Source organism: Salvia miltiorrhiza, chromosome 8 (assembly GCF_028751815.1).
Source record: "Salvia miltiorrhiza cultivar Shanhuang (shh) chromosome 8, IMPLAD_Smil_shh, whole genome shotgun sequence".
Classification (NCBI taxonomy): Eukaryota; Viridiplantae; Streptophyta; class Magnoliopsida; order Lamiales; family Lamiaceae; genus Salvia; species Salvia miltiorrhiza.
This window is the reverse complement of record NC_080394.1, coordinates 11,175,654-11,282,341: the sequence shown is the minus strand read 5'-3', so window position 1 is coordinate 11,282,341 and position 106,688 is coordinate 11,175,654. Positions and strand designations below refer to the sequence as shown.

The 106,688-nt window shown below is 36.6% G+C and overlaps 10 protein-coding genes, 1 long non-coding RNA gene and 2 other non-coding genes across 16 annotated transcripts in view; 7 read left to right on the top strand and 6 right to left on the bottom strand.

The window, feature by feature from the left end:
* Positions 1-5,286: 5,286 nt before the first annotated feature.
* LOC131000955 (uncharacterized) lies at positions 5,287-6,923 on the top strand. The gene is made up of 3 exons (XR_009093824.1): positions 5,287-5,362; positions 6,284-6,347; positions 6,708-6,923. It is a non-coding gene; the product is annotated as an uncharacterized LOC131000955 (long non-coding RNA).
* Positions 6,924-14,684: 7,761 nt separating this feature from the next.
* LOC131000951 (probable LRR receptor-like serine/threonine-protein kinase At2g16250) lies at positions 14,685-20,519 on the top strand. Its single transcript, XM_057927104.1, has 4 exons — positions 14,685-17,296; positions 18,547-18,675; positions 19,167-19,195; positions 19,503-20,519. The coding sequence occupies exons 1-4, from the start codon at positions 15,345-15,347 to the stop codon at positions 20,102-20,104; spliced, it is 2,712 nt and encodes a 903-aa protein (XP_057783087.1). The 5' UTR covers positions 14,685-15,344; the 3' UTR covers positions 20,105-20,519.
* A 50-nt stretch (positions 20,520-20,569) lies between these two features.
* On the bottom strand, positions 20,570-20,641 carry TRNAQ-CUG (transfer RNA glutamine (anticodon CUG)). The gene has a single exon. It is a non-coding gene; the product is annotated as a tRNA-Gln (tRNA).
* Positions 20,642-20,919: 278 nt separating this feature from the next.
* LOC131000954 (AP-3 complex subunit sigma) lies at positions 20,920-29,797 on the bottom strand. 2 transcript variants are annotated; one of them, XM_057927108.1, is made up of 8 exons: positions 29,740-29,797; positions 28,353-28,593; positions 28,185-28,227; positions 27,988-28,049; positions 27,793-27,889; positions 26,780-26,850; positions 26,532-26,623; positions 20,920-21,282 (listed from the first exon to the last, which is right to left on the bottom strand). In XM_057927108.1, exons 2-8 carry the CDS (start codon positions 28,419-28,421, stop codon positions 21,225-21,227), a joined length of 492 nt encoding a protein of 163 aa, XP_057783091.1. In that variant the 5' UTR covers positions 28,422-28,593; positions 29,740-29,797; the 3' UTR covers positions 20,920-21,224. The 2 variants fall into 2 exon arrangements, with proteins under 2 accessions (XP_057783091.1, XP_057783090.1); XM_057927107.1 differs by lacking the exon at positions 29,740-29,797 and having other exon boundaries at positions 20,920-21,831; positions 26,487-26,623; positions 28,353-28,566.
* A 2,227-nt stretch (positions 29,798-32,024) lies between these two features.
* Positions 32,025-34,463, bottom strand: LOC131000952 (BTB/POZ domain-containing protein At1g63850-like). Its single transcript, XM_057927105.1, has 2 exons — positions 32,944-34,463; positions 32,025-32,532 (listed from the first exon to the last, which is right to left on the bottom strand). The coding sequence occupies exons 1-2, from the start codon at positions 34,186-34,188 to the stop codon at positions 32,254-32,256; spliced, it is 1,524 nt and encodes a 507-aa protein (XP_057783088.1). The 5' UTR covers positions 34,189-34,463; the 3' UTR covers positions 32,025-32,253.
* A 2,171-nt stretch (positions 34,464-36,634) lies between these two features.
* LOC130998073 (uncharacterized) lies at positions 36,635-38,561 on the top strand. Its single transcript, XM_057923507.1, has 3 exons — positions 36,635-37,824; positions 37,903-38,475; positions 38,538-38,561. Exons 1-3 carry the CDS (start codon positions 36,889-36,891, stop codon positions 38,559-38,561), a joined length of 1,533 nt encoding a protein of 510 aa, XP_057779490.1. The 5' UTR covers positions 36,635-36,888.
* A 24,071-nt stretch (positions 38,562-62,632) lies between these two features.
* On the top strand, positions 62,633-66,339 carry LOC131000953 (probable receptor-like serine/threonine-protein kinase At4g34500). The gene is made up of 7 exons (XM_057927106.1): positions 62,633-63,501; positions 64,621-64,725; positions 64,815-64,937; positions 65,225-65,395; positions 65,486-65,615; positions 65,690-65,899; positions 66,060-66,339. Exons 1-7 carry the CDS (start codon positions 62,957-62,959, stop codon positions 66,135-66,137), a joined length of 1,362 nt encoding a protein of 453 aa, XP_057783089.1. The 5' UTR covers positions 62,633-62,956; the 3' UTR covers positions 66,138-66,339.
* Positions 66,340-67,998: 1,659 nt separating this feature from the next.
* Positions 67,999-68,619, bottom strand: LOC130998072 (leucine-rich repeat receptor-like protein kinase TDR). Its single transcript, XM_057923505.1, has one exon. The coding sequence runs from the start codon at positions 68,617-68,619 to the stop codon at positions 67,999-68,001; it is 621 nt and encodes a 206-aa protein (XP_057779488.1).
* Positions 68,620-70,343: 1,724 nt separating this feature from the next.
* Positions 70,344-73,810, top strand: LOC131000950 (cyclase-associated protein 1-like). Its single transcript, XM_057927102.1, has 9 exons — positions 70,344-70,749; positions 71,323-71,491; positions 71,585-71,649; positions 72,006-72,270; positions 72,420-72,567; positions 72,649-72,758; positions 72,860-72,915; positions 72,989-73,186; positions 73,502-73,810. The coding sequence occupies exons 1-9, from the start codon at positions 70,477-70,479 to the stop codon at positions 73,586-73,588; spliced, it is 1,371 nt and encodes a 456-aa protein (XP_057783085.1). The 5' UTR covers positions 70,344-70,476; the 3' UTR covers positions 73,589-73,810.
* Positions 73,811-75,740: 1,930 nt separating this feature from the next.
* Positions 75,741-75,812, top strand: TRNAE-UUC (transfer RNA glutamic acid (anticodon UUC)). The gene has a single exon. It is a non-coding gene; the product is annotated as a tRNA-Glu (tRNA).
* Positions 75,813-77,099: 1,287 nt separating this feature from the next.
* On the bottom strand, positions 77,100-84,939 carry LOC131000949 (coatomer subunit gamma-2). Its single transcript, XM_057927101.1, has 18 exons — positions 84,621-84,939; positions 83,502-83,599; positions 83,357-83,407; positions 83,001-83,114; positions 82,697-82,897; positions 82,520-82,621; positions 81,782-81,889; positions 81,455-81,688; positions 80,392-80,642; positions 80,106-80,277; positions 79,801-79,956; positions 79,669-79,719; positions 78,954-79,091; positions 78,606-78,809; positions 78,383-78,514; positions 78,124-78,297; positions 77,711-77,950; positions 77,100-77,552 (listed from the first exon to the last, which is right to left on the bottom strand). The coding sequence occupies exons 1-18, from the start codon at positions 84,664-84,666 to the stop codon at positions 77,358-77,360; spliced, it is 2,667 nt and encodes an 888-aa protein (XP_057783084.1). The 5' UTR covers positions 84,667-84,939; the 3' UTR covers positions 77,100-77,357.
* Positions 84,940-88,246: 3,307 nt separating this feature from the next.
* On the bottom strand, positions 88,247-91,573 carry LOC131000947 (putative proline-rich receptor-like protein kinase PERK6). 3 transcript variants are annotated; one of them, XM_057927099.1, is made up of 9 exons: positions 91,523-91,573; positions 90,875-91,346; positions 90,108-90,668; positions 89,929-90,015; positions 89,767-89,837; positions 89,356-89,432; positions 89,057-89,204; positions 88,814-88,978; positions 88,247-88,746 (listed from the first exon to the last, which is right to left on the bottom strand). In XM_057927099.1, exons 2-9 carry the CDS (start codon positions 91,317-91,319, stop codon positions 88,516-88,518), a joined length of 1,785 nt encoding a protein of 594 aa, XP_057783082.1. In that variant the 5' UTR covers positions 91,320-91,346; positions 91,523-91,573; the 3' UTR covers positions 88,247-88,515. The 3 variants fall into 3 exon arrangements, with proteins under 3 accessions (XP_057783082.1, XP_057783081.1, XP_057783083.1); XM_057927098.1 differs by lacking the exon at positions 91,523-91,573 and having other exon boundaries at positions 90,875-91,505; XM_057927100.1 differs by lacking the exon at positions 91,523-91,573 and having other exon boundaries at positions 90,108-90,653; positions 90,875-91,505.
* An 11,767-nt stretch (positions 91,574-103,340) lies between these two features.
* Positions 103,341-106,688, top strand: part of LOC131000946 (ras-related protein Rab7) — a 3,997-nt gene continuing 649 nt past the window's right edge. The window contains exons 1-6 of the mRNA XM_057927097.1: positions 103,341-103,763; positions 104,260-104,286; positions 104,411-104,510; positions 104,980-105,126; positions 105,668-105,748; positions 106,622-106,688. The exon at positions 106,622-106,688 is cut by the window's right edge and continues 79 nt beyond it. Coding sequence (XP_057783080.1) covers positions 103,711-103,763; positions 104,260-104,286; positions 104,411-104,510; positions 104,980-105,126; positions 105,668-105,748; positions 106,622-106,688 — 475 coding nt within the window. The 5' untranslated portion in view covers positions 103,341-103,710. The remainder of the gene's footprint in view (positions 103,764-104,259; positions 104,287-104,410; positions 104,511-104,979; positions 105,127-105,667; positions 105,749-106,621) is intronic.

Sequence of the window (106,688 nt, the reverse complement as noted above, 5' to 3'; positions counted from 1 at the left end):
TATTATCAGAAAGTTCAAGTTCATTATGCAAGTTATTATGTTGAAGATTATTGCAGCCATGAATTTTATTTCGGAATTTTACAGTTCAGGACATTGAGATTTGATGATTTTTATGTTGAATATAGTCCTCGAATTAGGAATAACCTTGCATTTCCTTAGAAAATCCTTGTTTCATATTCCCTCATTTTTGTGTTAGTGCCTCTGAGTATAGAACCATGAGGAAAACGCGTGCACATTCTCACAATGCCGAGAACACAAGTACCAATCACGAAGGCGAAGCTGGGCAAACTCATCCAAATAATGGTGAAGATTTCATGAGTCAATTTCTGACAGCCTTGCAGGGTTTTGTCCAGCAGCAGACCCAGACTCAGGCTACACAACCTGACCTAAACCGAACCTCTAACACGACGGATCAAGCTGTGGAACGATTTCGGAACTATAATCCACCACGATTCAATGGACGTGATGGACCGCTAGCAGCCGAAGAGTGGTTGGAAGAACTTGAACGGATTTTCACTCACATCAACTGCACTGATGAGCAGAAAGTTTCATGTGCTGTTTTTCAACTCAAGGAGGATGCTCGACAATGGTGGAAACATTTCTATCGTCTGTTGGGAGAAGAAGATCGCAATGTTCTCAATTGGAAAATCTTCAAGGGAATAGTAATGGATAAATACTTTCCTCTATCGTTCAGAGAAAAGAAGGAAACCGAGTTCTTTGAGTTGAAACAAGGGAATATGACTATAGAGGAGTATGAGAGAAAATTTAATGAGTTGGCTCGTTTTGCACCACACCTAGTTGACACAGAAGATAAAATGATAGCTAGGTTCAGAAAGGGACTGAGAACTGACATCAAGGGAATTATGGCTGCACATGTAATTGAAGATTTTAGCGATTTGGTTAAGCGAGCCGAAGAGGTAGCAACTGCTCTTGGGTCAAACATCCCTGCACAAAAGCCAGCGAATCAACCTATGAAAAGGAAGTGGGAGAACTATAATCAAGGCGTAGGAAATTTCCAAGATAAGAGGCCGAAGTTCGATGCAGGCACTAGTGCGGGAACGACAGGAATAAAACCACAATGCCAGAAATGTGGAAAATCTCACTATGGAGAATGCATGCGGGGTAGGGGAGTTTGTTTCTTCTGCCATGAACCGGGACACACTGTGCAAAATTGCCCTAGGACAAAGAAATATGCACCAGAAGGAAAGAAAAACGTTGGGCCAGAAAAGAAAGGAAATGCCCGATTCTTCGCTTTAGTAGATCAAGAAGCAGCGGAAGATGACGACACAATGACTGGTATGTTACTCGCATCTGGAACACCTGCAGTCGTTTTATTTGATTCTGGAGCTTCGCACTCGTTTATTTCTGCTAAGTTCTGTCAAAAGAATAAGATTAGTTGTGAAGTAGAAGACTTAGCACTGAACATAAGCATCCCATCTGGAGAATGCGTTAAGACCAATAGAATTGCTCGGAGAATTCCATTGAACTTTAGAAGTAGAGAACTTGAAGCTGACTTATATCTTATCAATATGCGTGATTTTGATGTGATTTTGGGAATGGACTGGTTGAGTCGAAACTACGCCACAATTAGGTGTCGAGAGAGAGAAGTTGTTTTTAAGATACCGGGGAAGGAGGAATTTTCTTTTCAGGGATCAAAGATTAGTAAGGTGCCCGTAGTGATATCTGCGATGAAGGCAATAAAGATCTTAAACAAAGGTGGTGGAGAAGGTTATCTAGTGAGCATTGTTGGCAAAGAAAATGAAGAACTCACTCTCGAAAATGTACCAGTGGTACGTGATTACCCCGATGTTTTCCCTGAGAACCTACCTGGAATACCATCGGACAGACAAGTGGAGTTCGCAATTGACTTAGTGCCTGGAGCAGTACCCGTCTCTAAAGCACCATATAGGATGGCGCCAAAAGAATTGGAGGAATTAAAAACACAATTGCAAGAGCTTTTGGACCTAGGGTTTATTCGGCCAAGCGTGTCGCCCTGGGGAGCGCCAGTTTTATTTGTCAAGAAGAAAGACGGAACAATGCGTATGTGCATTGATTACCGTGAACTCAATCGACTCACCATCAAGAACAGATATCCTCTGCCAAGGATAGAAGATTTGTTCGATCAACTGAAAGGAGCAGGAGTGTTCTCAAAGATTGATTTGAGGTCAGGTTATCATCAACTTAAGATAAAGGGGAGTGACATACCGAAGACGGCTTTTCGAACAAGATATGGTCATTACGAGTTTGTAGTCATGCCCTTTGGTTTGACCAACGCTCCTGCAGTATTTATGGATTTGATGAATCGTGTTTTCCACCCATATTTGGACAAGTTTGTTATAGTTTTCATTGATGATATCCTGATATACTCAACTGACAATGCACAACATGTGGAGCACCTCAAGATCGTATTGGAGACATTGAGAAGCGAGAAACTGTATGCCAAATTTAAGAAGTGCGAGTTTTGGTTAGATCGAGTAGTTTTTCTCGGTCACGTGGTGACTGCCAATGGGATTGAAGTGGACCCTGCTAAAGTCGAAGCTGTAAATAACTGGAGGACGCCTACGAACGCTAGTGAAGTGAGAAGTTTCTTAGGACTTGCTGGTTATTACAGAAGATTCATCGAAGGGTTCTCAAAGATAGCAGGCTCGATGACACAGTTAACGAGGAAAGGAGTTGAGTTCAAATGGACTGACAAGTGCCAGCAGAGTTTTCAAGAGTTAAAAAGAAGATTAACTACGGCGCCTGTGTTGGCAATACCCGATGGATCAGATAATTTTGTCATCTATACTGACGCATCGAAGCTGGGCCTAGGATGTGTTCTAATGCAGAAAGGAAAGGTTATTGCTTACGCATCAAGACAGTTGAAGCCACACGAGCATAACTACCCTACACACGATCTGGAGCTAGCTGCCGTAGTTCACGCGCTAAAAATTTGGAGACATTACTTATATGGAGGAAAATGTGAGATCTTCACCGATCACAAAAGTTTGAAATACTTCTTCACACAGAAAGAGCTAAACATGAGACAAAGGAGGTGGCTAGAACTTGTGAAGGATTATGACTGTACTATACAGTACCACCCAGGAAAGGCTAATGTGGTGGCTGATGCACTTAGCCGAAAAGGTGAAGGACAACTAGCTTTGATGATAACTCAACAGGAGACTTTGATAAGAGAATTTGAAAAGTTGAAACTCGAAGTGATCACTCCGAATGCCAAGGAAGCTATGCTGGCAACGCTAGTTGTTAGGCCTACATTACGAGATCGAATTAAGAAAATCCAAGAAATCAATGACTTCCTCCAGAAGATGAAGAATAAGGGACTTAGCGATGATAATACGGGTTTTTCGTTGGCAAACGACGGAACACTTACATATGCAGGCAGGATTTGTGTCCCCAAAGACAAGCAGTTGATAAAAGAAATTCTGGATGAGGCACACTGCACGGCCTACACAGCACATCCTGGAAGCACCAGGATGTATCAAGATCTTCGAAAAACATTTTGGTGGAGAGGCATGAAGAGATCGATAGCTGAATATGTTGGAAAATGTATGACGTGCCAACAAGTGAAGGCCGAACACCAACGACCGTCTGGATTGTTGAATCCACTAGAGATACCCGAATGGAAATGGGAACACATTACAATGGATTTTGTAGTGAGACTTCCGAAGACAACACGTAGCCACGATGCAATTTGGGTAATCGTGGATCGACTTACTAAGTCAGCACACTTTCTTCCTGTAAAGATGACTTATTCTATGGACCAATTGGCGAGATTGTATGTGCAAGAAGTGGTAAGGTTACATGGAGTGCCGGTATCCATTGTCTCTGATCGAGATCCAAGATTCACGTCAAGATTTTGGAAAAGTTTGCATGCAGCCATGGGAACTAAGCTCAATTTTTCAACAGCATATCATCCTCAAACAGATGGGCAGTCCGAAAGGACTATTCAGATTCTAGAAGACATGCTGCGAACTAGTGTCATTGATATTGGAGGTAATTGGGAAACTCACCTGCCCTTGATCGAATTCGCATATAATAACAGTTTTCAAACGACCCTTGGCATGGCTCCATACGAAGCGTTATATGGGAGAAAGTGTAGATCACCATTATATTGGGACGAAGTTGGTGAACGAAAAGTGTTGGGCCCGGAAATCGTTGAGAGAACGGTTGAGGTCGTCGAGAAAATAAAAGAGAAGATTAAAATGGCTCAGGATCGACAGAAATCATATGCTGATCGCAGGCGAAAGGAGTTACATTTTGAGGTTGGCGAAAAAGTATTTCTCAAAGTAGCGCCAATGAAAGGAGTCCTACGTTTCGGCAAGAAAGGGAAATTGAGACCTCGATTTATAGGACCTTTTGAAATCCTAGAACGCATAGGAGACGTAGCCTATCGTCTAGCTTTAACGCCAGAATTGTCGGCTGTACACAACGTGTTTCACGTCTCCATGCTACGGAAGTATCTGCACGATCCTAGTCACATCATTCATCATGAAGAACTACAAATCAACAAGGACCTCACATATGAAGAAGAGCCGAATGTTATACTCGATCGAAAGGTTAAGGTCTTACGAGATAAAGAAATACCTTTAGTAAAAATTCAGTGGACTAGGCACGGACCTGATGAAGCAACATGGGAACGTGAAGAAGAAATCCTAGCACGCTATCCCCACTTAGAACCAAGTAAGTTAAATTTCGAGGACGAAATTTTCTTTTAGTGGGTAGGGTTGTAATAGCCCGAAACCATAATATTATTTGAAATTATATAATTATTTCAGTTATTATAAAGCATCTAAAATTTTAAATTATAGAGTCATTGAAATATTTTATGTTGAATTATATAGTCGCGCCCCTAGTTAGATAAATAAATTTAAATTACAGATTATAATTTTAAATGTAAAAGTTTTGGGCTCAAAAGATTGGGCTATGAACAAGTACATACTTGAACTCTTTGTTATTGGGCTTTATTTTTATATAGATTAAATTCTCTTGGGCCATAAATGAATATTTCTATAATTTCTCAATATTGGGCCTTACTTATAATATTTTTATAGGCTTGTAGATTTGGGCCTTATTTATATTAATGGGCTGAAAGTTTAGAAAGCCCATAACATTTTATGATATGATCGAAAAATTACTCTTAATTTTGTAGAATCTCAGCATCATTTTCAGCCACAAATTTTGAGTCTTTCTGTTTAAGCTTCTTCATGAGCCATTCAATTTTTCTCAATTTTGTGAAATACGAAATTCTTTCTATTAATTTTAGACTTCACCGCCTCATTTTAGCTTATAAAGCTATTTCACTTTCTGAAAACAAATTGAAAACCCTAGCTATCGACCTTGCTGTCTGTTCTTTCCACTCGTGGTAAATTTTAAGTTTTGTGCAGAGGTTATGTAATCATATTTCATACATCAATTATTTCTTCCAATTCATGCCAAAATCAGATTTTTTTTTACGAGAAATCTCATTCTTCAAATCCAAAACATGCATATACATCATCAAATCTATTATCTATTTTTCATAAGAAATCAAATAGAATAAATCTTATAATTTACATGGGAAAAAGAAAATAGAAATAGAAGAAGGGAGGGGAATTGTTGGTGAGCGGATGCTGGACAGCCGGTGAAGCGAGAGAGGCGCGACATCGACGTCCCCTTTGTCGATGGCCGCCGGACTGAGGGCGCGAGGGAGGAGACAGGGGCGGCGGCGCTATGGTCTCGAGTCGCCGGAGAAGGCGCGGCCGCGGTTGCGGCTGGTGCGGCGAGGACAGGAGCAGGGGAGGAGGAAGAGAGAAGTGAGGGAGAGTGAGAGGGAGACAAGAGCTGAGGGAAGACAGAGAGAGGTCGAAGGGAAGGAGAGAGGAGGCGGAGCCGCTGGCCTCAGTCGGCGGCGTGCCGTCTGGTGGCGGGGGCAGGAGGCCGAGAGGGAGAGGGCCGAGGGAGAAAGGGGGAAGGGGAGTGAACGGCTGAGAGAGAGGGAGTGAGGAGGGTGCGTGAGATGATATGTGTGTGGTGGGAGTGATTAAATTAGGGTGAAGGGAAAGAATGGGCTTGGGTTTAGGTTAGTTTAATTTTAAATGGGCTCAGGTTTATTAAATGAATTGGGCTTCTAATTTAGTTAATTCTTTTAAGCATAATTTATTTTAAACCCATAGTTACTCTTTTAATTATTATTCCCATTTCAGATTTTTTTAAAAACTTATATAAATAATTTTCTCAAGTTTAATTATATTTAAACTATTTTAATTAGGCCCTTATGTATTATTATTTGAATTTATCTGACTAGGTGCGGCGCGACTAGAACGTGGATTTTAAATTATCGCAGTTACGTTTCAAAGTTCAAGTTTCAGGTGTGGGATTTATTTAAATACATGTTGTGGTTTATTGTTGTCCATTTTAATATTATGTGTTTACCATATGTGAGTTAAATTAAATATCGCTAGGGGCCAGCATAATTGGTCCAGGATGGTAAAGATCCTTGGTATGCCACAATGCGATATACATGTTAAACTTATGATTGAAATCATAGTCGCCAGGGGCCAGCATAATTGGCCCAGGATGGTAAAGATCCTTGGTATGCCACAGTGCGACTTTCAATTATGAATGTTACATTGGATCATATGTGTTACCATTTTATTAACGTGGACAATGATTTCATGTTCCCACACTGAGTGTATTTTATATGCTCATTCCATATTTAACATTTTCAGGTAATTAAAGTTGGAGACGCGTAGAGGATCGAATGAGCGCGTCAAGTAAACTTTTTGAAAAGGGTGTTATGTAGTAGTTGCACTTAATATATTATCTAATGTTTTGCTTGTATAGCTTCTGAGTCTCAAACTACTTTTGAGATTGCTTAACTTATCAAGTTTAATATTGTTATATTTTTCTCGTGACTTGTCGTATTTTAAATTCAAGTTTTATATCAAATAGTTTATTCGAGTATTCACTTCTTTTATGTTTGATAGAAATGATTTTCAAATAAATTAAAATCTTTGTTTTATGGTATTTCCGCTGTCAAAAGTTATTTAAATTCGTATTTAACATTTTATTTAGATTAGGGTGTTACATGTTTCATTTGTATAAATAATCATATATAAATAAAATATACATATGTATTATATATCTATATATATATATATATATACCATTAGCTTATTAATATTATTCTTAGGACATATGTATATACCTTTTTTGATCAAGAAAAATTCATTAAAAGAAACAAGGTACCAGAGGTACCATGAGCAAGAAACTTACATCAGTCTAGACAACAAGTCATCAGAGCACCAATCACAAAAACTAAGATCTTTACCGAGACTCTTAAACTCGTTAGCCCAGCTCCATGATCGCCTTTTGATCTCCATGAGAACGCCATCAATCTGCCACCCAATTCCTTCGAATCGACTTTCGTTCCTTTAGTAAAAATTAGAATAAATATCAATATATTCATGAGAGTGGCCAATGATCTAAAATAATTACAAATACAGAATAAAGTAAATATCATTATACATTGTGGGATGATTTGTGAGTAAATAATATACTTTTTCCATCCAGCTTACAATGTCTCAAAATTATAATTTTGGGACGTTATAAGTGGGACGGAGGGAGTAAGAGAATTGGTCCGGCCCAATTGATAATTCAAAGTTAATAATGTGAAAATAAAATATCTAGACCTACTATTTATTTATTTTTAAAAAAAGAATAGCTAAAATTGTGTTTAATTTTTTAAATATATAAATTGAAAATAGTTCGATCATTAATATTTATAAAATTTGAAAAAAAAAACTCTTTTAACAAAAAAAAAATCACTTTTTAAAAAAATAATAATGAACACATGTGTCTATTACGTTGCACATATTAAACGTGTTATACGCATTGGCCATTTTATGGTTCCTAATTTAATCTAATAAAATTAAATTTTAATGGTGAGGAATATTTCATAAAATTGTATTTACTGAATTGAGATGATCATTATCGTTATTCATGATAGAAATTTGTAACAATTAGAATATTTGGAATTTTTAACAATAATGTGTCAATGCAGTAAATGCAATAATGAAAATGAAAAACATGGTTTTTAAAAATAGATTGCGCATTTATAATAATTACTCCATAATAGTCTATTAATAATTTTTAATATAAAGAAATAGTAATACATAATTTGAAAAATTAAAATAATAGAATTACAAAAAAATGTTTGGAATATGATTTATGGTTTTAAGGAAAAAAAATTAAAACTTTGAATTATCATAACTTATTCATTTAAAATTCATTTCTTACATGTTACATATTAAATTAAAGATGTATTAATGATCTTTCATTCAATATATATATTACATATTTTTTCGTAACATAATCACATAAAAATGATAAAATTAAGCTCCGTCTATAGAATAAAATAAAATAAAAAAGAATTAAAAAATCTAGTATATAATATTTGCACAAAATAGCTACAATTAGCGGTTATGTACACGACGGAAGTTAATCTTTTACTTGATTGTGGTAAGAGAATGGATCATATATTTTTTCAATTCCAAAATTACCTTTTAAATTAAATTTATTGACATTTACTTCTCCTTTTATATATATAGATACACTCGTCTCCCCTTTCAAAAAAAAAAAAAAGATCGTAAATATGATTATTTTGTGAGTCTGCATGTGTGTATGGATCAGATGTTCAATAATTTCCCAGTAGAAGTGACTCACTACCAGTCTACCACCATATCTCTGCATATTCCTTTGTAAGAAAAAATAATTAAACTTTGTAAATTTTATTGTTTTTCCTCATCGAAGATTAACTAATCCTGGATATGAGTTGGGATTAGTTGGGTGTGAGGAACAAAACAATTGTTCTAAATAGCTGATTGGGCTAATTAAATAGTGGAGCGACATATGAATTATTAGTAATATATTGCATTTGAAAATATATGTGTATTATATAGTATGTAGATTGTTTATTTGGTGGCATATGATGAGAACATGGACTGAGTACTAGTGCAATTCTAAATGGAATCTTTGAATATGATCGAGTCTTATTTTTCAAATGTCGTATGCGTAGTGCCAAAGTCATCTTTATATGAGGATTAAATATGACAACTCTTTCATCATCTTGCAGAAATTGTAATACATATACAAATTTTCATAGTAGGAAGAGTATATAAAATGTTATGCTACACATTTTATGTGATCAGTATTGCTCATGTTTAGCTTATGTTAGCATCATTATTTTTGTTGTATATATTTATTTTAATTTTAATATCTCAATAATATATTGAGACCATTAATCTTATATTTACATAAAAATTAAAGTTTGATTTGTTCATTTTTCTTTTAACTTCAAATAATTAATTAAAAATAAATAAATTTTGATTTTTATGTATAATTTATAAAATTAATAATCTTAATAACAATTTATGAGGTATGAAAATAAAAATAAATGTATATAAAAAACAACATTAACATAAATTAAACATGAATATATATGTTTACATAAGGAATATAGCATAATCTTTACACGAGTATATAACCTCTCCCTATTTAAGTGAGTGGCAGTGTGGCACAACTAAGCCACGAGGAGTATTTACTTCGCTTTTGTTGGAGCAATTGACATTAAATGGAATTATGGACAGCTGCATATATGAATCTAATTTAATTCTGAAGTCGAATAATAATAATAATAATAATGATAATAATAATAATAATAATAATAATAATAATAATAATAATAATAATAATAATAATAATAATAATAATAATAATAATAATAATAATAAATTAGGAGGATGATAATTATTTATATTCTTAAAAATCGCAATTTTTCCTTTTCCATGTCATGCTTTTGCAAAAGGTCACACTACAGATTAATTCTGTAAAGGTTTTAAATTTTATGTTATTTATTTCAAATTTGACGTTATCAATGATGCTTATTGCTCACCAAATCTTTGAACAAAATACTTTTGTTATATCCATATGCAAAGCAAAAAAATAAAACTGTAGCGCGTAATTCTGAAATTAAATATAGACGACATACCAAATTAGTATTATATAAGAAATCATAACCAGGGGGCTTAGCCCACTGGCCACCGGGTCCTCACTTAAGTGAAGTGACCCGGGTTCGATCCCTCTTGGGATCGAATTGGAGATTGGAGATATAGGTGGATTTGGTGTATGGAGAGATAAGGTGGTTCTTGGAGTGGATGAGGGAACTAATTACTAACATCTTACATGACTTTGCCCGATCAAAAAAAAAAAAAAAAAATTATATAAGAAATCATATGCTTATTCATCCCTGGACATGCTAGCGAGTGGCGAGGCAATCACATAATTAATTAATTAATTTTATTCTTATCATAGTTTTCACTTGAAAAAAAAAATCTTAGGTGGTTACAACTCACAAGTAACCTCGCACAGTGCGAGTCGCACTAATGGATTATACATTTAAATACATATTAATAATATGATTTTAATTAAAATTACAATACCTCAAAAACAGATATTTAAATTAGTGAATGCATGATTATTTAAGCGATAATAATATAGTAGTAATATTGGGTCAAAAAAAAAAATACTAATATGATGAGAATATATCAAAAACAAATAAAAGTCTAAAAGAAAAAAAAAAGAGGCTAAAACGGATCGAACGTAAACCATGCATACTCATGAAAAATGGGTTTCATCTTCTATTACCCTTTTTGATGATTGTCACGTGATAATCTTGTGATTAAAATTTAACGGTATTCCCTCCCCAACTCCCCCAAGTAAAAAAAAAAAAAAACGGTATTAACTAATGATATGTGTAGACGTATAAAAAAAGTTATTTTAATTATATCAAGTTTAATCAACCTGGAGAATGGAAAAATATTGAAATATTTGAATTCAATTGTTAGTGATTGACGGTGTTCATCTTATTCGGCATTAATTAAAGTTTAAATGAATATTGCTCTTGATATATCAATTAAATTGAACAACAAAGTCATAATTAAGTTATAGTTTTGCTGGAACACATGATCGTATTCATGACAATCTTCAATATATAGGAACTTAATTTAATTTATTGCATTGTTCATCTATCTTGAACTGATAATTAATGATTGGAAGATTAGTGCCCTTGAAAAATTAATCAAATTAAACAATATTTATTGTGATTTAGAAACTAGTTCAAAATTTCAAAATTTACAAGAGGCCAACTTTTTCTACTTGTTGGCTTGGCTTGCAATAATTCAAAGGTTATAAACTATCAGAACCGATCACCTACCCACCGTGATGGGCACATTATGCTTGCCCACGATGGATAGATGATCGGTTCTGTATAAACTATAGTTGAAGCTAAATCTCAACAGACGGGACAAGTAATTTGAATTTGGTACAAGTTAACTTTCTTTGTAAAATTGCTCATACCATAACATCAATCTACGAGTGCAATAGAAGACCCGACTTGAAAAAAAAATGAATTTCGCATCATTATATATGATTTATAATTTTGCTCTTTCTTTTAACATTTTCCAATAGTGCTCGCTTTAACTAGAGCAATAATAATTTAATTTGCTGCCTTATTATTTAAGGCAACCGATTTTGTAGAGAAAACTATTTCCACCTCCTTCCCACCAACTATCTATGGCCGACTGCTATACTACACTTATCTTCTTCACGCTCAACTGCAGTATGTAATATTTTAAAATTGAAGAATCTTTTCAATCTGTTTGTTTTGTTTTAGTTTCTTGAAAATTACAAAGCATCCATATATCAAGGCTTTATTGCGACGTGTAGTTGTATATACATATAAATAATAAAAGATAAATCAATTATCTATATATCTATGAAAAACATTTTCAAGCCATCACAATAATTATCCATTTTACATGGTAATTCTATGAATTTTCATTTATATTTATCTAAAACACAATTTATGCACTTAATTCCATATTTTATTTGATTATTAGCATCTAAATACATCAATTTTGAGGGTAACCTAGTTTTGCACATTAACTTCGAAAGGAGTTAAAAGAATATATGAACTTTAATTTACATGCATATGTGAATTTTTTGTAAAATCACTTTTTAATCGAGTTTGGGACTAGTGCGAAAATATATGTGTATATATAATTTGAATTTATTTTAAATACTTAATTTAAGAATACAACCTTTTTCTGCAAAAAAAATGGAATCCTTCCATTTTCTTACAAGACTTCATCGATTAAAAATCTTAACAAAAATATTTTACATGCATGTTTGGATAATTAACATGTATTAATATCTATTCAAAAAACGGTATTAATATATGGGTTTGGGATGTACATGTAGTATAATCACTTTTTAATTGAGTTTGCGACGTGTACAAGTATATAATTCAAAACATTAATGGACATCCCTATGTAAAACTTGCTCAATTTTTTTATCTTTTAATTGTTCTATATATATATATAAACTTAGTTTGTGATTACGCACACTATATTTTCAATTTTGAGCACAAGTCAAAATCCCATGAAGCGAGTAGACTTTTACAATCATACGAAGGATTCAAATTGACTTTTAATTTTATGACTTAGCGTTTTGGCTTTTGAACACTTCCTTAATTTCTTTTTCTTTGTTTCAAACTTTTCGCCATCTCCTAAAAAATACTACATGAGTATCATATCATAAAGTTTTAATGGCGTATATTTTTATATATGTTTTAATTAGATTCATCATGTTCAAGATTTTCAGATTACAGAACCAGTCTAATCCAGCCACGCTTTGTTCTCTTTTGAGAATAATAAAAAAAAAATTGAGGGGCAAGATTTTGGATTTTGAGAAACCTGGCAAATTCGTCTTATTGAATCTCAAATTATATTCGGAAATCAAATCAAAGGCCATGGACAAAAAATCTGAAAATATATCTTAGACGAATTATATTCATCTTTAGATAAATTATAATCTATTTTATTTAAAAAAGATTAATTATAGTCGAGCAAAACTTAAGTTAATTAATCATTTAACTTTCCTAATAATATTTAAAAATAATTCTTAAAAGATTGAAGAAATTCCTGAAGCCTCTCTAGGAATGAGTTATGCGTTACCCTCCAAACCAATTTATTTATTAGAGGTTATCAGTACACTAATTAATTACCGTATAATCGGGTTACACCTCGTTTAGACCCTGATCCGCACCCTGATTCGAATTCGTATCTTGGCTCGAATCTTATAAATAACACTATATTGAATGCGGATAAATTCGATTGTACGACACACCCAGTATACCCAAATACCAAAATTTCGTTATATAAATAAACATATCCAAACATTGAATTTGTCTTTCTTTGTGTTCTGCCCTATATTAAGAAAATTGTCTTTCTTCTTACAACAGAGTCCACTCCGTAAAAATATTTAATATTATCTTCTAAGTTCCAAATTCCATCTGACTCCAAACGATAGTACTCAAATAATTATTGTTTTAGGTTAGTTAGTCTTTTCATATATTTTTGTAAGTTAGACTTCAGACTAAAAACTACATTCTTATAATTAAATATCGAAACTCCTTGAGCGCAGCAATTAATATCGTCTGATCTGCTTAAAATAATGAATTAAAAACAAAAGAAGTTTTTCAATGCATAAATAATGGATCCGATCACTCCATCAATCAGGCATTCACTCAAACTGACAAATAATGGCTATTAGTGGTAATTACAATTAGTAGTGGTAATTTGACTTCAGTCATTTAAGGTATTGTCTTTTTTAGACCGTATTAATCTATTTGTTGCACACACAAAAAAAACTATTTTAATTCTTATTTTCGGAAATCAACTATCTCATATTCTTAATATAAATATGATTTGTAACAGAAGAATATTCCCAACCATAAAATTAGGAATGAACGTGAGAATCGCAATTTCATTCCTGCATACTATTACGTTAATTGTAATTCAATTTTTGGAATAACGGTTATGGATGTTCATAACTCACTGGCAACAATTTAAACATTCAATTTCATTTTTTTTTCTTTTTTTGATTTTTTTAATGTTTTGTAGTACTTAGTAAATTATTCATTAAAAAGGTTAAAGAAAGTAAGAAAATTTTAAAATAATACTCCCCCCGTCCCACGAATCTTGATGCATTTCTAAATATAGTAACAATTAGCTAAAAAATAAGATTCTTTTTTTTAAATGAAAAAAAGAGTTAATTATACTTAATTATTAATTTTCAACTTTATTACCTACAATTTTCTACTTTATCACTTTCTACTTTATTACCTACACACTTAAAACACTAATCCACAACCCCTTAATTAACGTGTCGAGAGGGAGTACTATAATAATAAAAGTTTATAGTGTATATAATTTAAATTGTAAATTATGATTTGAAAGTTACAACAATCTTATAACTTATACATTTACTATTTAAAAAATTTAAAAAAACAGAATCGAAAAAGCGGAACCTTAATTGTAACCAAATGAGTTGATCTCGATTTTCCTAACAAAAACATCATTAAGGTTAAAATTAGCTGGAGTTAGAAATCAACTCTAATTCAAAGCGAATACTTGCATTAATCAAAATGAAATTAGAAAGATAGATTGTGAAAAAAATACTTAGTAATTGGCGAGTCTGACACGTATTACTTTGATTAGTTAGTGTAATGAAAAATGCAAAATGATTAGTAAGAAATGGACAGAGACACATGATATAAAGAGAGAGCAGTTTGAAAAGCTTAGCTGTATTGGGCGGGATTTTCGGCGGTCAAACACTTAAACGGGTCACACACTAATTCCCCATCCGGATAAGGCCCGACCCGGACCGACCCGTATGCATCCGCCGCCGATGAAACTTTCTAAAATTTTCAGAGAGATAAAAACAGTCGTAGAGCTCTCAAACCTTTTTCCCTCTGCGCGCGATAATTCATCCTAGAGAGAGACACAGAGAGAGAGAGAGAGAGAGAGAAGTGGTCCGAAGTCTGAACTTCGCCTTTTTCTCTCCACAACTCTACTGTTGTCCATCATCATCATCACCATTCAGTATCCTCGCCGCATTTCTTTCTCTCTCCACCTAAAATCCAGAATTTTTTGCTTTTCTCTATTTCGAAATCTTCCATTTTTATCTCATCCGTCAACAGAAGCAACTGAGAAGAGAATGAGCGGAGACGGGGTTTGAAGATAGAGTCACTGCTTTTGATTCGGATTTCGTGAAGGTGAGCTCCGTAGTAAAGTTTGTTTGTTGCTTTCTCTACATTTTCTGTACTTCAAAGCAACGTAAAATTGAACGTACACACTGAAAATCCCTATATTTTGAGTGCTGCAAAATCCTGTTATCGTGCATAACTAGTGATACGTGAATGCGAGGCGGGAATTTTCCTGAATTTCAATGAGGTTGCCGCAGAAATGGTGGATCGGTGGAGCAGGGTAGGTTTAATTTTTGTAGCTTCATTTTTCTTTCTGTTTGTGCATACATTGGAGCAGCAATTGCTGGTGTCAAGGCAAGAGAGATTGGCTTTGATTCAACTGAGATCTTCGTTAGGGTTGAAAGCGAGGTATTGGCCTATTAAATCCGACCCGTGCACTTCATGGGCGGGTATACAATGCATCAATGGCAGGGTTACAGGAATCAATATATCAGGGTTCAGGAGAACTCGGAGGGGAAGTCGAAATCCTCAATTTTCAGTGGATGCACTCCGGAATTTGACCCTGTTATCCTCATTCAACGCCTCGAATTTTGCGTTGGTGGGGTCGATTCCCGACTGGTTCGGGTTGCAGCTGCCTTCACTCCAAGTGCTTGATCTTAGGTCTTGTTTTATCAATGGTGCTATTCCATTGACTCTTGGCAATTTGAGCAGTGTAATCGGATTGTATTTGTCTGATAACAATCTTACAAGCGTGGTTCCGCCTAGTTTAGGCCAGTTGGTTGGGCTTTCTATGCTTGATCTTTCGCGGAATCTCCTCACTGGGTCCATTCCACCTACATTTGGTGATCTTGGAAACCTCACTTTGCTGGATTTGTCTTCAAATTTTTTATCTGGAGCAATACCCGCTGGCATTGCTACTTTGTCAAGGTTGCAGTTCTTGAATCTTTCAGGAAACAGCTTGTCGTCTTCCATACCTGCTCAACTCGGTAATCTTTCTGGTCTGGTTGAGCTTGATCTTGGATTTAACTCTCTGTCAGGGCCAGTACCTGTGGATTTGAGAGGGTTGAAAAGTTTGCGACGTATGGTGCTTGGGAACAATTTTCTTTCAGGATCGCTGCCTGGTGATCTGTTTTCTTCTTTGACTCAGTTGCAGTTTGTCGTATTGAGTCATAATGGTTTTAGTGGGGAACTTCCGGTTGTGCTGTGGTCAATGCCCTCATTGCTGTTCCTTGATGTGTCTGTGAACAACTTTACTGGTTTGCTGCCCAATGTGAGCTCCGCCGCTAAGGCCACTGCTGCCTTATTTAATGTTTCTCTGAATTTATTGTACGGACCTCTTACACCTGTAATTGGAATGTTTAATTTCACTGACTTGGCGGGCAATTATTTTGAGGGTCCAGTTCCTATCTATGCACGCGGCAACACATTTCTTAGTAGGAACTGCCTCCAAAATGTGTCTGATCAGAGGGTTGCAACAGATTGTGCCTCATTCTATGCGGATAGGAACCTGTCATTCGATAATTTTGGAGAGCCTAAGACCACTCAACCTAAAGCTTCTCCAGAGTCCAAAAATAAGAGCCACAAGTCAGTTACCATTTTAGCTTCTGTTTTGGGAGGTGTTGGGCTTCTTGCGGTTGTGATATTGATTGTTGTACTGCTGATCATATGCAAGCGAAAGAGGGTGACAACAAATCAAAGGAGTAATGGCGTGGGGCCTGTTCCAGCTGGTGGAAGTTCACCACCCCCGGGAGTCTTAGTGAACTTTTCAACTCTGGGAGATGCATTTACATACCAACAGATCCTTCAAGCTGCTAGTGAATTCAGTGACGCAAATCTTGTCAAGCACGGTCATTCTGGTGATCTCTTTTCCGGGAAACTTGAAGGTGGAATCCCTGTAATTATTAAGAAGATAGATTTGCAGTCATCAGTCAAAAGGGAAACATACATGTCAGAGTTGGAAATTTTCAGCAAGGTTTCCCATCCTAGGCTGGTCCCTCTCTTGGGGCATTGTTTGGAGAATGAGAATGAGAAGTTTCTTGTTTACAAACGCATGCCAAATGGAGACCTGTCCAGTTCTTTGTTCAAGAAAAGGAAACCAGATGATGACAGTTTACAGTCATTGGACTGGATAACCAGACTTAAAATTGCAATAGGAACTGCTGAAGGTCTATCTTACTTACATCAAGAATGTACTCCGCCACTTGTTCACAGGTAGCTTGTGCATCTCTTTTCTTTTCAGTTCAATTAATGCTTAACTGTCAACTAATGACATAGAAAATGCATTTGAAGAGCATAAATGTTTCTGCCTAGGTTTGACCGTATTTGTTGCAATGTTGCTACATGAGCCAAAGATATGTGAAATTTTAATCACAGTTCTGTCATAACTTACATCATTTTATATTGCATTTACCTATGATTTTCTATTTTGGTTAAACCTATATGACTATACACACAGAATGTAGGATATTCCATCGTCTTATGTACCCAAATTTCTTAGTCAATGTTTTGAGACTAGCACTCAAGCTAGTAATTAAGTATCATCAGACTTGAGTCTGAGACTCTGAAGAATTATTGTGTTGTTTTCCTTCCATTTTAGGTTACTAACACAAGTTAACCAGTGATATTTTACCCCAACTGTCGAAAGCTTTCTCTAAATTTGTTTGATAGCTACCAGTTATAGTTTCTCTTTTATGATTCATGCACACGTCTTTAATGGTAAAATAATATTTGTTTAATAAATGTATACTATTGGGTTTAGGAGTAAAGGAATGATTGGGACAGCAAACCTGAGTAAAGGAATGATTGGGACAGCAAACCTCCGTCTAGTTTTTACTCTGAAACTTTTCAAAGTAATTTATTTTTCCTTTGATAACACATTCCAATTTTCTTCATTTTCCGTTTGGAGCTGCTCAACAATTTGATGATTGTTAATTCATTCTCTACATGAGCTGAATTTTATCATATGCACGAAATAGAATTGAGCACAGGTTAGATAATGCAGCAATTTTATTTTTAAGTATCCATAAATAACCATTAAAATGGTTTTCAGTCCAAATACTTTGCATTTATGAGCTTTCCATGTCCATTACACACTATAAAAATAAAGGCAACTAAAACATCTTCTTTAGTGAATTACTTCTCGAGTTTGACTTGAAAATTTCCTATGACATTGAAGTTAATGAATATGGTTTTGTCATTGTTTTCTAATATGTTTTTGGGTCTTCTCTGATGCCTGTTCTTGCTGTGCTTGATCTTTGCTTGAGTGAAAGTTTGTATTTCTTAAATTCCAAATCCTTATGGTTACAAGAAATTAGTCATACTGCAAAACAAAGTGGAGAAGAACATTCAAACGAAGTCCTTTAATACTTAAAACATATTCTATTGGTAAATTGTGTACTGCATCTGTTTTGACCCTCTAATCTCCCCATAAACAATGACTTCGATTTCTTGTATTCCTGAAGGGATGTTCAAGCCAGCAGCATCCTGCTTGATGATAAATATGAAGTACGGTTAGGAAGCTTGAGTGAGGTTTGTGCTCAAGAAGGAGAGTTTCACCAAAATAGGATCACAAGATTGCTACGGTTCCCGCAGTGAGTATTTCCTTTTTGCATCCTGATTGCCGATTTATTTATTATTCTGAACTTTTTCATTTTTCAAATGAACTTCAAGACATCAAATTTTGAATCTCTCGTTGCACTGAAGTCTTGTTTGTTGAATATAGCTTTGAAAACTTGTGATCTTATCTTGCATAGCAATATCCCTGAACATATTTGATGTTCAAATCTGTTTGATGCACTCTGAAACAGAAAATAGAATGTTATGGCATCTTAAATGAAGCTTCTTCTTATCAATCTTTGAACAGTTTTATTGTTGGGAATCTGTTCGATGCACACTCGTTATATTTAATATATTGGTATAACTATAATTGTCACCGAAGTTATGCCAATTATACTACCAATATTTTCAGCTGAATTTGAACTATAATTGCATACATCTTATTCTGTTGATTATTTTAACCTATTAATTTTTCTGTAACTTGCAATATTTGTCGAGATAATGACTTTCCCTCCCTTGTATGCAGGACTTCGGACCAAGGTGCTTCAGGTTCAGGTATAGTTACTTCCTTTACTTTGAGTATGTGCTTATTACTTTTATTTATCTCATTCAAGTATGCTACTGTGGGCAGAATATTAAAGTTGATATATGGAACTGACTACATCTAGAGACCTCTATAAGTATGGATGCAAACTGTAAAATGCTTCATAACATTGTTAGTTCACTCCAGTTTTGTTAGTCTGGACATGTTGGTACCACTGAAGTAGGAATCTCGAAACTGGGTGGTCTACATTTTAAATTATGATCATGTGTTGATTTTATATCTAATGATCCAAACATTCTCTTCAATCGCAATGATCAGGTACGCCTAATGCAGCGTGTGCCTATGATGTGTACTGCTTTGGGAAGGTATTGCTCGAGCTCGTGACTGGTAAACTGGGCTTGAGTTCATCCACCAACACCACCACGAAGGAGTGGCTGGAAGCAACATTACCGTACATTAGTATATACGACAAGGAGCTAGTCACAAACATTGTGGACCCTTCATTAATCATTGATGAGGATCTCCTGGAAGAAGTATGGGCAATGGCAATTGTCGCGAGGTCTTGCCTCAATCCGAAGCCGACAAGGCGTCCCCTGATGCGCTACGTCCTTAAAGCGTTGGAAAATCCTCTCAAGGTAGTAAGAGAAGAGCACGCTGCTTCTGCAAGGCTCAGAACCACATCCTCTAGAGGGTCATGGAATGCTGCTCTATTTGGGAGCTGGCGGCAGAGTTCTTCAGATGTGGCAGCTGCACCAGCAGCAGCCGCCATGTCCCATAAAGCTGAAGGCGGCAACAGTTTCAAGCAGTCAGGAACAACGGGGTCTACAGGGAGCGGGCGGATTGGTTCGTCCTCAAACAGACGGCATTCGAAGGAGATCTTCCCCGAACCCGTGGATGTAGAGAGAGGAGGCGGGAATTAAAAAGAGAAGGTGGGGCGATGGATAGTTGTTCATGGTTTTCGAAATAAAGGCGGGATGTTTTGCTGTGAGGTTTGGCCTCTCCTTCCAGCCTGCTCTCTCTGTACATTCTCCTCCAATTGATGTTTTCTTCCAAGTCGCTCTCTTACAAACAGAGTTGCTTATAAGTTTAGGGACTCTTCTGTTTTTTATTTTATTTATTATCTGGGAGAGCTTCAACAAAGCATGGAATGGAGAGTGATTGATTGTTCGCTGTTTATTTTTGTCGGAATTGTAAATTATTGAATTGGACATGTGGTGTTCTCACTTCTCAGTAGGAAGAAGGGAGAAATCTCCGACATTATATTGTCAGAAATCTGAATCAATTTATCAATGAAAATTTTGAATAAAATGCAGCTAAAATTTTCCGAGTGGAAAATCAATTTTGTTAACCCCAAAAAAACAAATTTGGCAAAAATGGAATAACAGAGGTCCCACCGAGATTTGAACTCGGGTTACTGGATTCAGAGTCCAATGTCCTAACCACTAGACCATGGGACCTATTTGTTTATATTAACCACTTTAAATAACAAGAAGATTATTTACAAATGTTGCACTTGCATCTGGAGCTTTGTAAATAGACTACTGAATCTGTATTGCCAAATAGACAAGAGCAACCAACATAATTTTTGCAGCAGAAAATGTAGGCTAGTTCAAGTGTTTGGAAGTACACACAAGGCAACATGAAAAAGGCCGAGTGGGGTTTAACAATTGTAACATGATTAGGATTTCTCTTGAAACCTAAAAAAAAAAAACTCTTTATCATCCAGAAAAAGGACTTTGTTTACATGTAAAAATTACTCTTATCATCCCCAAAAGGCACAGTACATATACAACCAAAAAACTCAAAGATGTCCTGTATCCATGTAGTTCGTTTCATAGTCACCAATAAAAGAATGGGCGAGACAGATCAATGAACTATGCTTAGGCATGAATTAATGCCATACAAGAAATCTCACTGAATTCTGTTGTCCTGGTGAAGGGGCATGTCCCATATCATGTCAAATGTTCGTTCTAAAAGAGAAAAAAGAGGGAGTGGATATCTTTAGTCTTCGAAATCAAAGAAATTACGGAAGCTCAGTTGCTATCTTCCCTGCCAACCAGGAATAGATGGAATCATTGAATTGGCATTCTTTTCCAACCTGCAGAAAATTATCTGGTTATGCCTTCAATTAACCTTAGCAGTAATAATAGTTTGAAGCTAATTTAATTTTCAAGAAACATGTAAGTTAGTAGTAGCAACAGTACAGTACAGTAATGTGGTGGTGGTAGTAGTAATAATTTGAGGTAAACTAGTTCTTCTAGCAACACTTTGATGCAGACATTTATACGGCAATTACAAGAGTAATTAGCAATTCTAGTAGCCCTTATCTGGGATAAGGGTTGATTTTAAGATTGATTTAAGATCCAAAATAGCATATTAGGATGATTAATTTTGGAAGGGATAAAATACGTTCTTTAGGGATACTTATGGGTGATTATTTGGAAAGATAGAAGCTCTATTTTAGGGATAACTATGACTGGTTTGATTAATTATATGAAAATTCAGATGGTTTTTATAAACTATGCTTGCACCTCAAAGAAATATAAAGATGAAAAAGAAGAATTGTAAGGCTGGTAAGACACATGTGCTTTAGGGCGCCATATTTTAAGACCCTAAGGCAGGGGGCACCTATTGCACCTGAGGACGCCTTGTTGGAATATAAGTATATAGAGATGTGGGAGAATTAATTATTTTGGAGGAAATGTGATTTGTGCAAATGGTGAATGAGTGGACGTGTGTGTAGGAGAGAATTTAAGTGAGAGGATTTTGTTTCTCTAACACAACTCTTGTAATTCACTTGTTATTCAATTGATACAACCTCCACATATATATAGTAGTCAAGTGAGAATTCTAGAATTCTCTTGATATTTTCCTATTTGCTAGTTCTAGTTTACTACCTTCTAGATCCTTCAAGTAATTAATACATTCTAGATAATTCTCTAATTTTCTTTTCATTTCTATCTAGATTTTTCTATCTTTTCTTTCTTTTTCTCAATCACTCTAGATCTTTCTTAATTCTCTATCTCATTCTCAACTAATCTAGAATACTCTTTACAAAATATCTATACAAATCAAGTTTATATTCCAACACTCCCCCTTAAACTTGATTTGTCAATCCCAGCAAACTTCTGAACTTGATAAAGTCTTCATATTTGAGCGGCTTTGTGAAGATGTCGGCGACTTGATCTTGTGATTTCACATATTCCACTTGAACCTCCTTCTTTTCAATGCATTCTCTGATGTAGTGGAAGCGGGTGTCAATATGCTTGCTTCGATTATGAAACACCGGATTCTTTGAGAGCGCGATTGCCGACTTGTTATCCACGCAAATAGTTGTTGGTTCTTTTTGTGGCCACCCAAGCTCCTCCAACAAACTTCGTAGCCAAACTGCATGGCAAACACTGGATGTGGCAGCCACATATTCAGCTTCACACGTTGACAACGTCACTATAGGTTGCTTCTTTGACATCCAGGTGAAGGCAGTGTCTCCCATAAAAAACACGAACCCGCTCGTACTCTTGCGGCCATCATTATCTCCAGCCCAATCGCTATCACTATAGCCAACAAGCTTATAATCATGAGTATTTGAATAGAATAGGCCGTAGTTGAGCGTACCTTTGAGGTAGCGAAGAATTCTCTTTGCCGCCTTAAAATGCGTAGTGGTTGGATTCTCCATATAGCGACTCACGAGTCCTGTCGCATAAAGAATGTCTGGCCTTGTGCAAGTTAAGTACCGTAAACTTCCAACCAAGCTCTTGAATAATGTCGGGTCCACCTTTTCTCCGCCATCATTCTTGGATAATTTTATCCCGCATTCCACTGGCGTGTTGATTGCTTTGCAGTCCTCCATCTTGAACTTCTTGAGAATTTCCTTGGCATATCCTTCTTGTGTGATGAAGATCCCATCTTCGAGTTGCTTGACTTCCACACCGAGATAGTACGCCATCAGCCCAATGTCTGTCATCTCGAACTCCTTTGACATGGCCTTCTTGAACTCCTCAATCATCTTTGGATTATTTCCTGTGAAAATCAAATCATCTACATACAAGCACACAATTAAGACATCTCCTCCATTGGCTTTCACGTAGAGAGCATGCTCGTGAGGGCATTTGGTGAAACCATTCTCCTCCAAGTACTTATCGATCCTGCTATTCCATGCCCTTGGTGCTTGCTTTAGTCCGTATAGGGCCTTCTTTAACTTCAAGACTTTATCTTCTTGCCCTTTTACCTCGTAGCCCATTGGCTGCTTGATATAGACTTCTTTGTCTATATATCCATTCAAGAAGGCTGACTTGACATCCATTTGATAAATCTTCCATCTATTTTGGGCTGCAAGAGAGAGTATTAGTCTAATAGTTTCTAAGCGAGCGACGGGAGCAAATACCTCATCATAATCGATTCCAGCTCTTTGACTATATCCTTTCACGACAAGCCTCGCTTTATATCTTTCCACTTCACCTTTGGAATTCTTCTTAACTTTATACACCCACTTGACTCCAATGGCCTTGTGCCCTTTTGGTAGTGTCACGAGCTCCCATGTATCATTCTTCTTTATGGCTTTGATCTCTTCATCCATCGCGACTCGCCAATTTTCACTATCTGCTGCTTCTTCAAAGCTAACAGGCTCACAATCAGCGAATAGGCAAAATAAGGTAAGATCTTCTAACCTTTCAGTATCCTCATATATCTCGCCCAAACTCCTTGCTCGTGGTGTGGCTCTTTCATTTAAGAAAGATGGTGGCGAGTCTTCAGTGACTGGCACTGGTGAAGCTGGTGGAGTCACTGGCTCTTGTTGGACTTCTCCAACTTGCTCTTCTGCTCTTTGTTCTTCTAACTGTGGGATGTAGGTGAAGTCACCGTTGGAGCTGAAATCCCAAACTCCTTCTTCGTCGAACTCCACGTCTCGACTTATCACTGTTTTCTTGGTATTTGGATTATATAACTTATAGCCTTTAGAGTTAGAGTCGTACCCGATAAAGATGAGTGCTTCACTTTTATCGTCGAGCTTCTTCCTTCTCTCATCTGGTACATGCACGTAGGCTTTGCTCCCAAATACCTTTAGGTGGGAAATTCCTGGCTTTTTCCCGCTCCAGGCTTCTTGTGGAGTCATTCCCCACACGCTCCTTGTCGGCGATCGGTTGGATAGGTACACCGCGCACGCCACTGCTTCGGCCCAAAACTCTTTAGGCAGATTCTTCGTCTTTAGCATGCTCCTCGCCATCTCCATGATTGTCCTATTTTTTCTTTCCGCCACTCCATTTTGTTGGGGGGATCTCGGAACTGTCAGGGGCCGCCGAATTCCATTTACTTCGCAAAATTCTAGAAACTCCCTTGACGTGAATTCTCCGCCTCGATCGGACCTCAGGGCCTTGATTTGTCGTCCGCTCTCCTTCTCGACGGCAGCTTTAAATTTCTTGAATGCATCAAATACTTCTGACTTCTGCTTCAAGAAATATACCCACGTTTTTCTAGAAAAATCATCAATGAAGAGCAAAAAATAATTATTTTTACCGAGGGAGCTTGGATTTATTGGCCCACACACGTCAGCATGAATCAACTCCAGTGGATTTTGAGCTCTTGAGCTTGACTCCTTTGGAAACGGCTTTCTGAACTGCTTCCCGAGTAGACAACCTTCGCAGAGTTGATCGGGATGCTTGATGGATGGTAGTCCTCTCACCATCTTCTTCTTTGACAACAACTCCAATCCACCAAAGTTCAAGTGCCCAAACCGAAGATGCCACAACCAAGACGACTCATCAAGCTCCACGAACATATTTCTTTTCCCGCACATGTGATTGCTGGCACCAGTGTCGAGGTACCACGTGTCATCTTGTCTTCCAGCTTCTCCTTTATATGCCAGAAGCACACTACCAATATCTTGATTTGTACTTTCGGCGTAATTGGCCTTCTCTTCAATCCTTACTTTTTCACTTCTGCACTCGGAAGCATAGTGCTCAAATTTATGGCAATTATAACACTTTATTGAAGACTTATTGTACCTCGACTGCGGGTTGCTCCTCCCCCGACCACTTGTAAACTCATTTCTTTCACCATTGTTGACGAAGCCTCCTCGTCCTCGACCACGTCCACGGCCTCTGCCTCGATCTTGTCCTTGGCCACGTCCTCTCCCGAATTGTCCACGGTTGTTGCTCGAATCTTCTTCTTTCTCTTTTGGGCTTACTCGCAACTTTAAAAGTTGCTCTGAAATTTCTTGCTTCTTCTTTTGCTTCTCCTCATATGCTTGCAGCGACCCCAACAAGAGATCGATCGTCATCTCCTCCAAATTTTTAGTTTCTTCGATCGTCACCACAATGTGCTCAAACTTTGAGGTTAGTGACCGCAATATTTTCTCCATAATTCTTACATCCTCCAATTTTTCACCATTTCTTTTCATTTTATTAGACACCGCCAAGACTCTTGAAAAATAATCCGAAATCGATTCGGACTCTTTCATATGCAAAGACTCAAACTCTCCTCTTAAAGTTTGAAGTCGTACCTTTTTTACTTGCTCAGCTCCTTTGCACGCGTTCTGGAGTTTCTCCCACGCTTCTTTGGCGGTGCTCGCGTTCGAGATTTTCTCGAAATCGTCGTCCCCCAGCGCTTGATAAATGAGACAGAGAGCCTTCTTGTCTCTCTTTCTCGCGTCTCGCAACCTATCCTTTTGTTGTTGGGATAGTGCGGCCTCGTCCTGCGGCTCTTCGTAGCCGTTCTCCACGATCTCCCAAACGTCGTGGGCTCCCAATAGCGCCTTCATCTTGATGCTCCAATTGTCGAAGTTGCTCTTGTTGAGCATGGGGACTTGGAACGATTGTAAATTCGCCATACCACAAGTAGAATCTTGTGGCTCTGATACCACTTTGTTGGAATATAAGTATATAGAGATGTGGGAGAATTAATTATTTTGGAGGAAATGTGATTTGTGCAAATGGTGAATGAGTGGACGTGTGTGTAGGAGAGAATTTAAGTGAGAGGATTTTGTTTCTCTAACACAACTCTTGTAATTCACTTGTTATTCAATTGATACAACCTCCACATATATATAGTAGTCAAGTGAGAATTCTAGAATTCTCTTGATATTTTCCTATTTGCTAGTTCTAGTTTACTACCTTCTAGATCCTTCAAGTAATTAATACATTCTAGATAATTCTCTAATTTTCTTTTCATTTCTATCTAGATTTTTCTATCTTTTCTTTCTTTTTCTCAATCACTCTAGATCTTTCTTAATTCTCTATCTCATTCTCAACTAATCTAGAATACTCTTTACAAAATATCTATACAAATCAAGTTTATATTCCAACACGCCTTTCACAACTACAGAGAGAGAGAGAGAGAGAGAGAGAGAGAGACCTTGAGATTGCATCAACGGCATTGGCCACCTCTTCAGAACTGGTCTCAAGAACTTGGCCACCCAATATGATCTCATCTAAAATCATATGGACCTGAAGAACGAATCACACTGGAACTGAGCAAGTTTGCTATAACAGCATGAATTTAAGTCACTGAACAATCATAAAGCTTGTTATGGCAGACATAATAAGTAAGGAGCCAAAATGACATGCTTGAAAGCACTTTAGTATTTCTAGGAAGAAAGCTACCTTGTAAAAGTTGAACACTATGTCAAGCTCGCATACCTCTCTGAAACACTTGTTCAATGTCTCCACAAATACTGTAATAGTTCAAACAGAAAGCTGAATGTTAGAAATATTAGAACATAACAAGAAACAGCACTATGGACACGTTTCAACATGCAGAAAACAACAGGTATATTTCTTTTCTATTTCCTAATTAAGTTCCCAGGCCCTAAAGTGGTTCCGAAATGGAACATATAATTAAACGAAAGTAAAGTAACTATAAACATAGCATGATTAAAAGGAAAAATAATATACAGCATTAAAAACAATTAATATGTGAAATTTAACTTCCATCTTCAAACAAATAGAGCCCACCAATCCCTCTCAAAGCATTGGCATATTTAGGAGACATAGATACACTAGTCAAACTAAAAAACAATCCCAAGAAAAATTTATTTGTTAAAAGAAAAGGCAAGTACAACTATTCATCAATTATGTTGGTGTGGATGCTTAGAATAGATGCAATGAATAAGACCGACAGTCTGACTGACCTCACCATAAGGAAGAGCTGTTTTCAAATCCTCTCAGTTGCAGAACAAGTCTGATATTACAGTGCTACACTATCTAATACTCAATTCACCAAAGAATTTTTGCGCAGTTCAGAAACTCATCAACTAAAGACTCTCCATAAAGCCACCTATCCTCATTCCTTGTTTTAATATATCTACAAGTATAAGGGGTGTTTGGTTTATGTCATTGTCGGGCTTTGTTTACTTCAGTATATTTTGTCATAAACATACGAGTAGCATAATCTTGATGGAAAAACGTATTTTCATGTCATGTTTGTGCCCTTTACAAGTCATGCCTCGTCTAACATATCTTTTATCTCTATAGTACGTGCTAAATTTTGTGTCGTGTAAAGGATTGCCACAGTAACAGATAGTCCTAGTTCTGCAGAAATTCTGTAAAAATGGTAGCTAGAATCTTGAGAATCGAAGACAAAAATCTGGTCCAAACACAAATTCGACTAAGATTACCTTGCATCAGATCTATCATTGCAAGCTCATTTTCGGATTTATCGAATATGAAGACAAAGTACAATGTTGCAAAAGTTTTATAAACAAGCCGTACATCCTGCAAGTTGATCAACAACGCAGTTTCAGAAAACCAGCTACACATACCTAATTAAATGTCTAAAACAAGCAATTCAAAACTCCAAATCCTAAACTTACCGGCCCGAAAAGCGAATCCGCTTTAACGAAATTACTGACGTTCTCTGCTCTACTGCACAAAACTGCAGCAGCATCATTGATGAATCAACCGCAACAAATTGATTAATGATTATACTCGACCATACTTCTCATACCAAATAATGCCCAAAAATTGAAAAATATAAATAAATTTTTAATAAAAAAGAAACAGAACTGACTTCTGTAAATGCTCCGAACCAGCTCCTGCTGCTTCTCCGGCGGCTAAATTTATACAAGAGTAACGATCAATCACGCAATAAAAAAAGAACACAGCAGGCAAGAACAGATCTAATGGTTAAAATATGGAACCATAATTATTGGTTAATTGGGGATAAAATGAAGCAAACCTGAAATTCATAGAATTTGATGAGGCGAGGCTTGCCTTGATCGTTCATCACGATCACTCCTCGTATCATTTTCGTGACCAATTTTGTGCAGCTTATTGTGCGACTTCACTGCTGTTTTGTGTATGAGCCGGATGAAGACAAAGTCGTGTTTACAGAGTGGTGATTTACATATGAATTTTTGTTTCTTAAAATCATAGTGAGAAAGCAAAACCCCAATTCAGGTGAATAATTGTAGTACTCCCTCCGTCCCAATAATGAAGTCTCCTTTGTTTTGGGCACGGGTATTTAGGAGAGGTAAAGTTGATGTTAAATTAGTAGGGACCACATAATTAGTATTTTAATTAATGTTATTTTATTTCTTAATTAAAGCAACTAATTCCTTCTTCCTCTTCCATCTGGAATCCGCCCCAAAACATGCAAGTTGCACCGGCCGCAAACATACACTCAATTTCTTCTTCCACCGAGTTCCACCGGCCGCAAACATGCAAGTTCCACCGGCCGCAAACATACACTCAAGTTCCACCGAGTCGCCGCCCTTATTCCTTCTTCCTCATACTCAATTTCTCAAAATCGAGCCCAAATTTAGTGGACCAGCCGGCAGTCACCTTCTTCCCCAAATTCCACCGGCCGCCAGAAATCAGAAGCTCCTCCTCCAATTCCACCGGTCACCACCACCATCAGAAGCTTCCCTAAACTCCCTTCGTCTCATCTCAGAGACGCCGCCGGAGCCACCACCATTTTCCCCCAAATCTGCAAAATCAAGCTCAGAAATCCACCGCACCACCGCGCAACCCTACCACCTCTGAGGGGCCGTCGTGCCGCCGCACCGCCTTCGAGGAAGAGAGTAGAGAGAGAGAGGCGGTGGAAGGCAGAGTACATACAGAGAGTCGCCTTTTGCAGAGGGCGGCGCCGCCGCTTGAAAAATGGGCGGCGGCTGGCTGCGCCTGCGTGGATGTGTCTGGGAGAGGGAGTCGGTGGAGGCGGAGGAGATCAGAGGGTTGAGGCGGTGGATGCAGACGGTTGAGGCGGTGGAGAGATAGGAGGCGGCGGCGCCTCGTCGACGCCAGGAGAGGGCAGAGCCCTGGTCGCCGGAAAACGGACGGCGAGGCAGAGGCCTTGTCGCTGCGGTCACCGGGAGAGAAGAGGAACGGCGGTGGTGAGGCGGCGGTGGTGAGGCGTCCGAGAGAGAGAAGTGGCGAAGAGAGAGAGAGAGAGAGTCAGAAAGAGAGTGAGAGAGAGAGAGAGATTAAAGTTAGAAAGAGAGAGAGAATGCCTAATTAATTGAAGTAATTGTATTGTAATTTATGCCAAAAAAGGAAAGGAGACTTGAATATTGGGACGGCCCAAAAAGGAATAGGAGACTTGAATATTGGGACGGAGGGAGTACTATATTTATAAGCAAAGTTGTACTCATTTGCTACTCGGTCTCTCGAAATTTAAAAACCACTCAAAACTCCCAATTCTATAACCTATTTATTAGTTACTATTGTGTATACATATACACTAACACATGGCCACGGTTTGGTTCCCGGTTCGAACCGGAACCAGAACCACCGGTTCTCGATTTTAAAAACTAGAACCGGAACCGAACCAGAAATTAACCCTCACGGTTTCTGTTCCGAACCGTGAACCGGCGGTTCTGGTTCGAACCGTTAGAACCGTCCGTTTTTTTTATGTAATTTGTATTGTTTTATATGTATTGTTGTGTAAAATTTAATGAAATTTGTTTTAATAAAATAAAAGATACAAGAAAATATAAATTCCATATACTTTATTTTCTAAATTGAACTTATAATTCAAAGTTATAGCTTACAACTCTTATAAGTACAATTTACAAATTACAACTTTTGGATGCTAAAATAAAATTAAGGCAACTTAGTTTACAACTTGTAATTGGGGAAAAAAAGAAATAAAGAAAATAGGACTTGAGCTTAATTATAACATTTAAGTTATAATTGAGTTGCCTACGTATCCCGAAGGAATCAAAGGCCACGTACTTCTCTTACCTTTGGTGACACCGCATAATCATGAAGTCTTCTACATATCGAAGTCGAAGTCGAAGTCGTCGTCGAAGTCTTCGCCTTCGGTGCATTGAGATGACTTGCTCACATCGGTGGTGTCGCCTTCGGTCGTGGATATGGGGTTCTTTACAAACAAATCATCTCATTTATTTTCTTGCTCTCTTACTTCGGCTAATGTATGATCTTTGAGCAATAGTTGGGCTTCAAGATTATGCGATGCCATTTGGGATCTTCGTTCGTCGAGCATGTATTCCATTTCGCTAAAAGCTTGCTCGACCGCAACAGTTGATGCCGGGACAAAAAAGATTATGTTGCAACGCGGAGCTCGTTCCTTCTTCCCCGCCGTCGATCGTTTAGCCCGGTGGCCAACTCCAAACTCGTCCATCACATTAATCTCGTCCTCCAAATCAATGGCATCGGCATCGTCTTGTTACGTTTGGTACGTGGATGAAATTTCTTCATCGGATTGTTGTTGAGCAAGGTACTCCGCTATTTCCGCATCGGCACGGATTTGTGCCTCCTTTATTTCTTCACGTTCACGACGATTGGGCACCCTTCGGAATTGAGAAGTAGGATCCTCACTCCCAAGATAGGTTGATTCGTCGGGATCATCTCGAATAACAACCCCACGTAGACGACGAGGGGTGCGGGGTTTATTTTTTCAATGGTAGCAGTGTAGTCAACGAGTATTCTTCCCTTGCCACCACTACGACCAAAGCCGGAACCGGAAGCAACCATTTTTGTAGTGAGGATGAAAAATAAGAGATGATAATAGAAGAAGGAAAAGTAGTAGAGACTAAAGAGATGAGATTGGTGTAAGAAAGAGTGTAGAGAGAAATAGCTTTAAGACTATAAAGAAAATGCTTATATAAAAAGAGTAATAGAGAGAGAGAGAGCTTTACTAATACAGAGAAAGAGTAGAGAGATATTGGTGTGAAGAAATGATGGAGATTGGGGAGGGGGGGGGGTATTTATAGCATCAATGGAGAGGGGAGCGTCTGATTTGAAATTTGAATTTGAATTTATACATTGAACACTCCATTATGGCTGCAACACCTGCCAAATTGCCATGCATGCAACAAGAGTCCATTATGGACCGGCAAAAAAGTGAGAAAACAGAAGGCACACGTCCTTAGGCATGCAGAAATGGCGACTCACAGTTCCACGGTTCTCTAACCGTGGAACTGTCGGTTCACGGTTCCAAGACGGTTCTGGCACGGTTCCCGATTCCATGATTCGGTTTCAGTTCAGAACTGGGAACCGACGGTTTGAGAAATGAGAACCGTAACTGAACCGGCTGAGCACGGTTTCGGTTTCGGTTCGGAACCGTGAGACACGGTTCCAGTTCCAAAACCGTCCCGGACAGTCCGGTTTTCCGATTCGGTTCCCGGTTCTAATTTTTTTTGGCCACCTCTACACTAACGTAGTATATTTTTCGAGGACATTTCTGCTTCAAGCTAATACTAATACACGAGTATGCAAAGACATATTCCAATCTTAAAAAGTATTTGTAGACTTGGAACCTATAAATGTCACTCCACAAATAGATCATCCAACTGGAACATATTTCATTTTTCTATCTCACAATTGATTCATTGTTTAATTGATAGTGTGATGTTTGGGAAAAACTAAACAAACTTTGAACAAGTGGTATATTAACAGTAGCTTCCTTATTTGTTTCTAAAAACTTCCACTATCAAACATATACATGCCCAGCAAATGCATGGTAGTTCGTCACAGACATGTAAAAAGAGACGACTCATGCCTTACTGCTACTTTCAAAGGGGAAAAGAAAAAAGATCCTGATAGTCCATTTACAAAAAGCTTAAGAGGTAGCCATGGATTCTCCTCCTAGATCAGAAAATCAAGGATAGCACCCATCACTCGCAAAGATCTGCCTGTGGGGGTCTGTTGGCACGACGAAACCAAGTAGTAAATGCATCGATCAAGTGAGGGCAGTCGTCAATGTTGCGAGTTGAGAAGCTAAGACACTGCTGCAACAATTCCTGTGCATCTGATATCGGGAGAGTAGATATGATCCTCAAAAATATTTCTTCCAGCTCCACATACAGCGACATACTGTTCGACCCCATAATCGATACTCTCTCTTTGCAAATAATCAACACCGGGAGCCAATCCCTCACTAGCTTCATCCTCACCTGCATAACCAGTTTCATTCAAAATCTGAGAATAAGCCACTCACACACTTTGCATAATTCTTCTGCCTAGCTGTAATGTATATGTATGGACAATCAAAATTTATTCTTGAAACTTAATGAATGGAAATCCATTTCTTAGGGTCACAAAGAAAATAGCCATTTCAAGAACACAAATGCCTCATGCTGATAGTGATACTTAGATCAATATATAAGCTGGAAATGCAACATCTTCAAAAGAAAATAGATAGATATCCGAGAAACACAACTGCAGTAATAACCAGACCTCAGCTGCTAAAGCTGAGGCATCATATATTGATATATGCACACCGAATACATAAGAGTTGAATCTCCAAAACAAACATTAACATAAAAGCACCAAAAGGAAATTAGCAACAAGTAGCAAAGGCAAACCTGTCTCGCAGCCAAAATATTCCCCGTGACGACGGCATTGGCGAGCCGGCAAGTGCAGCGAAGTACCACAGACGGCAGTCCTGGAAAGAAAGCCCGCCATAAATCATCAAGAAACGCCCTCCTCAAATCTGCCGTGAGTGATGCCTGCTCGCTCCACGCCTTCACGGCTGAATCCGCCACTCTCAGCTCAATCATCCTTTCCACCAACCACAGAACGTGCTTCAAATTAGTCACCGCCGTGTGCAAATTCAGCCTCTGAATCGCCTCGGTCTCATCATGACTCCCTCTGAAGTCTGGACTTGAGTACTCCTCCAACGACTGCTTCACAACCCTCAAACTCTTATCAAACGCTGCGTCCAATACTTTTCTCGCAGTCTCTCTCGATGAGAAGTCCCTCAGCAGCTTCGCGACGAACGCCTTTGCAAAGGCCATGTTCGAATGACTGTGAATTGCAGAGAGAATTAGTCCATGAAGCATTTCCTCAGAAGAATCATTTTTCAATGGAGAGAGTCTGGCGAGAAGCTCTTTTGATTCTTCCTCACTCAATAGAGGAATCAAACTTAAGATCCTCTTTTCGTCATCTTCCGACCACGGCACTGCCTCAATGAATCTAACACAAGCTCTAACACAATCTTCAAACAACAATTCCAGCGCGATCGGGAGCAAATCAAGCGCGGTCGACAGGTTATCAATCGAAAACAACAAATCATCGGAGTAAAGCAGCTTGAGCACTGTTAGGTAGTCATTCATAGAGTCATTGCTAGCCGGAATAAGATGAGTAATACTGAGGATTTTGGGGCCATTCTCTTCATCCATCGACGAAGTTGCATCACTCTTCTGTTGCCAGCGGTCAGATAGAAGCGCGGCGAAGTATTTCGATCGGTGGAGAACGCGTGAATGCAAATAGATCTGAATCTCAGGCGAAGCAATCGAGCTCGATTCGGAGAAATCGTCCACGCAATCAAATGAAGAAGACTGACGATCGAAGAGAAGGCCGAGGACAACGTCTGCGGTGGACTGATCATTGAAATCAGCGGAGGCGGAGGACGGGGAGAAGTGAGATAGAGAATGGGAGGCGGTCCGGCGGAGAAGAGGCGGTTTGCGAGGCCTTTTGGTTAGGGATTCGTCGGATAAATCGATCACAGCGAGAGTGGAGGGGAGGCCGCTGCTGGTACCGATGCGCTGCTTCTTCTTCGGCGCGCTGACGGCGGCGCCTGCACAATTGGCGTCATTGGCCGTCGACATTGTGTGGGGATGTGAGAGAAAGATAACGGTTTCGCAAATGTGGAGAAGACGATATCCAGAAATCAGAATTCGAGAGGGTTTGAGAAATGAGAATATTTGATGCAGGTGGGGCCGGCCGGCTCATTGCTAATTGTAGATAGGGGTGATTTTGGAATTTCAAAGAGTGTAGATTTCCTTTTCAGCTTTGTAGTTGTGGATAAGGATCGCCACATAAGCACCTTACTTTTCAAAAAAATCAAGCACTTGAAAATAAAAAATATAGTAAAAATAAAGAAACAGTGCCGCCGGTTCATCTATTAATAGTATAATTAATACTAATTAATGATTAATGTTAAAATTAAAGATTTCAAGTTAAATTATTTATTTATTCAACTAAATATTAGAAAATGAAATAGCGAGCCAGTAGCTGCCACCGATCCATTAGCTGAAACTATGAATATTTTAATTTGTAAAATATAATCAACATCATATACATAGATATTACATCGTATTTAATGCTGATAATATCTCCTATCATTTCAATCTAGCTTCCTATCATTTCAATCTCAGCTGAAGGGTTGATTACTTGACCTCCTGATTTGGTTTTTTGGTTTTCCTTGTTTTTCTGCTTACTCATGCTTCCTTTCTGTTTTTATTGGTACCTCTGGTACCAGCTATATTTTTAATAAAATTTATTAATTTTCTGATCAAAAAAAAAAATTTCAATCTAGCTTCCCAAATTTGTAATCTGTTTGTTTATGAACTGAGCACTAGTTCTATTTTTATTAGGATAAGTTGTCTCTAAGTATATAAACTTTAATCGAATTTTAATTTTACATATGAATTCTGAATTTTAAATGAGTACATTAATTTTAATTTATTTTATTTTACACATGAAATAAAATTGTTCGAAAATTCAAATTAACTTGATAAAACCATAAATAATGTTCCAAACAAAACAATATTATTTTAATCATTTTAATTATATAAAGAGTGAATTATAATAGTATCAACATTGGTGGTGACTCATCATCGCTCGAGCCAGCCTTGGTGATAAGCCCTTCGATGCAGATGATGGTGACTCGAGGCGCAACGCATCCTATCGCGCCTAGCTCGTGCGACATTTTGAATGATTCGTGCGTGCAATGTATGCGCCTTTATAATAATAATAATAATAATAATAATAATAATAATAATAATAATAATAATAATAATGCTCCTTTCGTCCTAAAAAAGTAGTCCATTTTGCCATTTTGGGATGTTGATTGGGCGTATTTATACACATTTATTTGGGGGATTTTGGTGTGGTTTCTATGTTTAATTCGTGTTAAAAATAATCTTTTGGATATGGATTATGGTCTTATGTGAATTTTGATGGTATTTAATAGGTTTTGAAGAAAAGACATGATTTTGAGAAGAATTTTGAAGCTTGAAGTGGTAGAGAATGAAGGCTGTGCGGACAAGGATTAATGGGCTGGATCTTTGATTATTATTAACTGATCATATTTAAATTGTTTTGGGATTGGGAATAGTTCCAAATTTGGACCTTTGCACCACTTTTCCCTATTAGCTTTTACGTCATTAGACTAGTTGCCTAGTTGCCTAATTAGACTTGTTTTAGTTGCCTTATTAGACTAAGGTTTTGATTATTAGATAGTATATATAATGGTATTCAGCACACTTTAAACACAATACAATATATCACATAGCTTCTGCAACTTTGGAGAGCAGAATTCTGGACGCAAGTTTTGGAGCAATTCAAGTTTTATTTCTTTCATCTTTTTCTTGCAATTTATTTATTTATTTCTTTTGTTATTTAATTATGTTTTCTAGCTAAATTCGTTTATTCCGGCATCGATTAGGGAAGCACTAGCGAAATTATTCTTTGAGATCTAATTGTTCTTATACTTTATTTTATGCTTGCATATGCGATTCTCCATGTTTAATGATATTAATTGTTTTAATCCATTAGATAGTTGCAAATATTTATTGGGTTAGAATTAATTATATAGCCAATTGAACCGGCCATCCGTAATTGTGGTTTAGGTTTGATTAGTGGTAAATTGACACATTAGGGTCAAAGGAAAAGCAGTCTTAATTCAATAATCCTGCGTCAGAGTTTATTGGTTTTGAATCGGGTTTCTCTAGATATTAATGCTATCGGCTCATTAAATCTATAGAGCGTCTCTTACGGTTGTCAGTCGATTAGGGTAGTAATTAGTGAAGCGTCTTCCTGGTTACCGAATAATTAAGGAGAAATAAGATCACGTCAGAAACGTCTTCGGTGATTATAACTGGTTTGTTTGCATGATTTAAAGTTATTTTTGCATCCATGATCGGAATAATTGAGCTAGGGTGGACTTAATTGATTGCTGGAATTCTTTTATTAATTGTTGGAATTTTTATTCATCTTTTAGTTAATTGGAAAAATTGGTTTATTCGGATTTTATTTATTTAATTTTAAGTTTAGTATTTTCCATATTTTCTTCTCAAAATTTCGTGGTTACTTTGCAGACTTTAATTGGAGAAATTCTCGCCAGTCCCTTGGGAGACGATTTTGCTTACTGCTGTCTGCGCAGTGTGGGCATACCGGCTGACTGCCGGATATTTTTGGTGTAAAACGACGCACCAAATTTTGGCGCCGTTGCCGGGGATTGGTTTTAAGCAGGATTTTACTGATTTCAGTCTGTCTTTTATTTTTAGTTATTTTATTTTTAGTTTATGCCCCGTTCTTCTCGTACAGGCGTATTAGTTTTTGATCCAGAAATCGAGAAGACTGCACGAAAGTTGAAGAAGCAAGCTAAGGAGTGGAAAAAGATATCCAATTCTGCTCCACCGAGTCTTGAGGATCAAGAAGAAATTGAAGATCCAATGGGTGACCGTAATAATAGTGATGAGGAGAACGATAGAGAGATCGTTGATCCTCGACAGGAACCACCTCAACTGATCAGAGAGTTAGGCCGTCATAGAAGCAATCGCCCTTTGTGCATTGTCCTTCCTGCCATTAATGGCAACGCTGAAATACGGCCTGGTTTCATTCAAGTGCTACCCAAATTCGGTGATTTACCTGGAGAGAGTGCACACAAGCATCTGGCTGAATTTGATCTAGTTTGCTCAACTCTACGCCCTCATGGTTTTACTGAAAATAATTTGAGGCTATTGACTTTTTCTCATACTTTGCAGGGTAGAGCGAGAGATTGGCTTTTTGATCTTCCTCCTGGTTCGATTAGAACTTGGGGAGATTTAGAAGAACAATTCTTGCGAAAATTCTTTCCTGAGTCCAGAGCTGCAAATTTGAGAATGGCCATTAGCAGCATTAAACAGAAGAAGGCGGAGAGTTTAGCCGATTATTGGGAGAGATTCCAACAGCTGTGTCGCAAGTGTCCTGATCATGGATTTTCTGACTACCAATTGCTTACTAACTATTTTTATCGTGGTATGTCTTCTTTTGATAGGAAAATTGTTGACGCTGCTTGTGGTGGAAGCTTGACCAATAAAACTTTGGACGAAGCAAAGCAACTCATCGTTGACATGGTTTCAAATGGCCAACAATATGAGGATGAGGATGATGATCGTTATAGGCCAGTGCAGAAAGTAGAAGATTCCAACATGAACGAGAGAATTGATGCTCTCACCTCTTTAGTTAGAGGACTTGCTGTCTCTAAAACTCAACACGTTCAATGTGGAATTTGCTTTGAAAATAATCATCCTACTGATGCATGTCCATCTCTGCAGGATAATAATACTGAGCAAGCGTGCATGGGATCCGCTGATGAGCAAGAGATGAACGCACAAAGGCAAAGGCGAAACGACCCTTTTTCCAACACCTACAATCCAGGGTGGAGAAATCACCCAAATTTTAGGTGGAGACAGCAGGAACCAGGGATGTACGCGCCGAATCCGCCGCAGGCTGGACAGTATGCCCATACCGCACGTCCTGCACCGAGTTCTGCACCCAATATGAACGATATCATGAAGAGCCTCGCCCAGAGCAGTGAAATTGTGAAGAATTTGGTGCAAAGTCAGCAGGCATTCCAGCATGAAACTCAGGCAGCGTTGAGTAATATGGGCACACAAATCACGCAGTTAGCCACTCAGGTGAACAAGCTGCAGGCGAATCAAGGCCGACTTCCTTCTGTCACGGAGATTAATCCCAAGGAAAATGCAAGTGCTGTAACTACAAGAAGTGGGAGAATTCTAGTTGAGCCACAACTTAAGCAGCAGGACAAAGAAGAAAAGCCCGATGAAGCCAAGGACGATGCAATTTGTGAGAAGTCACCAGAATCCACCGAGCCTAGCTCTTCTAAGGTAAGTGGAAAACCTAAGGTTTCAATTCCTCAATCACTGACTGCACCACCTTTTCCTTCTAGGTTGGCTCAGAACAAGAGAATTGAAGAAGAGAAGGATATTCTAGAAATCTTCAAAAAGGTAGAAATAAACTTGCCCTTGCTTGATGCAATTAAGCAAGTTCCCAGGTACGCAAAGTTTTTAAAAGAGTTATGCTCTAAGAAAATGAAGTTTGGGAATGATGCGAGAATTCGAGTGAGTGAGAATGTTTCTGCTGTTCTTCAAAGAAAATTACCCCAAAAATGTCGAGATCCTGGTATGTTCACCATTCCATGCATTATAGGTAATAAGACTGTTGAGAGAGCCATGCTAGATTTAGGAGCATCCATAAATGTCATGCCTTATTCTGTGTATAAGGATTTGCAATTAGGACCTTTGAAAGACACTCGTGTTATCATTCAGTTAGCTGATAGGTCTACTGCATATCCCGAAGGTGTTGTTGAGGATGTCCTTGTCAAGGTCAATGATTTGATTTTTCCTGTGGATTTTTATATTGTTGATATGGATGATTCTGCTAAGCAATCCTTGATTCTTTTAGGGAGACCATTCATGAAAACTGCTAAAGCAAAAATTGATGTGGATAGTGGAATGCTTAGCCTTGAATTTGATGGAGATGTTGTCACATTTAATATTTTTGAGGCTATGAAGCATGTTGAGGATCCTGAATCTGTGTTCATGATTGATGTTATTGACCATTTGGTTGAGGAATTTGTTGAGAATTTCAGGGAGGATGAGCTTGAGCATGTTATTTTCAGTTCCCTAACTAAAGAGAACTCCAAAACTGAGGAGAATGAAGCCATTAGAGAGATTATCATGCAGCTGTACTCAACGGAGGAAATTCCAGTTCGGCACCTGTCGAGCAGGATGCCCATACCAACCAGCCCAGAACCGATTTTGCCCTCTGTTGTGAAGCCACCGAAGCTGGACTTGAAGGTACTGCCCCAGCATCTGAAATATGTGTTTTTAGGAGAGGATGACACGCTGCCAGTGATCATCAACAATGAACTCAGTGCAGAACAAGAGGTAAGGTTGGTAAGTCTTCTTAAGATGCATAAATCTGCCATTGGATGGACTATAGCCGATATCAAAGGTATTAGTCCCTCTACTTGCATGCATAGAATCTTACTTGAGCCTAATAGTAAGCCGTCTAGGGATCCTCAAAGAAAATTGAACCCTGTCATGAAAGAAGTTGTGCTTAAAGAAATTCTTAAATTGCTTGATCTAGGGATTATTTATCCGATTTCTGATAGTACATGGGTCAGTCCTGTTCATGTGGTTCCTAAGAAGTCTGGTTTTCAATTGGTTAAGAATGAGAAGAATGAGTTGATTCCCATGAGGTTGCAAACTGGTTGGCGTATGTGCATTGATTTTAGGAAGTTGAATAATGCTACTAGGAAAGATCATTTTCCATTACCTTTCATTGATGAGATGCTTGAGCGATTGGCTGGTAAGGAATTCTTTTGTTTTCTTGATGGCTACTCTGGATATTTTCAAATTTTTGTAGCTCAGGAAGATCAAGAGAAAACCACTTTTACTTGCCCTTTTGGCACTTTTGCATGGCGCCGTATGCCGTTTGGATTATGTAACGCTCCTGGTACTTTTCAGCGTTGTATGATGAGCCTATTTTCTGACATGATTGAGAGTTGCATAGAAATTTTCATGGATGATTTTACTGTGCATGGAGACTCTTTTGACCATTGTTTGACTAATCTTGAACAAGTTTTGCAAAGATGTGTCGACACTAATTTGGTGTTGAACTTTGAGAAATGTCATTTCATGGTGAGAGAGGGGATTGTTCTTGGGCATGTGATTTCTGCAAGAGGAGTAGAAGTTGATAAGGCGAAAATTGATTTGATTGTTAAGTTACCTTATCCTTCTAATGTGAAAGAGATTCGTGCTTTCTTAGGCCATGCAGGGTTTTATAGGCGTTTCATAAAAGACTTTGCAAAGACTGCTCAACCTCTCACTAGGTTGCTTCATCAAGATGTGTCTTTTGTGTTCGATGACAAGTGCAAGGAGGCCTTTGATTTGTTGAAGAGTAGACTCACCACTGCCCCCATCATTCAACCACCAATTTGGGGAGAGCCTTTTGAAATCATGTGCGATGCAAGTGACTTCGCCGTTGGAGCAGTGCTAGGGCAGAAAGTTGGGAAAGAGAGCCATGTGATTTACTATGCTTCCAAAACTCTCAACCCGGCTCAATGCAATTACACAACCACGGAGAAGGAGCTTTTAGCCATCGTTTTTGCTTGTGAAAAATTTAGATCTTATTTGATTGGCTCTAAAGTTGTTGTTTATTCTGACCATGCAGCTCTTAAGTATTTGCTCTCTAAAAAAGAATCTAAGCCTCGCTTGATCCGTTGGATTCTGCTTTTGCAGGAATTTGACTTGGAGATTAAAGATAAAAAGGGAGCCGAGAACTTGGTAGCTGACCATTTGAGCAGACTGCAGACTGTGTCGGACGGTATGCCCATACCAGACGACTTTCCAGACGAACAGCTGCTGCACATCGACGGTAACATTCCTTGGTATGCTGATTTGGTTAATTTTCTAACTGTTGGAGTTTTTCCTAAGGGAATGGAGACAGCCCGTAAGAATAAGTTGAGGAGCCAAGCAAAATACTTCATATGGGATGATCCTTATTTGTGGAAGACCTGTGCGGATCAAGTGATACGACGTTGCATCCCTGATGAGGAGATTTATTCAATTTTGAATTTTTGCCATGCTCATGCTTGTGGAGGTCATTTTGGTCCCAAAAGAACGGCACGTAAGATTCTCGATTGTGGTTTTTATTGGGAAACTATTTTTAAGGATTCTTACAATTTCTGCAAAAATTGTGACAAGTGCCAAAGAACAGGTAATATCTCTTCTCGCAATGAAATGCCTCAAGTCCCTATTTTGGTTTGTGAAATCTTTGACGTTTGGGGAATGGATTTTATGGGGCCGTTTCCTAGTTCTTTTGGAAATTCTTACATTCTTTTGGCTGTTGATTATGTTTCGAAGTGGGTGGAAGTGAAGGCCACCCGCACTAATGACTCTAAAGTTGTTGCAGGGTTCCTTAAGGCTAATATTTTTAACAGATTTGGAGTGCCACGTGCCATCATTAGCGATCAAGGAACTCACTTTTGCAACCGCACTTTGGAAGCACTTTTCAAGAAATATGGAGTCCACCATCGAGTTGCCACGGCATATCATCCACAATCCAACGGTCAGGCTGAAGTTTCTAACCGAGAAATCAAGAGCATCCTTGAAAAAACAGTCAACCCGAGACGAAAGGATTGGAGTTTGAGACTGGACGATGCGGTATGGGCATACCGCACTGCATTCAAGTCGCCGATTGGTATGTCTCCGTACCGGCTAATTTTTGGGAAGCAATGTCATCTACCTGTTGAGATGGAGCATAAAGCCTTTTGGGCCGTGAAGGAATTCTGTTTAGATGAGAAAGTTGTTGGCAAAGAGCGGAAATTTCAACTGCAAGAATTAGAGGAGATTCGATTGGAGGCGTATGATCATGCAAGTCGTTACAAGGAACGAACTAAATTTCTACATGACAAATACATTCGAAGGAAATCCTTTGAAGTTGGGCAGAAGGTTCTCTTGTTTAACGCACGCTTAAGGATTATGCCAGGAAAATTGAAATCTCGTTGGTTGGGCCCGTTTGAAGTTGTTAGTGTGAGTCCTCATGGAGCTGTGGAAATCCAAAGCCTCGAAACACGAAAGTGTTTTAAGGTTAATGGACAATTACTCAAGCCATACTATGCTGGAGTCGAGATGGAGTCGTTCAATGCGCTCAGCCTGACGTCTCCAACCATTGTCTAAGGATTTTGAACTTCTTTTCTGTCCAGCCAAGGACGTTAAATAAAGGCGCTCATCGGGAGGCAACCCGATTTTTCTTGCCCTTGTTTTGTTTATTTTCGTTTTTTTTCTCTTAAAAAAAAATATTATTATTAAAAAAAATATATATATTAAAAAAAAAAAAAAAAAGCTTGGGGTGTGTTTTGGTCAATTTCGCAGGTTTGGGGGTTGCCCTCCAGTTTCTGAAAAGTTGGGGGCCAAGGTGCAAATTCTGGAACTAGGTTTTTTTGACTAAAGTCAAAATTTCCTCAATTTGGTTTCCCCCAACACCACCCCATCCATTCCGCCGCTGCTGCAGTTTCGAACGCCCGCCCACCTCTGCGTACACCAAGTACGAGTCCTCTGCCGGCGCCTCTACCCTTTCCGGTGGCCCATTCCTCATCGCCGGAAGCTTCAGCCTCCTCACCCACCTACATGATTCCAGTTCAGGGAAGTTTCTTTCTTTTTGATTTTCGTTTTTGAAGCTTTTGATTTCTTTTAGTTATCTGCTGTTGTTTCTGTTTTGGTCTGTCATACTCTCACACAATGAGGACATTGTGTTGTCCAAGTGTGGGGGGGTGTCTTTATTTTGTGTGTTTTTGCTCTGTTGATCTGTTGATTTGGTTTTCGAGTCAGTTTCGAGTCCTTTGGCAATATTATGATGGATGATGTGAAGAGTTGAGATTAGGATATTGGATTTGGTATGATAGGCTGTTGCTCTTGTTATGGAATTGTGCATATGTTCGTAGGTGTTCTTGTATGAGAAAAACGTGCAAAATTTGATCAAAATACTTGAAGCCTACTAAATTGTGAGGATTGAGCCTTAATGAGCACACATGACTAGCTCCAATTGTTTCTTTGATGAGTGATTGATTCGAACTTCTATGCTGAATTTCTGGTTTACCCTGTTGCCATAGTCAAGACTGAGTTTGAGAATTTAATGCATGAAAATGATTAAGGCATTTAGGAATAACCATTATTTTGGCCTGAACATATGATCTGAACCTTCACTATTCCCTTAGTGAGCCCGTTTGTGCCTAATTTGCTCCTCTTTTGTTTGATTAAAACCTCACATATTTTGAGCCTAAGCCTATTTCAACCTGCTTTTGTCCTTTGAAAACATGTGAATGCACTAGGTTATGACAAGATGAGTACTCCTATCATGTTAATGTGTTGTTGATGATTCATTGATTTATTGAGAATATATGTTGTTGAAAAAAAAAAATAATGGTTAAAAAAAAAAAAAAAAAAGAGAAAAAAAAAAGAAAGAAAAATTTCAAAGAAAAGAAAGGGTTTATTGTGTATACATTCATTCATGTTTATGTCCTATATGTATATGTTAGAGTTGATGCATACTTTTTGAGGATTGTGGATATGTTAAGGAGCTACTCTAGAGTTTTATTGATGGAAGATCCAGTGTGTTGCATGTTTTCAGTCATATATTGAGCCTTTTTGATCCTTTTTCCTTGTTTATCCCACCTATACGCACCCAAGCCCCATTACAACCAAAATGCAAGACCTTTTGATTTGTGCATTGGTTCCATATTTTGGTGGAGATAGTGACATAAGGGCAAACTGTGTTTGAAGGCATAAAGTTGTGAATTGTGTGAATATATTCTGTCCATATTTGTCTTTTGAGAGAAATTGAGTGAACTTGGTGAGGCAGGATTGAATTTGCACAATTTTGACTTGAATGAAGAACATGGCATAATTTTCTGAGCAAGAGCATGGTTAGTGGTTTGTGGATGATTGTATCTTGATCAAGACTTTGAGTATTATCTATCATATTGTTGCCAAAGCTTTGTTTTTTGCTGTTTTGAGTCTTCTTTTGTTCCTTCCCTGTCGTTTTGTTCTTTTTGGTGCTCGAGGGCGAGCTTTGTTTAAGTGTGGGGGGATTTGATTGGGCGTATTTATACGCATTTATTTGGGGGATTTTGGTGTGGTTTCTATGTTTAATTCGTGTTAAAAATAATCTTTTGGATATGGATTATGGTCTTATGTGAATTTTGATGGTATTTAATAGGTTTTGAAGAAAAGACATGATTTTGAGAAGAATTTTGAAGCTTGAAGTGGTAGAGAATGAAGGCTGTGCGGACAAGGATTAATGGGCTGGATCTTTGATTATTATTAACTGATCATATTTAAATTGTTTTGGGATTGGGAATAGTTCCAAATTTGGACCTTTGCACCACTTTTCCCTATTAGCTTTTACGTCATTAGACTAGTTGCCTAGTTGCCTAATTAGACTTGTTTTAGTTGCCTTATTAGACTAAGGTTTTGATTATTAGATAGTATATATAATGGTATTCAGCACACTTTAAACACAATACAATATATCACATAGCTTCTGCAACTTTGGAGAGCAGAATTCTGGACGCAAGTTTTGGAGCAATTCAAGTTTTATTTCTTTCATCTTTTTCTTGCAATTTATTTATTTATTTCTTTTGTTATTTAATTATGTTTTCTAGCTAAATTCGTTTATTCCGGCATCGATTAGGGAAGCACTAGCGAAATTATTCTTTGAGATCTAATTGTTCTTATACTTTATTTTATGCTTGCATATGCGATTCTCCATGTTTAATGATATTAATTGTTTTAATCCATTAGATAGTTGCAAATATTTATTGGGTTAGAATTAATTATATAGCCAATTGAACCGGCCATCCGTAATTGTGGTTTAGGTTTGATTAGTGGTAAATTGACACATCAGGGTCAAAGGAAAAGCAGTCTTAATTCAATAATCCTGCGTCAGAGTTTATTGGTTTTGAATCGGGTTTCTCTAGATATTAATGCTATCGGCTCATTAAATCTATAGAGCGTCTCTTACGGTTGTCAGTCGATTAGGGTAGTAATTAGTGAAGCGTCTTCCTGGTTACCGAATAATTAAGGAGAAATAAGATCACGTCAGAAGCGTCTTCGGTGATTATAACTGGTTTGTTTGCATGATTTAAAGTTATTTTTGCATCCATGATCGGAATAATTGAGCTAGGGTGGACTTAATTGATTGCTGGAATTCTTTTATTAATTGTTGGAATTTTTATTCATCTTTTAGTTAATTGGAAAAATTGGTTTATTCGGATTTTATTTATTTAATTTTAAGTTTAGTATTTTCCATATTTTCTTCTCAAAATTTCGTGGTTACTTTGCAGACTTTAATTGGAGAAATTCTCGCCAGTCCCTTGGGAGACGATTTTGCTTACTGCTGTCTGCGCAGTGTGGGCATACCGGCTGACTGCCGGATATTTTTGGTGTAAAACGACGCACCAGATGTCCACAAAAAATACTTCATTTTACTTTTGGAAACTAGCTATCACATGGTAGACCATATTCTCCACTCTCAATTCAATTAATTACCACTATTAACACTACCTTTTAAGTAAGATTCTTTCTCCACTCACAATAAACTAAATCATTTTCATTGAAATGATCGATTGGGTTAACCAATTCGGTTATTGGGTAACCGAACACCAATTTCAGTTCATGAACGATTAGTGAATTTGGACCTAATTCGATGGATGTGAGTGAAACGAACCCGCCTATGTTGGACAAGTTGTCGGATCCATGCAACAGTATGACGAATATTAGCATGATCATGATGACTAGCAGACATAAGCAAAACGATTGCAGTAGCATCCAACTCAACCCAAATATGAGTGGAAAACGTAATAGCCAGCCTAAGACCCTCGAGCAGATCAACTAACTCAGCCTCAAAACTAGACGTGACAGCACAAGGAGTGGAAAAGGCAATGAGGAGGGCACTAGTGTGATCACGCACCACTCCTCCACCCGCACCGCGCTGCGTATGTGAATCAAAAGAACCATCTGTGTTCAGCTTCACCCATGGGGACTCCGGGGGGATCTAGCGCACCAAAGTGGAGCCAAGGGTCCTCCTCATGTGGAAAGCTGGGGGCATGAAATCAACCTGCGGAGAGCATCCCCGCCAATGAGTATCGGTGAGTGTCCTCGCCGCAACCAAAAGACGCAGATGATAAATAATTAACCTGCTAAATCATATGAGAAGCACGAAAAGAAATAGCCCTGTGCTTACGGCTATTCCTTTCCGTCCAGAGGAACCGCATAACCAAATAAAGGATCAGGAAATAGATATGCCTCTTGTCCTCCCTGGGAAAAGCCCGCCGCCAGTGACCTAATCTACGTGCTATATCAGTGCTCGTGTTAAAAGGTATGTGCACAGAAGGGAACCAATAGTGAAAATGAAACCAAACAATCAAAGCAGCCTTACTCCACAAGAACACATGCTGACACGACTCGGACTAAGGAAAAGCACAACACAGACACATGGAGGCAAGAGAAATGCCCCGTGACTGAAGGCGATAATCAACAGGAAGATGACCAAATAATAACAGCCACGGAAAATAGAAATGGTGGGAGTAAGACAGTCACTCCAGATATCAGCAAATAAAGTCTTCCTGGGCAGCCATCTCCGGACAAGATCCCAAGCAGAGGAAGTCGAGAACTCACCATGGCTGGTCAGATCTTATCGCATCATACAAGATAAGTTGGAACCTAAAGCTTTAAGATATGTTATGTTGGGATATCCTAATGGAGTAAAATGTTATAAACTTTGGTGCACAGAACCTGGGATGAACAAGGTCATAATCAGCAAGGATGTGATCTTTGATGAGTCTCAAATGCCATATCTAGCCAAGAAAAGAGTCTCGGAGAATGGAAATCTGGAAAAGGGAAGTATAGGTGACACAATTCACGTGGAGCATTTCCACGAATATCAATCTATAATAGATAATATTGACACAAAAGTCACTGAAGGAGATTATCAGTTCTCAGAAGAAACTAATAGTAATGAGAATATACACAAAATTACATATTAGCTCGGGGCAGAGAGAGGAGGAGCATTACACCTCCACAAAGATACGTTCATGCTGACATGGTCTACTATGCTTTTAGTGTTGCTGAGGAACTTGAATACCAAGAAACTAAAACCTTTAAGAAAGCAATGAACAGTCCAGAGAGAGAATATTAGCTATTGGCTATGAAGACAGAAATGGAATCTCTTCAAAAGAATGGAACTTGGGTGTGAGTAGCAAGACATTTTAATAAGAAATTAGTCTCTTGTAAATGGATTTATAAGAGAAATGATGAAGTCATGGAAAAGAGCATATAAGATCCAAAGCTAGGTTTATGGCAAGGGGATTTACACAAAATGAAGGTATAGACTACAATGAGATTTTTTCCCCAATTGTCAAACACACTTCCAATAGAATCATGTTAGTTGTTGTTGCTCAATATAATCTAGAATAAAGGATACACATGACTCAGCCTAAAGGCTTTATGCATCCAAGCTCAAGAGATAAGATCTGCCTACTCAAGAAGTCACTGTATGACTTAAAACAGAGCTTTAGACAGTGGTGCAAGAAATTTGATGAGAATATGGCTACGATTGGATTTACAAAGTCTGACTATGACAATTGGGTAAATCTAAAGAAAAGGGATAACATTGTGTCTATTTACTTCTATATGTTGATGACATATGTTTATTGCAAGTAAGGATAAATTTGAGATTGCGAGAATTAAGGCGGACTTAAAGAGTTCTTTTGATATGAAGGATCTTGGGGAAGTCAAGAGGATTTTAGACATGGATATTTTCAGAGATAAAGTTGTCGGAAAATTATGGCTATTTCAACATGATTACATTCAAAAGGTACTCAAGAAGTTTAACATGTATGCAACAAAATTAGTATTTGTCCACTTAGCTACACATGTTAAAATATTAGATACTTACAAGCTAAAATCTTTAGTGAAAAAATAAGAAAGTGGTGAATATTCCATAATCTAATTTTGTTGGGAGTCTAATGTACACCATAGTGTGTACAAGGCCAGACATATCACATGCTATAAGTGTTACTAGCACGTATATATCTGACCCTGGCAGGAAGCATTGGGAGGTTTTGAAGAATATTCGTAGGTATTTGAAAGGAAGTCATTTGGAAGTCATCTTTGCAACATGTGGTAGCTCTTTCAACAACGGAAGCCGAATACATGACTGTTACTGAAGCAGTTAAAGAAGCTATTTGGTTAAAAGAAATGATATCTGATTTTAGAATAGACCAAGGTTATGTGAGAATAAGATGTGATAACCAAAATGCTTTATATTTGGTTAAACATCAAATTTTTCATGAGCAGTCTAAGCATATTAATATCATACTACATTTTGTTCGAGATATTATTAAAAGGGGTGATGTACATATGGCCCGACAGGCATGGATATACGTTACCTGCCATGGGGGCACGTGCCCCCACAGTTTATTTATTTATTTAAACTAATTATATGTGTATATATATAATTAAAGTATTTAATAAATAAGTAAATCTTTAAATATTCAATTCCCAATAAATATATACTTAGTTTGAAAGGGTATTTTTTGATGAATATCATAAAGAATCGTCTACGATGAGAGAGATATATGGATAATTGATAGTTTAATTGTATATATTGAAAAATAGATTTTTGATGGTTGATCATGCAATTAAATGCTTCAATCAATGAAAACGCGTAAATTTTAATTCTAACAGACTTGAATGATTATGTTGTATAATTTTTTTAAACACATTTTATATTTATAGTATGCTAATTTTTTATTGTGCCCCCTCAATAAAATTTTTTTGGATCCGTCCCTGCTAGCCGATATACTTACAAAAGCATTACCGGCCAATTAATTTCTAAGTTTGATTATTGCCTTGAGCTGATTAACGTTGTGTCTCGAATCTGAAGAGACATAATGGTCCTGTGATAAGACTAATCGGAGGTGGGGTTTTGATGATTTTGTTTTGCGCATAAATTTGCAGAGGTAAGGTGGAGATTTGTGAGTATATTACCTCAAGCAAATACATGCATGCATGATTTTGGTGAAGAAGAAGAAGGGCTGTAGTTCAAAGTTTGTTTGCAGATGGGTTTATGTGCAAATTATATTTTCTGTTATTATTTCATTTCACCTCTCTTCTTCTTCTACACCAAGATATTTTCACAGATTGTGTTGTGTGTGTAGTTTATCTTCAAGTTTCAGAGTTTGGAAAAGTGTCGAAGCTTGTTCAGTTCTTCAATAATCGTTTGAGTCTTTTATTTATTTATTTATTTTTGATATTTTACATAAATAGATAAAGATATTTAAAGATCGCGTCATGGATCGATTGAGATCATGGTGTACCAGCTTCTTTATGATGAGAGATAGTTAATAAGGTTGTAGAAAGTCATCACTTTCTTAGTTTCCTGAGTTCTTCACCCTAGTATATTCTTTTGTTTGTTTTATTTATTTTGTTTACCCACTAATAATAATTAAAAATAAAAATGAAGTATCTGCAACAATCAACAATTCAACACTAGCGCTATTTGCAAGCCCGACTGTGAGCATATGTTCAAAAATATCATCAGCCCAGTAGCAAAAAGCCCATATCTTTTCAACTAAAAAAATAGCCCATAAACTTTAGAAGCCCATATCTGTAAACTTCTCCATAATAATAATTCTATATATAGGCCGTGAACTTGGTTATAAATTGTAAAATAATAGATTTTTTTTAAAAAAAAAAAAGAATACAGGATACATGCATAAGTAATCTATAATGTATCGATGGAACTTAAATGTTTAAGAATTGAAAAAATATATAATATTTTCTGACAAGTTGAAAACTACTAATTAAGAGAAAATTCCAAGTTCAAGTTATTTTGTAAAGAAAATACTAATCGTGCTTGAACATACACTACAATTTTTTTTTATTAATGTCATGAGGCTTGATAGCTACTATTCGTGTCATAAAGATTACTAACATTTAAAAGTGTAATTATTAGTGATTAACCATATCATCAAATATCACTCATTTTTATGACACATATAATAGCTACCAAGCTTCATGTTACGATTGAAAAAATAAAATAAAAATTGCAATGATATATTTTTGAATTTCAAGGTTAAAATTGTCAGTGGAATCCTTCCATGAAATAGACGAGTCAAAATATCGAATACTAGTATATGTTATAGAAATACCTACCTAATAGTGCTATTATATAAACATTTTATCTCCACTTTCCGTCGAATTTATTTTTATTTTATCAATTGATAGTTAATATTTTATTTTATCAATTGATAGTTAATATTTAATTTTATTGTGTTACTAAGTGTTAATACATTGCATTTATATTCGACATGATCACCATGACAAAGTACCAAAGTCTTCACGTAAATTTCATCTTATATACCCAACAAATTGTAGGAATTAGACAAATTATTAATCAAATAATGAATAACGAAGGATCATTTTTTGGAAATTATTTGCAGTTCATAGGTCCGTTTGGCATAAAAAGCATTGACGTGTTTTAAATTTGCTAATTTTGTGTAAGGTTACAACGAACGTAGTATATCACACTTAAAATTTGGAATTTGAAAAATTTAGAATTTAAGACCTCAACCTTATATTTGGACCTTATTTGCTAATATTAATACATATAATATCTTCGGTCCTTTCTGTTTATGTTTAGGGTTTCTTTATACATTCTACGTCCCAACTTTTATTATCCATATTTCCTTTTTTGGATGTTCCACAATTTTGTATCTATTTTTATTTTTAGTAAAAGTAGGTGAGATTCTTATTCTATTCTAATTATTTTAACACTCACATAAAAAATTATATTCTTATTCCACTCACAGTATATCTAATCATTTTATTAAAATTCATGTCATTCTTAATTAGGAGTACTAAAATTTGAGACCTACTTATAATATATTTTGAGATGTTTGGGGATTTTAAATAAGTAAAACCTCTATTCATTTTCTGACAAGTTGACTGTTTGAAAAAATTCCAAGTCCAAATTCAATTTTTTTAATTGATCTCGTGCTTATAAACAACAATTTATTTCAATAGGAAAGTGGGAAAGCATTTTCAAGTGCAATAAATAAATGGTCAATTTCCTGCCAAAATATTAAATACAGTACTATGTAGATTTTGAATTGAAGCGATAAATTCGAAAGAGCACTGGTGCTATTTGGAGTATTTAAGAAAAACGGTCAAAAAAATTATTTAAAATTTTTAATTAAAAAATTATGATTTAATTAATTTTACTGTTTTGTTCCCATTAGAGCTATCTTTGTAAAAAAAATTACTTAAAAAAAAATCACATTTTTATTGTTTTCGTACATAAATAATAAATTAAGTATAATGTAGACAAAATAATAAAACCTACTAAATTATTTTTATTTTGATTCAAATATTTTAAATAAATCAATTTTATATATTTGATCATTTTTTATCTAAATATATTTTGTCTTACTAGCATTAATTCAAAATTCCAATCTTATAAAACGGGTCGGGCGTGACCCACGAGGAAAGAAACCCGCGTTACGCGGACCCACCCTTTATTAATGAGAACATTAATTTCATAAATCGAATATCATGGGTTTCACCATTAAGCATGTCAATTTACTTATTTCCCCCCCAATTTCACTGAAATTTCAACAATACCCTGACTGTAAATTTGTTTGAGGGTATAAGTACAACTAAATAACTATATTAAATTTCTATATTAATTTTTTTATAAATTACACAAGTAATAAAGAAAAGACCGTACGACAGTGGACTCGAACTTAAGACCTCAGACCTTGGGCATTAACCACCTACCGTTATATCAACACACGCACACAATTTTTGCATTAATTTAAGTGTGCGTGTGTTAGCCTAACGATGAGTGGTTAATACCCAAAGCCTGAGGTCCTGGGTCTAAGTCCTCTGTCGTGCGGTCTTTAAATTTTTTTATTTACTTCAATATATATATATATTAAAAGAAATCTTCCATTCTTCGTAAAACGTTTTAAGAATGTTACATGTTATTTTAAGACATTTTATTTGAATGCTTGAGTTTGTAACATGTTAATATTGACAAAATCATAGGTGTTTTAAATTAAGTGTTAAATTAATTCTTCTAAAGAAAAAAGTTTATGGCACTCTTGCTCTTTTAGAAAGATAAATTGTAAAGATTTTATTCAACAAATTTTGTTTAGGGAGTAAACTAACGGGTTTTTTTTTTTTCCCTTCTTCTTTCTCTCTCTCAAAGATTATCAAACACTTTGAAGCTTTACAACATTTTATTATTTCCCTAAAAAAATTAAAACATCTCACAAATTACTTTAAAGAGTACTTTTGTTGGGATATTAAGCCGTGTCGCTTTGGAAAAAGTCAGGAAGCTGCTAAAAAACGTTACTCGCATTACTGTGAATTATATGAACAGCCTAAATAAATTGTGAATTTTATGAAATTAGGTGATTTTTTAAGAATATTGCATAAGAGTAAAAGTAAAGTTTACTTCGTTTTGGATATTAAATAATTAAATGTAAATGAATTGAGTAAAGTTTTTTTTTTTTCAATGAATTGAGTAAAGTTGAATATGTTTGTAGTATCAAGTTTGTTTAACCGACTTTAAGGAATTAATGTATTTTTTTTAGGGAATTTAATGTATTTTCTTAATAAATGCATTTGGCGATTGACATGATAAAAGGGTCTTGTTCTCGAAGACTCTTTATAATTTGATCATTATAATTACATTCCATTACTTATTCTGAAAACAGATTAGATGTATTAATTGACAAATTCTATTTTAATTTGTACTAAGATTCGGTCTTACGTCAATTTTATATATTTCATTCCTTTCAGTTTTCACCAACTATTTCTTGGAGCTCCAATCGATATATATTCTTAAATATTATATATATATATATATAAATATATATATTTGGTTAGGTTCATTTAAGAAATTTATTTTGATTTAATTTTTTTTGTGAGAAATGAAAAAAATGAACACATCAGTAAATTCTACAAATAACCAATATAACTGATGAATATACGTATCTATTTAATATGTTGAAAATTAATTATTGATTTGTTCACACCTTATTAATTTCGCAAAAATTAGTACTCCTTTGGTCCACGATAAGTATGATTTTTTGCTATTTTCGTTCGTCCATAATAAGTGACATTTATACTTTTACTCACAATCACACTCAATATTTACAAAAATTCTATCTCACAACTAATATTTATTAATTACCTAACAATTGAACTTTGGTAGGACCATTTCTCCACTTTTTACAATCTTTCAATATTTTCTTAAAATTCGTGCCCTTCCATCCACACCATATTTATCATGGACAGAGGGAGTATTTACTTTTTCTCAACAGATCATTTCTCTAAAAGCCATGCAAATCTATCACCATCGAAGGATAGAAACGATACTTTACATTAATATGGATAAATTAATTTAGCATATATTTATTATAAGGATGGATATGTTTTATAGATAAATAAGTTATGAAAGTGGGTATTTCACCCTATTCACACCGTATGTATACATAAATTAACTTGTTCCAATTTTCATTGAAAACTATGTACAATAGTTATTAAAATACGATTTTATTGAAGAACCAAAAAAATGAAAAAAACAACTTAAGAGAACCTTTGACAGCACAACGAAGCTGACTAAGGGTCGAGCCTCATTAAAATCTCTTTAAAAAAATTCAGCGGGAAAAAATCTTAAAGGGGAAAAAGAATACTCGTCTAAAACGAACAAGGAACAACGAAAAACCGTAACAGACCAAAATCATAAAAGCGTGAAAAAATTTCAGGAATTCCGACCTAATCATCGCCCCCAAGCTACCCCAGACACCAAAATGGCAAGAAAATCAAAAATCAAAGACAAACAAACCAAAAGAGACGACACAAAACACAAAGCTGAAACACGAAAAAAACAAGAAAAGAAACGCTCAAAATGATAAACATCAAACGAGAGGGCGCATCTATACACCAGTCAAGTGTTACATAAAAATTTACAATAACAATATGGAGTAGTATACTATACTCTAGGACTAGTAGCACGTATGATACATTGTCAATAATATTCGTTATATAAGCAATCTATTTTTTACCGAACATTCCAATTTCCAAATAGAAACATATTTTGATTTTGGTAAAAGAGAAAAGAATAATAGAAAACAAAAGAAAACAATTAATTAATCCATTTTATTTATTTATTTATACCTTGTTTGCTAGTAAGGAGTATAGGCTAGCTAGCTAGCTAGTTCACATAGTAACCGTGTAGATTATCTAGAAAATACGTTTGCTAGCTATCAGTGACTAAAGTCTAAAGTTATAGTAACACAATTATTTAGGACTGTACCTCTAAAAAAAAATTATTTAGGACTGTACAAAATACGTTTCCTCCTCTCTCTCTCTCTTTTAATTATTGGATAAATAATTTTAAAAATGGTGTCACCATGGATTCAAACTTGAGACCTTAATTTGGTCTCAAATATTAAATGATATACCACTAAATCAATACATAAATTTTATATTTAAAAAACAGCGTGATGCAAATCCAAATTCGAGACATCTATCTTTAAACATTAACCACACTTGATTAGGGATGGCAGTGGATCTTGGATCCGGTCCAGATCCGTGGATCCAGATCCGTTTTTACGGATCTGGATCTCAATTTTTTGGACCCGACGGATCTGGATCTCAGTTTTGAAAACGGATCTGGATCTGGATCTTGAAATTTTAGATCCGGATCCGGCCCAGATCCGACCCGTGGATCCGTTTTATTCTATATATATTTTTATATTTTATATTTAGTTTACTAATAATATTATCTAAATTAAAAATAATAAATAAATTATATTCAAAAGAATAAAAACTAAAAGTAATTAGATAAAAGTATTTTGTGTTATATTTTTCATGATGGAAATTAGATGTTGTTGATTTTGTGAAATTTTTTAAATTTAATTTAAAAATAGTAGATCCATGGATCTGGACCCGTGGACCCGCGGATCTGACGGATCTGGATCTGGATCCAAAATTTTCAGATCCACGGATCTGGATCTGGATCTGAATTTGGATCTGGTATATGAAAACGGATCTGAATCTGGTATTGGCCAGACCCGGTCCAGATCCGGCCCGTTGCCATCCCTACACTTGATCACAACTCGAAACAAAAACTAAAGTAAAATTAAACTCGAAAGTAAACTAGAACGAAAATCTTGAAAACTTAAAAAATAATGAAAACTGGAAAAGTCTAAGTCTTTGGTTGCCTTGCGGAAGGATGATTCTCCAAGGTGGAACGAAAGATTAGGGCAAAGGATTGATTATTACAATGAATAATAAGACCCTATTTATAGACTTCATTCCAATCTTAATTGCCATCAAACTCGGCCTTGCAAAACTGAACTCTTAAAGATAAGCATCGTGAAATCAAAGGAAAGTCCAGCTAGCAGTGTGCTCTGCAAGTAAAGCGGTAGCTCTGGCGATGTAGGCAGAGCTGGAAGTCAGCTCTGGAATTGTGTTCACTCTGGTGGCCATGGCAGAGCTGGAAGTCAGCTCTAGATAGTTCAGCTCTGGCGAGTCGTCCCAGCTCTGGCGAGACATGGCAGAGCTGGAAATATGCTCATTGTTAGTTCTCTTTTATTGTACACAAATTCTCTTGTGCGGATGTCCTACGGCTCAAACTATTCAAATTAAATACTCTAACAAGACATTTTTATAAGTATCTTAATAAAGTATCTAATAAAATACTCAAGTGTTCTATTAATGCATGTGAGTGATTCGCACCATACAAATATTCGTAAATAAGACTTACACTTTTAATTACAATTTGATGTTAATTATTGGGTAACAAGAATATTTTAATGGAGTGTTTACTTTGCATAATTGAGTATTTTTATTCTAAATATTAAGATTTCTTCAATCTTATATTTTTAATGGGGTATAAGTTAATCAAAATTAATTTAAATGATTGAAATAATGACAACTTGACAGCTGTTTGTTTCTCTCAGAAAGAAAAAAAAATGTTGCATTTATGATTCAGTTATTTCAAGTACTCCATACAGTTTTGAATTTACCAGTGGTATTTATGAGATCACATGCGCTTGTAAGTTTCCACAAGATTGGCCCCCCCTCTCCTCACATTATTTTCACTCGATCATTCCCATATTTTATACTAGTAATATTTTCACTCGTTTGCAACTTTGCATATTTTATCACGAGTATTGTAGTTTAGTATTCATTCGTTTAATATAAATTAATTTTAACGACGCACCCACAACATTATAAATATAAATTACTATTCCCTCCGTTCCATTAGGCTTGTCCCAATATTTTCTTTTGGGCACAATTATTAAGGAGAGCATAATTAGTGTAGTAAAAGTGTGGGGCCATATTGTTATTGTTTGTAGTGTAAAATTATTATCAAATGTAGAAACAAGACAATATCAATGGAACAACCCAAAAAGGAAAACACGACAAGATCAATGGAACGGAGGGAGTATAAAATAAGCAATTTGTTGCAATTGCTTGTCTTTGTTTTTTTAACGAACTCTATATACAAGTACATTTTTTTTAATACTATAAATTAACAATTTAACAAAACAAAATAATGTGCTACGGTAAATTCGAACTCAAAACTTTAGATTTTAGGTATTAAGTACTCTACGCTAGACCAACACATGCACACAAATCTAAGGTCCCGTGGCATTTTCGTAGTTTGACATGGATTAGTTTCAGAATGGTCTTACAAATGTGATAAAAAGTTATGGTTAACTTTAAATTAATCAACTATACGAGTTGTCCTAATTTACTTTTTTATGATGAGGATAACCTACAACCACTATTCAATATCGTGCGCATTACATAAAATTTATTTGAGTGCAATACGATCTGTAAATCACATATGAGAATGGATTAGTCTCAAAGTGTTCTTTTTTTTTTTTTTTTTTTTTTTTTTTTTTTTTGATCGGTCAAAGTCATGTTAGATGTTAGTAGTTAGTTCCCCATCCACTCCAAGAACCACCTTATCTCTCCATTCACCAAACTCCACCTTATATCTCCAATCACCAATTCGTTCCCAAGAGGGATCGAACCCGGGTCACTTCACTTAAGTGAGGACCCGGTGGCCAGTGGGCTAAGCCCCCTGGTTTAGTCTCAAAGTGTTCTAACAAGTGAGAAGTTAATTATGAGTATTTAGATCAACTATTATAGTTGTCTTAATTGAACCTTATACTTTTTGACTTGTAAAGTATTGATGGGATTCAAATTTGAAATCATTCTTGATCATAAGAATACTCACACATCAACAAGAGGGCATGCATATCAAAACTTGCTTAACATATATAGATATGTTGAGTTAGAGTGGTTGAGTTATTGGTGTTGTTAAGTGAAAATTGTCAAAGTTGGTAGTATTTTTGTGTCATTTATGTCGTTTATTTCGATCCTTTTGCCTAACTTGGAACTTAGTGAACATAAGAGTAAGAGTAACCTTACATTTTTGGTTTTATCATCAAGGGAAAACGTTAACATTTTTGTTATTGGTTTTGATTGATGGATAATTCCTTTAATAATTTTCATGCTTATGCATACATTATTTGAATAATGAATGAACCATTTTAGATATATTTATCTAGTAGGGCTTGCAAATTAGAGGAACAAATTTATAATTGTGTCACGACATTTGGGGGTTGTATACATATATATTTATTGACACAACTAGAGAAGCCTAATCTTCGAAACGTTGATTCCGTAAGAGAACGGCAAAAACTTAGATGAAATAGCAGAAATAGTTCACCTCTAAAAACATCAAACTCTAAAGCCTTATATAGTAGGCAAAATCAACCAAAAAGTAACTATATAAACCAACAAAAGAGGTGAGCTAGTAGAATTGCCAAAGGAAATAACGTAAAGAAGCAAACAATTTTAATTTCCCCGGCCCTGCCAATATAATCCCCATCACATATGATTATATTGTACTACCAATATTCACGGTTCATTTAATTTTGACTCATTTAACATTACAATATAACTCATTAAATACTTAATTTGAAAACTGTAAATTGGTTTAATATATAAAATGCCAACTCTGAAAATCAAATAAATAATCATTTTGACAAATCCACTAAACTCACTTCACAAAACATAAATATTCTTTTTCACTCGTGTCCGGCCATTTAATTAAACTCACATGATTGTGTTATTTCTATTAATAACGAAAAACCTACTAGTGAATCTGACAATAATTCAGTCACACTCATAATTAATTGAAAAAGAGAGCATTACATTAATTTGTTGTTGATAGATATGTTAATGGGGGTCATGAAATGGACGTGTGCATGGATACAACTAGTCATACTACTTGATATGTTTTTAAATTTCAACGCATTTTTGCGTGTTTTGGAACATACTTTTACTTGTGCGTTACTTCCACTCCAATAATTTTTCTTTTTATTTCGTTTGTTTCGATATGATAAACGACCATATCTTTTTCTTCATTAATTACCCCCTCTCTCTCTCGTTTACTTTACATTAGTAGCCTTAGATAAAAATGATAAGATTAATCCTTTATTTATCTTGATGAATTTAAATTTTAAGATATTACAAGATCCTTAATTATTATAGTGTATATAATTTTTTTAAATTTTATTTTTTATAAATAAAAATTAAGTATAATTCATAATATTATTAATAAATTTCATTTCTATAAAATATTATTAAAATAACATATATAAATGTGGAATACGGTGGCATACATAAAATTATGGACAATAGACAACTTAATTTGAAATTTAAATTGGGAAAGAAAAGGGGTACTGATATGATGATATTAATTATTTCATTAAATTATTCTCTGCAAATATTTTAGTTACACGATCGATGTGAGTTCGTGTAGGGTGATATCAATTCCTATTAATGCATGAACTTTTAAGAAAAAAAAATCGTCCAATTTTCTACATGACATCTAATTAAGGCAATGTTTTATAAGGGTGTGTTTATTTGATTGAAAATAAGAGAAAATGTATATTTTCATCTATTTTCTATTATTTTCACATGTTTATTATGATAGAATTTTTTTTTCCGAACAGGGGTAAAATTTTTTCTCGAACAACTCATTTTCTCTCCAATGTTGAATAATATTATCCTAAGGTAGGGATGTGAAAATATTTTTTAATATTTTCTCATCTTTTTATCTATAGTAAACATATGATAAAAAAAATAAAAAAAATATTTTGTCATCTTTTCTTATCTATTATTTTTCAATTAAAATTTTATAATCAAAATAAAGGCACTCTAAGAAGGGATACACGGCATTTACGCAGGTAGTCAAGTATTTTAAGTCGATATAAAACACATCATCAAAATTTTACACACCTTTCGTCTCCGTAGCAGAGCCATATGAATACATCTACTAAACATTTTCTTTTTGTTTTTACTTTATACTTTTACAAACTCGTAAAATAGCTGGCTTTAATTTTGGGTGAATCATAAAATTACCTATCATAAAATCAAATTGAATGATAATTGACTTTTTGAAATTTTGAATTCGCAATAAATAAAAAAAAAAAACCCCAAATTTTATCCGATTCTTTTCAGCTTATGCTTTGTCCAGTCCCTAGCAACATCCAAGCGGTGAATCTCACCGATATAAAAAGATAAGTTTAGAGTTTAATCATCGTCTCCATTCTTCCAATTCAAAAAAAAAAAAATGAACATATAAATATGTATTAATTAAAATTAATCTAATGCACGTGCACCTACACATTAAATAATAAAATAATGAAAATGAAGGAGTATTTGTTTTTGCTATTTCAAAAAAATATTTTTCATTTTGTCTCTATAAAATATATACAATAACTGTGATTCTTTGTTTATTACTAAAAAACTGTGATTTTTGTAGAAGGCTGTGCTTCTGACAAGTGACAAATATATTAATGAGACAACATGGCTTATTTATGATTTTTTATGTTTTACTTTGACAAAAGACCGATAGGGATTGGGGAAATACCTCTCTCTCTCTCTCTTTCTCTCTCTCTATATATATAGGGTGTGGTTCTAGAGAGAACTACATTATTTGTGAGAACGTGAAAACCATCAAATCTAATGCATTCACTGTAAAAATTAATGCATTCGCTGTTAAAATTAATGCACTCAAAAAAATAAAAAAAATTGCTCACTTCAAGATTCGAACTCAGGATCTGCATTCATCCAACAAGATGATACATCCACCGTAGATCTTGATAATCGAATGGCTGAAAATGGTTCTCCGTTCTTTTTTTTATTTATGGTTCTTTCTTGAACCTCTCCCTATATATATATATATATATATATATATATATATATATAATACTTCTTAACATATAAAATTCGAATAGTTAAAATGTATAAATTTTATGTAAAATACCTATGAATTCGCTGTGTAAATATATGAATTGCGAAAAATAAAAATTTTGTTACCTATAGGATTCGAACTCAGATGAATCAAACGTAGATCTTGATGATTTAAGGGCTGAAAATGGTTTCTATTTTATATTTTAAAAAGTGTTTTTATTTTAGCCCACTCAGCGCTTCAATGAGATCCCCTATATATGGTGAGATGTTAGATTAATTTGTGGGTGTTGATTTCATGTATCCTATAGCTGATATTTACCTAAAGGGCGAATTTTTTTACCATGGCTCGAATCCTGGAGGGAGCGAAAATTTTACTAATTTTTTTAATATCGTTATTCGTCAGTATATACTATCTTGTTCAACACTATATAATTCCTTATTCATTGTACTCATGATCTCACGAAAAATAGCTATTTCACTGGAGTGCACCCATATATATATATATATATATATATATATATATATATATATATATATATATATAGGGTAGGGTTAATATAAAAACCCCTCTTAAGATGAAAACTAGGAACCAATTTAAAGTCATTGATTTAAATAAAATAGATGGCTGAGATTAAACTACAGATGCACAATTTCGATTGCATAGATGCACAGTTTCAATTGCATAGATGCACAATTTCGATTTGCTTGAGTATTTTGCATTGTTGGTTTTAATTGCATAAATTGCATATTTTTTAAGTGCACAGTAAAATATAATAGATGCACAGTTTATTTTGTTGACTAAATCCTAATCATTAGATCTAATATTTAAAAGGTCAAGATTAGGTTCCTAGTTCTCATTTTAACAGAGATTTTTATTAGAACCTCTTCCTATATATATATATATATATATATATGTTTCTCTTTTTCTTTTTCTTTTTTGTATAACTAATTTCCCTTCGTACGATGCATGAAGGATATTATTTTTAGAAAAAAGATTAAATAAAATACTTCATCCATTCATAATAAGTGATGTATGAATGAGAGGATACTGATTCTAAAAAAATATTGAGAGACGTGTATCAAGCGGAGAAAGAGTCTCATTAAATTAATTTGTTAGATAATTAATAAATGAAATATAAGATGATTTTTTTATAAATATTATATGTAAATAAAATAAAATATAATGATATATATCTTAAAATAAAAAGATCACACTTGTTATAAATGAACAAAAATAATAAAAAATCACACTTATTATAAACGGATTTATTTGAGTGTGAAAATGCAGCGTAGTCATCCCTTTATTTAGTCTACCAGTGCAACATAGGCTCCACATCCACATACACGCCCACACTCACACCCACACCCACACCCACAACAGGTGCACATTGCGGTTTTGTCCATTTCAAAACTTTTATTGATGCATCATGTCATTCAACTGTCGTTCAAGTTTGGTGTGATAAGTGAAAAAATAAAAATAAAAAAAATAATAATAAAAAGTTGTTATATAAAATTGAATTAAATTATGTGCGTGCGTTTGCTTAGTATTAGAGTGATTAATGATTAGAATAAAAAATCTGAAACTCGAGTCGAGTTCATCGTGATATGCTCCTTAAATTTAATTGTTAAATTATCAAATAATAATAAAATGCTTGAGTTAAATTATTGTTGTTAGTGTTATACAAGTCAACAATAATTAAATCAATTTTTTATGGATTCTAAGAGCACATATGGCGCGTGGTACGTAATAAGATGACAAAAACCAAATTATTGAGAAATGCTTATTTCTTAGAGTAATCTTCTCAAATGCTGTGTTTTTGTCTGCTATCACGTTCATCAATGATACGAAAATATCTACAATTCATTCTGTTGGATCGAATATGCGTGAAATTTGTACTCATCATCACCAATCTTATTTTAAAATAAAATCCTCCTTATCTTGTTGAATTTTTGCAATGAAAGGTTTATTGAAGTGTGATTTTTGATCCCTCTGAAAGAAGTTGTAGTTTTGAGAGTTTTATAGGATTCCGACAAAAATACGAATTGAATTAACAATTTTTGTAATTTTTAAGATAAAAACAAAAATGAAACGTTCAACAAATAGAATTAGTCAGTGTAGCTTAGCTTTATTACAAAATGATGTTTGGTTGTGGACAATTGGCACGGGTAAGCTTAACGGCTCCGTTTGGTTTCCCCAAATTACCCCTTTCTTTCTCTTCAATTCTCGTAACTCACACTTTTAGTTGGTATTGCCATTGCCATTGCCATTGCCCACTCCTTCCAACCAGCTGTGAGCTAACCTCCTCAACAATGGCTACCACCTTTTCTATTTCCCACTCCATTCCTCCAACCACATTTTTCTACTTTTCATCTTAAATTCTACTCCATTCATACATGCCTCTCACCCAACCCCTCGCACACCAATCGCCCCATCTCGCCCGAGAAAATGGACGATTCCGGTAGCTCCGCCGGCGCCCGAATTTTCACCCAGAAAACCCCGATTCTCGGACAGAGGCTCTTCATCGTCATCATCGCCACCGTCGTGCTCGTGCTCGCTGCTTTCGTCCTGATTCTCCTGTTCCTCCGCAATCGGAGCTCGAAGCGGCGCCGCATTGGCGTCAACCAGAGCTCCGGACTTCTGCCGCTGGTTTGTAGTAAGACCGGCGATGACAGGGGGGTGGATCAGAGACAGGTGAAGTGTGAGACGAACAAGGTGTTTGTCATCGGGTGCGTTTCGCAGGGCTTGGATGCGGAGTCGGAGAGCAAGGAGTCGAGCACGACGCAGAGCGAGGCCTCGTCGGCAGTGTCGGCGTCGACCGACGGTTTGGGGAGCTTTGGGTGGGGGCGGTGGTATAGCATGAGAGAGCTGCAGATTGCGACGAATCAGTTTTCGAGTCAGAATGTGATTGGAGAAGGTGGTTATGGCATTGTTTATCGTGGGGTTTTGCAGGATGGCTCCGTGATTGCAGTGAAAAATCTTCTAAACAACAAGTAAGTACCTCGTTATGTGAGGTAGCTCATATCAAGCTCGGAATAGTGGTTTAAAGCACTTTGAGAATTAGGGTGTATATTTAAGGATTCAACGTACATGTTTGTATGTTTATGTATTTCATTTCAGTATTTAAGTTTGATTAGGGTTCTTGTCTCAGATTGCTTGTCAGAAATTATGGTTTTGAATTGCTAATCTTGTTTTGAATGGACTTGTTATGATTTTGAATTGCAAATCTTGTTGGGAGTGTGATATTGTACGTGTTTCAGTGGGGAATTCGTTGATGGAATCAAATGTTCGATCTAGATTGCTTTGAGGGTGAATTGAATAATTTTGTCCTTGCGGACTAGGAATTAAAAGAAAAGAAAACAAAGTAAACGGTAGCTTTTATTTCTTTAGTTCTACCTCTTCTATAGGGGGCAAGCTTTTAGATTAATCCTTTTTTTTTTTCCTTTAATTAATTTCATTCAGCCCTTTAATTATCATTGTGCTGCTTTATCTTATCTTGATTAACTTTTTCTTTTTTGCTTTCTCAGTTTAGATACCATTCGTTGTATTTTATATCCCTTTTCTTTTGCTGTCTTTTTTGTGCTAATCGGTTGAGTGCTGTTTATTGGCATAATGGAAATCAGGTAGATTATGTTTGAAATTTTGGAGGTACAGAGGATCCTAGTTCAAGTGGATATTATCATCTTTAATCACTTTTATCCGCATAGTCGAATTTCTACTGGAAATGTCAGATGTTAAGACTCATGACACCATTATTTGCCGAGGTCTTATGCACCCTCTTGGCAACATGGATATGAACATCGCGTCCAGATCATGCAATTTTAGTTAGGGTCTAATGGGTGCGGATCGACAGCCACAAGCCCATGTCTCAAATATGTGGCATATTATTAGGATGTCCATCCCTTTCCTATCTGTTTGAGCTAGGATGAAGATTCTCACAATCACTTTAATTGATCACTGATCTTAACTACGGGTGCAAAATATGATATTGGATCCAAGGGTACCACTGCCACATTTATCTTCATTCTAATCTTTAATGGTTGATATTCTTTCATCAGTCTTCTTGAAGCATGCCATAGTAAACAACTTCAACACGTTCTTTTTCTCAACAGGGGTCAGGCAGAGAAGGAGTTTAAGGTGGAGGTTGAAGCTATTGGGAAAGTAAAACACAAGAACCTTGTGAGTCTCTTAGGTTATTGTGCAGAAGGAGCTCAAAGGTACCTATCTCCTTTTCATTTGATTTCTTTCTGTTAATATAGAATGAGTTGTTTCTTCACTTATAGCTGATCATTTTTGGTCAAATCAGGTTGCTGGTCTATGAGTACATTGACAATGGCAATTTGGAGCAGTGGTTACATGGCAATGTGGGGCCAGTCAGTCCTTTGACTTGGGAGATCCGGATGAAAATTGCCATTGGGACAGCCAGAGGGTGAGGCGTTATCCCAATTTCATACTAGAACGTTGATATGCTTCACCTGAGTGATTGATTGGCGTTCTGTTTCTCATTGTCATGTATCCTCCTATTTCTTTTATCATTTCCTTTTGGGGTTGCGGCGTGTAAATTTTCTTGCGCGTGTCTACAACTTTGCTGATGTATTCATTGTGACAAGAAAATGATTATCTATGCTTTGACAGTTCTTTGGAGCATCGCATGAGTTACAGATGCTCGGTTATTTCTTTATGCACTTACTATTGAATTTCTGAATGTTGTTTCAGACTAGCATACTTGCATGAAGGATTAGAACCCAAAGTTGTCCATCGTGATGTGAAATCCAGCAACATTCTTCTAGACAGGAAATGGAACCCGAAAGTATCAGACTTTGGACTTGCCAAGTTATTGGGACCTGAGAAAAGTTACGTGACTACACGAGTGATGGGAACATTCGGGTTTGTTCTATTCTGACCTTAGTCTTTTCATTCTCCTCTAAGCAGAGGACTGGAAAGAGGAGACAGGTAATGTTTATTTACTTATTGCAGATATGTGTCCCCTGACTATGCAAGTACTGGTATGCTCAATGAGGGGAACGACGTATACAGCTTTGGAGTTCTACTCATGGAAATAATAACGGGCAGGAGCCCAGTAGACTATTCCAAACCACCAGGAGAGGTGAAGAAAATCCATCTTTGAACTCGTTTTACTTGCTGAGAAAGTAGGAACAGATTCTAACTCTCAAATTGCAGATGAACTTGGTAGATTGGTTCAAAGGAATGGTAGCAAGTCGGCGTAGTGAAGAGGTTACAGACCCACTGATGGATGTTCGTCCTCCCCCAAGAACTCTCAAGAGAATACTACTGCTTTGCCTCCGATGTATAGACTTGGATGCCAACAAACGTCCTAAGATGGGTCAGATTGTTCACATGCTTGAGGCCGATGAATTTCCTTTCCGCGTGGTAAGTAAGCATTGCCCTATTTTAGTACAAATCTATCACTTGTTAGTGAAGTAGTTTACAAGACTTCAAACAACAAATTTTGATGCTAATTAAAGTGTTGTTTGTGTGTGTTGTGTGTTTCTCCCCAGCATTAGCTTTAGCTGATTTCGTCTCGATGCAGGAACCTCGTCCGGTTCGTGATACAGCGCCTCTGCAGCCTCAAGTATCTAGCAGCAAGAGAGCTCAATTAGCAAACTAGGAAGAAGTGATCAATGATGATGAAGGAAGACTAAGGCGAAGATGATTATTTTTGTTCACGTCTTACTGTGTATACATATTAAAGAGCAGACGATGATTGAGCTTCTTTGTAGAACAACATTTTATTCTTTCTTCACCTGGCACATACCATTTAAATGAGCTTGTAAATATATTTAGGTTTTATACATTTTTGCTTCATAATATTTCCCCTTGCTTAACTGGATTTATTCCTTTTCCTATACTTAAATACTGGTATATATTCAGGTTATTAAAGCACCATATAAAGATTAGAATTGTAGTAGCTTTTTTTTTGTGTTTGTGGAAATCTGATTTTAAATGCTCTCTTATCAAGTAGACAAGTAGTATATGTTTACTAATGAATATAAGACTTGTAAATGAAAAACACAAATTATAAATTCTAATCATACGTGGGTTCCTGGTAGGATTGGCCCATGACACTGTTCTGGTATTAATGATAGAACGTGGTTCATCACAAATTTGGCCCACATTTGGATTCCAATATATATTGTCGAGCACTTGAAATTCTGTGGGATGCAGATATATGATGAACTGCGCAGAGGCCAGTGTGTACCATCGTACAAGGAGATTGTCAGGATTAATTACGCTTTTATTAGGGAGATGGTATGATTAGTTTTAATTCTAGACTAAACTTTAACACAAGTACACCTCATAAACCTAAGAAGCGATTTCATGTTCCAACTCATTTTATTTCTTCAAATTTACATAAATTAATGACTTTGATTCATTATTTCAAATTTGAAGCTTCTTCTACTTGCCATATATAGTCTCATATTCAGAGTGGTATACGTGATTCGTCTTAATTGTATATTGGAGAGTGATGATATTTCCGAAAAATATGGTCAATTTTTTGTGCAGCTTAATTTTGTCCTAAACAAATGGACACATCACTTGATTAAACTTTATTGTGTTTGTGTATATATGTGTTAAGGACAAAAAGGTTATGTATATTTAGATGTTCAATGCATTCATTCAATTAGAATTCACCAATTTTAGATTAAATTTGTTTTATCACAAATTAATTTATACCTATTATTCCCTCCGTCCCTCAAAAGTTTGCCCCAAGGGGAGCGGCATAAGTTTTAATAAAAGCCGGTAAAAAGTTGTTTAATGGTGGGGTCATGTACAAAAATAGTATTTAAAGGGTTGTAATTGTAAAGTTAATGGTGGAGCCATGTACAAAAATAGAAAATAGGGAGATTGGGGTAAACTTTTGGGGGCTGAGACACTCAAAGAAGGAAATTGGGGCAAACTTTTATGGGAAAGAGAGAGTATAAAAAAACCTTGTTTTATAAAATTTAATTTGCCTATATATTCCTCATATATACTCAATTTAAGATAAATTATGCAATTTAATATGCTATATATAATAAATTTTAAAATATATTTTGCATTTTATATTTAATTACTTATTTAAGTAGTAGTATCCATTAGAACTCTAGGTTTTCTAGGTTTTTCTTTTTCTTTTTTATATATATCTCAATTTAATAATAATCCATTAGAACTCTTCATTCACATGAACTAGTATTTTTTTAGGGTTAAGGTGCCGATAAGCCCCTGAAGTGTAAGTCCTTATAGCGTATTACTCCCCTTACTAACTATGTGTGCAACTTACCCCCTAAACTACCAAAAATCGCATATTTAATCCCCTCTGAACTAACGCCGTCAGTCAACGTTTGTTAATTTTTTTTTTAATTCTAATTGTGGGGCCCACGCATCATTGCTGCAGCATCCCAGCAACTTCACTATGTTGCGGTGCCTAATGCTCCCCAACACCTCCGCCATTCACATTATCCCCCCACAACACCTTCACGGCGATGATCTCACCGCCGCCCATCTCTGCCTTGTACACCGTCCCCGCAGATCCCATCCCGATGATCTCGCTGCCGGAATTCAAGCACTCCGCGACCTCGCGGTTGCCTTGGATTCTCACATGCTATAACGCCTCGCATTTGGCTAAAGACGAAGGGATCTCCCCAACAAATCGGTTTGAAAACAGTAGCAGCTTCGCCAAGCGCGCCGCCGCAGCAGAGCTTCTGAGGGATCGCGCCGGTGAGCGAGTTCGAGGAGACGTCGAGCCATTCCAATCGCGAATGGTAACCTAAACTCTGTGGTAAAATTCCTGAAAACGAATTGTTCCATAGAGACAAGATTTTCAAATCGGGGAGCTCGCCGATTCCTTGCGGAATTTCTCCCGTTAAATTGTTGTTCATCAAGGATAATCTGGTTAGGGCTTTCAGTGCCGATAAATCGGTGGGATTTCGCCGGAGAGATTGTTGGAGGATAAATCTAGTTCTCGCAACGACTGCAACTGACCCCAGGCTGTCGGGATCGATCCCGGAGAGGTTGTTCTTGAAGAGAAATAGCATCTCCAGTTTTGCCAATCTCCCGAGCTCCGGCGGGAGATCGCCTGAGAGATTGGCGGAGGAAATGTCCAGATGCATGCACCAAACCAGATAAGCTCGAGAGGTGCGTCGGAACTCCGCCGATGTATGTGTTATACCCTAATTCCAAATGTTGGAGCTGCGAGAATTAAAAATAAACAAAAAAAAATTGACTAACAGTTGACTTACGGCGTCAGGGCGGGAGGATTTAAATGTACGATTTTCGAACTTTAGGGGGTAATTTGCACACACAATTAGTAAGGGGAGTAATACGCTATAAGGACTTACACTTCAGGGGCCAATCTGCACCTTAACCCTTTTTTTATTTTATAAATTTAATAATTTAAAATTACGATACAAATTATTTATTTAATAATTTTATTAGAAGCTTGATTTTGCTAGAATTCTTGAACTTAAAATCAATCATGTAAAGATAAAACCTAGAAAATAAACATAAATTTCATATCAATCTTCTTTTCTTTTTAGCCTCGTTATTTTCTAATGAAGAAAAAAAGGTAATGCCTAATTAATTAAAATTATTTTTATATTAAATTTAGATGATTTCTTCATTTTTATGAAATTTTATAGTATTATAATTTTAAAAATTATCCAATAATTTGTTCAAGAAATACATTAAAATAAAAAATGATAATATAAAATGAAATGAAATCTATAAATTTACACTTATAAAAATTATATAATAAAATAATTTATTTTTATATTACACACGTCATGTTTTCTAGTAAAAATAAAGGTACGGGAGTGTAACTCCTGTGCTAGAAATTCTGACATTGACCTCCAGCCATTTTACTTTAAAAACAAGGTAAAATTAAACTCAAAACATTGTTTTTCTAGAAAGAAGCCCAATAAAGATCATCATTCGAGGAGAGCATTCTGACAGCTTTTTACATGATTTGGACGAAGATCGTTCATAGTAAAGTGTCGGCTTTCATCTGAAAAGCCCTCCAAGATAGAATTCCCACAAAATTTAATCTTTTGAAGAGAGTGATTGTCGTCGAAGATGTTAATCAAGGCTGTCCGCTTTGCTCTTCGTATGAGGCGTCTAACAACATCTTATTTTCTTGCCCCTTTCCTGATGCAGTCTGGAAAAAGGTGTACGAATAGTTACAGATTCCTTACTTGTCTTCATCTACTATCCTCGACTACTTCTATGAATTCATCGGTTCGGGCAAGAACAAAAGTGAAAAGTTAATGTTTAACAATATTTGGCAATGTTTGTTGGAAGGTTTGGAAAGTGAGAAACGTGAGAATTTTTTAGGATGGACACCCGAACGTTGGTAAAGTTGTAGAGAATATTTTATTGTACACTTGGAGATAGGTTAAGGTTGGCTATGATCGTGATTTTTGCTTCTCTTTTCATGATTGGGCCCTTGATCCGAGTTCTTGTTTTCCTTAGTATTCTTCTTCTTATATGTGTCGACGCTCTTTCTGTGCGTTGCCTTGTGTGTATTGATCGGACTTGAGTAATCCTTGTACTCTTTTGGCTTGAATAATATCGTCTCTTGACTTTAAAGAAAAAAAAAATCCCAATAAGACAAAAAATTCTAGTATTTTTTTTTGTCAAATTTTTTTTTCTATTTTTTTAAACAATAAATAAAATAAATTTCTAAAATATTAAAACAGAAAGAATTCGATTCGGTTTCATTTACCAATGAATTATTCCACATATACCTGAAAAGTGTTGGCAAACGCTAAAAAGGCTATCCATCTGACACGTGTGTCATAATTGAAGGGGAAAAACAAGAAACAAAGCCGAAAAAGGAAAATCCAATATTGTCACAACATAACCGTATTTACCATATTATGGACAGAGCAGACCGAATTTTGCATTCAAACACTACGCAGATCGCTTCTATCTGGAAATTCTAACTTTTTTCGAGAGAGAGAGCGCATGATATGGAAGAGAAGTTGATAAACAGGCTAGAGTCTGCGGTGACGCGGCTGGAGGCGCTGTCCACCGGAGGTTTCAATCGAGGCGGAGAGATCAGCAGAGACGCTGGTGCGGCGGGTCCTTCAATTGCCGCGTTTGACGATCTTATTTCGCAGTATGTTAACGGCGTCATTAGCGTCGCGGAGAATATTGGAGGAAAGGTTTTGGATATCTCGAAGATTATTGAGGAGGCGTTTAACGTCCAGAAGGACCTTCTCATTGAAATCTCACAAACTCAGGTTAATTCTTTGATTCTCGAATTGCATGCACTTCAAATCGACGTTAAAGGAAACTTTATAATTGACGTTTCTGATATGATTTTCACTACTTCTGTTTCTGCGATGTGCGTAAAGATTTTAAATCAGCTACGGAAATGAGAGTTGTGATTGACTGAAATGTGTGTGATTATAATGGGCGGAATCAATTTTAAGATCATCAATACGAAGAGATGATCCGGAAATGGTGCTAGCTGATTTCAACTGCCATATTCATTGAATTAATTTTGGATTTGTATTATTTGGTATAGTGGTCCATTGCTAATCTGCATTTTTAATTTTCATTTTGATGAAGCATGTAATAGAATTAACGATTCATGAAGCTAAGCCGAGAAATAATCTGACAGTTTTTGCAGAAATTGTTTGATTGTGGAAGGTTAGAGTAAGAGGATTCGTCATTGATGAATAGTATCACGTTCATGTTTTGAGATAGGCATGGGTTCTAAACATGCCATCTTTGACATCGCCCTGTTATTCTTTTCTTTTCTCCCGTTAATTTTGTTTGAATTCCGACACTCACTTATGCCACCTGCGCAGAAGCCTGACACAGCGGGGTTGGTTGAATTCCTGAAACCATTGAATGATGTGGTTGCAAAACTCTCTGTATTAACGGAGGGAAAACAATCTGAGTTCTTCAACCACCTGAAAACGGGTGCTGATAGTCTTGCAGCTCTCATGTGGATTGCATATACAGGAAAAAATTGTGGTAAGAAAACCTTAGACATGTGTGTTCCGTTCAGCTTTCAACTGCCTTATTATCTTCTTTCTCATTTGATGATAGCATGATCTGTTATTGAAGGTATGAGCATGCCCACCGCACATGTTGAAGAAAGTTGGCATATGGCTGAGTTCTACAGTAATAAGGTACACATTATGATTCTTTATATTTCTACTTCAAATAGTTCTCCTCTTCAAACAGTGAAAGAAAGGGAACGATCATGTGAGGATGATGGGGGGGGTGCTTTGTGACTCTCCTTTCATAATGTATTTTCCCTTTCTGATGCCCTAATTGTAGTTGCAGAGTAATCATATCATGCTGTCTTTCATAGAAAATTCACTAAAAGAAGTTTCTATTTAATCTTTCGAGGTTATCATGTTTATTGTTGCTTTCGATGTGCACATGTAATTTTCTCTTTGTGTATGATGCAAGGAGATTTAACAACTCTGTGAATGATGAATCAAATGTGGAAGCTCTGATATGTGTGTTATTGATTGGCTAGATTCTTGTAGAGTACAAGAACAAAGATCCAAATCATGTTGAGTGGGTAAAGGTTTTGAAGGAGCTCTTCGTACCTGGCTTGAGAGATTATGTGAAAGCTCACTACCCACTGGGACCTGTTTGGAGTGCCTCAGGGAAGACTATAACAACTAATCGGGGTCCTACTCCACAAGCTCCAACTGCAACACAATCTTCATCATCACGCCCTAAACAAGGGATGTCTGCTGTTTTTGCAGAACTTAATTCCGGAAAGCCAGTTACTTCTGGTAATCATTACTCTTTTACTCCACTTTTTATGTTTTCTCAAGTTACTGAGCTTTCTGTCTTACCTACAAGGTCTGAGAATTCTGGAAATTATCATTCCTTATGTTTAATGGACTTGTTGACTCTTTATTGTCTTTGTCTTTCCTACAAGGTCTGAGAAAGGTCACTGCTGATATGAAAAGCAAGAACCGTACAGATAGAACTGGTGTTGTTTCTGTTGCTGAGAAAGAAAGTCGTGCTAGAAAACCTTCTGTGTCCAAGACAGGACCTCCTAAATTTGAGCTTCAGCTGGGTCGGAAGTAAGTGCAGACAATAGTTCTTCAAAGACATGATGCTACTCTTGTTTCCTTTGTAAAAAAATCAAATTTCTATGTTTTCAGATGGGTGGTGGAGAATCAAATTGAGCAAAAGGATTTAGTAATCGATGATTGTGATGCAAAGCAGACAGTATACATATATGGGTGCCAGAATTCTGTTCTTCAAATCAGAGGTATATACTAGTTAGTGGTCACTAGACTATGTTTTTACTAAAGTTGGAGTATCTCACTGCAAGGCATAAGAAATCTTAAGTTTTTAAAAACCGATGTGCAGGGAAAGTGAACTGCATTACATTGGACAAGTGTAGTAAGATGGGGCTAGTCTTCCAGGTAAGTTAAGGAACTCGGAACTAGTTATCAGCATTCAGAAAGCCATAACTATCTTGTTTTATTTTGAAACTAGGATGTTGTGGCAGCTTGTGAGCTTGTCAATTGTAGTTCCATGGAGGTGCAATGTCAGGGTGTGGCGCCTACAATTTCGATTGACAACACTGAAGGATGCCAACTATACTTGAGCAAAGACTCTTTAGAGGCTTCTATAACTACGGCCAAGTCTGAAGTCAATGTATTAGTACCTGCGTCTGAAGTAGATGGCGACTGGGTACGTCTCATTTTCCATTCGCACTTTGACAACATTATATTTTGGCTCATGACTTCGTAGAACTGTCTCCTCGTTTCTTCTAAACTGAACTATACGATGCGTCATATATCTGATTAAAATAGATGTTGTATGACAATTACAAAGAGTGTGCATTCATAGATTTGTTGAAGCATCGAACATCAGATTATAGTGTAATCTCCTCAGCGAAGGAAAATAGACAACAAGGCGAAAACATCATGCACTAAGCAATGCAAACCATTTTTATTATTTTTGATGTAGTATGTTTAAAGGTATATTGTGCAATTGTTGGTGCAGGCAGAGCATCCTTTGCCACAGCAATACATTCACGTATACAAGGATGGCCAAATTGTTACAACTCCAATGGATCACTCTGGTGGCTAAATTGACTTATCCCAACATCATCGCATCTTGGTGCTACTTTTGGGCATTTTGTTTATGTTGATTTTTTATTTTTTATTGTTAGGCTCATCATATATTGATTGATGGCTCTAATTTATTAAATTGTTGTATTGGTTAATTATGCTCTGCTGGCAGTTTGTTTTAGAATCAGTTGTTATACTTAATGAGTTTTTTATTATTTGAGAGTTTTTCAGATTAGTTACATGTTACTCGTGTTAGTATATGATACTTGAAGCTTAGAGTTGAACGACGTTTGGTTTCATTTGCGGTCAAGCCTCATCTTTGGACATGTTTTACTTTCGGACCATATGAAGTGTTGAGTTTGAAATAGTAGACAATGGTGAATGCGTGATTTTAGTTTTTGGGGAGTCAAGATTAATCAAATGGGAAAAATAGCAACTTTTCCCCTAACCTTCACCCCCTATTGCAATTACAACCTTCACTAAAGGTTGTGCCCATTTTCAATTACAACCCTAACCAACGATAAGTTGTGCAATTGTCTCCTTGCGTTAGACGGAGAGTTGACACTGTTAGAAATGGATATTGAGCCCATTACTCCCTTAAAAGGCCTTGTAAGGGAGAATGTTGTCTCACCATATAAAGTGGCTCATGCCACTATCTCCAATCCAATGTGGGACATTTTAATACACCCCCCGCACGCGCAGCGTGGACTATCCCAAACGTCATCTGTTGAAAACGATATTGGGGGTCCATCATTGGATTGAGTTGGCTCTGATACCATGTTAGAAATGGATATTGGGCTCATTACTCCCTTAAAAGGTCTAACAGACACCATTCAATTTTTATTTTTTATTTTAATTTATTATAGCTGGAGATGAGGCGTTTCTTCCATTAATTTCCTCCTTCACATTGATGTCTTGAGACGATGGAGTTTAGTCCGACATGAATCTTTTGTGGTTGGATTCAAACCCTAGTTTTCGTGGATTAGAATTCGTTTTGAGAATATTCCGGTCACCACCACCCTTGATTAATTTCTCTTACCTTGCAGCGTCATTCGTCATCTCCGAATTGAGGAACATGATGTCGAAGGAGCTCACCGGTTCTTCAGCACGAGGATCTTGTGGTTGAATCTGTGGAGCGGCTCCTCTTCCGGTTTTCGGAAGCTGCCGCCAATGCATAATCTCGAGGATTCTCAACGTAGAAAATTGCGCTTACCTTGGGGGCAGGTGGATGACAAAGGTGTGCGCGGTAGAGGAGGACGACGAAGGTGATGGCGAGCATGCCGATCACCAAGGCGAGGCTCACCTGAAAATTAAAAGTAAAAAATATTAGTGGGGTGAAGGTTAAATAGTGGGATCCCACACGAAATTAGAGATTAAAATTCAGAATGATGTCAACTCTCCGTCTGACACAAGGGGACAATTGCACAACTTATCATTCGTTAGGCTTGTAAATGGGCACAATTTTTAATGAAGACTGTGATTGCGATAAGGAGGTGAAGGTTGGGGGAAAATTGCTACTTTTCCTTAATCAAATTTGTAAATACTACTCTCTCCGTCCGTCAAAATTATGTCACAATTACTATATTGGGCGTCCGCCATGACGAATGAAGGGAATATAATAGATGGATACAACTCGTCTAAAAATATCATAAAATAACATCTAAAGCTCACAAGTAGCTATACTTATATTTGTATATTACTAGTGGTACTACTTATACACGCTAGCTATTACGAATCGACTGAATTGTCGAATACCTCTTGCGCATCATCTAATGGGAAGCAATAATTTTTTTGATAGAAGAAAATATTTCAAGTTTAATAGAACTTTTCAAATCTTTATACATTGATTTTCAATTTTGGTAAATTTTCAACGGCAAATGGAAATTGACCAACATTCCGGCAACTTTCATCCTATGTGGCTTACCGCTCACCAGAAACCACGCACGACGTTAGATCACCAATTTTGGCTTCCAATAATAAGGTCAAGTTTCTAAAAGAAAGCTCAACATTTCAAGTGTTTTTTTTGTTTTTTTTGAGGCAACATTTCAAGTGTTTAGTTCATAATAACATTATATTCTTCTAAATTATCTACAAATCATTCTATTTTCTGAGTCGATATATTAGTCGGAAATAGTTAGAAATAAAACAAATATCAAACATATGTTATCAATTCCGTTGTCGTCCAGCGGTTAGGATATCTGGCTTTCACCCAGGAGACCCGGGTTCGATTCCCGGCAACGGAATATTTTTTCTATGCCTTCGCTTTTAATAATTTATACTCCATTGTTTCTCTTAAATCATTTTTTCAAAGTTGATGATAAAGCGAAGCACGATTAATTAAATAGAAAACGAAATCGAGCTGAAGAACGTGAAATCTACATGGACGGAAAGTGAGGTCGGCTCTCCAGTATCAAAAATGGCGGAATAAGACTACAAGAACAAATTAGGGTATCACTTTATTATGATCTCTATCTCCTTTTCCCTATTTTCTCCCTTAACCTCAACTCTTCTTGTAACTCACATACAAAGTATATCTGAAGATCTAATAACCACTCATTCTAACGGAAAAACTTGAGCAACGTGAAAATAACCATGTAATCAACTCTTTCTATTTGCCTGGTCCATGAAGTTTCTACAAATAACGCATATTTATGCAGATACCCTCAACAAAACCAATTCTTAGGATTTCAGAGTTCAGTATTTCCATAAATTACTGTTCAATTTTCACAACAAGACAAGTCTAGTTGATGAATACGGAACTTTTAAGCTTGGAACTAATCGCGTCTTCTCCTCAAACCAGTAGTCCTAGAATTTAGTCTTCTTGAGTTAGTTTCATTTTCAGCTTTGTTGTTTGATGATAATTCAAGTGGTTTTCCACATGTCTCTAGGTTTTTCTTTTTTTTTTTTATGTTTTCACATTTACTCTACAAACTGAAGCTTAATAAAACTTGGTCAAACAAATTTGCCAACGCACGTGACACCAAGTAGAAAAGAATGGAAGTAGAAGAAACAAAGCCGCAAAACAATTGCCAAAACTAATACCAATAGAATATTAGCACCACAAAATCTAAAAAATAAACAAGAGAACAGTACGACACCCATTTTTCCAATTTGAAAAGTTGCGACAATTTGGCCATAATATATTGAACTAGGAGATAAACAGTAAATGCCACAAACAAACTAATCTTTCTATGTGATTCAAACCAACCGTTAACCTATTGGTTGATACAAAAATATCTTACGAATTGAGCCACCCTCTCAACCAACTGATTGGAGGAAAAATATCTTACATTTGAGTTGAACTTCTTCACTCCCTCAACCAAGTGGTTGGAGGAAAAATATCTTACAATTGAGTTGAACTTCGCCATCCCAAAGTGCAAGTTATAACTTACTAGGCGAGGACGATAAAGTAAGACACCGATATGCTTAAGGAAGACCATTAAATATGCCATGTGATATAATTTATAAGGTGTAAATATGGACAAATCCTCATTCGGCAAATTGGCTCAAAGGGAGGGAAACGGAAAAGGTTCCCAAAAATAAGAATATCTTATATTGACTTGTGACACCAATTGCAATCCAATGTTCCAATGGAATATTGTACTATGAAATTAGCAAATAGGTTGCCAGGAAAGCCAAATTCTCAAGACAGGATAGCAAGAAAGTAAATGTAGTACACAATTTGCCTCCCTCTTATAAACTATAATCGCACTCGCACAACAAAATCTCTATCAAAAATAATATCCTTGACCAAGAATTACAAAATAAAGGATGACACGGGACTATGACTATCCACTAGCAACTATTTCATGAATGGCTTCACTCACATTCACATCGTCCGATCTCACAGCTAATTTCATTGCCACCTCTTTAGTCCCATCCATTCCAAACGACAAACGGACAAGCACCTTCACATTGCCTATGTACACACCAGATAATAAACATGTATGCGATCTTGAGTTGCTTGGGACCGCCTCGGTGCCCTGCACAAACAAAATAAATAACATAATTGGCAACTATAAAGATGTGGCAAAAACCAGCTCAATTTGTTCATATTTAAGAACTTGTGCCCTTTGACAGGTATAATCCAAGGTTCAATGGCTAATTATCTGAAGGAAATATAAGGCTGTAAGGAACGCACCTCACACGGCTGCATGCCAAGAAGACTGATGACTGCATTAACAGCCTCGACAAGGCTTTCCCTGGGCCCAAGGCCATATTCATCTATGCGCTCCGTATCAGGGTCCATGCTTTCCCATGCATTTCTAAAGTTAGAGACGCCCACTTTTAGAATGTAATCAGCAGCAACAACCTCGAAATCTTCAAGCTGGTATTCATCTTCCACACCATCATCTTCAGCCTCTCCAGTAGAGGTATCAACCTAAACAAGTTTATGGAGGCAATAATCACATAAACAACAAGTGTACCACGGCTTTTGGATCCAAGAAAAAAATATTCATATGAATGACAAAATATAGATTTTGCTGAGTCTAAGTTACATGATCGTGCATGTGGCATCTTCAAAGGCAGCCAAACCAATGAAGGAAGATATACCTCTTTAACAGTGAACCTCAATGTGTTAGAAAATTTCCCAACCGCAGGAATGCCTTCAGGTTTCTCAAAGGCCACAAATGTTTGGGCTGGTGTATCATAAGGAAGAGATTTTAAAGGTTTGACTCCTACTTCAGAGAATTCCTCAGCTTCAGAAGCATCCACAATAACAGTCACCTAGCCGCAGGAGCAGAACGATTTAAGTAATGGAAACACAATGAACGTCAATGGGACAAAAAACTTGCAACAATATGGTCTGTACATTTTCAAGTAGCTGCTCTGGTATTGTATTTGTGCAATTGTACTGAAATACCACATGGTGGTCAAATATGTGCTTGACAACATTAACTGCATACTCCGTTTCTGCTTCTGTAAGCTCCACTGGCACTGATGACTGATCACGAACATCGAACATGAAAACTCATTGGATACTATACACAACGAAAGTTATTGGTATGAATCAGTTCAGATAGTTATCCACCAACCTTGAAAAGCTTTCCAAAATTTGCAAATTCAGGAATAGAGGAGAGAAGCCTTTCATAAGCATCAGATGCAGAAGTGGGTGCAGGAGGTGGAGCACCCAAAGCAGTTGGTTTCTTTCCTGGGGCTTTCTTCTCGACAAGAGGCTGAGACTTTACCTCTCTGGGTACAGAATTGATATCAAAAGGCTCTTCTGTAGGATTCTGTGCCTGTTCCAAAACAAAAGAAGTGCAATGTCTAATATAACACAAGCCTCAAGTAATTATTGCAAATCTAGCTTGACATTAAGTGCAATGTCTAATATAACACAAGCCTCAAGTAAGCACTGATATGTATAATACATTAATGCTTACATAGTTTCTTAAAGTAGTCTCCATATTTGCTAGTGGTATATCAAGTGATCCAAACAAAAATTCCTTTACATCTTTGTCAGTTTCAGCAACTGAACCATCACCAAGACTGTTCAAATACAGAGTAGCTCTATCTCGGACCTGCACATAGAATGGCATATCTTAATCACAAAGAGAAGCCATAATATACTCAATATACATCCAAACAATAAGCACTTGCAGCATCTGAGCATGATATGGAAGGATAATCACTAGGCTCGGCTTTCAATTATAAGTTTCAATCATTTCCCAGCAGACTAGGGGCAAAATAGATCTTACAATCCTCACATAACATGAAAGATTAGTCATTCCAATTCCCAACTCCCAAGCAAACAAAATGAAGTATCATAACACCAGATTTCAAAAGAATTTCGAACTTTACATTCATAAACAGGAATAGTGGAACAAGTATTTGTGAGACACGTCTCATCTCCTTGGTAAGCATCAAATTCAGACTTTCAGCATGGGTGATCTACTTGAAGGTTTCAATGTAATCACTATTCTGCCTTGTGTATTGTCCATAAGTGGCAGGGCTTTCAACATTACAAGACCAGAAATCCTCAATCACATCATTTCTATAGGTGTTTAAACTTTATTTATGCTGTGTGGTAATGAGAATTGAAAACTAAATTAAAATCATCATAAGTTAGTGCAAAATTCACTGGAGCATAACACTGACCTCATCATCATTGTCGAACAGGCAACGCCTCAATAGGATAAATATGCGAGGCTGCAGCAAAGATCATAATATTTTTAAGTTAGGAAATGGTCATTGTTAAACATAATTTTAACAGAGCAGGTGTAGCATTACCTTCAGGGAATCAACCAGGGCACCAAATTTTGCAAGTGTGCTGACAGCACTGGCTCGCACAGTAGCATTCTCAAGTATTACTCGATTGTAAATATAGCGGATATATTTGCTAGGATCTGATGTCTTGGGTCCCTCATTTCCAAGAAAGTGGAGTATCTGGAAAACAAAACAAAGCAACAAAACTAAGCCCAAAACAAAAGCCAAATGTGCTAGCAACAACGGCAGTGCTCTAGAAAGAAGGAATTCTAGATAGATAGATAGATAGATAGATAGATAGATAGATAGATAGATAGATAGAAAGCAACCTGGGTAGAAAGATATGTAAATTCACAATCTTCAATAAATTCACACAAGTGCAGCAGTCCACTTTCTTTCGCATCTGGAATATCTCTAATTAAGATCACAATTGAATCAACAATTGCCTTCTTGTACTCAAACCCACCCTCTTCTCTCAATATATTGCTTAAGAAATTCATCCTACAAGAAGCCACATTATTAGACATTAATATTTAGATATGAAGAATACAGCACCATCAAATTATTCGAATACAAAAGGCACTTGATGTTTAGTTTTAGGCACACTCCACTTACAGGGATCTGTACTTGAGTGGAAACTTCAAACACAGTGACCTTATAGCTTCTACCACAACAATCTTGAATTCATCGGCAATATCAGACATGAAATTTGTGATCTGTTTCATCAAGCGATCAACACTAGATTCATTGCCAGTTTTCAGCAGTGTGGTAATGGCAAGAGTAGCTATGCTTCTATTCTGGTCTGAAATCAAGCTTTCCATGTCTATATTACAGTTCGTGACAGCCATTGGATGTGTCATAGCCACCTGCATGTAATTTAAGTTTGAAATTCATGAAATAGTAAGTGCTAGCTTTATATATATCACTATAAAAAGGGGGTGCTCAACGGAATCATAGAAAAAAGGACCATGGAATTTAAATATTATCATCCTACAAGCAATAAGTACTGCTCTAACACTCAAGATAAGATACAAGAGCAGAATCATCTTGGGTGTGGACTCCACATGAAGCATCTCCTTTCACAAAAAGAATGCAATATTGTCATGCTAAACATGAATATTACACATCACGAGGCAAAAAATGAAGACATAATTGACCATTTAAAACTGTGGTCTTGCAAATAGCACCAGTATAGCTAACAAGGATAAGGGTGGAGAACCTTTTGAGTCAAGCTTCAAGTAGTTTCAGCTGAGCTTTATAAAATATAAATACAAAGAAATTTCCATGCTAGGACTATTCAGTCTGCAACACAAATGTGTGGAAACTTTTGTGAAACCCAAACCATTCTCTGCTCGAGCAGGTTTCATAAATAGCATTCCATTTGAAAATAAGAGACCATCATGCTGAAGAACGTGAGCACACTAATACATGAAATAAGAGAGAAATAATTAAACACAATTCAGATGAATCTCCTACTATAGGACCAGTACCATTTGATTCCTCAACAATGTTACATTAGGCTACCAATGCTGAATGAAATTAATGATGTGAAGTCAGCAAAATATCTTTTCTTATGTAAGACCAACTGAGAGAGTGATGCCTTGATCACATAAATGATGTCACTATTATGGTCAATGGTTTAGTTGTCCATGTCCAAATAACATTAAAAAGCACCAACCTTATTTAATGTCCGAACAGCAGCAAACCTTAGCACAGGCTTCGAAGAACTTAAGAAAAGTTGTAAAACAGTTATGGCGGGAGTCAATTCCCTGGTTGTGACATTGCTCAACTCAGTGATTGCTTTGGCTGCTTCAAAGATAACCATTTCAGCTTTATGACGGAGACAGCTCTCAAGATAGTCATAAAATGGGCGGTCTCCAGTCTGAGAATTAACACCAGTCTCTCGGATAACCTATGAGCTCAATGAACAACTGCACAATCAATACTTGAACAAAATTAAAACAAAAAGTGTTTCTTTGCAACTCTACGTTGGTAAGAATAACACCTGACTAGTGTAGCGAATCAAGAGGCACTGAGCCAAAGGAGAGCGAACAGTTCCCTTTGTCAAGCTTGTAACCAACTTGCTAACAGCCAACCGATCATTTTGTCGTATCTGCAAGTTCAGAAATATGATGTGTGATCAAATAAAAGAGGCCAAGCCCTTTTCAGGTGAAGCAATACACACAAAACATCAAAGTAAGCCAAGTTGTACTTGTACACAGTCAACGAAACTTCAAACTCCATATTTTCCAAACAGGATAATTGCAGAAACATTAAGCAAGTCAATTGCCATTTTTTGAAAGTACAATCTTAAAGAGGCTTAAGGAACATAAATAATAATTTGGCTTATACAGAGCAAGAAGTATATGAGTTTAATAATGCAACCAAGAGGAGCATGGTTTATTCCATCTGATGAAAATGTATCTGCTTGCCAAGACTTCTTTTGGAAGATCTGTTTTTAGATAGAAGATACATCCAAGTTGTGTTCAGAGAGTAAGTTAGGCCACCTATGAAATGATCAGAACTGAAGGATTCAACACACAACTTATTTGACATCAGGTACCTAGAAGAAGACCCTTTTAGAAACTAAAAGTTCTTAATTGAACTCTCCATGACTAGAAATCTAACTTGCAGAGTTCGGGGTAATATTCATGCATTTTTCACAAATTAAGATATACAGAGATAGATCCAGGTTAGCAGTGAAGGAAAGTTCGTAAATCCCAATGAACATTAAACTTCTTACCTGGTGCAGCAGAGCAAGGGCATGAAATTGTACAAGTGCAGCGCGCGATTGAACAGCTTCTTGTACTTCATTACTCCATCTCTTGACTATCTCCGGAGTTGTCTGTGACTATATTCATAAGTACACTAACCACGGAAAGTAAGTAACTGGTGCAATTCTCACAGATCCAATTATTACCTGCAGCAGATGAATACCACTCACAAGGGCGGCACTTGCAACAACTGGATTTTTATCCACAATAGCCTGCTTTAAGTATCTCTCGATTTGTGTCAAAAGTGTTCCATCAGTGATTCGACAAAGGACGCGGATTGCATTTGCTCGGTACATATCAGTGCGACTATTCATGTCTTTCATTAAGGAGCTTGTTACAATAATAACCTTTAATGCCGGAAAACAAATAGTTTAGACTGGTAACTTCAAAAGCATAGAACTATTTATGGAAGCGAATGTAACATCAGTATGAAACACATCTTCAAGGTACCTCATCAGCAGAGGGAGAAAGATCCTTTATGATTAGATATACCATCCTTCTCAAACCATTATCTCTAGACTGAAACAGTTTTGTGACAGCAAAAAATACTTCTGTGGCCTCGACCTAGAAATTATAGAAAAGAAACTGAAGAACAGTTTAATATAATTAAAAAAATAAATAAATCACTTCAAATCAATGTTACTGAAGTGCCAAACTGCTTGAAACCTACATTTATCCTCTAATATGATCTGATTACTATGTACAGTTAAGTTAAATGTGTGTCAGGAGGACAGAGGTCTATGTATGTACAGTGTGTGCATGCATGAGAGAGAGATCAAGAGTCTGTAACAGCTGCAGAGCTCGACCTTTGTGAATGAGTCGCCCTGATTAAGAAGATACAAAAGCTTCGTGATGACCTAGCAAGGAGAAAATCAAACATCCAGATTAGAAAAATAGAATAGAATCAAAGAAAAGAAAAATTATTGAATTCAAATTGCAAGAACTGATTACCTGTGAGCATCGCCTAGCATCTAACTGAGGGTCATTGAAAACCCTAGCTTCCTGTAATACCGCACCCTTCTCAATCCCCAGAAATGGCGAGTAATCAGCTGCAATAAGCATTATTGTATTAGTTACTTCAGACCCAAAAGAATGACATATCTATCTCATGAATGCACCACAAGAATCACGCCACGGACTATCCATGCAGATGCTGATGAATGACTCGGGGGATGCTCGGTATGAGGGTTTTGGAATGAAACCCAAGGTAGTTAATTCATGCAGGGGATCCATGCCCCTAGAGGCCTACACCCACTTCCATTTCCAAAATATAGGAAACAAGATCCATTCCCTACAACTATCAAACCCATAGGCATACCTATTCACATTCCCTATAATACCATGTATCCCCTCGGTGTACTTGAACCTTGAATGGACCCACTCATCCCAAGCTAACAAAGAGGCCTATCAATCACTATCCAATACACTAAAATATTGCAAATTAAAAAATTTCTTTTCACGCAGACAGTAGTAGAAGATTATAATGATAATAACCATTGGGCTACCCCAGCCTCCAAATGGAAGCAGGGCACAGGTAATCATAAGAATCAAAATGGTATACCCCAGCCTCTATGATCCACATCATCATGCTTGTCTTATTGTCTAGTATTAATTCAATGACTCCGAGAATGCAGAAGAAACTGCAGATCTAAAGCTTAATTAAGTTCCGCAAAACAATATGCAAATCGGAATTGCAATAATAAACTGTTAAACTTAACGCCACTAAATACAAAATTCAAGCATATTCGTAAAATTCTAACAGTGGTGAATCAAATAAACTACATCGTTTGCAAATTTTAAGATAGAATCAGGTTTCATTGTGTGATGGATCAAGTGTATAAGATTATCTAGAATTCAAATTCATCACAAATCATACACTCCTGTAATCCAGAATTCGAACAGATCTCAGATCTGAATCGAATTTTAACTAGGAGAAGACGATTGTAAAATTGCCCTAAAAGAAACCCGAAATGTAAATTAGGAAGTATGAAAAAATGAATCGGGAGTGTTAAATTAAACTCGAATCAGAAGAAAAGCAAGTAATCAGATAATGGAGTTCCAGGAATGCACCTTCTTCATCGCGATCATCATCTTTCTTGACAAGCGGTTGAGCCATTGTGCAGAGATCTGCGTAGGAGAACTGAAAACAAACTAATAAGGTTAATTGTTGCCTGTGCCTGAATATAAGTGTACAAGAGGAGAATTAGCAAATCTGCCAACGCAGTTTCTATTTATTTGTGTAGAATGGAGTGTAGATCTCTCTCCCTCTCTCTGGGTTCCCAGATGCAGCTTGACGAACAACCGAAGATTTACTTGAGTGATGTTAATAAGGTTAGTGAGGGGTCAATGGTGCGATTGCGAAGGGTAAATTCGGTATTCCGTGTTTAAAGTGCACATTTTTTTTGCGTTGTTCCAATTTATAAAATTTTCAAAATAACATAGGTAAATATTATTTTAAATCTTAAACTATATTCATTTTATTAGAAATATTTTGAATTATATAAAAAATACTCCGTTAATTTAAACATTAAATTATTAACTTTGTGTCAAAAATATCCCGCATTTATATTTCAACCCTTGAAATTTTGACGTAACTTGTCGAATGCTACTATGTACAATAATTTTTATTTTTTAAATAACATGGTACAAATCGAATGTCACTTGAAACCCCCGACTATCAACTGTTGTAAATAAAATATCTAGCGTCCATTTTCTGGCCTCCAAAATATTGATATTTCTTATCGGATGCTATTGTATTATTTTTATTTTAAATACATGACACAAAATGAATCTCAAACTAATCTAAGTAGTCTACTTCTAAGACCAAAATACCCTTCAGAAAGCCATAACCATAGACCTCAACGAATTCGGACAAGTTCTCAAATTGATCGTCGTAACCTCACCAGAGCACCCGATGTTTGAGATGAAAGAAGACACAAATGTTTGTGGAAATGGAGCAAAGAAACCCCACGACCGTTGGTGAACAACTGAGCCACCAAACATAAACCATTGTTGTCTTATGATTTATGTTGGTCCCGAGGCGAGTATGTTCTCGTGTATGAGAGGAATACACCATATATCAAATTTTGCTCATTTTCTGATAGTATTGAACAATTTAGCTAGTAATGAGCCAACTAGAGAAAGACGTGTCAACTTGTTGAAAGCTACCTTACTAATAATTCAAGTACGCCTACTAACAATAGGTGGACAGACAGTGAGGTTTCTGTTCAAACACGAATACAGAATTTGGTAGCTAGCAAAACTCACTTTAATGAAAATATTTAATGCGTGCACAATATCAGCGACTTGAATCAAACTAATAAGGTTTAGAAATCAGTATGTGCAAGTGCAGTTTGTGTGATGCATAAGGTCAGCTTGCTGAAAGCTTTGACAGATAGAGCAAAACTGAACCAAAATAGAGATTGTAAAAACATAATCATTTTTCTTCTGTAGTTGTCTTGTTGGTTTGTGGACGGTTGATATAATAAGGTAAGAACATTTTCAATAAAATAAAAAGAGAAAACATAAAGTACAACACACAAACATTTTAACGTGATTTAGAACAACTACTCCTATGTCCACGACCCTGACAAACATGGGAATCCCTTAACCTTGAGTTTCTTGTTTTGTAGCTGCAAGTCAGCTTGACTAGTCATATCACCTTAGACTAATCACACGGTTACGCGACCGTGACTGTTGCTTAGGCGGTTTCCCGATTGCAATTTCGTTACTTAGTAATTTTTACTGTTGCAATTTCGTCCTTTGCAATTTACACAGTTGCAATATTGTACTTAGCCATTTACGTAGTTGCAATACTGTAGGCAGCAATTTGCGCGATTGCAATCTCATTACTTGGCATATAATCTAAACCTCACGATTCATGATAATATTATTATGGGGAATTGATGTGATAATATTTTCCTTGGGGTATTATTGTGATAACCTATGTTTTTCACCTAAAAAGAACACAAGATAAATGTGGGAAGATAATATTTTATCATCTTTCTTATCCCTGTTTTTCTAATGATAAATTTACAACCAAAGAAAATGCACTCTAAAAATATATTTATCAATCATTTTATTAAAACACATGTCCTCTATTTTATCATATACTTTTTATGGAGGGAAGAAATATTAATTTGAATAAAATATTTGTACATAATATAAAATCATGTATTAAAACAAATCAACACTACAATCTTAACCTCTCGAGTTGGGGCCATTTGTACTTAATTGATTCGGTGCACAATAAACTTTTCAATTAGAAAAAAAAAAAGATTGAAACTTGTTTGAGTGGGTGCAAAACTGTCATGGAATCAGGACCAAATATGTTGAAAAGAAAGCTAGGACTATAGAAGAGAAACGAGAAGAAGAAGCAAATAATAAAAATCGGATATTGGGAAAAAAAAGAAAAAAAGAAATTGATTGAAATGGAAGAAGGTTTGTGTTGTCCACTCGTAGGCTAAATTAGTGGCTATGGCACTCTTTATGTTCCATAGTCTGTTGCTAAGTTGATATTTGATAACTTGTGGAGATTATTATGTACCTCGTTTAAGAAAAATTAACATTTGCACCTTTTGCAATTAGAGCTGTCAAAATTAGCTTGGTGTGATGGGCTGGTCCAATTCATCTAGATTTAAGATTGGTTGAGCTCCATAAAATAAAGGTCCGGAAAAAAATCGACCTAAAAAGTTCGTTCAAACGATTTGTTGGATTGGCTGGGCTTGCCCGAAGTTTTTGGGCTTTTTGACATGCTCAATTTTTTTATACATAAGAAATATTTGTAAGAATAAAAAATTAAAAAATTGTAAAACCATTTTCTATATTTTTCATAAACGGAAGGAACACATTTTTGCGAATCATATATACTCCCTCCGTCCCAATAAAAGTGGCCACATTTCCTTTTTGGGTGTCCCATTAAAAGTGGCTACTTTCTAAAAATGGCAAAAGTTTACTTTAATTAAGTCAACAATTACTCACTAATTTGGTCAACAATTGTACGCCACTTTCTAAAAATGCCAAAATTACTCACTAATTTGGTCAACAATTGTAGGCCACTTTCTAAAAATTACTCACTAATTTTGGTGGGTCACACTCAATTAAAACATAACAATCCATTTCTTAATCTCCGTGCCCAAAAAAAAGTAGCCACTTTTATTGGGACGGAGGGAGTAGTATTTATCGTGAAGTAAAGAAACGATCCATGCATACACATACAACTCTTAAATGATCAAAGATACACAAATTTGCAAAGTCCATAGATTTAGAGGGTGTTTGGCTAAGCTTATTTAAAAGAGCTTATAAGCTCTTGGAGCTTATAAGATGTTTCAAGAGCTTATAAGATGTAATTTTTAAGAGCTTATAAGTTGTCAAAGTGTTTGGATAATTGAGCTTATAAGCTAGAGAGAATGTTTTTGCTAGAGAGAGAAAATATTTTTTTAGAGAGAGAAAATCGAAGAAAAATAAACTTGAATAATATATAATGAAAATAATAAATTATAGTTGAAAAATATTTGTAAAAAGATTGTTGCATATGAGATTATAAAAAAATAAGTTGGGGTAGAGAAACTTATTTTTTGGGGAGCTTATAAGTTCTTGGAGCTTATTTTTGGAGCTTATAAGCTGTTTAGGAGATTATTTTGTCAAACACTTTGAAGGAGCTTATAAGCTCAGCCAAACACCCTCTTAATCACCCAACTTGCATTCATTAAGAAAAGTTGGCTGCAATACAACTGACAATCCCTAATGAATCTCCATCCTACCAATTCCTAATTAAAAAAATCAACAAATAATTAAAATATGCATCCAATTCTTCTAAAAAAAACTCTAAAACGAACAACTCCTGTAAAAAGCCAAAACTTTAGAAACTAGAAAACTAGTGCTATTCGCAGTTTCCGACTACCTTATTATTAGCATGGAAAATTAATTTTTGATTTTTTTTTATTTGATTTGATTTACAAAGGAATCAGGGGCCGAGGTGGAATCCCGTGTTGGGTCGTCTCATTTCGTTGGAACTCGACTGAGAATAGTCGCTGACGTCGCTACCGGTGGTGAAGCTTTGATTAGACATCCCGGCGGCCGACTTTTGAAGTCTTTGCAAGTCGTATTCGGAGTTGCTCGCCGACAATGATCCCTGCGCCTTCATCACTTCCTGCAGATCGTCTAACGACACATCGCCTTCCAGAGCCCGAACAACCTAAATTTGTTCATTTTTAAGTTTTCTTCACACTTGAAAAAAACAAGGAAAGGAATTGAATAAGAACCTGGCTCATTTTAGGACGTCTTCTTGCAGATTGTCTAATGCAGGCGGCGGCGGCGGTTACCATACGAAGCGCTTCTCCATGCTCATAGCGGCCTTCTAGCCGTGGATCCATCAGCTCTACGTAGCTTCCTCCTTCTCCCACCACGTTCGTCAAAATTGGCCGAGCCTGCAATTGTGTCATCATATATTACTATATTAATTAGTTTAACGCAAAAGAAGAAGATGAACAAGTTGGTTTAATTACCCAATCAACTAGAGTGTCATCATCATCATCCCTAGTGATGTCGACAGGGCGTCGTCCAGTTATGAGTTCTAGAAGCACGATCCCGAACGAGTACACGTCGGATTTGTCCGTGAGCTTTCCGCTCGAAGCATACTCAGGCGCCAAGTACCTGTATTAGATGCCAATTCATTCAATTATCTAATTGCCTTCTTATATATAGTAATAGTGTCCATCTTTTTTTTTTTTTATCATAATTTGTTGCTACTTTGAAATTTAAGCTACTGAGACTATGAGTGGGAGAAATTAGTTAAATTTCGTACCCAAACGTGCCCATTATACGGGTTGAAACATGAGTATTGTTGTCCGACGAAAGCTTGGCTAATCCAAAATCAGCCACCTGCGTCACATATATGAAAATATTTGATATAACAACAAATTAAATAGGATCAGATTACAAACTCATTTTAAAATATGAATCATAAATTATGAAAAATATGATGGATTCGTCATGAAAAGTGATAAATGAAAAATAAATCGCCATCAATGGGCCGGGATTCTAACCAGGAGCACAATTTCATACAATAAAACGATAAATCCAAAAGTAGATCATGATTTCTAATTTATATTTGAAAATGAATTTTCATTTTTGAATCCCTCGACAATATATATAATTTCTGTTGCATTCTAAAAAAATGGTAATTATATATATATATAGATATCCAGTGGCATACCTTGGCTTCAAAATTGTTATCAAGCAAAATATTTGCAGCTTTAATATCTCTATGGATAATGCGAGGATGACCTGCTCGTTTAATTTGCATAATTAATTATATATGAGGACTATAGCACATGTAATGTAATGTAATATAGAGAATTAATGTATTAGAACATACAATCTTCGTGAAGGTAAGCAAAGCCTTTGGCAGCACCCAAAGCAATTCTGAGCCTAGTCGAAAACTCCATAGACTGGCGGTTTGTTCCTGAATGCAGGAGATGGAGTGAGATGAGAAAGAATATAACTAAAGAGAAATTAGATGATGATGATGCGGCATATATATATAGCATTAATTACCATGTAGGTGATCCTCGAGAGTGGAGTTGGGGACATACTCATAAACCAACATCCGCTGGGATCCTGCGATGCAGTAGCCAACCAAGGACACCAAATGGCGGTGATGCACGCGGCTGATGATATCCACCTCCGCTTGGAACTCGCGCTCCCCCTGCCCGCTGTTGGACTTCAAGCTCTTCACCGCCACTTCCTTCCCGTTCGGCAGAACCCCCTTGTGCACGTACCCGAACCCCCCCTGCCCCAGGAGGTTCGCCTGCGCGAAACCCCCCGTCGCTGCCGCTAGGTCGTTGTACGAGAACGTGCTCTGGTTGTACCCGCTCCACATCATCGCCGGATGCGGCGGCGGCAGTGGGGGCCCTGAGAATCCGCCTGAGCTCTGCGCGCTCAGCATCGGCGGAGGCGGGGGCGGGGCCGGCATCCATTGCTCCGAGCTCACCCCGGAGCTCGCCGGCACCGGGTATTTCATGTTGCCGTCCATGGTCCTGTACCCCGCGTTGTTCTGCCAATTTCTCTGCCTATGCGACGTGTTGTTGTAGTAGTTTCCGCCTGTATATATAATACCTGAAATTAATTATGAGGAAATTACACTTCAACTTCTCAACTGTATATGATCAAAGGCTTGAGATATTGGGATGGCAATTAATTAAAAATGACATGGACCAAAATGATACTATGCATATATTATTGATTGATGATGTTTTTGTGAAAGCGTAAAAAGTTTAAGATTAGAATTGGAATTTAAGTGATAATAAAGGTAACGTACGTACCTGAATTATGAGGCTTTTCTTGATAATAATTTTTACTATCATCGCGATTCTTGCGTTTCTTCTTTCTACAACAACATATGCAGCAGATGATAAAAAAGAGGATTACCATTCCTACCCCTACCGCCGACCCTATAATGGCGTGCTCACGATCTTTATTACTCGGCGGCGGCCACGGAAATGAGATCGATTCTGCTAGAGCTTGCGGAGGGCCGCCGCTCCAGTCTTCATCTAATTCGCTAGGCGACAGCAGCTGCGGCGGCGGCGGCCCTCGAGGCTTGGTGTTGTTGCTGGGTGGGGGACTTTTTCTCAACGGCGGAGGAGGCGAACTCCAATTGGGTGGAGGCGGGGATGACGCGGTGGGTGGTGGAGGGGGCGAGGATGAGATCGGCGGCGGAGGAGAAGGCGCCGACAACGGCGCCGATGACGTTTCCTGTAGTATACGCATGAGATTACCCCGCTTCCGTGCAATAACCTATTAAGAGTTACGTTATTAATCTTATGTCAAACATAATAGTATTGAACATGAAATCTTTAAAATTTTAAGATAATTAATGACATTAATTCATGGAATTGGAAGTGAAGCCACACAAGTGGAGAGGCGGAGAGAGTGAAGAGAGAGAAGGGAAGGGAAGAAAATGAATAGTATACCTAGAGATGATTCTCTAAAGATGCTGCTTTCAACGAAGAAAACTAGTAAACTATGACCCTCTTCCATAAGTCTCCTACAACAATGGAAATCAACTGTCGTTTTCTATTTTTAGGTCTTTTTGTTACATGATCCGAATAAGTTGTCGTCTAAAGTATTTCAATTTCGCTTACAAATTATTCACTACACGTCATGCTTATACTACAATATAAGTATACAACTTAAATATAGCAGTAAATTGAGGATCTCATTCTATTTGTAAACCTATTATTTGGCCTTAGCTATCCAAAAATAATAGAGAACATTATTCTTAGACAAGATATATTTTACATCTTAATTATCGTAAATAATTGCATTTTTTATATATAAAAAAGAAAAAAGAAGTATGTGGAAATAAATTCAATTTGAAAGGTAAAATTAGAATCCAAAAAAATTACATGATTCACTAGCTACCATATTGAAAACGTTGGCACACTTCAAACAAATAATATATTACCTCCATCCCCAAATAATTTTCTAAAAGGAGACAACACAAATTTTAAGGAAATGTTGTTAAGTGTATTGGTAGTGAACAAAAAGTGTATAATTAGTATTGAAAATGGTAAAAAGGTGTTATATTAGTATTGAGAATTGTGAAATGTTGAAAAATAAGAATAAATAAAGTATTATTAGTGGCGGGGTAATATTCCAAAATGGATAAAAAAGTTATTTGGGGGACATCACAAAAAGAAAATATAGAAAATTATTTGGGGGACGGAAGGAGTAGTTATTTTATAAAGAAAATTACAAAACGATTTCAGTATAAAAAGGATTATGTGAACTTTCTTTAAAATAATACTAATGTATCTATATATCGGTTGTATTAATTATTATAAATCTATAAATATTAAAAGTTGAATTTTAATATTATTATATTTTAAATATATAATCCATGTGCATCGCACATGCGGTATACTATATATATATAAAAATATGTAAATAAATTCAATTAGAAGGATATAATTGAAAATTCACAATTGAAATATCTAATAAATAGATACTCAACTAGTTTATACCAACATGCATGTAGTATAAATAATCAAACTAAATTCACGTTTTTTTTTTTCAAAAAAGAAAAAGGAAAAAAAATGAATTCACTTATCCAACCAACAATTAAGGCATGATAACTTAGGATTGTTTTAGGGTTAATGCCATGTAAAACCATGACTTTTGGGCATATTCTGATTTTAACCTCTGACAAAAAATTATACTTGTAAAACCACAAACTTTGAGTACATTCTGATTTTAACCTTTATCAAAAGATTCAGCCTGTAAAATCGCAAACTTTTAATTATTTTTTATTTTAACTATGAGAACAGTATACGACCACATACATAAATTTAACTAGAGTACATTCTGCATGATTGTAATTAGGGTATATTTAATTTATTTATTTTTTTAAGTATGAAACAACATCATTTAACACTACAAAAATACGTGGGATTGTCGGCCGAAATTACCGGCGGCGACACGTAATAACTGGCGGCCCTTCGACGGCGGAAGAGCTGACCCGTTTTTTTAAAAAACATGGGCGCAAGTACCGACGGCACCAAAGCCGTCGGTGATCACCAGGGGCATTACCGCCGGTATTAAAGGTTGCCGCTGCTAAATATGTTTTATTATTATTTTTTTTTAATAATACCGGCGGCTCATGATTGGCGGCGGGAGTCGACGCCGCCGGTAAATGCGATGCGGGTCGGCCATTACTGGCGGCCCATGCCGCCGCTAATTTAAAGGCCCAAATACGGGCATGCTGCTAGGGCAGCAACACACCCGCCGTCCCCCCCTTCTCTCTCAAGCTCCAGCCCCCTCTCGCCGCTCGCCGCCGCCGTCGTCGCCATCCGCCGCCGTCCAGGTAAGCTCCCTTCTTCCTTTGTGTCTTTCTCTCTCTGACCCTCTCTCTCTCTCATTTCAGCCCCGCCACCGCTATCGCCACCACCACCGCTCCGCCGTCGACCACTACTGTACGCTCTCATTCTCGCCATTTTATTTATTTATTCATTTACTATTATTTTGTTAGATTAAAATAATATTAATTAGATTAATTTTATTTAATTTATAGTATGTTTAGTTGTGAAGTATGATTAATTTTATGTTTACTTATGAATTAATAAATAAATATTTTTTTCGATAGAAAAATAAGGACGGAAACGAGACCGATCTGTAATTAACAACATCTCTTGGATATCATCTCGACATATTCTAAGGTTATGAATATATGATATTATATATTGAAATAGACTTTAAATGAATTAATAGGTACTAGATATATCAATAATACGAGTGTTCTGTACTGGTGACCACTCGAAAGGAACTTCAAGGTTAAGCGTGCTTGACTTAGAGCACAACTAAGATGGGTGACCGACTGGAAAGTTCGTCTAACGTATGTGTCATGGGTTTGGGCTCGGAGGAGCTGGAAGCTAGGCCAGGTCTTGATGTTATTGGTGATTTGGGGAAGAAAGGACGTTTGGAGGAGAAAGTCTTGGTGGAGATTAGTCAAACACGTGGCTAAAAGGCTGTGAATTAAAATAGAAGTCGCACTTCTATAAATTAGCGTTTATCTTTCCATTGTAATTGCTTTTGTTAACTTTAGCTTTTTATTTCCAGATCACGTTGGTAGTGCTTGGGACCACTAGTATAAGTAATCCCTTGTTTTTCAAGAAAAGGCATGAATGAGAAATATCAAACTTCCTCCTCTCTTTTCTCCTTTTCTCTCAATTCTCTCTGCTCTTCGTTTCACATATCAAAACTCTAATCTATCACTACATTTCACTATACAAATATCTGGGCACCACTACAATTGGTATCTAGAGCCAAGTTTTTGCATCTTGAGCAAATTCTGGGCGAATCATGGCGGAAGCAACTCGATTTAAGGACCTGCAGGAGGCACAAAAGAAATTGGATCAGATTTTACAGACGGAAACCATGAAAAGAGTGGCAGCTGAGGAGAAAATCCATGAGCAAATTTCAGCAGTAGATCAGAAAGTGGAAAACAAGATGAAGGGTATTGATCAAAAGTGTGATCATCTAGCTAGACTTTTGGCTGATATTCAACTGCAATTGATGAAAATGGGCAAAGACACGGGCAAATCAGATTCCTCGATTCTGGGTAAAAGTCCACTACACCTACTATCTGGTAAGGGATCTAAATCATCTTCGCCTTTTTCGTCTAAGTTTAAGTCTGAGTTCAAGACTGAACAATCACAGAATAGCCAAGGAAATTCATATCATAGGGTGGATTTCCCGAAATTTGATGGATCTAATCCTAGATCTTGGATCATTAAGTGTAACACGTATTTCAAACTCACAACTGCTATTAGTGATGAACATATGATTCAGTTGGCTGTTCATAACTTCGAAGGGAAAGCTCTACAATGGTTTCAAAACTTTGGATATGAAAATATTATGGATATAAGCTGGGAGCAGTTTCTAGAGGTTGTTGCTGCTAGGTTTGATGATATAAGTGAGGTGAAGATTATTATGGAATTCAAAAATCTGAAGCAAACAGGTTCATATGATCAATATGTTGAGAAATTCGAGGAGTTGAGGTCTTGCCTGCTGCTGAGTAATCATATGGCTTACTCGGAAGAGTACTTTGTGGCTAGCTTTATGAGTGGGTTGACTGATGAGATGCAGAGCTTTCTAATGTTGTTTAAACCACAGACCCTACAAGATGCTATATATATATAGGTCAAAAGCAGGTTCTAACCTTAGATGCTTTGGCAAAAAGGGGGAAAAATGTCCCAAGAGTTTATACTAACCCTGTTCAACCCTATAAAAAGCAGGAGGGAGTTTTCACCCATAAGCCTACCACACCAAATGTTCCCAGGGTCCCAGTCAAACTCCTTACTAGTGCAGAAATGGCTGCTAGAAGGGAGAAAGGGCTTTGTTACAATTGTGATGATCCTTATGTTTATGGTCACAAATGTAAACCTAAGGTTTTCTATATGGAGATGTCAGAGGAGCAGGAGTTGTCTCATATACAACATGAACCAGAATTTGTGGACTTGCTTATAGCTGAGGAAGAACCTATGGAAGAATCTGAAATATCAATCAATGCTATCACGGGGAGCACAGGATTTAAATCCATGAGAATCTTGGGAGAGGTTAATGGCCATAAACTTCAAATTCTACTGGATACTGGTAGCTCTCTCAGCTTTATCAGGAAGAGCACAGCTAGCTTGTTGGGTTGTGTTGTTCACTCAGATACAGCTTTATTAGTTAAGGTGGCTAATGGCCAGCAACTAATGAGTACAGAGGTGGTGAGGGATTTTTCTTGGAAAGTACAGGAGCATGAATTCACCTATTCACTAAGAATACTTGAGCATAAAGGATATGACATTATTTTGGGCAGTGATTGGCTGGAACATTGCACCCCTATAATCTTAGACTACAAGAGGATGTCCTGCACAGTTCATGTGGGAGGCAGGAAGGTCAAGATGCAAGCTATTACTACTTCTACTGAGTGTCAATTGATTTTTGGACCCATGCTACACTCTATTACACACAAACATTTATCAGAAATTGAAGAGATATACCTGGTCTCTCCTACTACTCTCAAAAGCATTGAGAATGCACAGCTGTCTTCACTACTGGAAGAGTATGCAGATGTGTTTTCTGAGCCACAGGGATTGCCACCTGTAAGGGGAATAGAGCACCACATCAGGTTGAAACAGGGTAGTGAGCCCAAACACCAACATCCTTACAGAACATCACACAACCATAAAAATGAAATTGAAAGGATTGTTGGAGAATTATTAAAAGATGGTGTAATACAGCACAGCAGGAGTTCATTTGCTGCACCTGTTATTTTGGTTAAGAAAAAAGACAACACATGGAGGATGTGTGTAGACTACAGGTACTTGAACTCTTTGACTATCAAACATGATTACCCCATCCCTATTATAGATGAATTATTGGATGAATTGCATGGTGCTAAGTACTATTCTAAGCTGGACTTAAGATCTGGGTATTTCCAAATACTTGTTCACCCCTCAGATAGACACCTCACAGCTTTCACTACTCATCAAGGGCATTATGAGTTTCTTGTTATGCCGTTTGGCTTGTGTAATGCTCCTGCCACCTTCCAATCCCTAATGAACAGGGTCTTTGGACAACAATTAAGGAAAACAGTATTGGTCTTCTTTGATGATATTCTAGTATATAGCAAGAACTGGAGGGAACACTTACTACATTTGAGGGAGGTGTTGGAATTGCTGAGGAAGCACTCTCTATATGCCAAGAGAAGCAAATGCCATTTTGGGCAGGAAAAGGTGGAGTACCTAGGGCATATCATCACCTATCAAGGAGTTTCTACTGATCCAGAAAAGATCTCCAGCATGGTCAATTGGCCAGTTCCTAGGACTCTCAAGCAACTAAGGGGGTTCCTAGGTTTAACAGGGTACTATAGAAAATTTGTGAAAGGGTATGGACAAATCAGCCGACCTCTTACCCTATTATTGAAGAAAGATGGTTTCAAGTGGAACAAAGAGGCTGATATTGCCTTTAATCAGTTAAAGGAGGCTATGTCTTATCTCTACCTAATTTCTACCTAATTTCCAGGAACCTTTTACCTTGGAAACAGATGCGAGTGGAACAGGTGTGGGAGCTGTACTTATGCAACACAATAGGCCTATTGCCTACATGAGTAAGGCCTTATCCCCAAAGAACCAAGCTCTATCTATCTATGAGAGAGAATTCTTAGCTGTGGTTATGGCAGTACAGAAGTGGAGGACCTATTTACAGGGGCAAAAATTCATTATTAACACTGATCAACAGGCATTAAAACATCTTCTGGACCAGAAGTCTATCAATCCAGTCCAGCAAAGATGGCTTACTAAATTATTGGGGCTCAACTATGTTATCCACTATAAGAAGGGTGTTGAGAACAAGGTGGCTGACGCTCTGTCTAGATGTCATACTAACACTGAGGAATGTGGAGCCCTTACTTCTGTCATTCCTGTTTGGATACAAGAGGTACTACACAGCTACAAATCAGATTCCTTCCTATCTCAGGTAATAGTTGCCAAGTCTGTGGACAAGGAATCTTACCCAGATTATGAACTAGTGGGAGAGCTATTAAGGTATAAAGGTCGGGTGGTGATTGGTGCAGATTCTAAGCTTAAGCTCAAACTCATTGAGGAAATGCATAATACCTCCTATGGTGGCCATTCTGGAATACAGGGAACCTATATGAGGTTGAGAGGTTATTTTTACTGGCCTAAGATGAAGGCGGATATCCACAATTTCGTCCAGAGTTGTGACATATGTCAGAGGCACAAATCAGATTCTGGTGTCTACCCAGGGCTCTTGCAACCTCTTCCTGTTCCTACTCAGGCTTGGTCTGATATCTCCATGGATTTTGTGGAGGGACTTCCCAACTCTTTTGGTAAAAGTGTTATTTTTGTGGTAATTGACAGGCTCACGAAGTATGGCCACTTTATTGCACTATCTCATCCCTACACTGCCCAATCTGTAGCTAAAGTTTTCTTGGATAATATTTACAAGTTACACGGGCCTCCGACAGTTATTATCTCTGATAGAGACAAGGTTTTTACAAGTTCTTTTTGGAAAGAACTCTTTAAACTCATGGGCACTAAGTTGGCTTTGTCTACTGCCTACCATCCGCAAACCGATGGGCAAACAGAAAGGCTAAACCAATGTTTGGAACACTACCTGCGTTGTATGGTCAGCTCTTGTCCTAAACAGTGGGTACGATGGCTATCCCTAGCTGAATATTGGTACAACACCAATTTTCATACTAGTTTGAAGTGCACGCCCTTTGAGGCTTTATATGGGAGCCCCCCTAATCAATTTGGTTTGAGCTCTTCTATGGACTCGCCTAATGTGGAAGTCAGAGGGGTTATGGAAGAGAGACGACAGTTTACTCAACTCCTTAAGGACAACTTGGTTCAAGCTCAGAGTCGAATGAAATTTTTTGCCGATCGGCATCGTCAAGATCGTATTTTTCAGGTGGGGGATAAGGTATATCTTAAGCTCCAGCCCTACAAGCAGAATTCACTTTCTCTCCGCAAGAATTTGAAGTTATCAGCTCGTTATTATGGTCCTTTTACTGTTGTGGAGAAGATCGGAACAGTTGCCTATAAACTAGATTTGCCGGAGTCATCAAAGATACATCCGGTCTTTCACGTTTCTTTGCTCAAAAAGTGTATAGGGAGGGAAGTGGTACCTGTCTCGACGCTTCCTGATCTGGATGATGAAGGGTGCTGCAAGGTGGCACCTTTATCAGTTCTCGATTCTCGCACTGTTTCTCGCCAAGGTTCGTCGATTTCCCAAGTTCTGGTGCACTGGGTGAATCATGATTCGGCTCTTGCTACGTGGGAAGATCTGTCTTTCCTTCGCCGGAAGTTCCCTCTTTTCGATCCTTGCGGACAAGGATGTCTTTCGCCGGGGGGTATTGTCATGGGTTTGGGCTCGGAGGAGCTGGAAGCTAGGCCAGGTCTTGATGTTATTGGTGATTTGGGGAAGAAAGGACGTTTGGAGGAGAAAGTCTTGGTGGAGATTAGTCAAACACGTGGCTAAAAGGCTGTGAATTAAAATAGAAGTCGCACTTCTATAAATTAGCGTTTATCTTTCCATTGTAATTGCTTTTGTTAACTTTAGCTTTTTATTTCCAGATCACGTTGGTAGTGCTTGGGACCACTAGTATAAGTAATCCCTTGTTTTTCAAGAAAAGGCATGAATGAGAAATATCAAACTTCCTCCTCTCTTTTCTCCTTTTCTCTCAATTCTCTCTGCTCTTCGTTTCACATATCAAAACTCTAATCTATCACTACATTTCACTATACAAATATCTGGGCACCACTACAGTATGCAATACTGTATGAATACGAAAATACTTGTGGGTATAAATAAATAAATAAAAACAAATTACCGGCGGCAGGTTGCCTCCGCTAATCACCGGCGGCCAAAAAACGCCGATCAGGTGAGCGGCGCGCCACCGCTGTCCGGTCAAGGTTACCGACGGCGACTTTGCCGCCGCTAATCACCGGCAACTGGCGAGTGGCACCACCGCCGTCCGGTCAATATTACCGGCGGCGGTGGCACCGCCGCTAATCACCAGAGGCCCATGCCGTCGGTAAAAGTCCGGCATAGCTCCGCCGATCGATTAGTTACCGGCGGCGGCCATTTGCCGCCGGTATATGAATCACCGACGAGGAAATTACAGGCGACAACCCGCCGCCGGTGATCTCAATACCGACGACCGCCCTATGTTTATCGACGGCAAACGCCACCGATAATCTCAATTTTTTTTGTAGTGTAACATTTATTAATCACATCAACTAGTTATAAGCCACGTAAGATTAAATTCCACGTACGTGATCAGATACTATTCACGTAGTTAAAGTCGGAAACATTTGAAAGTTCGTGATTTTACAGCCAGAATCTTTTGTTAGAGGTTAAAGTGAGAATATGCCCAAAGTTCATGGTTTTACATGCAGAATATTTATTTAGAGGTTAAAACCAGAATATGCCCAAAGTTTTTTATGAGCCATTACTAATCCATTGTTTTATTTGCATAGATCATTTATTTTCTTTTTACATTTAAATGCGTTCTAAGTAAAATACGCAATATGTATATCAAATAACAGTGTATAAAAAGAGGTTGAATTTAAAATGAATATGTTATAATAATTTAATTTTTGAGCATATTACTTGAATGAAATAACTTTTTGAATTTGAATGTAGTTATAAATGTCACATATTTTAAAAATACTATCATATTATAATAATAATAATAATTGTTATCTTAATTACTAGTATATATATAAACAGAAGAATGAATAATTTATTTTAAAATAGGATTAATATTCTAAAATAGCTATTAATGTATTATTACTACTACTTAAAAATGCAAGTTCTCAAGAAGAAATCAAATTATTTTGTTACTTATGGACTATTTAGTTTTAGTTTATTATGTTTTCTCTTTATTGTGCATTTTTTTTTCTATTTTTGTATAATTTTCTTGGGATAAAATATGCAATATTTAATTATGTATATATCTTTAAAAAAAAGATCATGAATAACCTTTAATTTGATATATGAAAGGTATAATTCAATTTAAATGAGCAAATTATGAAAATTTAAAATTTGTGTATATATATATATATATATATATATATTTCACTTTTTAGTTTTTTTTTTAAAAAAAAATTAATTTTCTCAAAATTTGAGATTACTGACATGCTTAAACATCTTGAAATCCCGAAATTAGCTTGATCTTCGACGTGGTGTAGATGACATGTGACTTCATCATCTTCGGCGCATGAATCTCGACGACTTCGTCATCTTGAACAAATTGAGTTTCGTCCAAGTTGATAGGATCAAGACCTTGATAGTAGAATGCATTGGAGGCTTGAGTAAATGATGAGAAGCCGATAGGGGAAGAATTTGGTATCGATAGATGACGAATTTGGTTGGTTGAAGAGCCAATTGTTCAAGTCACGTTCTATTTTTTTTCAAGAGAAAGAACAAGAACGAAATTTAAATTGGAAGAAGAAGAAATGAAGAAGTATATATTTAAATGTGATGTAAAAAATGAATGAAAATAAGAGGTATTTATAGGATAAATTAGATAAAGAAAAAGGGAAAATGTTATTGCAGCAACATCTATTTAACAAAAATAAAATGCTAAACAATAAAATTCCAAATTTAATATATATAGGGAGAGGTTCACGAAAGAACCACTAAATAAAAGAAGAACGGAGAACTATTTTCAGCCATTCGATCATCAAGATCTAAGGTGGATGCATCATCTTATTAGATGAATGCAGATCCTAGGTTCGAATTCTGAAGGGAGCAATTTTTTTTTATTTTTTTGAGTGCATTAATTTTAACAGCGAATGCATTAATTTTTACAGTGGATGCATTAGATGGTTCTCACGTTCTCACAAATAATGTAGTTCTCTCTAGAACCACACCATATATATATATATATATATATATATATATATATGGTGTGGTTCTAGAGAGAACTACATTATTTGTGAGAACGTGAGAACCATCAAATCTAATGCATCCACTGTAAAAATTAATGCATTCGCTGTTAAAATTAATGCACTAAAAAAATTAAAAAAAAATGCTCCCTTCAGGATTCGAACCCAGGATCTGCATTCATCCAACAAGATGATGCATCCACCGTAGATCTTGATGATCGAATGGCTGAAAATGGTTCTCCGGTCTTCCTTTATTTATGGTTCTTTCGTGAACCTCTCCCTATATATATATATATAGGAATGGGATCATATAGATCCCAATGCTTATAATAGATCCCTAGATCCAAATCTTGACCACACATTTATGACATGTGGCGCATCAAGATGGTGACACGTGGCAAGGATTCCAAGGCAAAATCTGGAGGGGTAAAATTGGAATGTAATTTTCGGATTTAATAATTAAAAAAATATATATATTTTTTAGATTTTCTCAAAATAGATATATTTTAGATGCATATAGTTTCACACAAAGATGCATAAAGTTTTCACATGAAATGCATAACTTTGAACAGAAAAATGCATTTAATTTTTCCAATTTTGGTATTTTCACCACCCCACCCCATACCACCCCCAATCCAGCCCACACCACCCCCCAACCCTCCCCATTACCACCCCCCAAAAATAGGCATGTTTCACATGCATATAAAATCAAACAAAAATGCATAAAGTTTTCACATAAAAATGCATTGAATTATACAAAAAATGCATTTCATTTTAATAAATCTGGTAGTTTCGCCACCCCACCCCTGCCCCCCCACCCCACCCACCCCCCCACCCCCACCCCCACCCCCCCGAATTTTTTTTTTTCCAAAAACTGATTTTCTGATTGCTGGCCCACCCCCACCCCCCACCCTCCCAAATTTTTTTTTATTTTTTTATTTTTTTCAAAACTGATTTTCAAAAAAAAAATTTTTTTTTGGGGGTGGGGTGGGGGGGGTGGGTAGGGGTGGGTCAGTGGTCAGAAAATAAGTTTTTAAAAAAATAAAAACAAATTTTTTTTTTGGGGGGGTGGGGTGGTGGGGGGTAGGGGGGTGGGGTTCTGGGGTGGGGTGGGGTTGGGGTGGGGTGAAATCTTATGCATTTTTATATGAAACTTTATGCATTTTTATATGAAAGTTCATGCATTCTCGTATGAAACTTTATGCATCTAAAATATACCTATTTTGAGAAAATCTAATTTTTTTTTTCTTCGAAAATTACATTCCAATTTTACCCCTCTCCAAATTTTGCCTTGAAATGCCTTGCCACGTGTCACCATCTTGATGCGCCACATGTCATAAATGTGTGGTCTAGATTTGGATCTACGGATCTATTATAAGCATAGGGATCCACCGGAACCCAACCCTATATATATATATATATATATATACACAATGTGATTGACATGCAAGTTTTGAAGTTAAATTAACGTTTTGATGAAATGAACATATAATTAATTTATGTATGTCATGCTTGGGTCCTAGTCTCCTAGAGATTCATTTTTTGAATTTGATATCAAAACATTTTTTGAATTTGATATCAAAAGCTAATTCGCCTTGCAAAATTTTATCAGTCTTAATTGAAGTTGTTTTATATGAACATGAAAGTCAATTTGAAAGGTATTTTTGGAACTTAAATGATATTATAATTATATTAATGATAATTAAACCGCCTGCATCAAGTCTGTCTCCGCTGCTGGCTATACATGCACCTATGGCTCTACACATCTGAACTCGTTACACAATACACTTATACACATAGGTCTACGAGTTTTCATAATGTTCATAACGCAAAATTTAAATCCAACTTATTTTATTGAGTTTGAAACTTGTTTTAGATGGAAATCCAGTTCTTAAAAAATAACGTCACAAAAAAAGAAAAACAGAAAAAATAATCCAGCTAGAAATTGGGTATATGGGAACAGAATATTCCGTAGATCGCCAGCTGCCAACTGTTATGTTGTCTAGTGAGAGAAACAATTGAACTCGAGAGAGAGAGAGAGAGAGAGAGAGAGAGAGCCGTAACTGTTCAATCGAATCAAAACCCGGATTCAATTTGGATCGCCTGTCTGGCAACACGCACGAAGAGATAGAGAGAGACGCCTTTTGTCGCAGAAACTTTAGATCGGGTCAACTTCCCAGTCCGAACCCGAAACCATGCCGTCTCGTAGAAGAGCTCTCCTCAAGGTCATCATCCTCGGCGATAGCGGGTCTGTTTTTTCACTAAACTCGATTGTTTATCTGTGAATTGGTCGATGTGAGAGAATTCTCGCCGTTTCGGATTTGATTGGTTTAATTTATTCTTCCATACGCGAAATCGATGAAATTAGGATGATGGATCGATTCAATTCGAACTGATTCAGATTCATTCACATGAGTTTGGATCTCGAATTCTGTTGAAAGGAAACGAAGTAGTGAAATTTTTGAGAATTGAAATTTATTGCATGCTATTCCTGTTAAAATAATACCAAGTCGGACTCTTTACTTAAGATGCAATCAATAAGAGTGAGATGAAATAATTTGCAAATAAGCAAAACGCGGGGAAATTATCGAGCCTGTGAGACAAATTTGTTTAGTAGTTTTCCGCTCTAAAATCCTAGCCAAGCATAGGTTATAATGACCTACCTATATATGTCTAAGTGTGTTCTTCTGTACAAATTGGGTTGATAGCTAATTGGTTAATGTATTTGTGTATGTTTTTTTCAGGGTGGGCAAGACCTCATTGATGAACCAGTATCCTCAATCCTACTCATTTGTTACAATAATTGCTGATGTAAAATGTAATTTACTGCTTCTGTTATGAAAAACTCGTTCGTGTTATTATTTGTATGATGTGCTCTTGACTTGTTGATTAAAGATATGTAAACAAGAAGTTTAGCAACCAATACAAGGCGACAATTGGGGCAGATTTCTTGACAAAGGAAGTGCAGTTTGAGGATCGGCTTTTCACTTTACAGGTACGTACGGAAGCTGCTTGTTTTATCTTTCTAACAATTATCGCATGTGATTCAATTCGACTGAACAAGTAAACATAAATTTCAAGTTTCTTATACATGTTCATAACAAAGAAATAGTTTTGCTCCTCTCTAATATAGCTGGTTCTGACTCAATCTGATGAAGATTTGCTCTAAAATGGATGGGCCTTTAGATGCTATAACAATTCTGTTTATTTACACATCACAGTTGTGATAATAAGTAAAGAGAGTATATTTTTCTTTATTTAAAAGTTCTGAGCTTTAAATTTGGATTGTGAAAAATATACACACCTTGATAAAGCCATTGGAGAATCACATCATACAGCTCAGTTTAGACACTGGATATGTAATCATATTACTGATATTTGTAAACTGTTTGTCTTCATACTATCTGTTATCTTCCTCATTATAATCCCTCTTATGCCCTATGGTTGGGTCTGTGTATAATTAGATATGGGATACAGCTGGCCAAGAAAGATTTCAAAGTCTTGGGGTTGCTTTCTACCGTGGTGCCGATTGCTGTGTGCTTGTCTATGATGTCAATGTCATGAAATCTTTTGACAATCTTAATAATTGGAGGGAAGAGTTCTTGATTCAGGTATTTGCAGTTTTTATTTCGTCTGAGAATACCCTCCTCCAGTTCGCTCGTTTTTTTCCCTTCAAATCAATATAAGCTCAAGATCCACTGATAATTTTTTTTAAAATTATATTTGAGCATGAATCTTATCACGCATCAACCCTCATTTCTGCAAGCATATTGCCTTGTGATGGGTTTAGATTAACAAATAAGTATTTTTCTGCATTAAGTAAATTAGAATGCGTATATATGCAGATAAAGGGGAAGGATTGTAGGGTAAATTTTTCAGGATAGGTTTCACCTTTTTAATGTGTTCCTCATGTTGGGGGACACAGGTGAGAAGGTGGTCTAAGTTACTGCAACTTGAAATTCTTCATGACATATTGCCAAATGTTACTTAAGAATTCTTACAATACGAGTAGTTAAGTTGTATCAAAAGCCCTGAGTTTGATATTTCTGATAAAGAAAATAATTTTTTTATCCTAATGCAATTGCACAGCTTATATCTATCCTATAATGGAAAAAATGGAAACATACTAATGAAACAGAAGTTATTCTGCAGGCTAGCCCAACAGATCCTGAAAATTTCCCATTTGTGGTGATCGGCAACAAGACTGACGTGGATGGTGGAAATAGCAGAGTGGTAAACACCTGCCCCTCCTCTTTCTATATATATATATATATTGAGGTTGAGAGGCACCGTGCCAAAGGCATTAGGACATATTATATGTGGTGGAATGTTGTGGACCTATGATGATATCTACTACGGAGTTGGTAGGACAACATACAACCCAATATAAATCTACATTTACACCAATTCTATTAATTTCTCTGTTTGTTCTTTTCTCTACCATGGAAAATCAAACTTCAACAGGCTGTCTTACCTATAAGTATGTTAAAAGTTCTGTTCCCACTAAGAGAAGGCAAAATTTAAAACGGTCATTGTGGATAACAAAACAAAATTATTTGGCCGCTTCAGTTGAACATAAGGGAGGGAAGCTCAATTGCCCCAATTTCCTTGTTGACGGCTACTACTGGTGATCACCCCCCTCCCCACCTTTTCCCTCTGTCAGCACCACCCCCCTCTCCTAACCCTGCCCATTGGGCATCTCTTCCAGCTCCCTTTCCCAGTCAGTGCCTCCCCTCCCTTCCCCAGTCCGGTGGTGCCCCTTCTGCAGCTGCCCGTTTTTTTAATTTTTGTGCACTTTAACCACCAAATTTAAAAAGTAGGGGTATTTGCACTTTAACCACCAAAGTAAAGTTCTTTTGTAATCAAAATGGCATTTATAAACAATAGCTCGTTAGTTACATTCATTAAACTGATACAAACTTAAGCATCGCGGATGCAGTGTCCATTTGCGTATCATTCCCTATTTACCCAGTGCTTGTATCATGATAAATACTTCCAGCCTTTCTGTTGGGGCAGACTGAGGTGATGTGCTGCACTGTTTTCAATATGTAAGCTGTGAAACTTTGTTTGAGATTGACAAACATTGTTTTACCTGCTTTGCCACAGGTATCTGAGAAAAAGGCTCGGGCTTGGTGTGCCTCAAAAGGAAATATTCCTTACTTTGAGACTTCTG

Excerpts from the sequence above, each read along its gene's own strand:
- LOC131000947 (XM_057927099.1), bottom strand. The coding sequence starts at position 91,319 with ATGCGTATACTACAGGAAACGTCATCGGCGCCGTTGTCGGCGCCTTCT. Across the intron at positions 89,433-89,766 it reads ATAACAATTTTGAAGCCAAG|GTGGCTGATTTTGGATTAGC; the intron begins GTATGCCACTGG and ends TATGTGACGCAG. Across the intron at positions 88,979-89,056 it reads ATGACACTCTAGTTGATTGG|GCTCGGCCAATTTTGACGAA; the intron begins GTAATTAAACCA and ends ACACAATTGCAG.
- LOC131000953 (XM_057927106.1), top strand. The coding sequence starts at position 62,957 with ATGGACGATTCCGGTAGCTCCGCCGGCGCCCGAATTTTCACCCAGAAA. Across the intron at positions 63,502-64,620 it reads AAAAATCTTCTAAACAACAA|GGGTCAGGCAGAGAAGGAGT; the intron begins GTAAGTACCTCG and ends TTTTCTCAACAG. Across the intron at positions 65,900-66,059 it reads ATGAATTTCCTTTCCGCGTG|GAACCTCGTCCGGTTCGTGA; the intron begins GTAAGTAAGCAT and ends GTCTCGATGCAG.
- LOC131000951 (XM_057927104.1), top strand. The coding sequence starts at position 15,345 with ATGGTGGATCGGTGGAGCAGGGTAGGTTTAATTTTTGTAGCTTCATTT. Across the intron at positions 17,297-18,546 it reads ACTCCGCCACTTGTTCACAG|GGATGTTCAAGCCAGCAGCA; the intron begins GTAGCTTGTGCA and ends GTATTCCTGAAG. Across the intron at positions 18,676-19,166 it reads AGATTGCTACGGTTCCCGCA|GACTTCGGACCAAGGTGCTT; the intron begins GTGAGTATTTCC and ends CCTTGTATGCAG.
- LOC131000952 (XM_057927105.1), bottom strand. The coding sequence starts at position 34,188 with ATGTCGACGGCCAATGACGCCAATTGTGCAGGCGCCGCCGTCAGCGCG. Across the intron at positions 32,533-32,943 it reads ATATTTTGGCTGCGAGACAG|GTGAGGATGAAGCTAGTGAG; the intron begins GTTTGCCTTTGC and ends CTGGTTATGCAG.
- LOC130998072 (XM_057923505.1), bottom strand. The coding sequence starts at position 68,619 with ATGCATCTGGACATTTCCTCCGCCAATCTCTCAGGCGATCTCCCGCCG.
- LOC130998073 (XM_057923507.1), top strand. The coding sequence starts at position 36,889 with ATGCCCCGTTCTTCTCGTACAGGCGTATTAGTTTTTGATCCAGAAATC. Across the intron at positions 37,825-37,902 it reads CTTTAGTTAGAGGACTTGCT|GATAATAATACTGAGCAAGC; the intron begins GTCTCTAAAACT and ends CCATCTCTGCAG. Across the intron at positions 38,476-38,537 it reads CCGAGCCTAGCTCTTCTAAG|GTTGGCTCAGAACAAGAGAA; the intron begins GTAAGTGGAAAA and ends TTTTCCTTCTAG.
- LOC131000950 (XM_057927102.1), top strand. The coding sequence starts at position 70,477 with ATGGAAGAGAAGTTGATAAACAGGCTAGAGTCTGCGGTGACGCGGCTG. Across the intron at positions 70,750-71,322 it reads TTGAAATCTCACAAACTCAG|AAGCCTGACACAGCGGGGTT; the intron begins GTTAATTCTTTG and ends CCACCTGCGCAG. Across the intron at positions 73,187-73,501 it reads CTGAAGTAGATGGCGACTGG|GCAGAGCATCCTTTGCCACA; the intron begins GTACGTCTCATT and ends TTGTTGGTGCAG.
- LOC131000954 (XM_057927107.1), bottom strand. The coding sequence starts at position 28,421 with ATGATACGAGGAGTGATCGTGATGAACGATCAAGGCAAGCCTCGCCTC. Across the intron at positions 27,890-27,987 it reads CGGATTCGCTTTTCGGGCCG|GATGTACGGCTTGTTTATAA; the intron begins GTAAGTTTAGGA and ends ATCAACTTGCAG. Across the intron at positions 26,851-27,792 it reads AATGATAGATCTGATGCAAG|TATTTGTGGAGACATTGAAC; the intron begins GTAATCTTAGTC and ends GAACTATTACAG.
- LOC131000949 (XM_057927101.1), bottom strand. The coding sequence starts at position 84,666 with ATGGCTCAACCGCTTGTCAAGAAAGATGATGATCGCGATGAAGAAG. Across the intron at positions 82,622-82,696 it reads GTGGTATTCATCTGCTGCAG|ACAACTCCGGAGATAGTCAA; the intron begins GTAATAATTGGA and ends ATATAGTCACAG. Across the intron at positions 79,720-79,800 it reads CCCTGGTTGATTCCCTGAAG|CCTCGCATATTTATCCTATT; the intron begins GTAATGCTACAC and ends TCTTTGCTGCAG.